The sequence below is a fragment of the Culex pipiens genome, chromosome 2, assembly GCF_016801865.2.
Source record: "Culex pipiens pallens isolate TS chromosome 2, TS_CPP_V2, whole genome shotgun sequence".
NCBI classification, from domain to species: domain Eukaryota; kingdom Metazoa; phylum Arthropoda; class Insecta; order Diptera; family Culicidae; genus Culex; species Culex pipiens.
The window spans coordinates 219,532,335-219,675,562 of NC_068938.1; the positions used below are offsets into that span (position 1 = coordinate 219,532,335).

The 143,228-nt window shown below is 36.4% G+C and overlaps 8 protein-coding genes and 1 long non-coding RNA gene across 15 annotated transcripts; 2 read left to right on the forward strand and 7 right to left on the reverse strand.

Annotated features, from left to right (window-relative positions):
• Window positions 1-10,493: 10,493 nt before the first annotated feature.
• LOC120425831 (kielin/chordin-like protein) lies at window positions 10,494-14,827 on the reverse strand. The gene is made up of 3 exons (XM_039590450.2): window positions 14,484-14,827; window positions 11,864-12,132; window positions 10,494-11,737 (listed from the first exon to the last, which is right to left on the reverse strand). The coding sequence occupies exons 1-3, from the start codon at window positions 14,524-14,526 to the stop codon at window positions 10,661-10,663; spliced, it is 1,389 nt and encodes a 462-aa protein (XP_039446384.1). The 5' UTR covers window positions 14,527-14,827; the 3' UTR covers window positions 10,494-10,660.
• Window positions 14,828-22,345: 7,518 nt separating this feature from the next.
• LOC120425834 (uncharacterized) lies at window positions 22,346-23,051 on the reverse strand. The gene is made up of 2 exons (XM_039590454.2): window positions 22,912-23,051; window positions 22,346-22,853 (listed from the first exon to the last, which is right to left on the reverse strand). Exons 1-2 carry the CDS (start codon window positions 22,963-22,965, stop codon window positions 22,599-22,601), a joined length of 309 nt encoding a protein of 102 aa, XP_039446388.1. The 5' UTR covers window positions 22,966-23,051; the 3' UTR covers window positions 22,346-22,598.
• A 5,142-nt stretch (window positions 23,052-28,193) lies between these two features.
• LOC120425828 (diacylglycerol lipase-beta-like) lies at window positions 28,194-84,614 on the reverse strand. Of its 2 annotated transcripts, XM_039590447.2 has the most exons (11): window positions 83,517-84,612; window positions 63,976-64,267; window positions 40,346-40,443; window positions 39,933-40,148; window positions 39,758-39,870; window positions 35,020-35,572; window positions 34,816-34,939; window positions 29,579-30,082; window positions 29,342-29,494; window positions 29,172-29,284; window positions 28,194-29,113 (listed from the first exon to the last, which is right to left on the reverse strand). In XM_039590447.2, the coding sequence occupies exons 3-11, from the start codon at window positions 40,438-40,440 to the stop codon at window positions 28,927-28,929; spliced, it is 2,058 nt and encodes a 685-aa protein (XP_039446381.1). In that variant the 5' UTR covers window positions 40,441-40,443; window positions 63,976-64,267; window positions 83,517-84,612; the 3' UTR covers window positions 28,194-28,926. The 2 variants fall into 2 exon arrangements, with proteins under 2 accessions (XP_039446381.1, XP_039446380.1); XM_039590446.2 differs by having other exon boundaries at window positions 29,172-29,494; window positions 83,517-84,614.
• LOC120425829 (uncharacterized) lies at window positions 30,143-30,952 on the forward strand. The gene is made up of 2 exons (XM_039590449.2): window positions 30,143-30,279; window positions 30,365-30,952. Exons 1-2 carry the CDS (start codon window positions 30,222-30,224, stop codon window positions 30,850-30,852), a joined length of 546 nt encoding a protein of 181 aa, XP_039446383.1. The 5' UTR covers window positions 30,143-30,221; the 3' UTR covers window positions 30,853-30,952.
• A 3,142-nt stretch (window positions 84,615-87,756) lies between the features above and the next one.
• LOC120425835 (perlucin-like) lies at window positions 87,757-89,076 on the reverse strand. 6 transcript variants are annotated; one of them, XM_052707826.1, is made up of 5 exons: window positions 88,918-89,076; window positions 88,514-88,859; window positions 88,303-88,395; window positions 88,068-88,199; window positions 87,757-88,007 (listed from the first exon to the last, which is right to left on the reverse strand). In XM_052707826.1, exons 1-3 carry the CDS (start codon window positions 89,026-89,028, stop codon window positions 88,391-88,393), a joined length of 462 nt encoding a protein of 153 aa, XP_052563786.1. In that variant the 5' UTR covers window positions 89,029-89,076; the 3' UTR covers window positions 87,757-88,007; window positions 88,068-88,199; window positions 88,303-88,390. The 6 variants fall into 6 exon arrangements, with proteins under 6 accessions (XP_052563786.1, XP_052563785.1, XP_052563784.1 ...); XM_052707825.1 differs by having other exon boundaries at window positions 88,068-88,219; XM_052707824.1 differs by having other exon boundaries at window positions 88,068-88,395.
• A 4,104-nt stretch (window positions 89,077-93,180) lies between these two features.
• LOC120425827 (perlucin-like) lies at window positions 93,181-93,784 on the forward strand. Its single transcript, XM_039590445.2, has 2 exons — window positions 93,181-93,341; window positions 93,401-93,784. The coding sequence occupies exons 1-2, from the start codon at window positions 93,246-93,248 to the stop codon at window positions 93,782-93,784; spliced, it is 480 nt and encodes a 159-aa protein (XP_039446379.1). The 5' UTR covers window positions 93,181-93,245.
• A 37-nt stretch (window positions 93,785-93,821) lies between these two features.
• On the reverse strand, window positions 93,822-95,746 carry LOC120425826 (uncharacterized protein F21D5.5-like). Its single transcript, XM_039590444.2, has 3 exons — window positions 95,584-95,746; window positions 94,068-95,526; window positions 93,822-94,009 (listed from the first exon to the last, which is right to left on the reverse strand). The coding sequence occupies exons 1-3, from the start codon at window positions 95,723-95,725 to the stop codon at window positions 93,886-93,888; spliced, it is 1,725 nt and encodes a 574-aa protein (XP_039446378.1). The 5' UTR covers window positions 95,726-95,746; the 3' UTR covers window positions 93,822-93,885.
• Window positions 95,747-98,980: 3,234 nt separating this feature from the next.
• LOC120425825 (sarcolemmal membrane-associated protein-like) lies at window positions 98,981-106,429 on the reverse strand. Its single transcript, XM_039590443.2, has 9 exons — window positions 106,060-106,429; window positions 102,923-103,078; window positions 102,509-102,858; window positions 102,134-102,446; window positions 101,930-102,076; window positions 101,729-101,869; window positions 101,537-101,666; window positions 101,016-101,479; window positions 98,981-100,955 (listed from the first exon to the last, which is right to left on the reverse strand). The coding sequence occupies exons 1-9, from the start codon at window positions 106,411-106,413 to the stop codon at window positions 100,017-100,019; spliced, it is 2,994 nt and encodes a 997-aa protein (XP_039446377.1). The 5' UTR covers window positions 106,414-106,429; the 3' UTR covers window positions 98,981-100,016.
• A 28,750-nt stretch (window positions 106,430-135,179) lies between these two features.
• On the reverse strand, window positions 135,180-136,084 carry LOC120425842 (uncharacterized). Its single transcript, XR_005606602.2, has 2 exons — window positions 135,737-136,084; window positions 135,180-135,674 (listed from the first exon to the last, which is right to left on the reverse strand). It is a non-coding gene; the product is annotated as an uncharacterized LOC120425842 (long non-coding RNA).
• Window positions 136,085-143,228: the final 7,144 nt, after the last annotated feature.

Sequence of the window (143,228 nt, forward strand, 5' to 3'; positions counted from 1 at the left end):
GGATTTTAATTTTCTTTTAATAAATTTGATCATGCTTCATTTTTTAAATATTGGTATGATGAGGAAATTTAACAAAGATTTTTTTAAGTTGATGATATCTGAATATTTATTTGCAATCGACAAATCAAAAATATATGAATCTTTTTTGCAATAATAGTTTATATATTTGAACCTGATAAAAATAATTTAATGAAAAAAAGTTTTTTTTTCAACCTTTTCCAAACTTTAGTTCCGGCCCACCACTGCTTCCGAAAAATCAAATCTGGCCTGCAGGGCCAATAGGTTGGGCACCCCTGCAGTATACGTTCGGCTATACATGTATTTATATATTTTAAGCAAAATGTGTAATTTTATATCGGGAACTGGTCATAGTTCCTATTAAAAAGAGTTAATATCAAACCATCCAAATTTTTCAACTTTCCAAAATACAACTTTCTTGCTCTTTGTGTCTTTTAAAATATTTGAAAATCTATACCGATCGATTTGATAGCTTGGGCAGAGTTTAATGTTATGATAATCGTAGAAAAAATAGTTGCAATGAAATTAAAATTATTTAAATTCAACAAAAAAAAATACTTATGTTTCAGATTTCAAAAATTCCATCTTCTGATTTATGGCACAAGAAGTGCTGCCAAAGTTTAAAAAATGATTTTAGAAAACAATATAATTTTCGAAAACATTATTCCGAGATGAAAAATCAAATATGAAGTTATTTAATGTAAAATACTTGACGTTTTTGCCTATAGAAGTCATGACTATTCTTGACTATCTCTGAAAATATTTGTTTTCAAAAAGATAAGAGCATTGCATCCAGACAGCAGAATAGTAGTTTATGCAACAAGTTGCAAAAAGAGATTTTTTTCAGAACGAGTCGTACATTTATCCAACGAGGTTCACCGAGTTGGATAAATACGAAGAGTGTTGAAAAAATCAAGTTTTGCAAAGAGTCCCATACAAAATTTTTTGCAATTCCAAAAAACACACACTGAGTGAAATTTTATGTCAAATTTTCATCTATTTTGTCAATAAATCGTTTAAATCAAAAAAAATGTTGAAAAGTGTTACTTTTCAAAAGTGCAGAAAAGTTCAACTTTTCAGCACCCATTTGAGCACGAATTGTACATTTATCCAACGAGATTCACCGAGTTTTGCAACGAATTCCTTACAACTTTTATTGCAATTCCGAAAAACACCCATTGAAACAGCTTACTTTTCTGTACCAAAAATATAAGATTCGGATAGAAACACTTTTCAAAATAAATACTAATGCTTCTACTTTTCAGCATTTGTTTCGGAAATAAATACATTTCTTCATTTTATTGAATTAAATGGTGATAACTCAATTCACCAAGGAAATTTGACAAACAATTCCATTCATTGCAAATAATGCATGAAAATCACTGTAAAATTTGATTTTTCAGTAATAGTCGTATTTAGCTATTGAGTTTCATATGTTTATAGGACCTATTATACGACTCGTGCTGAAAATTGTTGGACAAACTACTATTTTTGGTTACACAAAGATGCTTGCTCAAGTAAAGGGATTTTGAAGCTTTTAGATTTGGAGACATTTGTTTGAACTGACTGATTTTTAACATATTGAATTTAACAAGTGAGTAATTCTCTGACTGTTTTGTATCTTTTCTATTATCAAAGATGACATTTTTCATCATTAGTTCGTTATACAATTTTACATACAATTTGACAGCTGTTCATACAAATAGGCTATTGAAATTTTCGAATTGATAAATGTGCTTTCGTCAGCAAAGTTGTAGATTAGAAAAAAAAATTCACTTTGAAAACCACATTTTTGGAGATTACCAAAAAAGGCATCTTAAAAGCTATGGAACAAGTTGGTCAAAATTCACTAGACAGTGTTGCCGATTTTTCAAAATAAAAACATATTTTTTAAAAACATAAAAAAGTTAAGTAACGTTTTATACAATATTTTTGGGGGTACTCGATGGTTCGCAATCCAAAAGTATTTTACTTCAAGTGTTTAAAGGCCTTTTCAATAGTTAGTGTTGATCTGAAAATCATGATGACTGGCAACCATTGACAATCATCCCTAGTATTTTTTGGTTCTAAATCACACCAACCGTTTGGCCGTTTGTCAGTTATGAATTGTTGACTGCTACATCTGTGCACCGTTTCGTGTTACTGACTGACGTCGACAGAGACAGTTTGTAGGGTCATTACTGCATGAGTTATGGCTCGCCGTGGCTGGTGCCATACTGGTTTTAGGTAAATACTGCACAAAAATATTTGAAATTGAGAAAAGTCATTTCAGAATGTTGAAATGATCTATCCGAAAACCCACAACGACACACTCTTCACCATCGATTTACAAATGGATATTGAAACGACAAATTGCAACTAAACCACCGGAAATATTGCATGGTTGCACTTGACAGAAGGGTTGAGCAAGATTAATTCGTTTCCATTTTTCATCTGTAGAGTAGAGGAACTCCATTCTAACATGAGTTATTTTCCATTCGTTCAATCTCACTAATGAGACGACCCCGCTCAACGAATGCCAGTTTCTGAATTATTATTGCAAACAAAAAATCGACGCAATGTTGCAACACTGAAAACAAATTTTGAACAGCTCTTCACAAATGTAAACTTTGGGAATGGTACTCATAAAAATAAAGTTGAAAAGACCATCCGAGGTAATCATGGACGAAAAGTGGCCCACTTGAGCAATGCAGATTTTTCATCAAGATTTTCCACTTCCCTTAAAACAATTTTTTTCCTTGTTCCTTATTTTCCCTTCATTAATCCCACCCAAGAGATCCTTTTTACGACGACTCAGCTCTCTCCCTCGAGAGGGCTTAAATTTTATCCCAGCTGCTGGAGAGCAGAACCGCTAGTTAATTTTCCGACCCACCTTGGTTTTCCTCGTCCTCGGTGATGGAAATTCCACCACCACCACCTGACGGAATCGTTAACATCATTATCGGTGATTTTTCTCCCCTTTCGCGCGAACGGTAATCACGGCGACCAGAACCGAACCAGAAAACGGTCAATCAATTAAGACCCCAGCGTGGGGAGTCATTTTTCCGACTCCCAGGGGGAGGATGAGAGGAAAATTAATGCCTAGGCTAAACTGGCGAAACAGATGCCGGACGACCGGGAATGGGACAGAGAGCTTAATGAGTGTTGGCTTTATTTTTTTACGAAAACGAAAACATTATGTTGCTCGCGGGGGGAGTCAATGATCCGTGAAAATTTGGCTGGGAAAGGTGCGGGAGGAGGATTTGCCTAATTTCATAAGCGGCGTCGAATTTAATGCTTCTTTGAAGTTTATGAATTTTTATTACTTTTGCTGGCAGTAGAAATGAAAGGAAGAACAAAACTTATTTACATTCTTTAATTAAAACTTTTAGAAGATTGAAATAATAACTGCTTTTCTTTTAATTTATTCTTATTATAAGAGACCATCCATAAACCACGTGGATACTTTAAGGGGGGCTTTGCGTTTGTCTATTTTTTGTATGGACGTTTATCCACAAGGTGGTGGGGATTTCCAACAAAGTATCAACGTGGTTTATGGATGGTCCCTACTGAAATGTGACTAATAAATATTAGAAAAAATCAAACAATATAACTCACCCCACCACTAGAAGATCTAGACTAAAAATACAGAATGAATATTAGATTTGCATTAAATTTTCTTAAATAAAAGTATTATGACAAAAAATTGTACTCTTTTTGATAACTTTTTTTTAATAAATTAATTTTAATTCAACAATCAAAAACATCAAGCTTTGATTCAAGAGTGCACAGCAATCAAGGAAGTAGTATGCAATTCTCTTGAATTTTACAAATCGACTTTTCATTGATTTATTTATTTCAATTCCTTTTGTCCAAATAAACCTTTTTTTCATCCGTTTTTTCATGTAAATTTGGTGCAATGAAAACATTCCAAAATCTGTGTCTCGTGAAGGGAATTTCTGATCGATGGTGTCTTCGACAAAATTGTATTACACTCTAAACAAAATAGCATTTTTACATAACTTTTTATTACATTACCCCTTCAAATTCCAGCGATTGTCCACGCTTTATACAAAAAAGATTAAATAGATTTTCTCTGTTGAAATATTAAAGTTTTTTCAGCTTTTTGAAAAAAAAAATTATCAGATTTTTCAAATCACAATAAACATTTCATAATGGCTAAACAATGTGATTTAAACTATTTTGTAACGTGAGTCCTGATTTCAAAAAACTAACAATATTTTTTCAAGGAGTTGACATAAATCCACGTATGTTCACTATTCCTAAAAATGTCAAATAGACCATTTTGTTGATTAACTTAACCTTAAACACTGTTTAAAATCAGTACAATTTTCAAAATTTTACAAAGGTGCTTTTCGATTTAGAATTCAATTTAACATAAAAAAAATCTGTGCATTTTCAAAACTTTCCAAACAAACACGAAGGAGGTAAAGTTTTTTAGAATTGATTTTTTCGATCAGAAACTCCCTCCAAAAACCAAAATAAAAAATTGGATTATCAAAATATGTGTCAGATATAAAACTTCATAACTATGTAATCACTTAAAATAACACTGTCAAAACTATAGTCATTTAATTTTATATCTTGTTTGTTAAACAATCTTCGTAAAACAAAAGAACTAAACTTGTTTTTTTTTATTTAAAAATAAAAAAAGCATCTTACACAATTAAACTTACATCAAAATGCTGTTCCCGATGGTTCTTCTTAAGAATTATCACTCGCGAGCTATTTTTCACTTTGCGCTCCAAATATCCAGTGCAAAAAAACCAGCGCAAGAGAAAAAAAATTAACACTTAACATGCATTTGCTTTCACGCGAGTGCCAAGTATTTTCTTATTTTTTATTCTCAACTTCTCCTCCCGACAAGTCACCGATGCCAGCGCAGCTTTTTCCAACAAATGTCCGCCAATTTGTCACCACTACTCAACGTCACCAAATGCTACTATCATCCACTTTCCATACACCATCAAAAACACTACTTTTTCTGAATTAATTTCCCTTCGAGGAGTGGAAAGTGGAGACTTTTCCGACACTTACACATAAACACATTAATTAAGTACTTTTTGAGAAAAGTGCACTCTTTATGCTTCGTTCGGCTTGTGGTTGCGGATTAGCTTTCTCAACGTCACCAACCACCACGTGTCACTGCCAGAAGACAACGCAGCCTGCAGGCATCAGACACTCCCACGTGGCGTCCCGCTGTGCACACCACCGAAAAATTGGATGCAAGCTTAGGCTGGTCCGGAATTTGGGTATCCAATTTCACCAACTTACACATAATTTATTTTTATCACACTCTCCAGCTCTGCACTTTTGGGCCCTGGGATTAACCTTTTGCGAGCACTAATTTCGACTGCAGAACGAAAGCTGCTGCAACCTGCTACCATCCATCCTGGAATGGATTTTTGAGTGTGTGGGCGAAAGCTCAAAAGGACGACCGAAAAGGGAAATCGACGAAAAACTCTTTCCTAATTTATAGCAGATGACTCCACGGGTAAACTGTCTTTTCGATCGCAAAAAAAATAAATTCACACGAATTAAGCAGCCACAACACACACCTAAAGGAAGCTCGCGACCAAAATCCAAAACAACGCGAAGGATTTGCATCCGTCACCGGCGACAGTCAACGTGCGACTAAAGTCCGCAACACTCCAGCTGGCACACAAAAGGACCACATGCTTTCGCAAAACTGTCCCCGCCACCAGCAGCAGCATCAGCGGCAGCATATTTTGGCCTCCCTTTCTTCACGAGAAGACCCCCGATCCCGACGAAAAGCGTAGCATCAACAAACGGACCATGTGCTTTTGCGGTGCACAAGAGAAAGAGAGTGAGTGGAGAGAGAATTTTCCGGAGAGAGGCGGTTGTGAGGAAAAGCAGGGAAATGTTTCCCGCGCTTTTTGAAATCTCTCCATGCGAGAAGGAAGCTTCTCGCGAGAGAGAGAGTGCGATGAAAAATCAGCTGTTTTTTGTTGTTGCGATGTTTTTGACACTGAAAACCATCAAAGAAAATATAAAAATATTGAATTTGGTAATAAAATAAGAAAACATATGGTAAAAACTATGAAAAAAGAAAACAACATGAAGTAAAATTTATTATTTTCAAAAGATTTCCGTGCTATAATTGTGAGAGAGAATCAGAGAGATTATTTGCTGGTGGGAAAATGATTTCATCGCATATGCGTAGATCAAAACCAAAAAACTGTGACTGATCATGTTTGTTTCTGATATAATTGTGCCTGTTTTGCAATCTTCAATCATTATCATTTGCTTTTAGGGTTTTACATTATTTTCCAGATTTAAGTGTTTTTCATTTTTTTTCCAATGAATCTTTTAAACATTTTACCTGGCGCAGTAACGGTCCAGAACTAAGATTTGATAAATGTAAAAAATACCTTTCTTTAGTAAGAAAGGCAAAAAGGAAAAAAATCATTCAATAACTTTTATTATTTCCTTTTAAAATACATAAACAAAATGAACCAGTGTTGCAAATAAATTTCATTACTATTGATTTGAAGAAAGAAAAAAAAAGATGATTTTCAAAAATATGAATATTTGACTTATTTTTATTTTGTTAAGAATTGTATTGCTATTGTTCTTGTCGATTGTAATTAAATATTCTCAAATAGGCAAGCTTTTGCACTCAATGCTGAGCAATTCTCTACGAAATCGGTCTTTTTACTTAAATTTTAATTTTTGTATTTTTTAATCCGACTGAAACTTTTTTGGTGCCTTCGGTATGCTCAAAAAAAGCCATTTTGCATCATTAGTTTGTCCATATAATTTTCCATACAAATTTGACAGCTGGCTGGTCAACTGATTTTTTAAAAAAATCGAAAAATTGGTCGCAAAAATTTTTCAACTTCATTTTTCGATGTAAAATCAAATTTGCAATCAAAAAGTACTTTAGTGAAATTTTGTTAAAGTGCACCGTTTTCAAGTTAAATCCATTTTAGGTGACTTTTTTGAAAATAGTTGAAGTTTTTCATTTTTTTTTTTAAATTAGTGCACATGTGCCACCTTTGAAAAAAATATTTTTGAAAAGCTGAGAAAATTCTCTATATTTTGCATTTTTGAACTTTGTTGATACGACCCTTAGTTGCTGAGATATTGCCATGCAAATGTTTTAAAAACAGGAAAATTGGTGTTTTCTAAGCCCCATCCAAACAACAAACCATTTTCTAATGTCGATATCTCAGCAACTAATGGTCCGATTTTCAATGTGTTTTTAAACACTTGCATGGCAATATCTCAGCAACTAAAGGTCGTATGAACAAAATTCAAAAAAGCAAAATATAAAGAATTTTCTCAGCTTTTCAAAAAAAATTTTTTCAAAAGTGGGCAAACATGTGCACTAATTTAAAAAAATGAAAAACTGCGACTATTTTCAAAAAAGTCACCTAAAAATGGATTTAACTTGAAACGGTGCACTTTATCAAAATTTCACTAAAGTACTTTTTGATTGCAAATTTGATTTTACATTGAAAAATGAAGTCGAAAAATTTTAGCTACCAATTTTTCGATTTTTTGAAAAAATCAGTATTGATTCAAAAATTCATAACTCGCTCAAAGACTTTTTGCACAACCTGCAAATTTCTGAAAAGTTGGCATTTGATGTCCTCTAAAACATATCAAAAAATTTAAAAAAATAGTGTTTTTTTGCAAATCAAGTTTTAGTGCCAAAAAGTTAAATAAAAAATCACCAAATTTTTTTTTACCGTGTATCATTTTTTTCAATGTAGTCCGTATCCATACCTACAACTTGGCCGAAGACACCAAACGCTAAAAAAATTCCTTCAAAAGATACAGATTTTTTAATTTTCATACATCATTTTTGTATGACCAGCTGCCACATTTTTATGAAAAATTATATGGACAAACTAATGATGCAAAATGGCTTCTTTGGGCATACCAAAGGCACCAAAAAAGTTTCAGTCAGATTAAAAAATACAACAAAAAATCGAATGACCGAAATCTGAGAGAACTGCTCTGCTGCAAAAAAAGTAGTCAAACTTGGATGTAAATTATTTTGTCGACAGTATTTTAGGGGATAAGCATGAGCTTGAATGGTGCAACAAACTCTAGTTAATAAGCACCCTTAAATTAAAAAAATAAAAAAAACATTCAAAATGGTCGTTCAAGTTTTTCAAACTATAATTTCCACAATACAACGTTTTTAAAATTTAATTCAAATATCTTTACACAAAATAGTTACAATCCGTTATTCTTCGAATTTTTAGTTAAGTTGAAGTTTATGAAAAAATATGTGTTTTGCTCACCGGTTTCTTGACTTATTTTGAGATATTTGTTAATATTTTAAAAATATTTGTATCGATCTTTATTTTCAGTTTTTTAAATTTGTTTTTAAAGCTAATTTTTATACAAAAGTTTATTGCTTAGGCAAAACAAATAATTCAATAAAGTTCCTCTAAAAAGAAAAACTTCACTTCAAGAAACACAAAGAAGTTACACAGTAAAAACTGTAACCTGTAAATAAAAATTGTGAAACTTTTCGGTAACAATACAAGTTATTTTTTTAAATAATATATAATTTTTACCAGATGGATAATTTTGTTTTTTTTTCAGTTTAATAATTAATTCTGAAGAAATCAATTCAGAAATGACAACAATCAAATTCAAACATAACAGCCAAACTTCTTTAAAATGAGTGCTGGACCAACTATCTAAAATTTGCAGTTCTCGAAATTTCTAAGTTTCAAACAAAGGTTGAATAAAAATAAATATTAATGTTGAAATTAGAGGCCCTCCACATCTTAATTATACAAGTTTGTTGAAATGGTTTTGAATTATTGATATGAATTCTATTTCTATCAATAATTTGAATTTTTTTTTTTGAAAAAAAATTGGCTACTTGATTCTAAGGCCGATTTTTAATGAGGGTGGGGACTGGGGAGTCATTGACTATCAGAAATATTTGCTGCAGCCTAATTGCACATTAAATACTAAGTGCTTGAACAAGCCACTATTGAGCAATTCTCTACGAAATCGGTCTTTTTTCTTCAATTTTAATTTTTGTATTTTTTAATCCGACTGAAACTTTTTTGGTGCCTTCGGTATGCCCAAAGAAGCCATTTTGCATCATTAGTTTGTCCATATAATTTTCCATACAAATTTCTCAGCTGTCCATACAAAAATGATGTATGAAAATTCAAAAATCTGTATCTTTTGAAGGAATTTTTTGATCGATTTGGTGTCTTCGGCAAAGTTGTAGGTATGGATACGGACTACACTGGAAAAAAATGATACACGGTAAAAAAAATTGGTGTTTTTTTTATTTAACTTTTTATCACTAAAATTTTATTTGCAAAAAAACACTATTTTTGATTTTTTTTATTTTTTGATATGTTTTAGAGGACATAAAATGCCAACTTTTCAGAAATTTCCAGAATGGGCAAAAAATCTTTGACCGAGTTATGAATTTTTTAATCAATGCTGATTTTTTCAAAAAATCGAAATATTGGTCGCAAAATTTTTTCAACTTCATTTTTCAATGTAAAATCAAATTTGCAATCAAAAAGTATTTTAGTAAAATTTTGATAAAGTGCACCGTTTTCAAGTTAAATCCATATTTAGGTGACTTTTTTGAAAATAGTCGCAGTTTTTCATTTTTTTTAAATTAGTGCACATGTTTGCACACTTTTGGAAAAAATATTTTTGAAAAGCTGAGAAAATTTTTTAAATTTTGCTTCTTCGGACTTTGTTGATACGACCTTTAGTTGCTGAGATATTGCAATGCAAAGGTTTAAAAACAGGAAAATTGATGTTTTCTAAGTCTCACCCAAACAGCCCACCATTTTCTAATGTCGATATCTCAGCAACTAATGGTCCGATTTTCAATGTTAATATATGAAACATTTGTGAAATTTTCCGATCTTTTCGAAAACATTATTTTCAAAATTTTCAAATCAAGACTAACATTTTAAAAGGGCGTAATATTGAATGTTTGGCCCTTTTGAATTTTAGTGATAAAAAGTTAAATTTAAAATCACCATTTTTTTTTTACCGTGTATCATTTTTTTTCCAGTGTAATCCGTATCCATACCTACAACTTTGCCGAAAACACCAAATCGATCAAAAAATTCCTTCAAAAGATACAGATTTTTGAATTTTCATAAATCATTTTTGTATGGACAGCTGCGAAATTTGTATGGAAAATTATATGGACAAACTAATGATGCAAAATGGCTTCTTTGGGCATACCGAAGGCACCAAAAAAGTTTCAGTCGGATTAAAAAAAATCAAAAAAAAATCGAATGACCGAAATCCTAGAGAACTGCTCTATTGCGTCTTTTATTCCAAAGTTTACTGATTTTGCCCGTAACATTCAGTCCTGTAATGGAAGGCAAAATTTTATACTTGATTCTTTCGTAGTTGCTATATCTGATACACCTTGTTTATGATTAACTACATGTTTCGAGTGTTTATGAATTGGTGATATGAATTGATTGTGGTTGGTATATTTTACAACAAAATTATACTTTATTGAGTTCTCTTATAAGAGAGCACTTGTACAAGCAGGCACTTCGAGACCTGCCCAATAGAAAACCTATCTTAATAAAATAGATAATAAATCGATCTTAGTACTCTTCAGGTGTCCCATTCACGGTCTTCCTCCTACTCCGCCTCAGTATTCACCCTCGATGCAGAATTTGTACGTGCACGCTGCAAACTTTCCGGTATTGTCACACCGACACTGGTTGCACTGGTACTTGAAGCGGGAGTTTGGCTTGCACTCGAATCCCTCCGTTCCGGGAGCAAGCTTCGACTGGGGCAGCTCGTCAACATCTCGTTTCTCCTTCGTGAAGCAGAACATCTGCGTACAGGCCGCGATTCCGTTCTCTCCGCAGTAGCAGTTGTTGCATCCGTCCGAGTGCTTGAACGACGTTCCCGGCTTGCAGTCCACCTTGGGAACCGCCTGACCGATGGCCACCTGTCGCTTCGTCTTCGTCGGGAAGCAGAATTTCTGCGAACACGCGGCGATTCCGTTTTCCGTGCAGAAGCAATTGTTACAACCGTCAGCACTCTTGAATGAAGTTCCAGGCTCGCACTGCTTTTCCGGCTGAGGAGCATCCCGTTTCGTCTTCTGTGGCTTCAGGCAAAGCTTTTCCGTACAAGCTGCACGTCCGTCAGCGGTACAGAAGCAATCATTACATCCTTCGGCATCCTTGAATGTGCTTCCCGGAACGCACTGCTGCTGGACATCCCGTTTAACCTTGGGCACGCAGAACTTCCTGGTACAAGCGATGACACCATTTTCACCACAGAAGCAAGTGTTGCAATCATCCGAGCTCCTGAAAGACGTTCCCTTCACGCACTGGGTACCAGCTGGAGCCTCTCGCTTTACCTTGTTATTGAAACAGAACTTCATGGTACAAGCTGCGATTCCGGTTTCCGTACAGAAACAATCGTTACATCCGTCGGCACTCTTGAACGAACTTCCCGGTTCACACTGCTTGGCCAGCTTGGGAGCTTCCCGCTTGACCTTGGCAACATCGTTGAAGCAGAACTTCATCGTGCAGGCAGCGATTCCGGTTTCGGTGCAGAAGCAATCGTTACATCCATCCGAGCTCTTGAACGACGTTCCCGGCGTGCACTGCAGCGGATTTTGTCGGGACGCGTGTCTTTTTTCCCTCGGTGGGCAAGCCTTCCGGGTGCAGAACCAGCCGATCCCGTTGGCGGCGCACTTGCAGCGGTTGCAGTCCTGAAATTGAGGTGAGAAAGCATTTTTGAGAAAATCTGTTGTAATCAATAATCTTTCAACATTTTTTCATTCTCATAGATTAATATTAAATGACAAACTGCAGTCACTAAAAGCTTCTCAACCTACCTCCTGCTTAGTCTCGTTGGGGGTGCAAACCTGCCCGTTGGTGTGCACCTGCTCCTCGTCTCCCTTCGAAGCCACCGAGGCATCATCCACAGCAATCGTTGGCAGCTGAGCCACAGCCGGTGCCGGGTCGTCACTCTGGAACGAGTCCGGCACGCAGAACTTTCTCGTGCATGACATCAGCTTGCCATCGGACGAGCAGCGACATTTGTTGCACTCCACCATGAAGTTGCTTCCCGGTTCACACACTTGGCCTTCGTCCAATGCCAGCGCTAAAATTTGAAACGAAAAATATTATGATTATTTTTTTTTTTGTGCTGTTATTTTTACTCCACGAGCATAACTTCTTATCAGCGAGCATAGTAAAAAAAAGAAGAGGAGTGGAAAAAAAATCCATGGTCATGCCAAGCTGAAAAAAGCCGTGAAGTCATCTCCCGATTATGGGCCCCATTTGTTTACAGTCGTCATCGCTGCAATTACCCTGGAGGAGAAGCACATGCTGTATGGTTCAGCTCAGCAGTAAAGCCACATGCTGACACCGCCAGCGATAAGCGGGTGATAAAGGTTCTCGAGTAAACTCGTGCGTTACAGAGCCTGAGATGACCCAGATGAACAGCATCACCAGCAGCACTTCAAACGCTGTCTACCACATCCGTCCATTTCGGATCGAATTGCCGGCTCAAAGAGTGTGTGAGAGTGTTCGAAGAAGAAGAAAAAACGGAAAAAGTCACAATCAGCAACCGATTGCAAGAAGGAGAGAGCGAAGCCATAATTGAATGCTGAACTTGACCTTTCACCAACAGCAGTCTGTCGACGTTGAACAACTGGAGGAAGAATCGCGTTCCCAAGTCCTAACGGCAATTTGCGCGTTAGCTTGCGGATTTGGCTGGGCGTTACAGTTTAAGTTTCAACTTTGGTCAAGGGCGCCGAATTACAATTAGCTTATTCAGTACGGAAGTAAAGCTTAAATTTTGACATAGACGAGGCTACCTTGAACTTGGCTAACGTGGACAAATCAAATTTTATTATTTGTTTGGAATTAATGCTAATGATATTGCTCAAAATACGTCAACAATTTTGTAAATATAATCCAGACTCGATTATCCGAAGCCTCGATTATTCAAAGTTTCGATTATTCGAATATTTGTTTGGGACTTCGGATAATCGATTCATTAACATAACAATTTGTTTTGCTTTTTTTTTCTTACATTTAAGTCAAATATATTTAAAATTTAAAAAAATTAAATGTTCAGAGATTTACATCACACTCCAAGACAGAGACTGATTTTTAATGAAAATTTTTAATTTAATTTAATTTAATTTTAATTAATTTCATTCATGAATTATCCCCTTTTTTTAATAAGAAAAGGCATTTAAAGAATTTCCAAACAATTTAAATAAAACAAGGATTGGTTGAAGTAAAACAGTTTGAGAAATAACAGTTATCACGTATAACACATTTTACAATACTTTTTTCTTGAAAATTGTCTTCAGATGTATGTTTTTCAAAAGAATATTTAAATATTAATGCAAACTTGTAAAAAAATTGATCTAAGGGTTTGTTGACAACACATCGGTGACGAATGACGATATTTCGATTAAAATCTCCAACAAAACACAAACAAGGCATCCAAAAAAAGTGTCATTATTTGCAAACTGGTTTTATAATATAGTGATTCTGTAACTGTTCTAACCAAAATCAATCAAAAATATCAAAAAGTTGTGCAACACATGGCGAAAACAGTTTTCTTCTCATTATCTTAATACACACTTGTGTGTCTTCACAAATTATTTAAAGTTTTAATTTTACGTCAGAAAGTGTTAAATTTTGTATCATTCTATGCGTAGTCCAAAATTTTAATCAAAATATAATGTTCAAATTATATGACAAACAAGTAAATTTTAATCATCAAATTAAGGGTACGCAGCAACCAAGGAAGTTGTTGTCTTCTAAATTAAACATTGTTGAGCTTACGGACCCAATCCTTAAAAAAAATTATTATAAAAATTTACCAATTTCGTTGTAAATTTGTATGGAAATAATAGCTTAGGGGATGAATAAAAAATTGTATCGATAGCTCCCGTAGATTTGAAGATAATAATATATCTGTAATAAAAATCTGAAGGCAAAAGTTGTGGTCGATTTGCACCGTTAAATCCAAATTAAAAATAATCAAATTTCTCACTTTTTATGCTGTGCATTATGCATTAAAAATATTTATTGAATTAAAAAGTTATGCTGTAAGAACAATCAAAAATATCCAGTGCATTGTCCTAAAAATCTGTAAGAAATCCAGTTTTTTCGCAAAAAAATTAACACGTAGTCTTATATGAGGTACAAACTCGCCTTGAAATTTCCTCAGTTTGCTGTTTTTGCATATGGGACAATTATGAGAACATGCGCAGTCAAGCTCACTCAAATAATAATAAATATAAAACAAATATAATTTGTAAACTCCATTACAACCTTTACACAAATCTGCTTCCAACACATATAGACATTTGTTTTGAATCCAAACACAACATAAGTTTTCATTCCAAATTACAATAAAAAAACACAATAGGTAAGATTTATGCAATTTCGTGCAAAATCATCACCACACCACAACACACTTTTCCGTACCTCCAGCGACGAGCACCGCCGCAATTAGTAGTAATGACCTCATCGCGAGCTTCACCACCTTCCGTATTCGAGATTCAAATCTTCCCGGCTAATGTTAACTATTCCTCTGGATCTCCTCCCGGCAACTCTCCAGGCCACACAATTCCGGACGTTGGCACTTTGCACACTATCTCGTCAATACACCTTACGACGATCTCTTCCCCGTTTAATTCTTAATTGATCGTTCAATTATTGGCTGTCGACCTGCTTAGGAACACCGATCACCGGCACTGAACTGTCTCCTCCGAAAAACTGTCTTTCGATCCTCACTTTCGCACTCGAGCTGCTCGACTGGTTCGCCGATCGGTCAGCTTCATTCATTTAAATACTTTATCAGCTCGTGTTCGAACCCGGGCCCCGACGACGACGACGACGACGCCAACGAATGGCGACCACAGAACCAGCCGGCGATAATTGTGGAACGAGCGGTTGTATTCCTGCGAAGTAAGTATTCTTTTAACCCTCTGTTGGTACTTTTTGTGAAATTTGAATGTACGAATTTTCACTCAAGATCATTATACATTTCTTCATTATTGAACATTTGTTGTTTTTTGTTTTAACTTTGCTTTAATATTTTTGCTTAATATTTTTAATTTACAAATATTTAAGGGGTTACATACATGTAGAAAATCACAAAATTTCATATTACAGAAAATCCACTAAATTCGTCAGGCACACAGGACCAGTTTAACGAGTCTTCACCAAAATTTTGAGCCGATTTGGTCAAAGCAGTGTTGAGATATCGTGGCACCCGTTTTTTGAAACTGCTTACTTCAAATACCTATATCTCGGCAATGGTACATCCAAATGTCTTCATATTTATTTAGTTAATAGATGAAAATATATTTCAATATCCAGCAAAAAGATTTGAAAAAAAAATAAATGTGTCCTCATACCAACCTCTGCCTTTTTTTACGATTTACATGTATGTAACTCCTTAAGTTCAATTTCTCGTAAATGTTATTTGTATTGTATTTTATATTTGTATTTTAAATAATTACTAGTAATTTCATACATTTAGAAACATTCAAAACAAATCATAAACTAAAGCATAACGTCGTTTGTTTGCTGTCTTGTGACAACGAATATTGAGTAATTTTCGAGAAAATCGCTAAATGGTAAATATTTTTTAAGATTTTTTTTTCCTAATATGTTTGTACAAAAGAGCAGACAATTTCACAACAGTTAAATTTTTAATATGAAAAATAAAAAAATATTTCCTAGTATCCCTAGTTGAAAATGTTGGCTGATAAGGTGACAATGAGAAAAACCAACGTCAACAATATTTAAACTTTAAGAGACTTAATATATCTCAGCAACCAGATGTTCGATAAACAAAGTCTTAAATGAATGTGTAGAAAATTTGGTTAGCTTTTTAAAAATATATTTTGCAGGGGATCTTCTCCTTCATTTAATACCTATTTCAGAATTCAAAAACAAATGAAAAATATGCCTGTTATATTTAACTTAAAACTATACACATTATGAAAAATATGTAAAGTAAATTTCGATTGCAAATTTGACTATGCATTTTAAAATGAACTATACATGTTTTGTTACCATGTTTCCGAATTTGCTTATTTTTTTTCGAAAATTCATCGTTCCTTTACTAGAATTTGCTTTATCCAGATGGATTTTTTGTCCCCAAATAAGGCTGGCTCAAATTTTATTTAAAGTGTTTGTCCTTCAACTCTGGTCTAAGTCGAGGGAGGGCAAAAATACTAAATTTCAAATTTCAAGCCCGATTTTCAAATAATTAAAGCAATAAATATCACTAAATGCGAAATTATAAAAAATATTTCAAAGAATTTATTTGATTCAAGCACATAAACAAGCATTATGCAATGCACAGTGGGCGAAATGGAACCCAAAATCGGACTCAATTGAACGCGGCTGGTTCCCTAGTATGAATAATAGTGTTTCTTATGTAAAAAAATCCGGGGAATCGATTGGTGATGGTTTCATCCACCGCACGAGACGGCAAAGGGTCCATTTTGCCCCAATTTCCCATTTTTTAACAATTTTTCTTGAAAATCGGTCTGTATTTAGAGCGGAGGCTTTATGCGGCCTTCCAAAATGCACTTAACTCTTGTGAAAATGTCCCAGGAATCCAGTAAAAATAACCACTTGCACCGCAAAAATTACTAGGGTCCATTTAACCCCAATTCCGCTATAAAAGCATTTTTGGCCGTTTTCAAATGTTAGGTCAGATTTTAAAAATCTGAAAATATTTTTATCGTAAAGATCAGACAATTTTACATAAGATTGACGATTTGCACTTGAAAGTTTGACACATTTATGTTGATATAGAAATTAAACTAAATAAAAAGATTGAAGAATCACTTTTGGGCCAATTTTCCCAAACGCAGAATAAACTGCCTTTCACATACATTTTATTTTTATCAACATAAATGTGTCAAACTATCAAGTGCAAATCGTCATTCTTATGTAAAATTGTCTGATCTTTACGATAAAAATATTTTCAGATTTTTAAAATCTGACCTAACATTTGAAAACGCCAAAAATGCTTTTATAGCGGAATTGGGGTTAAATGGACCCTAGATGATTTTTGCGGTGCAAGTGGTTATTTTTACTGGATTCCTGGGACATTTTCACATAAGTTAAGTGTATTTTGGAAGGCCGCATAAAGCCTCCGCTCTAAATACAGATCGATTTTCAAGAAAAAATGCTAAAAAATGGGGAATTGGGGCAAAATGGACCCTTTGCCGTTTCGTGCGGTGAATGAAACCATCACCAATCGATTCCCCGGATTTTTTTACATAAGAAACACTATTATTCATACCAGGGAACCAGCCGCGTTCAATTAAGTCCGATTTTGGGTTCCATTTCGCCCACTGTGCAATGTGTTCTGCATATTTTACAATCGATTTTACATGTTTTTACACTGAGATGTAAATTTTAGTCAATAAGTAGTTCAAGGGTCCTGATTTTCGATTGAATGAACAGAAACCACTCACTCATCGCGTATCCATTCGTCGCCTATAGAGGAGAAAAGCAACTCGCGACAAAATTTTGAGGCTAGGAATTTTGACAGGTATGATTTTCATAAAGTATTCGCCTCCTTTTCTCTCCCACAGAAAACCTGGGAACGAGGTAGCTGTCAAACTAGGCCAAAATGTTAAAGTCACTCACAAAATGAACTTTGAGTGATTTGAGTTCATTTCTGACGTCACGATTATTTCCTCTATTCCAACCCGCTAGCATTCATGAGCGAATGGTACTCGCAATCAGTCAGCGAGTGGCCCGAACTGTTCACTCAGCGAACAAATACACCGTGAAAATATTAGCCTACTCCGTTGCTCGACGACACTCACACACTAACATGCTCAGCGAAGAGCCATTCTCACAAAATGCCAGCGCGGCAGTCTTTTTGTCTTCACGCCCTCAATTTGCCATCAATATGATTTTTTCTTGGAGGAAGTTTCTATCAATGGTGTCTATAATGTTATGAAATCAAAATAAATGTTATCAATTAAATTAACAATGATTTTAGGCAACCCAAATCAATGAGTAAAACGCAGCGCATCAGAGAAAAAATATTTTCAGTTCAGAGTAATCGGAGACGCTCGGCCTGCCTGAGTCGTTCGGAGCCTGAGCCGATCAGAGAGAGAAGGAGGGTAGAAGAGAGAGTGTTCGGGAGCGAATGGTGTGAAAGTGACAAACGGTAGGAATTCATCAGGGCAGTATCGCGTCGCCTGCTACTTGTGCTCGCGAATGGAGTGGTGAATTTTGAGCAATCAGGACCCTTGAATTAGTTTTATGACCCCTGTTTTTTTCAAAGAAATTTTGAAGGGTAGGGGAGGGTAAAAACCTGAAATAATGTTTGCAATGGCCTTATAAATCTTAAAAATATATAAATACGTAATTAATTTTTTGTGATACATAAATGAATTAAAAAATAACGCTGAGATTTTTTGTGTGTACTAAACGGTCCTAATAATAACCAACAACTTTTCCAAATACATGTAATCGTTCAGATTTTTTTCCTTTTTCTTGCAATGGCAAATGTAATGGACCAGATGTTCATTGGCTAAGGGTTAATCGGTTAAACAATAATTTAACTGAATTCAGATTCCGTCCTTTCAATAGTTGTGTAAATAGTTGAGGGTTTACTTAACTGAATAATTTTTTTTCATAAAATCTTGTCAACCCTTTTTTGTAGCGAATTGTTTTGCCAAAATTAAAAACAAATATGTTGAGAATTGTTAACCACCTTTTCGTAATAAGTGACAAATAATAAATTAAATAAAAAATTTAAAATAAAAATTATAATTTAAATATAAAATCAAATATGTTCAAAACTGAAGTATGAAAAACAGTTCTCAAGAATCCACCAACGGAAACTTTGAAATCTACGATGATTCAATGTTTTCACACAGCATTTTCAACACCATGCTAAAGAAAGTAGTTCAAAGCAGAAATGGCACGCTCAATTGAAATCCGTGGGTAAACAACACCACAGGATGAATATTCGCAACAAGCCGTTATCAAATCCTGCTGAAGCCTCAAGCTATCGGCCCATTAGTTTGCTTTCATCTATTAGTAAATTATTCGAAAGAATAATTCTTAATAGAATGATGACGCACATTAATGAAAATTCAATTTTCGCTGATGAGCAGTTTGGATTTCGCCTTGGGCATTCAACTACTCATCAGTTGTTGAGAGTTTCAAATTTAATTCGAAGCAACAAATCTGAGGGCTATTCTACTGGCGCTGCTTTTCTAGACATAGAAAAAGCATTTGACAGTGTTTGGCATAAAGGTTTGATTGCGAAATTGAAAAGGTTTAATTTTCCGATTTATATCGTGAAAATTATTCAAAATTATTTGACGGATCGTACTCTGCAGGTATGTTATCAGAATAGCAAATCTGATCAACTACCTGTACGTGCTGGCGTCCCTCAAGGAAGCATTTTGGGTCCAATTTTATACAATATTTTTACTTCTGACTTGCCTGATTTGCCCCCAGGATGTCAGAAATCACTTTTTGCTGATGACACAAGCATCTCCGCCAAAGGCAGAAGCCTTCGTGTCATCACAAGAAGATTACAAAAAAGCTTGGATATTTTCAATTCTTATTTGAAAGAATGGAAAATTACTCCAAATGCTGCAAAAACTCAACTTATTATTTTCCCTCACAAACCAAGGGCTGATTTTCTTAAACCAAAAAGTCATCACATTATAAAGATGAATGAGGTAAATTTAAAGTGGTAGGATCAAGTGAAATATCTTGGACTTGGTTTTGACAAAAACCTTACTTACAAGGATCACATTGAAAGTATCCAGGTTAAATGTAACAAATATATTAAATGTTTGTATCCACTTATAAACAGGAATTCTAGACTTTGTCTCAAGAATAAACTGTTAATTTATAAACAAATTTTCAGACCTGCCATGCTTTATGCTGTGCCGATCTGGACAAGCTGTTGCTTAACCAGGAAGAAAAAACTTCAGAGGATTCAGAACAAAATTCTGAAAATGATTCTGAAACTTCCTCCCTGGTTCAGCACCAGTGAACTTCATCAATTAGCCGAAGTTGACACTTTGGATGTTATGTCCAATAAGATAATTGATGCATTTCGACAAAAATCATTGCAGTCTTCAGCTGCATTGATCCGCTCTTTATATAGTTTATAAGTTAGTTTTAAGGTATCCCTTTTCCCTTTTGTACATGTAGGACCTCCTACATTTGAAATCACTGAATAGCGAAAGATACAATATTTCATGAATAAATGAAAGTTGCTAGTATTTAAAATTGAGGTGAAAAGTCATCGTTTGTGATTGGACACTCAATAATATTTTAACTGAATGAATGTACATGGAAAAGAAATTTGAATAAATATAAATTAAAAAAAAAAAAAAAAAAAAAAAAAAAAAAAAAACAAGCCGTTATCAGTTTAAAAAACACTGTTGGCAACGAGCGGGACTTTTTTCTCACTTTTCTTTGAATCATTCGCCTATGACCAATCGATCAGCTGTGTTTTCACCGTGGGTGGCCTTGATTGATGCTGCTGATAAGTGATCTAATCTCCAGCAAATAAATTTCATTTGTGATTGTTGCGATTTTGCAACAATGTTTTTGAGTGATGTCAGGATTGCAAATTTTCATAATAACACACCTTCCAGAACTGGATGTAAAATATCGCAGTTTTGCAAATCTGTATTTTCCCGCAGCCTGAAAATTACACCACAGCAATGAAAAATTGGAAGCTCCAACTTTCGCACGAACGAACGTAAATCATGAGCCATGAAACTGTTTTATCACGTCAACCCAAGGCACCTCTCGCACAGACATCGGTTGAAATATTCGGAAATCCTCAACCGCTAATATTTGCGAGCTCACAGCCCCCAGCGTTGGTAATGAACGGGTGGAATTCCCACAGATGACACCTTTGAGTTGTGGGTTGAGCTTGTAACTTTGGACGATTCTTGTTTCTGTAAGTGGTTTTTATTTTTATTGGTAAAGTTTTGATCTTCTCATTTTTTGTTCTAGTAACAATTAAGAATTGAACAAAAAAATGTTTTATTTTATGTACATGAGGCCAAAATTACATCCTTTTCCACCATGCTCTCGTTATTAGCACCCGGCAAACAATAATATTTACATGCTAGCCCCCCTTCCAGCCGGCACTTCCGCCCATCCTGTCTAGTCGACAGTCCACAGTCCTTATGCGCTTTATGGCTCATTGTGTTTACTCATCATCGCAGACATTTATTTTTTCATTTTATTATTTTTTCATTCCCCAGAGCTCTCACTAAACACTGATGATGTTTAAAAAGCACGTTGACCGAGTTGGGGCAAACAAAGTTGGCTTTGCAAAACCGATTTAAACGACGACGGCGACGTCATTTTTCGCGTCACAGTTCGTGCAAACTTGGTCAGCCAAACCAATATTAATGGTTTTTCGAGTTGGGATCGATTTGCGCCCCTGGAAGATGTGGGAAAGAAAAAATCCCCCGCGCAAATACGCCAACCAACGCAACCGCAGCCAAACAGGCTGAGCTTTTTCTTTGAACTCGGTGCGACGCGGCCACACGTTTGTTTGTGCGCTCATTGAGGATTCCGGGAGGGGCAGGCCATTGAATGGCAAATCAATGGACGTGATTGATGGAATATTTAAAGAGGCTTTACACGAAGAGATGATCTATTTAGGCAGATTTTGATTATATTTGCTTGCTATTATTAGTTAAGTTATTTTAACATTGAAACCCCAATGGTTTGACACCAACCAAACGATTGGTTTGATAGTTAGTGTGAGTCCCGTGTAAAAAGTGACTGTTCGTCACTTTGTAGTACGACTTTGTCAAACCAACGGGGTACAAACTACAAAGTGTCAAGCGAAAAAGTGACCAACCACCGGGATTTGAGTGTATATTAGGGTGTTCCAAATCTGGGCTTACTCGGGGCTACCCCCTGAAATCAAATATTGGCCCATCACTAGGCTGAATTCCAAATTTGAGGCCTTGAAGTTTGTATGAGAAAAATTGACAACATGTTTCGAGAAAAGCCACCATGTTTGAAAATTAAATCGTTCGTTTCAATCAAAATAAATTCATAATTTAAATTTTACAATTTTACAAAAACACGAATTTACAATCTTATTTTCAGTAGATAATTTGATTTGATACTGTAAATTAAACTTTCAAAATACAACTTTTAAGGTACCATCATCAAGAGTGACATTGAGTCTGCTGAAATTTGTATGACACAATTTCACCCCCAGACCCAATGTCACCCTTGAATAATGGTACTCGAACAATGTGAATCAATCTGAATGTATTTTGAAAATTGAAACATTTGGCTAATTTCAAGATATATTTCTTGTAGTTTTCAGTATAACAGACTAGACAGGACTTTAATCGATATTTCTCAAAAAAAAAATTAAATTTACTAAACAGCGTGCAAATTTATTAAACATCAATCAAATAACAATATCCATAATCAGAAAATAAAAGCTTCACAAAACGTGCACTGTCACCAAACTGTAAAATAACGATGCAATTGACAACCAAATCCAGATATTATTGTTCTCCAAGCTTTCCACCAAAACAACACTTAATGCTTTCCACCCTGCCCCTGGCCATTTTGCCCTCCCTGACCCTGGCCTTGACCCTGACCGCCTCCCTGGTTGTGATCATGGTCATTTCCACCAGCGTGCTCTTCGATCTCCTCGTTGAAATCATCAAACGGCGACCGGCGGAACCGCGGCATATCCTCAAACGACGGCATGTGGCTATGCTTCAGCATGGCCTCGATGTCCTCCATTCGACCATCCGGCTTCCTGAAATCGTACTGCCCCTGGCAGACGTCCTGAGAATCGTGGAAAATTTAAATCATTTTTAAAATGAAGATTTTTTTGCAATCTTACCACCAGCAGAGCAACAGCTACAATCGCTAGCAAAGTAACGGCAAATGCTTTCATTTTGTGTGCAGATTGTACAAAATGTTAGAACCAACTATCAGAACGCTCTTCAAAACTTTGTGTGACTTTTGCTCACCAAAAGCCGCCGTTTTATAAGTGTCTAAATACCACGTGGCTCACCGGCACTGGTGACAGTGAAACATAAGGTTCGGAAATGGTCGTAATCCATTACCACCGTGATATCGATCACTGCACCAGATCGTGTGCTTGATAGTGCACCATTGCACCTTCATTAGAACAATACTGTGTGTTGTTGCCGGGCAATCGCAAGAAATGACAACAAAAACTGCGTAGCGAGAGTGTTCAGTGTTGTTATCTGTTGCCACACTTATTTCAAATCTGATTTTTGTTGTTTTTCGGTATTTTTGCCTTCTTACAAAAGAAAGGTTTAATGTTTGCTTTTGGAAAAACGCTTTTCTCAGAAATAAGCATAAGCATAAGCATAGGTGCCCACCCGCAGTTGCTACTCCGTTATTGACCAGGACCTCCAGAAGTTACATCCACGAGCCGTGGAAGATAAGTGGGTGCTATCTTTCCTCGCTTCGCAACTTCTCAAAGGCCCCTATCATGCTGATCAATACCGGCGCCGGCCACGACCAGTGGTAGGGTCACGGGGAAGTGGATGGGAATGTTAGTCCGATACTTGAGTGATAGAGACCGCCCAATCGACTGCTTCTCCGACAAAGTATCACATGAGTTTTGAGGGGGTTAGTAGATGGGTATGAGGTCAGGATTCACGAGTGGCAGTGATGTGACCATGAGCATTTTGTTTATCGGTTGAAATTTTAAATCTTAGGCAGCCGGCTGCGGAAAGATAAATAATTGATTATTTAAAAAGTTTGTTTTAATCGAACGCGTGCCAACCGAGCTGTAGTGCTATGGGCTGGACTTATCAGTATATTTTTACAGTTGGTACAATTAAGATAACGCGAGCAAATGTCAAAAATAGTAGATGAGTTAATACTAAAGCTGCCAGTTGGAATAAATTATTACGATCAACGAATATAAACGAAAAGAAAACAGGACACCACGTAACCGATTGTAATGAAATTAAAACAATAACTTAAACGAACTTAACCGGCGGCGTGCCTTCCTAACAACGATGATAAAAGAAGGACTTATAAATTTAAAATATAAAAAGACTCCAAAAAATACGTTGCATAGTAACCGCGAAGTCCCGCTACTCACAATCGAATCCGAAAGATAGCTATCTAGAATTTTAAATATAGTATTAATTCGACCGCGATCCTCCAGAAATTCTTCGTCGGCGTGCCTTCCGATCAACGGTGATGTAAGAAGGGCTTTATTCATTAAAATGATTTTATATCATAAGCCTTAAAACATATTCGTCGGCGTGCCTTCCGATCATCGATGATATAGAAAGGACTTAATCCAGCAATACGACTTGCTTGTCTTGAAAAAAAAAAGAATTCGGATCGTTTCTATCGAAAACTATGCAAAGAGAACAAAAATAAACTCATTGGCCAACGAACGCGCGAACTAAAAATAAAGAAAAAAGAAGAAGAAGAAGACCAATCACCCCATGCACACAAACAGCGACACAAAAGAGATGAAAACAACACGAATCAGAAGAAATCCAATCACCCCATGTACACAAATAGCGACACAAAAGAGATGGAAAATAACACGAAAAAACAGGACTGAGCGTCCACACAGGCACCGCACTACTGATGCCATTATTTAATTATAATGACCAATCACCCCATGCACTCGAACAGCGACACAAAAGAGACGGAAAATAACACGAAAAAACAGGACTGAGCGTCCACACAGGCACCGCACTACTGATCAAAAACGCTTTTCTCAGAAATCTTAAAAAATTCGTGCATGGCGAGGATTCGTCCCAGGAAAAAATCCTATTACTAAATTGAAGGTTAGGATGCGCTCTTTCGATTGAATTTTGGCCCGAAACCCGGAACCCAAAGTCTGATTTTTGAGAGCTCTTTTTCTGAAATACATGAGCGATGTCTGTATCCGCTCTTAAAAATTTGTGTCTTCCATCACTGGAAAACCGCTCGTAAAACTCACAATGTTTATAAGTCAGATCTGTAGCCGTGGGGTCGGAGACGAACATTTTATTTTTCGATTCACAATTTTCGACCAGTAAATGTGGTGAAAGCCATTTTTAGATGTATTTTTTGGACTATTTTACAGATAACAGTATCAAATTAAAATAATTCAGTTTCAAACAAAAAGCCATTCGAAAATTATGGGGGGGGGGTATCATTATGTTTCTGAAAAATTAATTGCACCAATATATTTCTCGGAGTTTCATCATTTTGAAAGAAAGGCTCTATTTCACCTCTGGTGATATTAAATCGGGTTTTACATGCAATGCTTAGTTAAGTCATCAGAAACATAAAATACTTCAATATTCGCCAAAATCAAGAAATGGTCAGCGTGTCCACGCTCCATACAAAAAATATTTGTTCTGTACAAAAATTACGAGTGGTTTGCTATTCACGAGGGGAGAGGGGATTTCAAAAAAAGTGTCCCCGTGGTCCTCAAGGCTCTACAAAGTGCGGGATTTGGTCCCTTAAAACATAAGATTTTTTTTCTGTGTACCTATTGTTCCTAAAAAGTCCTCAGCTATTCTTAAAGATTTGCCGAAGTCACCAAATCTATCAGAAAATTCATTCTAAAGAAACAGATTACCGAATATTCATGTACCGTCATTTGGGGCGAACCGGGACTACAGTCTGAATAGGGAAAGCAGTTTTATAGAACTTAACGTGGAGACTTCCATCATTGTCATGATTTTTCGTTCAAAGGTTTAAATTTTGCGTCGCTTTCAATATTTTTACAAAATTCCTTCAACAAGTTGTTTAGAATAGTGCCCTACACATGCTGATTCCTTTTGGAAACGATTATCCCATTCCTTGAAAAGTTATGAAAATCGTCATTAATCTTTGATTGCCAACTAAGACGTCAATGACTGTTTGTGGTACAGTACCACAAAATTATGTAAATTTTGAAGCACAATTTATTAAGATCAAAAATTCTTTCAGTGGCTTCATGAAGGCAACAACCGGCACATGCTGATTCTTTTTGGTGCTGAAATTCGTTAAATTGAATTTAATACAGAATATTTTAAAGTGATGATTAATTTTCTTCGAAATTGATCAACGGCTTCACCTTAAAGCTTTTAAATTTGGAAATGGATGTAAACATTTTGTTTGTCTGAGTCTGTTTTGACCGAAACCCACCAGAAAAATCAAAATATTGAGGCCCAAAACCGTTATAACTGCTGTCTCGATTGACCCCTGTTGACGGTACCATTTTTGTACGGACAGTTGCCAAAATTATTTGTAGACCTGTATGGGTGAACCAATGATACAGCATGGCTTCATTAGTCACAGTCGAAAAGCAATCTACTTTTTTAAGAAGATTTTTTTATTTGTAGTTTTGTTTTCCAACATACTAGACAATTTTCCTACAATTTTCTGTGTGTAATCGGAACGTTGTCACCACAGAACCTTTATTTAGGAAAATATTTCTACAAATTCCAAAATCAATGAAATAAAAATAATAAATAAAAACCATTTTTGGTTTTCAAGGATATTTGCTCAATATTGTTTGTGAGATAAATGGAAGATTGGTAATATTTGGAGGATTTTCTAGTCAAATATTGTTGAAATTGAAAGCGCATTCACGCAGCAGATCATGATATCTACGGTGATATATAATAAAAACTAGAGGTGGGCAAAACCACTCTTTTATAGGAGCCGCTCATTTTCGATCGCTCATTAAAAAGAGCCGCTCTTTTGAACGGTTCTTTCGCTCTTTTTTCAATTTTTTATAAAAAGGAAAAAGGATATTTTTCAGAATGCTATGGTTTTTAAAGTTATTTCACATTGAACTTTTATAAATAATTTGATCTCTTTGTCAAGAAGAGCGAGTTGTGGCGCTATAACCACGGCAAATAGTGTCCAGGGCATTCGTGGAAATACAATGTCCCATCCCAGAGGGTGTCCCCACGCTTCTTCCTCCCCTGTCGATTCAGAATTGTGTTGTTGTTCGAACACTCAGTGCTCAAACTCAACCCAATTAAGAATCATCTCTGCGATACGGCTTTACGCAGTAGGCCTGGCCGGTTTAACGCTTGTGATGTTTCAATGCATTCCGATGCAATGGCGCACTACAAATGTTAATAAATGACAAGAAGAGTGCTAGGCATCATCTAACCTAAGGCACTCTCCAGGATCCCTTCGTAAGATTGGCTGCGCTAGGGTCTGATTAGATTAGATTAGATTAGATTTGATCACTTTGTCAACTACTCGAACCAAAACGTTGAAATAATTGAATGGCATCCAAACCTAAGTCATGGATTATGAAGAAATCGCTATCAATTTTAAAATTGCGTTTATTTTTGCCAAAATTGAACTACTGCATTTTGTTTGGAGAAAATATTATGTGAACTCTTTGCTACACTCTGATTTAATCGATTAAGTCTTTAAACGCTAAAGTTTAATAGAACAAGAGAATTTATTTTTTTTCCTAAAGTAGATGTTTGGTAAAATTTAACAAGTTAAGCAATTATCAGTGCTCGACTTTGTTTTTTATACAATGTTTTTTTTCATTTTGTTTAGAAAATAATTTACTTTTGGAATTTCAAAAAAAGTAGAAAACTGAAAATGAGTTTAATTTTTTTTAAGTGGTGTTTGGCAGCAATGTTATTTTGAGAATTTTTTTATTAGCAATTACATTGCAATTTGGAATTTAATTTTCAGCTCTCAAAAATAAATTTTATGCTACTATTTGTTCGAAATTCAATAATTTATATTTATAACAAGTTTGAAAATCATTCCATTTTGAAATAGTTCTTTCAAAAGCTCGAAATTAAAACCGGGGTTTTGAGCGGCTCACTCTTTTTTTGCCCACCTTTAATAAAAACTAAAATCTTTGGGGACCAGCACGTGGCATTGATTGAAAGCCAGCTGCTAGGTGAAGCACATAATCTGTAATTTCAAGGTCGATATGCAAATTTTGTTTTCGGTTAACTTCAAGGACATGTGATTTATTAATAAAAAAAACATAAAAAAAACTTTAGTATAAAACTATATATTTCAACGCCACTCAACACTGTATATACAAAAAACGTTCACATTCATTTGCTTTGCTGCTTTTTATAAATAATAAATAGCATTCATATCACAACCAAAATTAACGTTCTGGAAAAACCGTTTTGCTGCCACTCCTCGTGTATATCTTCCACTTGTATATCTTTCGTTTCTTCAATATCAAATAAAATTTCCCCCCTATTTTTCTAAAATAATAAAAAAGCGCTTCTCAACCTTCGAGACGAAGCAGTGGAAAAGCGCAATACTTGGAATGAATACCATCCTGTCCTGTCATTTCGCACTTTCGCTCAACGCACTTTCCCTTCTTAAAAACTAAATTAAAATCTGCTTACCGGGACGAAATAAAAAAAATATCAGCTATTCAGATTCAAATTGGAATGCTTTTGTGTCTGTTGTTGCACTTACGTCTCTAGAGTAAAGGAAATGGAATTGGATGATTCCGATTTTTGGATGAAATCCCTTCGTTATGTTTTTTTTTTGTTGTTGTTTAGTTTACTTTTGTCTCGTAACGATACACAAGTAGGAAGTGAGCAAGTTTTGTTTAGTCTCTAACACTGTTTACCTCTTTTTTTCTCTCTCTAGATATATGATGAAGACAAGTATGAATAATTTTCCTATTTGATAGGGCTTTCTCTGGTTTTGGCTAACAGTACACTTAACTAGCTAAACGCGACAACTTTTCCTAGTCCTAACTGTATGTGTAGACGGCAAGATTTACAGGTTTCCTTAAGGCACTCATGGACTGTTTTAGTTTTTTTGTCAATTGGAGGGTTACGTTCGATTCTTTGTTCCTGTTTTGTTTTCCTAACTTTTGGCATCTATTCGGTTGGGTTCACTTTTATTCACATCTTCTTCCTCCCTAAATCTCCTGCAAAGAGAGCATCGATCCGTTGTGAGTTTTCTGCTCCTCGAGAATCCTGGTCAGCGTGCGGAACACGTTGTCCGGCAGGTGGTCCAGCAGCATCCGGGGCATCACCTTGAGCTCCATAAAGTCCTCAGCGGTGGCCCAGCGCATCTCGAAGGTGGGACCGCCGGTGTTGGTTTTCCTAGGGGAAAAAATGGGTTAGTTTTTGTGGGTGAAATTATTAGTTGAGTAGAAATTACTTTTCAAGCTCCGTCTTTTTGCGCCTCACAATGTGCAAGATTCTTCCTCCGGTAAACAATCGAGTTTTGGCGAATCTTCGTTTGGAGATTTCACTGGAAAGTACTCCGTTTTCCTGAAATAATCTTCCATTTAGAAATAACATAAAATCAAAAGAGAGTGGAGCATTTACCGCTGCAGTCACCGTTTGTATCGGCCGCTCGTTGAGCAGCGGACTCTGTCCGGCCTTTTTCGTGATTTCCGTCACGTCGTGCCACGTGGTTTCCAAATCACGAGACGGTACACCAAACAAGGCGTACCCGAAACCATTCAACATTATTCGCCACTAGAAAAAAAGCATAGCCATTAAACTTGCATGCAACATTGCGTGCGAAGCTTTCGCTTGAACGCAAAGCTTTCCACCGCTTACCTTGGGCAGCTTGCAGGCTCGTATCGTCTCGATTACACTGGTTCGCAGATTTTCAATCGAATCCACCCCCAATCGCATCACGAAATCGTCCCCGACGCCGATGGTGAACGCGTACCCCTCGGTGTACCGAGCAGCTTCCCGACTCAACAGACCAGCTGGAGTGGCGAACGCGTACACCCGCAGATCCGGGAACCGGCTACGCAGCTTGGCCGCCAACAAGATGGCCACCCCGGCGCCCAGACTGTGTCCCGTCAACACCAACGTGTACTCCGGGTACATGTTGCAGATTCGCTCGAGCATGTTTCCTTCGCGAAGGCGTTTCAGCATGCAATCCACTCCGGCCACCATTCCACGATGGGCGGACGACTCCGGAGGCATTCCGGGAGCCTCGAATCGCTCGGCGTTGGCCACCAGATCGGTGAACACGTCTCGCATCGACAGACTGCCTCGAATCGAAATGACGATGCTCTTGGTGCTGTGATCTGCCAGCACGCAAAATGGAAGCTACAAAAAAAAAGAAACACAATTAGTAGAAAAAATCACCTCGTTAAAGCGAAGAATTTTTCAATTAAGTTTTACGAGAAAATGCTCAAGATATAAGGGGAGACAATTTGCCGCAGAGTTCATCATCGGCCCTCAAACCATGAAGTGGATCACGTTGTTCCTGTTCTATTTGCACTCCTTGCAGTGTCAAGCCAACGGTAAGCTACCACAATTTATTCCACCCAAAAAAAAATCTGAATAACAAATTTCCTAAAACCCCAAAATCCTCCTTCCCCTACACAGATCATGCAACCGCCACAATCAACCACAGACAGTTCTCGTCACAGGTCCACCTCGACGCTGCCACCGGGTTGCCAACGCTGCACAAATCCGACTGCGAGTGTCTCACCAAAATTCACCTCGTGACCACCCGCACCGCCGTGGAACCCCAGCAAGTCCCGCCTCTCGGATTGTGCCGCTGCCAGGAGTGCGAAGCGCACGAGCTTGACGAGCAGGGAAACCCCAAATTCAACTGCCACGAGCGTCACGTGCCGGAAAAGCTCGTTATGCGACGATTGAACCGACACAAGCGGGCCTTCAGCTGGGAGGACATTATCGGGAAGATTTCGCTGATGGGAAGCATCGACAATCAGTACAGCAAGAAGACGCAAGGGTACTTCCACTACAATTACGGAACTTCGGACAGTCCGGGTGAGGTAGGGGTGAAGCCTACGACGGCTAAGCCAACTACGACGACGACTAAGCTGCCGGAGACGACCCCGCCGGAGTAGTGGAAATTTATGGCGGAGCAGAAACAATGAAACATTAAACTAGCAATGTGTTCTATTTTAAGTATGGCGATAAAAAATAAAGTGGTTTAATGGTGTGAAATAAAATAAGCATCAAAATTCAAGAAAAAGATTTCATTTCAGTTAAAAAAAATAACTTTTTTGTAGATTATTTAAAAAATGTAAAACTGTAAAGTATCCAAAATTACCGAGTTCATATTTTTGCTCACTGGCTTATTCTATGAAAAAATAATGTAAATTCCAAGGTTGTAAATCGATAAAAATATCGTCGATAATATTAGCGTCTAACGATTAACAAAGATCTATCGTTATCGTCATTTCGATAATTCTAACTTTTTTCAACCATATGATGATGTTAGATGTTACATTTTTAATGAGTACACTAAGAATATATGTTATGATGATGTATATTACTCACACAAGATCTATCACAAAATACCAAAGATTTTGAAAATGCTAAAATTTTCAAAATTTGCAAAATGGGTAGCGAAATTTGAGCTTTTCTGTAAAATACTCAAACCTTAACAAAAAACTCAAATTAAAGAACGAAAAATCAAAGCATGCTTCTTTAAGGAACTGATAAATTTATTGACAGCTAGAGCAATATTGTGTATGAGAAGATCGATAGCCAGAGAGTCGACTTTACTCAAATTTCCATAATTCGCAATACGGGTATCAAACGAAGTGAAATTTAATAAGCATTTTCACTTTATTACAGTTTTGTGAAATAATAAAATTTTCTCATGAAATCGTGTTTTATTTGAAAATACACAAATTTTAATAATTTTAATATAAACGAATCGAAATTTTGTACGCATTTTCACTTTATCCGGGTTGATTTGTAAAGTACTTAAATACTCAAATTTTCAGACTTCGCAATATGAGTATCAAACAAAGCGCAATTTTGAATGCAGTTTAATTTTTTGTTTTTTTTTTTAAATACATCTCGGATGAGTTTTCAAAAAGCCGTAAGAGCCACCTAGACGTCCGACACTAATATTCGTTTTTCTCCAAATTGTATCAAAATGTTATTTATTTTTAGTTTGTGGCACTTGTAAGACGTGTAGATGAACAATCTTAAGCATGTTTGAAATTGGTTTTTTGTAAGTAGGTCGAATACCGAGGCAAAAAAGGCTTTGTTTACCATTGGCTCTTACGTCTTTTTGAAAACTAATCCGAGACATGTACTTTTGCATGTATTTCACTAAATTATTATTTTTTTGTAAAATACTGAAAGTTTCACAAAGTACGATATTTTTAAAATACCGTATTTTTGTTTAAAATTTTAGTATTTTAAAAAATAAGGTACTTGTAAAAATTCGAGTATTCTACAAACAAAACTCTAAAAAAAATCATAAAAAAATTAATTCGTTTGATAACGAATCATGAAAATTTGAGTATTTTCGAAAAAAAATACTGCATATGTTTAAATGAATGAATGAATGAAACTTTGTCCTAAGGGGTAATTTTTGTCCCTGATCCAGAATACAAGCTCCATTTTTTGATGTCTCGTTACAGAGAGGCGGTATGACCCCTTCCATTTAAAATTTTAAAAGACGTGATGGTTTGTAAATTCGGTGTCAAAGGGACATTTTTGTAAAATAAGTCAAAGTACTCAGAATGCCGAAAAAACGTATTTTTCATCAAAAAAAATTCCAAAAATATTTTCAAAAGTTCACGTTGCTCCACTGTATTTTTTTTTTTTAGGCGCATGTAATTTTGTGGGAAATTTTATGTACTTTTCAAATCTACAATAGCCCAGAAGGTTTTTTTTATTTAGAACAAAAAAATCATATGAAAATTTCGATTTTACGAAAAAACAGTTTTGAAAATGTTGGTCGTAGTTGATCATGGTCACCCGCAACAGACACGAATGGCGAAACACTGAGAAACTAAAAAAACTAACTTCATTTTATTTATTGTAAAATGATAATCAACACAGGAAAAGGTATTTCAAATAGTTTTCAAGTGATAACATGTCTATTTCCCCTGAAATTTTGAAGTTTTATGAAAATATCGGCTGGAAAGAAACCTTAACGTTGGAAAATGAGTTTATGAAAGGCTTGTGACATTGACATTGTAGACTTGTAGAACGTTGATTTAAAAATTAATAAATAAATATTAGTTCAGGGGAAGACATGTCTATTTCCCCTGAAATTTTGAAGTTTTATGAAAATATCGACTGGAAAGAAACCTTAACGTTGGAAAAAGAGTCTATGAAAAGCATGTGAAACTTGTAGAACATTAATTTAAAAAATAATAAATAAGTATTAGTTCAGGGGAAGAAGTTCTAAAAACCGTCTTCAGAAAATCAACAAGATTAATTGATTTAAACATCCATATAAAAATAAACAAAACACAAAAACGACAATTAAAAAAACAATTAATTGCCTTTGAATAATTGAACAAGATAAATATTGCGAATTTATATTGAAAATCATTACGAAAAAAATAAAAGTACTAACCAATTGGGTCCTAAAATGAAGCTTAGATTGCTGATATTATTGTTTACAACGATAAAGCTTATTTTCTGAGTACAATGACCCTTTGTACGACCACAAAGAGCTTAAAACGGATTTTTGAATCAATTTTGAAAAATTAACCTCGCGGTCCTTCTTGACCTTCTTGACAGAAAAGTTCCTACTTGACAGCTCGTTCCAAGGGGACCATAGTTGATCCATTGAAAAAATGTTGTCTTGTCATTTTTTTTTTTGCTTTACAATGAAATAAAAGTGATCAGAAATGGTTTTTGATCGTGTTTTTCACCGTTGTACATAAAAATTGTCATAGGGCTTTAGTACCCAATTAACTAAAACATGATATCTGATAAACTTCTGTTCAAATATTGGGTTTTGAACAAAATCAAAACTGAAATTTAAATAAAAAAACGCGAATAAATTTAAAAAAATACCATCGAAATGTCTTCATGTGTACAATGTGCATCAACACCGAAAATTTGACTGGAATAAAAAATTCTATCCGAACTGCAAGTTTGTTCAAAACATGCAACGCTTGTACAAATGATAAATGCAAAGATTCTTCAAACTTGCTATCACAACATTGCATGCCCGGTGTTCCTTGACAAATACAGACATTCCCGTGCCAATTATTCGTAAATTGATAAAACCAGTTCCGAGAAATAATTGACTTCTCCTCACTGCACTGCACTTTCAGCAGCTCAATTTTCCCCCAATCAACGAAATGCAATTGACTTATCTAAAGTACACAAATTGGCAAATTGCCGGTTTCTTGCTGCTGCAAAACCACCCACGCACCGTATCCGTCTAATGTCACTTGTTGACTGTGCAACAAGCAGCAACCTTCAAGAACCCACCACGGAACCCGTTCCGTTATCATGGTAGCTTTTCAACTAAAAAAAAAGGGCCACAAAAATTGAACTTGAGTGATTTATGCTTTCTAAGCCAACTATAAAAACCGTCCCACGCCGAGCCTGCCAACGACTCAGAACCTGACAGTGCGAGGCGGCGCCAGCAAACATCACCCTCGAATTATTTCCACGAAAGGCGAAAAAGCAGACAAATATGAAGCATCTACTGGTGGCGGGTCTAGTGTTGACGGTGGTGCTGTTTGTAACGGTTGTAAAAAGTGACGAATCTCCGGAGGATGTTTTCGGCAAATTGCAAGTAATTCCACCGGCGAATTTGGCGATGGCGGGTAATTTTGAGCATCTGTGGGTGGATCTCTGAGAAGGCGAACGATACTAATTGTGAGTGTGTATTGCAGATGAGCCCGCACCGCCGCCACCCACCAACGGCGACGAGCAAGCCTGGAACGACTACATCAAGGCCAAAAACTCCAAGTTCCTGGGCGTGGGCGGAAGTTCCGAGGAATCGTGATTGGTGAAATCGCTCTGTGCCGTGTATCGTATCATGTGTATGATGTTAGCAAGTGAAATAAATGTTTGTTCGTGTTCGTGAAACTAACCTCAAACACGTGATTCTTGAAAGAAGCATGCAGTACGTCCTCACTCCGGATGCGGGAAGTGTACCGAACGCCGGACACGTGGCACAAACAGCAATTGTCATCGATGATGATTTGGGGTTTTCGGCTAGCAAAAAGAGAAAAAAAAAAGAAACGATCAAACATCAAAGTCATACAACGTTTCAACTAATCAACCGTATCGCTTACCGGAAGCACGCACAGCAAGTCATCTTCGGTATCAACCGGTACGGACCGGTGCAGCAGTGCATGTAGCACACCATCGGCCAACCGTACGCGGCCAGTGCGAACCGCAAAAAGTGCCTCGCGTTCTTAATCGTCATCCACGCCGGCGAGGTCGCAAACACCCGCGTGATATCCGTCGAATACCTCGGTCCATCGTCGTTCAGCATCCGTATCCGGCGCATCTCGCGCGTTTCCCTCTTCTGTCTCACCCTCAGCAGCACACACCCGGCCATTATGTCCGACGGAACCAAATCCGTCCCCCGAAACAGCGCGCTCAGCAAACTTGCCACCTGCGTAAACGCCTCGTGGCCAAACTCGTCCTTCCGCAGGCAGCAAAAGGCCCACCGAAATCGGCGGAACCACAGCTTCGAGACCTTCCGGTGGATGGCCGACTCGGTGGGACCGTTGTCGTTGCTGTCGCGGCCGTTCTTGTACTTGGCCGACCCGAGCGGATCAAACACTATCGCTAATCCGAAGATAATAAGCGCAAACACTACCCAGTTGAATAGTACGATTGCTGTGGGGGAGGGAGGAGAGTAAAAAGGTAAAACTTGTCACAATGATTGATTTTTTGCAGTGGATTATTCAACGACAAAGTGCACTCGAGCGTAATCGTTCAAAGTGTGCTGTAACTGTTAATCGAACCTGCTGAACTGAAGGGGCATAAATCTGACTTTAAAAAATCGGTCTCATCAAAATAATTGCAACATCATTTCTATAGGTATACCGAATTCAGTGAAGTTTACCAAATTTCCAACTGTTGGACAATTCGGTAAATTGAAATTTACCGAAATGGTATAACTAAAAAAAATTAAAAAATATGAAAATTTAAGAGGCAGTATTTGTAGATTCTGCTCGGTTTGTTCTAGAGGTCGTATCGAGGTGCTCCGATTTGGATGAAACTTTCAGGGTTTGTTTGTCTATACATGAGATGAACTCATGTCAAATATGAGCCCTCTACGACAAAGGGAAGTGGGTTAAAACGGGCATTGATGTTTGAGGTCCAAAACACATGAAAAATCTTAAAATTGCTCGCATTTCCGTAATACTTCATCAATTCCAACTCTCTTAGATGCATTCGAATGGACTTTTGAAGCTCTTCAAAATGTGCTATAGACATCCAGGATTGGTTTGACTTTTTCTCATAGCTTTTGCAAATTACTGTTAAAAATGGATTTTTTTAAAACCTTAATAACTTTTGGCAACAGCCTCCAACACCCATACTCCCATAGGTCAAAAGTTAGGGAATTTCATGGACTATAAGCCTACGGTATTAACTTTTTGGCCAATCGCAGTTTTTCTCATAGTTTTACGATTTTTCTAGAACAAACATTTTACAGCATTAGTTTTTGCCCTGTAGGCCAAGAAGACGGCACTTTTTGGTCTCAATTTTGTCATATTCGGAATCCTCGGACAATTTTACGTAAGTTAGAAGTATTGGAGTTGTAATTTTGATTTAAAAAATAATTAAATAAAACATTTTTGAAAAAAGAAATAGATCTTATTTACCCTATGATCAATACGTCAAATGCTGTATCAAGTAGGCGAAAACTTGTTTTACCCCTAATCCGACAAAATGCTAAATAATATTTTAATTAATTCTAAATGGCATTTTTTCCAATCAAATTCAAAATTCCAACACCTCAATCTAATGTAAAATTTTCTGAGGATTCCGAATATGACAAAATTGAGACCAAAAAGTGCCGCTATGGAGGCCTACAGGGCAAAAACTAACGTTGTAAAATGTTTGTTCTAGAAAAATCGTAAAACTATGAGAAAAACTGCGATTGGCCAAAAAGTTAATACCGTAGGCTTATAGTCCATGAAATTCCCTAACTTTTGACCTATGGGAGTATGGGTGTTGGAGGCTGTTGCCAAAAGTTATTAAGGTTTTAAAAAAATCCATTTTTAACAGTAATTTGCAAAAGCTATGAGAAAAAGTCAAACCAATCCTGGATGTCTATAGCACATTTTGAAGGGCTTCAAAAGTCCATTCGAATGCATCTAAGAGAGTTGGAATTGATGAAGTTTTACGGAAATGCGAGCAATTTTAAGATTTTTCATGTGTTTTGGACCTCAAACTTCAATGCCCGTTTTACCCCACTTCCCTTTGTCGTAGAGGGCTCATATTTGGCATGAGATCATCTCATGTATACACAAACAAACCCTGAAAGTTTCATCCAAATCGGAGCACCTCGATACGACCTGTTTCACATCGGTGAAAAACTAGCTCTTAAATGAAAATCTATGGTCTCAACATTTGAATAAAAAAAGTGTTTTGCAATCATTAGTTTTCAAAATATCCAATTATTGAAGAGATTTTTTTTTCGCCGAAAAAAAACTTTTTGCGGTGCCGTTCATTGAAATTCCACAAAAAATTCCACAAAATATCTTTGATCGATCCCAGACATGCTAAATATGATTTTAAACGCATCAAAATGCATTTCTAATTGTTTTCAGTTGGTTAGACTTCTGCTTCCTTTAAAATTTTGAAGTCTTTTAAAAAAAAAAATTTTTGCCCTCTGATTTTTCGAACCGATTTTGGCGACATAAACTTTAAAAAAAAATTGCAACTACCTTACGTTTTGGGACTTAAAACTGAACTGTGTACCATTTTCAAGATATAGCCCAATAAGTTTAATTTTAACTGAAAAACTCCAGATAATTATTTATTTTTTGAAATAGTGTCCATAATGTTCCACTCCTAAAAATACTTGTTTCAAAAAATTGAGAAAACTTCCTTTCAAATTGCCAAAGAAACATTAAAGTTTTTTGAGTCTCATTCTCATTTTATTTTCTAGTACAAATATCTCAGAAACAATTTTCAATGTTAAAAATGAAACATTTCTTTTTTGCTATACGTCGTAACAGCCAACGCGACCTCCGACACATATTTGTTTTTTTTTCTTTGGAGCAGATCCAATTTTTACTGTTTTAAACATTTAAAGGATGTACAGATGAACAATTCAAAGCAAATTAGAATTTAAAAAAAAAATCGTAAGTGAACCGATCGAATGACTTTAGTTACAACTGGCGCCCGAGAATTATTAAATTTTACGCAATATTACGAAGTTTTTCAGTTAAAATTAAACTTAAAGCAATTTTTTTTGAGATTTTTAATTTATTGTTTTTTTAACTAAATTTGGTCCAAAAATAGAAATTTTGTATAATTTTTTTCATACAAGGCTCCATACAATTTTGCGGACTGGTCATACAAAATTGGCATGCAAAATTTTGTGCTAGAGTTTAGGATATTGCAAAATCTGGTACCAAAGGTATAATTTTGTGATTTCTGCAGAAAAAAACAAATTTTGTCAAACTAAATATAAAAAAAAAATAGAGGCAATACTATATTTGCAATCGAAAGCAATTTAACACATTTTTTGATCAAGTGCACCATTTTCAAATTCTAGGCATTTTTTGGTGAAAACTTTCGAAAAATATTCAGTATTGTGAAATTTAAAATAATTTATGAAGTAAAAGCCCTCCTAAAAACTATTTTGATAAAGCTGGGAAAATTCCCTACATCCTTCCTTAATAGTCATTGTTGATCGAACTGGTTACTTTTAATGCTTACATTTTGTGAAATGAAGTTTTTCTCAGTGTCATCTAATTAGCCCTCATTTTTCAACTCGCGAAATTACATAATTACCAAGATAATATTGTAATTTTTTTTTCAATGTTATATAATGAAACTTTTGTTAAATTTTCTGTTCTTTTCTAAAATGATAATTATGAAATTCAAAAATCTAGCCTAACATAAAAAAATAAAAATAAAAATTAGTAAAAACAAACTAAACATGGCTCTAAAACTTACATTTTATTTTTAAAGAACAAAGCACACAATTTCACAAAAGTTTTACTTTTTAACATTAAATATCAAACCAATATTTTCCATGATGTCGTGTGTTGAAAAATGAAGATTAGATGACACTGAGGAAAAATCATTTTCCAAAAAATTTATACTTTAAGAGGCTGTATCTTAGCAGCAAGCAGTCCTATCAACAAAGTTAGAGAGTCTGTAGGAAATCTGTAGGAAAGTTTCTCAGCTCTTCAAAAATATTTTTTGCAGGATACTTTTCCTTAAGAAAGTATTTTTAAATTGCAAAAAAAAACTGAACATTTTTCAAAAGATTTCACCTTGAATTAATTTGAATCAGTGCACTTTAAAAAAAAAGTCATTTGCGATTGCAAATTCGATTTGATCTAATGACAACTAAATGATATCTCAAGCAAATGGATTAGTTCCATAAAAATTCATCCATTAAAGTACAAATATTTAGGTCTACTATTATTGAATGCTGAACACAAACGAGGAACTTTGGCCCCTCATCTAGAAGATTAAGGCTATTAACAGTGAATCAAATCATTCAAAGACTACATCAACAAAAAGGTAATCGATTTAATTTGACCCAATCAATTCAATCCATTTGCAATTTCCTTCATCAATTCCAAATGCTTGCGAAACCGGTCATACAAATCTGATAAGTGCATATATTTGTGCTGAATATAACAAAGTATCCCGCTCCCATTTGGAGCAATTTCCTTCTTAACCAACTGCTGCTGCACCATCGACAATACGCAATATCAAGCGACTTTATCGGCAAATTTGCATACAAGTGCAGAATAATAATAACGCACCGCACCTGGTGGGCTTTCAATTCAAGCTAGGATTACGTGACGCTTTTGTTAGAAAACTCACCTTCAATCACAGTTTGAGATATTTTGTCTTCACTCTTACACTCGATGGTTCCGCAGAAGGCCCACATGGTGCCGAAGACGTTCAGTCCGGTTTCTGGCAAAATTAGCAAAATTCTGAAAAGTTACATTTAGATTAGCTCATTTGTTACAAACAAAATGTATTTAGGTCGACTCACTTAACCACCAGCAGGGGCGCCACCAGGGTGCGTTTCTGCACCTCGGTAATGCAACCTTGGGCGCTGCGGTTCACCAGCAGCACGAGTAGAACCATATTAACACTAATTAACACTAGGGTGCCGGCCAGGTAGATCCGCACGGCCAGCCCGGCCTGCTCATCGCACTCCGCGGTCACGCTCCAGTACGTCGACGTTACGCATGATATCAGCCCGAGCCTAAAACAACAATTGAGCAAAGCAAAGGTGGAAAAAGAAGACTTCAATGAAATTCAGGTGGGAAAGTCAAGTGAGAGTGAAGTGCGGCGTGCGCGCTAGTGAAACTGATTAAATTGAATGAATCTGCGGTATCTGCTAGGGCAGCCAAGTTGTAACTCTGTAAGCCGGCTTAAATAGAGCCTCAGCGGTATAATTACCATACGATACGGAACACGATCTCGAACAGGCACGGAAACACAAGGTCGTCCGACGCGGCTAACCATTTCCGGCCGAACAATCGCAGCGCTGGCATGACCTGTAAATATGAAAACGGAGAAGAAATATTTGTGTTAAAAATTGCAAAATGTGAACCTTGTTTGTAGAAAATTACGACCACAGCCAAAAAAAGGTCAGCAGTTTTTAGAGCAACTCAAATCATTGAATGTGGAAAGCAATGTACTAACTTTGTTGTTCTGTGTTTGTTTCTAACCTATTTTCGACAAAAACGACAAAGTTGGAAACAGAGTTAGTGGGAGCTTTATGAACCTAGTATTTAAATCAAATGAAGGAAAACAGTTACAAAATAACTTTCGAAATAGCTAGTCTTTTCATTATTCAGAAACTTTTAAAAAATCTCCAAATATTTTTTACTTTGCTTAAATACGCTTTATATTTGTTTTACATTGTTACAGTTATTACTAATATTAACAACAAACAAGAAAAAAAAATCTATAGGGCTTTTATTTTTATTTTTTTTTGAAACGTATGAAAGACATAAGCTCATAGGACCTTTTCAAGAAAAAACTCTGGATCTTTTCTTAGTGATTCCATTATCCGAAGTCCCAAACAAAACTTCGGATAATCGAACTTCGGATAGTCAAAACTTCGGATAATCGAGTCTGGACTGTAACAATAATTTTTTTCATTGCTATGAGCTATTCTCTCAAGAATGATGAAATTTTATGATTTTTTTTTCTTTTTTTTTTATTTGAATAAAACTTTGTGTGTACTTTTTGAGAGTTTTCCTATGACCAAAGAAGCCATTTTGTGTCGTTGGTACAAGCTTACAAGGCCTCGGAAAAAATTACTTCGGATAATCGAATTACGACAATTTTTTTTTGTTGTTGTCTTGTTTTTGATTGTTGATCTTGAATATTACCCCAAACATGCTATAAAGTGATTTAGATTTTTTAATTCCAAGGGAGCGGGTAAAATGGTGATTTTCAAATACCGTAAACCGGGGTGACTTTGATAGGATTTCAATTTGGTTTTAGAATATTTTTCAACAGGTAAGGTTTTTCTCAAGATTATTATTTTTAAAACATGTACTGGGGTAGGCCACACAAAGTCCATGCACAATTTTGGAAAAAAAGTTTTTTCAATTGTGTTTAGAAAAATAGTTACGTTAAAAATTCTTAGTTTTAATTCCGGGGTGACTTTGATAGTCATAGTTTTTCTTGTTAAAATCATATTTAAGATGTTCAAACTTTATTTGTACGTTAAATGTACCATCACTAAAGTAGCTGATATAGTTTGCAAGAAAAAAAATCAATGTTTATGTTAAGTTAACTATGTTTATAAGCTTTTTAACTAAATACATATAAATTTTAGGTAAAATTGTTAAAAAGTCGGAATTTTGCCTGAAATTTGTTAAAACTAGTTTTGCTTATAAAATTATCGATTTATATTGCATTTTATACTGAATTCGAAGCACGAATCACAAGTTTTCACATTTTACATGAAATTTGTTCAACTAAAAATGCCTACAAATTTGAAGTTTTTTTAAGCTGTGTTTCAAAAACAGATAATATTTATTATTTAGAAACTTATTAAACCTTCTCCTAGTGGAAAATTGTCCAAAGAATCCGAAAATGCATTTCGTTTTCCGATTAAAAATCATGATCATTGAGAAAATCATGACACTTTGAGAAGTTTAAAATAATGACTTCCAACAACATTTTCTTAACTATAGTTAACTAACTTTATAAACCTTTCAAAAATTTATGAAAAGTTCTTCTTGAGGTACTTTGAACACTTCTCTACCACGGTCAGTATGTTTCTGAACCATTCCTTACGTATTTTAATTGTACTCTTCATTTTGCGGAAAAATCACAAACCTATCAAAGTCACCCCGGCTATCAAAGTCACCCCGTTTTACGGTACTTAGAAAAAGGCAATCAACAACCCAAATTTGACTTATATGGAGTCACAGAACTCTAATTTGAAAGAAAATAAGAAAACTTTTTCTTGTTCATCATTCGACTATTCGAAGTCCCATACAAACCTTCAGATAATTGAGTATGGACTGTACCAATATCTCAAAACTAATCGTCCTAATTTCAATGTTAAAAACACAACTTAATCCACCTTTATGTGGTTGGTGCCTTCCTCGCATTCATAAAGTGATTATACTACACAGCCTCAAAAAGTGTATAAATAACTCTTATTTTTACCAAAAACACTAAAGTACTTATAACTTTTGATAGGGTTTTCAGATCTTCAATCTTTTGGCCTCGTTGGAAAGGTCTTTTGATTACCTATCTAACGATGGGTCGCATGTTGAATCCAGACAACTTTTTCTTACAAAAGCCACCCTTTTTACTATCTTCCGAAACTTAGCTAAAATCGTTTTTTTAGCATAACTTTTGAAGTACTTTTCTAAACTTCATAATATTAACTAGGGTCTTGTGGGACCCCAAGACGGATCAAATGAGACCAGAACGGTCCAAATCGGTTCAGCCAGTCCGGAGATAATCGTGTTTCGGTGCACGGACTTACAGACATACACAAGCATAGACATTTGCTCAGAATTTGATTCTGAGTCGATAGGTATACGTGAAGGTGGGTCTACGAGGTCGAATTAAGAAGTTCATTTTTCGAGTGATTTATAGCCTTTCCTCATTTAGGTGAGGAAGGCAAAAATTAAAAACTAGAATTTTTCAGTTCGAGTTAAACTTTATGTGGCGATATCTTGAAAACGGTGAACTTTATCCAAAAATCTGTTAAGTAAAATAAGTTTGGCTTTACATTAAAAACTGTCAACAAATCCAAAAAAATCAAGTAAAATTATTTTCACTCATCAAATAAATGCGTCCGATTTTTTTTGCAAAAAAATATTGTGAAATTTTCCGATCTTTTGAATAAAAAAAATTTCAAGAAATTCAGTGCATCCCTAAAATTTAAAATGATCGAAAATACGTGTTTTTGTGCCTCTTCCAAAGTTGAGGTTGATCTAAAAATATTGAAAAAAATCTATTTCCAAATTTGAAGCTCATAAGTGCTCTTAAAACTGCTGTCCCTATTAAGGATCTGAAAGGTATCATTCCCGATCGGCCAGTTGGCGGCCATGTTTGTTTTAGAAATATATTTTAAAATCTTGATTCAGAATGTTTTAATCAGAAAATGGTTTTCTTTATGTTGTTTGTAAAAGCATTTTGCATATCGTGATTAAATTTCCATTTCAATTTACTTTTTTTGGACCCTGAATTCAAAACCATCATTGACAGAGTGAGTGACACCATCTACACGGAACTAAAAAAAAAAAGTACCAAAATCCTGAATTCTAGGAATTTTGCCTCCTTTCCATATTTACAAATTATTTAGCAATCCAAAAACCCCAATTAGTAAATAAGGAAAGGAGGCAAAATTCTTAGAATTCAGGATTTTTGTACTTTTTTTATTTCAGTGTACGACGTTAAGACTATATTCCCAATTCGCTCCATTGGATATAACAGTCCAGTTGCAGAAATGTCTGAAATACAAAAATGAGCTATATTTCTTGCAACCACTTAGCGCAAATCTCATGTAAATTCAAGCAAAATGTATCGTTCTTTATGCAGATTTGATGGAAGTGTGAAACTATGACAACGCTTCCAGCCAGAGTGGAGAGAAAAAAGCACCATCCGCGTCGACCAGACATTTGAAGAGTTGGGTTGCAAACCGGACGCCAGAAATAGAACTCCACGAATGGTGGGGATAATCCAAACCACGCTTTCCCGAACACGATGTAGGGGGAGGGGAGAAACTGGTTTTCCGCTCAAACAATTTCCGGGAGATGCTGGGCTTGCTGGTTGTTAGTTTGTCTCATTTATCAACTAATCTATTCGAGCTCAGGACACTCGGAATCCAACCGGAATGGTTTCTTTCCACGCAAATAATGAATGGAAAATTTTAAATGGAATTGGCGCGATTCATGACAACTTTGCGCGCCTTCCGAGAACATGCGGTGTTGGCGTTGACGGAATTGCTTTTCGGACTGTAATTAAGCTGAATGGTATTTACGGGTGACGGAGGAAGCTGTGATTGTTTTGCGATTAAATCTTTTAGGATTATGCATTCGAGTGAATGATAGATTCCATCGAGGCACTCGAGTCGAGGCAATTAGCATGATTTATTTGACAGTTCGTGCATCGCCGTGCAATTCATCTTACGGTTGTCAATTGGTTCAGTGTCAAGTGCAAGCAACCGAGTGCAGCTTGCCAACCGTGCGAAATAGAATTATAATCTTCTATTGTGTTCCACTCTCCCGTGGGGCACCACTTATTAAATCGGAATGAATTATTCACCTGCGCAAGTGTTTGCTGTGTTGCTTAACGACGACACCTCGCTCATTTGCTGCTGGGGTGTTAAGACTGAACTTCAACCAAATCACCTCGACATTCGCACAATTACATATCTCATCTGCGGCGCGAGCAGTCAATGAGTTTTGCGAGATGCCCGAAGGGGGTTCGACTTTGAACTTTTGAACACGTTGTTGAGCAGTTCAGAGCTTGAATTTCAGTGACCCCAGAATAACCTTGTTTTCTACGAAGACCCTCAATTGCCAGCGAGATTGCACCGGACCATGCAACTCCATTCCCACCGGCTATCAAAACTAAGTGAAATGGCCTTTTGATTTCGCTTTCAATCTGGGAAGCCCCCACCTCGGCGGGTCAAATTCAATTAAGTTGCACGGCTTTCGATGTGGGAATGCGCACCCCAAGCACTTAATTGTTGCGGCACTCTCTCGGCCCTATAAAATGCATCATTTCACATGCGAAGCGATTGTAATTAGATTCACCTTATGAAATCTATGGCCAGACCAGTAGGAACCACTTCCACCCACGAACGCTACCGAGGGAGTTTGTGGGTAGAAAACCAACGATTTCATCCCATGAGATTGTTATCGGAGCGGGAAAATGATGAAATTTCGTTGCATAATGTGAACGTGGGTTGCGAAAACTATAGAATGGCACGATGATGACCAAACAGCTTCAGGTTGCAATGAAATAATCTAGAGAACGATTGAAATGAAGTGAGTTATAGCAAAGTAATTATGATGTTCTTAAAATTAATGAAACACATAATGGTTTAAAATCAATAAATAAAAAAAATATCAAAAATTAAGCTTGTTATCTATACCACAGTCGAGAATTTATTAACAAAAATTAAATGATAATAAGCGAATCTTTTTAACCACAAAAAGCACCTCAACTTTGTTTTGGTACATCAATACAATCTTTGGTAAATAAAATATGTTGTTGAATATATGGTATACAATAACTCTGAAATGGATAAATAATTTAAGTTTTTTTTTTGTAATTTGCAAAAAAAAAATTATTCAAGTTTTCTGAACCTTACAAAACTTTTCGAAATATTACCTCATTAAAAATTAAACAAAACATTTCATACTTTTCTAAACAAGACTGGTTTATCTAGGCAGCGAATGAAGCATCAATTTAAAACTGCCTCAAATAAAGTTTTAACTGCACCTTGATTAAAAAAAAGAGAGGTAGTTCAGGTGGCTTAACAACCACCAAATTTTAAATGCACTCAAATTTGATACTGCTTGAGAACTTGCTTGGAATTTTAACCATAAAAAAAGTTTGTGTGTACTCCAACCAAACAATAATCATAAAAAGGCATTTAATCAAAACCAAATCCACAAAAAAAACCAAGGTCAGTTTTTTTTGTGGCTATAAAGCAGTTCTATTGATACAATCCTGCAAAATAAGTTATAAAAAGTCACCTTCGAAACTGCAAATTTCTTCACAATTGTCGTAAAAATAGATTTATCACTGCAATTCTAACGTTTATTTTGGCATTGATTTCACGGCTACTACCGCACACCATTTAGGCTCACTAAAACAATTTACATCACACCCGTGGGCCAGGCCAAACGTTCTGCTCGTAAATTATCATCTAATCATCGTGTGTGTTCGTCATCGAAAGCTCCGGCAGCAGCACAGTGGGCAAAAATCGAGGCGTTATGCATTTGGTCGTAACCCGGGGGGGTGGTGGCGTTAGAGTTGCACAACCCAGAGGTACCCTGTTAGACTGAAGTCCGGCGGTCGTGCGATTTGAAGCGTTATCTACTCGAAATCGATCTTGTCCTGCCATTTTCGAGCGTTTGTCCTGCGCTTGATCGGCCTGTAGAAAACTAGGTAGGCGGTGATAAAATTTATGACAGATCATTGATTTTTACTAAGTGGAGTCTTCAACAGTTTTTTTTCACCAAATCCATTAAATTTTATTTTAAATGATACTAGTGAGAACAAGTCAAACCAACAGTTTTTTCCCTGAATGGAATCCGGCCGCGGTGGACAAATTGAACCACCAGGGAACTTTAATCGGCGTGGATTCGACCATCATCAGGGATAAGCAGCTGTCGGTCAACTAGGTGATGCGGTGGAGGAAGAGGTAATTTTTAATTTGCTTGTTTTTTCACATTTTGTAAAATTACCTTTTCTCTTAGGCAAAGACAAAAATAAAACATGCCAGAGCTACTTCCTTGGATCAAAACAGGCTTTCAAGATCACACCGAAGACCATAATACATCAATCATTGATATTTATAAAGAAAAATTATTAAATTATTTATAAAGAAAAAGTATTAAATTATTAAATTAACCCCTAATCCGAAACGAGAGCGCACGGCAGTGGTAGGACAATCTAAATAACAAAGGCGCCCGAAAACGGCCCGACAACGGCCCGTCAACTTCGATTTTCTCAAACGTCGATTTCAACGAGCGTCGGACAAAGTGTTGCAAATACGCACGAAAAGGGCCCGAATTCCGTCGGACAAACCGTCGGAATTCGGGCCGTTTTGTCGAGCCGTCGGACGGATTTCGGGCCGTTGTCGACCCTGTCCGTCTGTCAGGGTAGCGACGTCAGAAGAAGAAAATAAAACACACACACACACAAAACATTAATGCACTTAGATGATGGCCAGATGTGTGTGGCGCAGGTGGATGGCGCCGGGTGCTGGTCGTGTTGTGGTTTTGATTATGAGCTTATTTGACGATGTTTTTTCGATGGCACGAAAACGATGTTTTGAGTGGCATTCTGCACGAAGTGGGTGTTGTTTTGTAGAACAGAGTCCACTGAGACTAGTTTTGCGTGTGATTTATCAAGTTTAGAAGATGATATAATATCTATTGGGAATATTGTATGAACATGCATAATCTTTATATATTTTTTATCAAATCTCTACAGTCACTCCAAATTTAATTAATAAAAATAAAATATTAAAATATTTTTAATCCTCCCCAAAAATACTAAAAATGCATTTTGGATTGTTTCCAGTTGATTAGATTTCTATTTTCATTAAGAGATTTTCAAAACAAGTCCACGTGGTTTATGGATGATCCCTTACCAAAATACCGTATTTCAATCGAAGCGAATTGTTGTACGCATTTGCATTTGCACTTTATTAAAGGTTTTTTTTTTGTAGAGTACTAAAATTTTCTCAAAATATCGTTTTTTTAGAAAATACCCAAATTTTCATAATTCGCAAAATAACAAATCAAACGAAATGTTGTATACATTTTTACTATATTAATTTTTCTTTTACAAAATAATAAAATTTTCCCCAATTTTTTTTAATACAAGAATTAGAGTCTTTTAGTAAAAAAAATTTTATTTGTTAAAATAAAAAAAATTAAAAAATAAAACGAAAGTGTATAAAAAGTTTTCCTAAGTTCAATATCCATATTGCATATTGAGTATTTTCGTAAGATTACGTAATTTTAGGAAAATTTTATCAATATATATAAAAAATTTCGACGGTTTTGTTCGAACGCGAATCAGTTCAATACGGATCGTCGGATCGAGGTGCTTTTTGTTGCGTGGGTTCGTATAAGCCCAAGGAAGGTTCTTACGCCAAAAAGTTACAACTTTGGCCACTCTGGTCCCGAATCCGGAACACCTGCCGATTGTACGGGAAACGGTTTAAAAAAAGAAATTATGATCATAGGAGGCGTCAAGATAAGTGCAAAGAAAAAAAAAATACAAAATGTCAAAAGGTGTAATGTTTCATGTAGTGAGTGAAAAGGAAAAAAGTTTAAAAAAAGCCGCAAAGTTTAATTTAGTGATATAGTTGTGAGTATTGACGAATAAGTAAAAATATTAAAAGATTACCATTTATTTTAGGTTTGAGAAGAAAAAATAAGGGACCATTCATAAACCACGTGGACACTTTTTTGGGATTCTGTTACCCCCCCCCCCCCCCTCGTGGACTATTGACCATACAAAAAAAAACTTTTTTGTATGGATCGTGGACAATCGCCATACCCCCCCCCCCCCCTAAAGTGTCCACGTGGTTTATGGATGGTCCCTAAGAAAAATAAGTCAGGACAAATGCAATGCAAATAAGGAAGAAAATTGCTGAATACGACATACAAATGAAAAGGAAATGGAAACATTGTCTGGAACAAACAAAGGAAAAAATAGAAATGGAAAAAAGGTTACGAAAAAAACATGACGGGAAATTAAAATCGAAATAAACAAAAATGTAAAAAAAAGAAGAAGACATTTAAATTATGAAAAAAGGTAGGATAAAAAAAGTTTTAAATAAACACAAAAGTGCCGGAAGAACGAAAACTATTTCAGATTCCTTTTAAGAAGAATCAAATTGTTTTCTAATAAGTGATTAAAGGCCAACAGGATAGAAATATTGAAAAAAGGTTAAAGATTACAAATAACAGATTCATTTAAAAACGAAGAAAAAGGATTGAAAATGCAAATAAGCTTTTAGAAAGTAAATTAAGTAAAAATAAACAAAGACATTTTCCTATTTTTGCAAAAGCTTAACATTTCGTAACGTTACAACGCAGACTTTTAAAAAAGGTGCGTAGAAACAACACGAGAAAACTCAATGCTGTATCTTTGCTGAAAAATTAAAAAAAAAATGATCTGCTCACGTGCATTTGACAAGAAATTAATCATATTTTCAGGATATGACCAGCTTAAAAAAATGGTTACTGTCCACCGGAGATTTTTGGGGTTTCCAGAGGTGGTATTGAAGAGAATTTTAGCTGACTGAGGTGAATGATATAAATCTTTGGGTTTTTGTAAAAGTTGGTTTAGAAGCATTTCACTTTGTGGAACCCAATCAAAACATCTATTTTGCCAAGTGCATTTTTTTTTTTGATAAACTGCCGACCACACACACCGAAATTTGCTCAGAATTAGATTCTGAGTTGATATGCATACGATAAGGTGGACCTACACAGAAAATAATATGTGAATTTACTCGACACGGAAAATGAATCACATGTAACACATGTTGATGTAAACTTGAGATTAGACGTAAACGGTTGAATCACACGTAATAACATGGGTTTACGTATAATTTGTTGCTAATTTACAACAAATTGCATTTAAATTAAAATGATTAACGACGTGCAAAAGTGTTACATCATAAATGATGTAACATTCGGAAATATTTTTTGTGTGTAGGAGGTCAAATAAAGATGTTAATTTTCGAGTGATTTAAAAAAAACCTCATTGAGGTTAGAAAGGCAAAACTCACAATTAGCCCACTTTTCTCACAAAAGTGCAGACAGTAAGAAAATAAAGAACTTACAGTTTTTGCTCTAGATTGAACTCTTACAGGTTCGTAAATAATCAAAATTGAAAAAAAGTGAAAAATGAAAAAAAAATGCAAAGAAAAGGAATTTAAAATGCAAAGCTGCTTGATAAGAAAAAAAAAAAGAAGCATAAGAAAAAGAAATTCTATTTAAAAGAAAAAATAAAAAAATAAAAAAGGAGCGATGAGTGAAATAAAAAGAAATTTTGGAATGAGTTAGGAAAAACAAACGCCGTACACTGTTGAGAAATTATTTAAATAAGTTTTGAAAAAAGAAAATACAAAAAGAAAACAGTTAGGTCTAAAAAAAACAATTTACTTTGATATCAGAACGCTTATAACTAGCACGCATTAAAACACTTTTAAAAAAGCAGCAATTTGCTGAACTAAAACTTTATCAACATTCAAAACTTTGTAAAATTAACATGAATATTTGTCGGTTTTCACAAGCTTACGTTCAGTCAGAAAATAATTTCAACTCACTGGATATCACAACGTCTTGCATTTTTCCGTCCATCGAAACTTTAACAGGCAAAACTAAATTAAAAAAAAGAAAAGACAAACTTGCAAAACAAATTTCAACAAATGCCAAAACATTCTAAAAAAACAAACACAATGAAATCAAAAATTGTTCTTAGCAAAAAAAAGTTATAAATGACAACAGGAAAAAAATCCATACAAAAATACAGTCGGACAAAAATACTCCAGAGATTAAAAAATCCTTATGGTAAGGATAAAACCCGTACAGTAACAGAGAAACAGAACAAATAGAGTAACAGAAAAAAAATAAATAGACAGACTACTGCTAACTTGAAACAAACCAAAAAAAGGGCAGGACGAAGTTTGCCGGGAAAAGCTTGTTATTACATAAAAAATTCTTATAAAGTGAAAATGCACGTAACATTTCCCTTCGTTTGATACACCCATTGCAAATTATGAAAATTTTAGTACATCGATTATTCGAAAGCCTTAGCAAAATATCACTTCGGATTATCGAATCACAAAAATTTTTTTTTTTTCGTTGTCTTATTTTTGATTGTCGAACTTAAGCCCCTAAACTACTCTTAAGTGCTTTAGAATTTTTATATCCAGATAGTGGTCAGAATGGCGGGGACGAAAAATTTAATTTTATTTAGTTTAATTGGCAATCATTGAAGGGTTGATTTGACTATAATGGAGTCACAGAACTCGAATTTGAAGTTAAAAACAGAAAATAAAAAAAAACGAGAAAAAAATTTGTTCATGGTTCAATAATCCGAAGTCCCATACAAAACATTGGATTATCAAACTTCGGATAATCTTTACTTCGGATAATCGAGTCTGGACTGTATTTACAAAACACGGTTATTTAGGAAAAATTGATTTTTTGCAAAAAAAAAAATAAGGGCGCCGCAAATATTTTTCAAAGTTTACATTTATTCTATTTAATCAATATTTTAACATTTATTCAAAAAACTGATTTTTTAAAATGACAATAGAAGTGAAATCAACTGAAAACAATCTAAAACGCATTTTTCTGCATTGATAATCATATTTGGCATGTTTGGGCTGGATTAAAAATATTTTGAATTTTTATGAAATTCCAATGTGCAGCACACGCAAAAACTTTTTTTTGCAGACAAATAAATTAACGTCAATACATAGGTATTTTGAAAACTGATGATTGCAAAACAACTGGACAGGTGTATAATGCATTTTAAACACACCGAAACCCCCCCCCCCCCCCCCCCCCCCCAGAGTCGAGGGATATAAACTTCAAAGAATATTTGTAACGGCCTATGGTGAAATGTTATTTTGTTGTTGATATCCATATTGTAAATTATTAAAATAGATTTTCGAAAAAATATGCTTTTTGTGAAAATTTAAGTAGTTAACGAAAAAAACACTAAAGAAAGTGAAAAAGCATACAAAATTTTTCTTGGTTTGATACCCATTTTTAAACATATTCGGCATTTTTACAAAAAGATTTAAGTATTTATACTTTGATATTTTATAGCCGAAAGAATGATCGGAATAAAGATAACGATATCGATAGGTTATTATTATCGTCCTGACGATAACGTTAACCATTATCGTTTTCGTTAGACACTAATATCATCGAAAATAATGTTATCCATTGGTATCGACCAATTGTTAGAAGACACATTTATTGTATATTATGAAGAAATGAAAGTAAACTGTGTTCATTTTTCAAGCAATGTTCAATGTTCCTTTCAAAGCACTTGACATATTAAGCAGGGTACAAACAACAATCCCTTCCAAGAAATTGAGCAAAATGTTTAATTAATTTCCTCATACCTGCCATTAAAACCGGGATGGATTTCCAAGATTGAACTGACCCACAATTCAAGGCTGCGATCTCTTTATGACAGTAATTCATGTGTTATTCAATATCCGCACTCCGCGTGTGTAATCAAGCCGGGTCAAAATCAATGGAAATTGCCACCTTTGTTGGATGAAACTCATGAAATTGGACCAAGCCGCTCCCGCAACCTGCTGATTACTCACGATCAAGTTATTATCCCCCAGGAATCACCTTTTCACGGATTTGTTTTCTTCCTACGCCGTCTCATGCCTATAGTTTTTAATTAGCATTCCAACTTGACCTTCCAGAGCGAGTCGAGTGATTCATTCTGTCATTCTGTCTGTGGCGTATTTTAACTTCTATCGTTATACTCAATCTCTGCCACCAGCATTCTAACCTTACTTGATTTGCTGTTTTTTTGCACCTCAGACAGCATCACCGCAGTAAATCCAAAAATTCGCCACACCTTCGCTGGCAAATTGTCGTCGCCTTTTTTTGGCAGTTTAAAATCTCTTTGTTTGGGTGCTTGAACATATACAGGAAAATGGCAATTCCATCCGTTTGCTTTGCATATATGTGTACTGACTATTAAACGCTGCCGCGAATCAGCCGCAGTAGCTGAGGTCAGGGTATTCAGGCTAAATTCCACGCCAACCGTTCCGAGTCTATGTTACGTTTCACAACTTGTCGTACAGCTCGGTTTGTACCAGTGACACAAACACGCCGTGCACCAGTTAGAACTCGTAGGAATCTCTGCAAAGAGCTTGAAGCACGACTGCTTGGTACTTGCAAGGACGAGTGCGGCATTTGAAGACTGACGGATCAACTCACAATCAATTAACGGTGACGAGACGACGACTTCGCCTTCTCACATTCATCAGCCCCACTCCGGATCAAGACATTTCTGCGTCTGCACTTATGTGGGTTTCCGCAAAAGGTTAACCGCGATGCCAATTGAATCAATCGACGTTCTTGCAATTGCATCAACAAAGCACCAGCTGTTTGAGCATACTGAGCTGAAGAGTCAACTCGTGACGATCCGCGTTCATTATTGCATCTGAGGTTTATGTGGCGAAACATATCGAATCCGCAAGGTTGGAGGATTGTCCACGAAGAAGCCGCCCCAGTGAGAATTCTTTGCCTCTGCTGTGAATGTCGAAACGTTCCGTAACGGGTTTCTGGCTGGGCTGGAGCTTGGGCGGCCAGCGAAACCGGTTAGACAAGCAGATGATACCAGCCAGCATAAGCTTGCGATTGGGTGCTAATGCAGCTATACCAACGGAGAGAATGAGAAGCGCATCTTTTTCAATTTATTCAGCTGTAAAGATTGATTCGATGCATTTACTGGTCACGAGAATGGACCGTGGAACGTGAAACTAAACAATTCTTATGGTTGATGGAAACAGATGTCACTGCATGGTAATGTGTTTAGTAGGACGCATGGTTCAACAACTGATGTCACTGACTGATTCGAGCTGACTTATGTACAATCTAGCGTTTAGAAGGGAAAGATATTCCATTCACTTTATGCTACGATGCAAGTCATAATGATGCAACATAAATTTGTCCGCATCAAATCAACTTCTTATGCCAAACAAACAAAACCTACATTATTCACCTTTCTGAAGATGAAAAAAAAAATGCAGCAACAAAGAAATCATTTCAGGTGTTCTATTTTTTTATAATAACGGATAAGTCTGGTATTAGATTTTCTTTTTTGTTTTATGGAAGGCCGTTGCAAATATATCAATCATTGAAATCACGGCTTGTAATTTAATTTTTTTTTCTGCCCCGTTTCTATCAGTTCAAATTTATTTCATTATCTGAAAAAAGATATCGAATTAATTGAATTAAAACAAAAATATCAGAAACATCTTTGCTGTCAAACGCATTGAAATTTAAAAAAAAATATTTTATATAATATTTTTTATATTTTATATTTAGACCAGGCCTACCCAACCTCAGGCCCGCAATGGATTAACAACAACAGCATTTATTTTAGCAATCAAATGTTGCTAATTCAATTAGTTGGGGTTTGCTTTTGTCTTTTTTTAAATAAATATTTTTGTTTCAAATTAATTTAAAATAGTCTTTTTGTTGGAATTTAATTCAAATCATGTCTAAATTAATATTTCTCAGAAACAATTTGAAGATAATTCAAAAATGGATCAAGAATACAAAATTAACTATACACAGCAAAAAAAAACCGATGGTAAAATCGCATGCAAAGGCATGCACATTAGGGTGGTCCAAATCCGGACTTTTTTGGGGCTACCCCCTGAAATCAAAGATTGACCCATCACTAGGCTAAATTCCAAATTTGAGCTCATTCTGACCACGGGAACCCCTCCCTCCAATCGCTTAAAGTTTGTATGGGAAAATTCGTCAAAATGTATGGAGAAAAGCAACTGTTTTACTTTTTTACCTGTGGAAGGCGCCATAATTATCCGATTCTCACCATTTCTCAAATGTAGAACCTTCATTATATTTAGAACAACTTTCCCGAAGACACCATATTTTTAGGATTTTTTCCCGCGAAGTTATTAGCGCCCAAAACTGACCCTTTTTGCGCGGCCAGCTGTAAGGGGCTACCTAACAACGATGTTTATTTCCAATTCGTACACGCACGTGCTCTCTCTCAGGTTCAAACTCTCTCACGAGCTTACTCGCCTGCCTGCCTGCCTGTTTACCTACAAGCGCGCGCTGTTTCTCTGCTTGGACTTTTGTCGTCGTCGTCGTTTTCGTTTGCTATTCGCTGCGATGTGTTCTTGACATGTTTATTATAATTTTGAACTAAAATACCAGGTTTGTTTTGAGATATATTTAGCATATACATTCTTAAATTATGTCAAAAATAAAAAAACTGCGCTGAAAAAAAATGTTTAAAGAAAAGACAGCTTAGGCTCAGTTAACAAAATACAGCAAATGTAATGAGAACAAGGTTTGTTTGTTTTCCCAAGCATTACACGCAGTTTTTCGTATATGCTAAAGAAACATGATAATGATTCAATTGTTTAAAAAAAAATCAGGTAATACAAATGTTGTTCCTTTAGGTAGTCTGCTTTAACAAAAATATACTTTAGTACAAATCAAGGCAATTTCACAATTATTGCTGCAAATTCTCATTCATACTCTTTAGAGAGTATGAATGAAAATTTGCAGCAATCATTGTAAAATTATTATTTAAATTTTAATTTTAGAGTTATTTTTTTATTCTTTCTGGAAATTTCTTTCTGTGTTCCTAGACCAGACCTAGCAACAAATATTGCAACTGTTTATCATTTTTTGTCAGTTTACCTGTACATTTTTCGATTCAGGAAACATCTCTTTCTGCACAATCGTTAACTACATTCAGATCAGTTTAAAAAAAATCTAAAGAAAATTCCTTCCTTTTTTATCTAAAAAAAACAGCATGGTATTTCTTGTAACAAAAGCAGATAAATTAAAATCCAAAACGTTTGCAAATAGGTTTGGATCAGAACAGATGACGATTCATGGATGAACTAATTCATCAAATTTGTATTCTATCTCACACGCTCTTATAACATGATATCTATTGTTGTGTTTTTTTTTTTCGTTTTGTTGATCACATATTACATTGAATTTTATATCTCAAAACAAACCTGGTATTTTAGTTCAAAATTATAATAAACATGTCAAGAACACATCGCAGCGAATAGCAAACGAAAACGACGACGACGACAAAAGTCCAAGCAGAGAAACAGCGCGCGCTTGTAGGTAAACAGGCAGGCAGGCAGGCGAGTAAGCTCGTGAGAGAGTTTGAACCTGAGAGAGAGCACGTGCGTGTACGAATTGGAAATAAACATCGTTGTTAGGTAGCCCCTTACAGCTGGCCGCGCAAAAAGGGTCAGTTTTGGGCGCTAATAACTTCGCGGGAAAAAATCCTAAAAATATGGTGTCTTCGGGAAAGTTGTTCTAAATATAATGAAGGTTCTACATTTGAGAATTGGTAAGAATCGGATAATTATGGCGCCTTCCACAGGTAAAAAGGTAAAACAGTTGCTTTTCTCCATACATTTTGACGAATTTTCCCATACAAACTTTAAGCGATTGGAGGGAGGGGTTCCCGTGTTCAGAATGAGCTCAAATTTGGAATTTAGCCTAGTGATGGGTCAATCTTTGATTTCAGGGGGTAGCCCCAAAAAAGTCCGGATTTGGACCACCCTAATGCACATCACCTTTGTCAAAAAAGACACTTAATATTACACACTGCATGTGCAATTTTTGTAAACACAAAAAAAAAAGTTTCAACCGACGGGATTACAACCCACCATTAAGGACAGGCGCCTTAGCCTGCTCGGCCATCATACCGATGAAGAATGGGAAGGATAAATGCACATATGAGCTTGACATTTCGGTTAAGTAGGTTTTCCATACTGATGGTGTAATATTTCAGAATGTAATATTTACATAAAATTTCATAAAATAATGTTAAAGTTGTTTTACATCGAGGCCTTTTGCAGGCAGCTAGATTACTACATTTTTTGCTGTGTATTTCGTAAAAATGTTAAATATATTTTTACAAAAAGTTAATTTTAGATACAAATGTACAAAATGAAACTAAATTTGAATAATTAACCGTTTTTTCTTACTTTTAATTTAACTTAAAGTTTTTTTTAGGAACTTTAATCAAAAAGACATTTAAAAAAATACTTTTTAGCGTAAACTTTTTACTTAAAAATAAACAGTCGTATTGAAAATACATATATCGCTCCAAATATATTTCAGAAATTTAAAACTGTCTCGAAACGAGTCAAGAGAATCAGGAGCAAAACTATGTTTTTTATCAAAAACTTGAATATTTCAAATTGAAAACTTATCAACATATATTTTCCTACACTGATTATTTTTTTTGTGTATTTGAAATCATTTCAAAATATTTTGTGAAATATTTTAATAACATTCGTAAAAAAAAGTTAAATCCAAACTTAGTTTCAATCGTAATTCAATTACTAAGACAAATATTTGGGTTCAAAAAGACTTTTTTGTGAAATTCGACGCCAGATTGTATAGAGTACCGTCATCAGGGGTGACATTGGGTCTGGGGGGTGAGATTGGGTCATACAAAAATGCTGAAATTTGTATGACCCAATTTCACCCCCCAGACCCAATGTCACCCCTGATGACGGTACTTAAAATTCAGAAAAAAAATTATTTTTCATTAAAAAAAAACTTTAAAAATTGTTTTAAAATCGCTGCCATTTCGTCATTTTTTTATTTAGAACAAAAGTTTTCATTTTGAAATGGCGTGTTTTTTAACTTTGCAGGGTTACTTTTTATAGTGTTCCAATGTTACTTGTTAAATAAACATAGCTTAAAAAAAATATGACACAATTCACTTTAAATCTCAGATTTTTCATATTTCGCAACTCATTGCAAAAGCTGGTCCCACAATAAAACAGAATTGCTCAATTTTCCAACAACCTTCCACATCTCACGTCGCTCAATCAATCTCATAAAGACATTAAAAACTAATAAAAATTAATGTCACTCCCAATTTCGTCAGATAAGTCTCACCTCTGTCCAAAACCGATAAGATTTGTGACTGTTTTTGCTTGGTCGTAAACCCATTTTTTTCCAAGCGATACAGATTCCCTGTCACTTCCTGTCAACTTCTCACGGGAGGTCATCGATTGTGATCGATCTTGTTGTTTTGCTGGAACCAAAACCCACTCACAAGTCAAGTAGATACATGGCACTAAACCACTACTAGACTGACTGACTGCTCCTCCAAATCAGATCGATTGACCGGCAGTCGAAACATGGCGTCCAGAGTAATTGATGTTGTTAACAGCGCGCACCACTCGCTTGCTTTGTTTGCAAACATCAGCTACCGATATTGCTGGCCTGTTGGCGGCGTGTCGAATGGAGGATGAAGTTTGTAGAAAAGGCATCTTCATGAGTAATCTTTTCAGAAAAAGTTAATTAGGAAACGTCGTCTAAGAAAAAGACACCGCCTTTGGGCGCCCCCGCTATAGATTTCCTTCCGATAAGATAAGTGGCTTCCCTTGAGGAAGGGGGCATGGTTGACGGAGTCTCGGGGCAGGAGAGGTATCCGAGCGTGACTGGAATTTGTTATCGAAATTATCTCGACTGGTAGCGGTTCTTTTTAAGCTACTTTTAGCAGCAGCACGTCGCATCAACGTTTTTTTCCTTGTCATTTTTGCCAATCCGGGTGAAAATTGAGCCTGAACTTTGAACTTGCAATTTAATCATCACGCCACCGTGGGCAGGCTTAGGCTATTCCGCGGGACCTCTATAGGCAGAGGCGGTCAATTAGAGGGTTGATTATATCGCCGCAGCGGCCACTTCCGTTATAATTACACACACACACTGGGAGCGGTTCGAAGGGAGTGCGGGGCGAATCCCACAGGGAGGGAAAACCCTCGTCATATAGCGAAATGACACCGCCAGAACGCTTGCATGCAACAAAAGAAAAATGATTGTGAAAAACGTGAGGCAGGTGGAAGAGCGTTGTGGCCGGTTGGTAATGATGATGCCATTAGCATGGGTCGATTGAGTGCGCACTATAAAAAGACGTAATCGATTCCCTCGCCGGGTTTGACGGATGGCGCGGCAGCGTAGCAGTGTTGCCATGAAATTAACTCAAATCAAATAATTTGAAGTTTCACAGTGGCTGCATTCGCAAAATCTCTGTCGAAATGATATTTTCTAAAACTTTGCTACGTGGCATTTTTCGACCCTTTTAGTTCTGCATTCGTGCTGAATAGACGGAGCATGGGCGAGAATGTTGAATCCAGCACACACAGGCAGACGAGTTATAAGAGTTGCTCCGGCTTTTGTCAGATTGTGTCCCAACGAACAAGGCGTGGGTGAGCTTTTCAGTCTGTACCATGGCTTATGAACTTTCTCCTGATGCAGGAAAGAGCATGTGTTGTGCATCAGAATTGTAGGGATGTTTGACTTTTAAAAAAAAATATCAAGATAGTTCAAAATGTTATGTTTTCAATTATTTTTAATTTAGATTAAATTTTTCAACTCAATTGAAGAGCTATTTAAATCATATTTTTAATCAAAATAGATTTTTGGCATTTCAAAATTATTATTTTTCCTATTCAATGAAAATCAAGAAGTGACAGCAATACATAGTCCATCAATTCATTACGTCCAAACAAGCCAATTAGCTTTATAAGTATCTTCATACAAATTTGAGGGTTGTCCATAGAAAAGTGTTATGAAAACATTCGGAAATATGTATCTCGAGAAGGGATTTTCTGATCGTTTTGTTATATTCTGCAAAATTATATGTTATGATTTGGACTATCTAGAAAAAAAAATACTCAAAAAATCAAATTGTTCGCTCTACATCCTCTACATCTACATCGAGATTCCTATTCGAAACTAGGTGTCCGAAGGCATGATTGTTGAGGCTATTACAAACTTCTTTTTACACCTAAGCTTCCATCCACCCTGGGATTCGAACTGACGACCTTTGGATTGTGAGTCCAACTGCCTACCAGCGACTCTACCGAGACAGGACAAAAATAGTAACACTCTAAAAAAACATTTTTAAAATATCTTTTTATCACAAAAAAAAACTCGATTTTGACTAACATTCCTCTTTGTCTTTTTTTTATTTTTGAAAATAGTGTCCATTCTTATCCACCTTTAAAAAAAACTTGAAAAGCTAAAAAATTCTCTACAATTTTCCTTTTTGATCCGGCCTTTTTCACCACAAACAAGTTTTGTTTTAAGTTCAAACCTATTGACCCTCAATTTTCAATCGATGATATCTTGGAAACCATTAAGCAGATTTTCAATTTAAAAAAATTTCTCAACTTTTTGAAAACATATTTTCTGACTTTTGAAATTACGACTTACATTTCAATATGGCCAAATAACATGATTTGAAAAGTAAATCGTGATTTTTAAATGATTAAAATATTTTTTTCAGAAAGTTGAGAATTTTCACAAAAAAAATTAATTTCAATCTCGAATCTTTTTTTAAAAAAAAATAGGTCCGATAAACACCTTTTTTGCTTTTTGAAATACTTCGGCGGTGAACTCAAAAGCTGAAACTAAAAAAAAAAATTATTGGACATCTAAAAAAAAATACTCTAGATATCATCGATTGAAAATTGGTTTTGGTTTTTTATCTTAATTTTTATTCTTTTATTTTTATTTTTCTTTTTATATCTCAGGAACGGATAAACAATGTCAAAAAAAAATAATTTCCTTAGCGTTTCAAAAAAAAATTATCTAGAAACGAAGTTAACTCGGTTGTATTTTTTCAAAAATTTACAAAAGTTGATACCTTATGATTTTTCTGATGAAAAAAGATTTTGTAAGCTTTTTATGGTGAATTTTTGATACTTTAAAAAAACACTTGCCCTGTTACAGTCTCTACACTGAAACTTATAACAAATCGAAGGAGATGGTCAAACTCAAGTTTTTGTAACATGAATTATATTTGAAAAAAGTGTAAATTTTTATTCCGTTTGAAATTATTTCTCAAATACTCCTAATTATAACCTAAAAAATTGCCGAAGACACCAAATCGTTCAGAAAATCCTTCATCAAGACACAGTTTTTCAAATATTGGCATATAGTATTTTTTATATAAATTTTTATGACAGTCCCGAAATTTTTATGGAAACTTGGAGGGAAAACATTGCAGCATTTGTTTTTCCCTTTAGTTTGTTTTGACCTAAGGAATCAATGGATTAAGTTTTATCCATATAAAAAAAAAATTAAAACAGATTTTGCTTGTTTACAACTTATAAACAAATTAAAAGCTCTGTGTAATGTTTCTTGTAAGTTTATAAACATGAAAGTTTTCATAAACAAAAAAGATCCGATATGCCGATTTATAAGTAAACTTTTCTCTTATCAAACAACAAACAAAAAATCAAATCGTTAAAAAGACAAAAAATTGGACACAATAAGGAGTGATTAATTTTCTTCAAAAATAATTTTGTTTTGTAAAATAAAATATTGTTTTTACAACAACACATCTTTTTAACTAGAATGTAAATCTAACGCCAAGAAAAAACAAAAAAAAATAGATTTGTTTTTGCTAGGCCAATAAAAATACATTATATAATAGTCATATCGGGAACATTAACAATCCTTTTCACTTTCAAGACAAATTATTATCGTTACATAAAACAAACGATCTGGGTAATTCTCTACCAACTCACACGAAATCGGGAAAAGTTGCCCCGACCCCTCTTCGATTTGCGTGAAACTTTGTCCTAAGGGGTAACTTTTGTCCCTGATCACGAATCCGAGGTCCGTTTTTTGATATCTCGTGACGGAGGGGCGGTACGACCCCTTCGATTTTTGAACATGCGAAAAAAGAGGTGTTTTTCAATAATTTGCAGCCTGAAACGGTGATGAGATAGAAACTTGGTGTCAAAGGGACTTTTATGTAAAATTAGACGCCCGATTTGATGGCGTACTCAGAATTCCGAAAAAACGTATTTTTCATCGAAAAAAACACTAAACAAGTTTTAAAAATTCTCCCATTTTCCGTAACTTGACTGTAAAAAATTTTGGAACATGTCATTTTATGGGAAATTCAATGTACTTTTCGAATCTTCATTGACCCAGAAGGGTATTTTTTTCATTTAGAACAAAATTTTTCATTTTAAAATTTCGTGTTTTTTCTAACTTTGCAGGGTTATTTTTTAGAGTGTAACAATGTTCTACAAAGTTGTAGAGCAGACAATTACAAAAATTATAATATATAGACATAAGGAAAAACGAAGTTGACTTTATAGCTGTCGGCCACCATTGCTAGTACCAACCACTAGTGTCTTCCTTTTTATCTACAAGGACTTCGCCGCCCTGGGCTCCTAAGTGTATGAAAGTATGGCACGGAGCGACGGCGCCGAATAACCATATTTACACAAAGAATTTTGGAGCGCCCGCCGCGGGATTCGAACCGGCGACCTCTGGATTGTGAGTCCAGTGCGCGGTCCGATTGATCCACACGGGCGGGACGACATAGACATAAGGGGTTTGCTTATAAACATCACGAGTTATCGCGATTTTACGAAAAAAAGTTTTGAAAAAGTTACTTTTTGCGTTTCTCTTTGTTTCGTCGTCCGTGTCTGTCGCGGGTTACCATGAACGGCCATGATGCATGACGACCAACTTTTTCAAAACTTTTTTTTCGTAAAATCGCGATAACTCGTGATGTTTATAAGCAAACCCCTTATGTCTATATATCAAATTTTTTGTTATTGTCTGCTCTACAACTTTGTAGAACATTGTTACACTCTAAAAAACAACCCTGCAAAGTTAGAAAAAACACGAAATTTTAAAATGAAAAATTTTGTTCTAAATGAAAAATGACCCTTCTAGGTCAATCTAGATTCGAAGAGTACATTAAATTTCCCATAAAATGACATGTTCCAAAAAATTTTACAGTCGAGTAACGGAAAATGGGAGAATTTTTAAAACTTGTTTAGCGTTTTTTTCGATGAAAAATACGTTTTTTCGGAATTCTGAGTGCGCCATCAAATCGGGCGTCTAATTTTACATAAAAGTCCCTTTGACACCAAGTTTCTATCTCATCACCGTTTCAGGCTGCAAATTATTGTAAAACACCTCTTTTTTCGCATGTTCAAAAATAAAAGGGGTCGTACTGCCCCTCCGTCACGAGATATCATAAAACGAACCTCGGATTCGTGATCAGAGACAAAAGTTACCCCTTAGGACAAAGTTTCACGCAAATCGAAGAGGGGTCGGGGCAACTGCTGTGTGAGTTGGCGGAGAATTACCCATCTATCATGATGATTCAATCCCTATCGTTCTAGAACGACTAGGATTTTTTTCCTGAATGATAAAAGCAACATTCCTGTTTACAGTTACCTAACATCACTTAGCTGACACACCGTACCCATAGAACGCAAAGGGGAGGGGGGAACTATTGCAAACATGAACTACCGGTTCCGCTCTAGCCCCACCTAAACGCTGTTAAGTATCACGAAAGAATCTATTACACGCAGCGCAGAAACAAAAAAATAGCGCACAAACAACAGTGAAACCTGGCGCTCGCGTTCTGCGTTCAACCGATTGATCAATTATTCAAAATCAATTAGCTGGTAAAACTGGTAGAACATGTACTTGGCAATCGATTGTCGATCGTTTAATCAAGTTGGTACCCGTACTATTTTTTATGAATTTCATTTATGAATTCTCAAAATATTGTTAAGACATAAGAAACATAAAGACATAAGCCAAGTAAAAAAATCCAAAATCAAATTATTCGCTCTACAGCATTGCCTTGGCGTTCTCGATTGCGAGATTCCTACTCGAAACTAGGTGTTCGAAGGCTTGATTGTTGAGGCAATTGCAAACCTCTTTTTACACCTAAGCTTCCATCCACCCCGGGATTCGAACTGACGACCTTTGGATTGTTAGTCCAACTGCCTACCAGCGACTCCACCGAGACAGGACCCAGGGAGACGACTCCTACACCTGGACTGAGCTAACGACCTAACCTTTAGGTTAGTCCGGGGCCAACATTTACTTCCCTTCCGACGGAAGGCGTGATCAGACAAATCTCGTCTCGAAAAATGCCACCGGGACCGTCTGGGATCGAACCCAGGCCAACTGGGTGAGAGGCAACCATGCTTACCCCTACACCACGGTCCCGTAAGCCAAGTAGTTTAGGGTTAATGACTGACAAAATGCAACAGTTCTTACCTGTCCTCGTAGATTCACCCAAGCCCAAGCGAAACAACACTCAGAGGAACTGGAGCCCACCGTCGTCGTCGTCGTCGTTTAACATACACAACTGGTGCCGGTGCTTTTGCCCGTCGAACCAACCAAGCCACATCGTTGAAACATTTTACCCTGAACTCTTCGGGGTCGTCGCGACGCACTGTCTTCTGTTTCTTCTTCTCCCTTCTTCCTTTGGCTGCGGGAAGGTCGTCGAGGTCTCGTGACGTCCTACAGCGGAGACGACGTCGAAGGCTGCGTCATCAAGGGGCGGTATCTGGAAAATCAGAACCAAAAAGGGGAAAGAAGGTGAGAATGAGGAGAACAACCATAAACTACAATGACGGAGGGAGTCATAAAACTAATTTTGCGATATATGGCTCAGCCACCGACCGTCGTCACCGTCATTGACGACGACATCGATGATGGAAAGCCGACGGTGAAAGTTTATTTTTGGCATGTGTAAAATAGTCGGTGGAAAGACGTCATTTCTAATCTCGCTTCCAGGAATAATTAAATCGTTAAAAATTGCATGACATCATCCCGTGACCTTTCCACCCAGGAAAAAACCATTAAGGTGGTCCGAATAAAGACAGTAAAAAAACTTTCAACGTTAAAGTTTTAATTAAACCCCTCACCAGCGAAAAACTTAACAGTCTCTTTTATAACAAAACATAATCTCGGCCCAGACATAACTCTACAACAAGTGCTCGTTTTGCGCAGCATACAAGTTTCCCCCGGCGTTTCCTCGTAAATCTAAACCCTCCCCCCAGCCTGTCGGAAAGTGAGAGTGTCCGTTTGCATAATAATTTTATTGCTTGGTCATCTCTCTACCCCTGTGAGTCTGAGTCTGCCAGTGTCGGACAAATACGGGTGTGTGTGGGACCACCATCTAGCGACCATCAAGGAGCTGAACCACCCGGAGAAAAGAAGAAGCGTGGCAATTAAGGAACGGAACAAATAAAAGCCGAAACGGGCGCGGAATGCCACTTTTTTTTGCCATGTTTGATGAATGTGTGTAGACATAAGCTGGGCGCTAGGGAAGTCATTAGAGGGCGGATTATGTTTAGGATTTGTGGATTCCGCGATTTTTTTGGCAGTTGTTAGTTTTTCCAGCGAATAGACCATGTTAAATGTTTACGATACAATTTCTGGAAACTGTGTTGAATCATGTTTTCGCTTCCCACGAAAAAATCAGATATGAACTCTTTTTTCGATGAATCAGTAAAAACACAGAGTAATCCTTTAAAAATGTCAAAAAAAATCACCAAATTTGATTGAAACGATATTTTAAAGTTTATAAAGAATTCGTAAAAAAAAACAGAACCAGGAAGACACTTTTTAGACAAACATTTTTCAAATCAAACGAAAATTTCAGAGTAAGAGTTTGATCCAAGAAAAAAATGTATTAGTATTGAGCTCTAGTTACATAATTCTTAGTGACGTAAACGCCAATTTATATCAAACTGTTTTAACATTTTCAAAATATGGCATAAGGTAAATTTGCAAGTAAATTTGACACAAAATTTTATTTTACCGTACAAATGTGACTTTTTTTCCTATTTGAAAAACATCCGAATAATAAATTGGCAAACTTTGAACAGCACTTCGCTACGTTTTCGGCAATCGTCTTTTCGACATAGTCTTTTTTATCACTTTGTCAAAATAAGTAATTTTTCATCAAAGATTATCCATAAATGCTAAATTTTGAAGACTGATGAATTACTAGATCTTTATTTTAGATAATTTAGATTTGTCCCGGTAACTATTTTTTCTGAACAATCTTAATCAGTATCGTATACGGGTAATTCTCTACCAACTCACACGAAATCGGGAAAAGTTGCCCCGACCCCTCTTCGATTTGCGTGAAACTTTGTCCTAAGGGGTAACTTTTGTCCCTGATCACGAATCCGAGGTCCGTTTTTTGATATCTCGTGACGGAGGGGCGGTACGACCCCTTCCATTTTTGAACATGCGAAAAAAGAGGTGTTTTTCAATAATTTGTAGCCTGAAACGGTGATGATATAGAAATTTGGTGTCAAAGGGACTTTTATGTAAAATTAGACGCCCGATTTGATGGCGTACTCAGAATTCCGAAAAAACGTATTTTTCATCGAAAAAAACACTAAAAAAGTTTAAAAAATTTTCCCATTTTCCGTTACTTGACTGTAAAAAATTTTGGAACATGTCATTTTATGGGAAATTTAATGTAGTTTTCGAATCTACATTGTCCCAGAAGGGTCATTTTTTCATTTAGAACAAAATTTTTCATTTTAAAATTTCGTGTTTTTTCTAACTTTGCAGGGTTATTTTTTAGAGTGTAACAATGTTCTAAAAAGTTGTAGAGCAGACAATTACAAAAAATTTGATATGTAGACATAAGGGGTTTGCTTATAAACATCACGAGTTATCGCGATTTTACGAAAAAAAGTTTTGAAAAAGTTACTTTTTGCGTTTCTCTTTGTTTCGTCGTCCGTGTCTGTCGCGGGTGACCATGAATGGCCATGATCGATGACGACCAACTTTTTCAAAACTTTTTTTCGTAAAATCGCGATAACTCGTGATGTTTATAAGCAAACCCCTTATGTCTATAAATCAAAATTTTTGTAATTGTCTGCTCTACAACTTTGTAGAACATTGTTACACTCTAAAAAATAACCCTGCAAAGTTAGAAAAAACACGAAATTTTAAAATGAAAAATTTTGTTCTAAATGAAAAAATGACCCTTCTGGGACAATGTAGATTCGAAAACTACATTAAATTTCCCATAAAATGACATGTTCCAAAATTTTTTACAGTCAAGTAACGGAAAATGGGAAAATTTTTGAAACTTTTTTAGTGTTTTTTTCGATGAAAAATACGTTTTTTCGGAATTCTGAGTACGCCATCAAATCGGGCGTCTAATTTTACACAAAAGTCCCTTTGACACCAAATTTCTATCTCATCACCGTTTCAGGCTGCAAATTATTGAAAAACACCTCTTTTTTCGCATGTTCAAAAATGGAAGGGGTCGTACCGCCCCTCCGTCACGAGATATCAAAAAACGGACCTCGGATTCGTGATCAGGGACAAAAGTTACCCCTTAGGACAAAGTTTCACGCAAATCGAAGAGGGGTCGGGGCAACTGCTGTGTGAGTTGGCGGAGAATTACCCATACAGGGATGACATTGATATAATTTCCATTTATTTTTGAAATATTTTTCATCTGGTAAGGTTTATCTAAAGCTTATTATTACACTTATACACAAGTTACATGGACTTTTTTTTCAATAGTGTTTAAAAAATAGTAGCTTCAAATATTCTTACTTTTAATGTTGGAGTAGCCATAGTTTTTATTTTTTGATAAATTAAATTTTAAAGTATGCAAATTTTATTTTTATGTCAAATGTAACATAACTCTAAAATTCATTGTTTAAATATGGGTGTTCGGCGCCGTCGCTCCACGCCATACTTTCATACACTAAGGAGCCCAGGGCGGCGAAGTCTATGTAGTTAAAAGGAAGACACTAGTGTTTGGTACCAGCAATGGTGGCCGACAGCTATAACGTCAACTTCGTTCGTAATATGACTAAGGTTGCTGTTATAGTTAATTAGAAAAAAAACAATATTATTATTGAGTTAACTAAGTTAATAAGCTTTTAAAAAAACACATACAGTGCCTTAATTTTTTTATTATACATACAGTGCCATCCCGTTTTTGGCACCAATTTCTTCAACTATTCTAAAAACTCAAATTTATTTGATGATTTTGGTCTCATTATACATTCAAAACATAACTTAATACGTCATTATTAAAAATATAATTAATTTTAATGAAAATAAAAAAAAGATTGTTATTGAAATTATTTTTTGAAGGTCAATGGATCATCTATTTCGTTTATTACGTGATTTATGATTATTCCTGTCGTTATAAAGCAGGTGTGCTCAAAGTTTTGAATGGCCGGCAAAAAACATTAGAAAACAAAAAAAATAAACAGCTTTGTGAAAAAAAGCCTCCTATCAGTTGGTTAAATTTTATTAAAATCAGAAAATCAAAAAAAAACGACTTGAATATTATTCATCTACTTTTCATTGCAACTTTCGTTATTTCAGAAAAAAATAATGAATGTTTTAAAGTAAATTGATTTATTTTTATTTTATTTTTTCAAATATATTTTAGAAGAGTGACACAAACTTTTTAAAAGCATGTAATTTATTTTTTTAAATTATGTGCAATCTTAATTATAAATAGTTGCATAAGGATTTTTCAAAAAATATTCCTCCAATTTTAATAATTGATATTTGATGAAAAATTTTGACATAATTTACACTTTTTAATCACATTTAAACGTGTTACGATAGAAAGCTACGATAAGATAGATTTTTAACACAATATTTGTTTCATGCAATCACACTTTGTATGAATTTTTCACACTTTGTATGAATTTTGTTCTTCTAAAAATGCCTAGAAATTTGAAAATTTTGCGAATTGTGTTTCAAAAACACATAATGTTAAATATTTAGAAACTTCCAAAGAATCCGAAAATACATTCGTTTTACGATTCGATTCATTAAGGAAATCATGGACTTTGAAAATAATAAAATATTTCTGTTAATCAAATTTTCGAAATTATAAGTAAACAATGTTGAATGATTTAAAAAAAAATGTATGGATACTTTTACTTGAAGTACTGTGTTCAACACTTCTCTAACACCTACAGAATGATACCATTCCATACGTAATTTGTACTCTTGTACTCTAAAAACGTTATAAACCATGGGTCTATCCACTTGAGGTATTTTTCAGCTTTCGAAATTCTAGCTACGATTTAGATAATTAAAGATAGTTAGCACACCAGAGCATAATACAGTGGACTCTCTCGTTGTCGATATTGAAGGGACCGTCGAGAGAGGGAGTTATCAAATTATAGAACGAAAAATCAAAGCAATCTTCTGGAAGAGACTGAAAATTTTATTGACGGCTGGAGCAATATTGATATCGAGAAGATCGACAGCCAGAGAGCCAAAAAAAAAGTAAAAAGTATAGGAAATTATGATTTTTGGATAGGGGAGAGTGGGGAGACTTGATCCCCGGGGACACTTGATCCCAAGCCTGTATCTCGTCTGCATGTGGGTAAAACAATTAGCTTTGTTCTAGAAAGTTGTGCGAAATTAACTAAAACTCATTGTAGAAAACAAAGAAAAAAAATAAAAAAAAGTTTCTTTGTTTTGATATGTATAGAAAACACTCAAAAATTATTCAAAAAAATATTTTTTAATACATGAATTGTTTGATAAACTTATCAACTCCAAAACCCTTACGCATTTGATGTTAAATTTATCGTCATCCTTTTTTTACAATCAATTGTTTAAAAAAGTGCGTTTGGGGAGACTTGATCCTTGCATTTTTAAAGTCACTGGAATCAGCCTCAAGATTAATTAATTGGGCTGGGTTTTCATACATAGTTTCCTTTAGCATAGTTGTTCATAACTTACTGCAGTTTGAACTTTTTTTCAAAAGTTTTGTAAACAAAAATTTCTAGCTTTTGTAAACATGCTTAATTTTGGTCTGAAAAATAATATTTTAAGTTTTTAAATATTTTACATACTAAACTTGTTATATTTTGAACACAAATGTACAGGTTTTATGTGAAATTGCTGTAACTTATAGAAAATTAAAAGTTTGGATGAATAAGAAACATTTTGCTTAGGATTTCTTCAAAATGTTGAAAGGGGGATCAAGTTACCCCTAACATTTTTAAAATGCCGGTTTAAAATATTTTTTTAAAACGCTTGGCATAATTCGAAGAGTTCATCTGATGAAATACCCTTATTAGCCAAACATAGATAAATGTTTAAGCTTTCAATTCATGCAAAAAGTTAATAGTTTTGTGAGAAATTGACAGAGTTATGTGCGATACAAAAAAGGGGATCAAGTCTCCCCACTCTCCCCTAACTGAAATTCTTTGTTTTTGGGAAACATAAAAATCTGGTTTTCATTGTGAATGAAATAAGTCAACTATAAATCAAGAATGATATTTGTCACTGCAAATTTCATCTACAAAACCTCTTAAACGTTATCGATACCTTTGAGGTCATCAACAATCAAACGGTAAAAAAAATATCTTTGAAAATATTTCATGATGAATATGTAGAGCACACTAATCAAAAAACATGAAAAATTCCATTTTTACTGATGGTACCTTAAAACAGTGTTCAAAAAAAAAGTTCAAATTTCTGATTTTAAAAACGCATCTTTTTTGATTAAGAGATTCAAGATTTGTTTCATTCAAAATGTTTGTTACGTTCATTTGAAATTTTTGTTTGAATTTTATTTTTAATAACACATCTCAAAGTGATAAAAAAAAATTGGCAATAAATTATCGAACACCTCTTAGTTATGGTTTTGATAACCTTTTTAACTTGTAAATCAACAAATTGGCACACCTCCTCCATTATCAAGTTCACTCGCTATCCTTCGCTGGGTTAAAGGTGACCATTGACTACGGTCCAAGCCTGGAGGCTTCACTCTACACAGCAAAAAAAAGTGTAATTTTGGAAGGTGTAATTTTAGAAGGTTGAATATTACCTCTTTTATGATGTAATTTTACCTCAATTAAGAATGAAAAAGTGACATTACTCCAGAATAGTGGTAAAATTACACATTTTCAGAGGTAAAATTACACATTTTTTCTGACATAAAAGATGTACCCCTTGCCAGATGTAATATTACCATGATTTTTTTTTCTGTGTATAGTCACATGAACTGGGCGTCACAAGGAGATGCCAACACGCGGTGCCACGGCCTAGGTCATTCCGCGCCGTGATGACAACGTATAGTTGTCTGGTGGTGCTCTTGCCCTTTTCAAGCTCTCTGTACCTCAAAGGATTGCTTTTTAATTGAGACGTTCCGCCGGGGTTGAGGTTTTGATGTTGTGACACGACTAGCTCGAGGGACGATTCATGACATGTGGGACAATGCGTGTCATCGGTCACGGTTATCCCAGGGAGGACAATTGATTGAGTTTTGAGTCGTAATTTTGCTATGCAAATTTTATCGCACAGATAAGTGCACAACTGTGCGCGATGACGGACTGAGTTGCGAAAACATCAAGGTGGAAAATTTGTCCTCAAGCGTTAAACTTGCATACCATCGATGTAAATTATGCATCAAGCAGTGCAAGTAAAGTGGTTGTTTTGTAGATTTAATGATAATTTAGAATGAACCAAGATCAATTTTATGATTTATGCCGGACAGGTGGAAGTTGTCCATACCCAGCATACCAGGAAGATATGATCTGCACAAAAATCTGTCTTCAACGCAGCACACCTCAACTTCAGTTAGTCTGACTAACTCAAAGATCGTTCAAGCTGCGTCTACAACGCGATACAAGTTGTACAATTTCGCAAGATTTTCCTTTCGAAGGAAAACCACTCTCAAATGCCACAACCGGATTGGCTCGACTCCAGCTATACCGACAGGGGGGGCTGATTGAGAGCGTTACATTCTGTAGGTTTTCCGACAGAAACAAGTTTTCATGCAGAGAGAGAAGAAAAAAAACCGCCAACAAACTGCAAAAGAGCTTAACAGTGGGTAGGGTTTGAGTGGTAATTTGATTTTCCTGTGGTTGACAGACTCGATGACAACGTGGACTTAGAAGGAACTGGCACTTTCAAGGCTGGCAAGGGCCCGCAAGAATGTGGCGCGATCGAGCCCCCTCTCGGGTGTTGTTTGCGTTGGAAAACTAGTTCAGGCTGCTGGTGTTGGTGTCGTGTCAGTGTGGTGGTCCAGCGCTAATCGTTCTGGTATAGGTGTGTCGTCAGCACACGTGGCTGATAACATCGTGGAGAGTTGATGTCTTTCTAATAACCGGATGTTATGGGTTCATATACCACGTGGGGCAGAATGTACTGGTTGAGCTGGTTTTGTTATTTTTAGAAGATGATGTAACAAAACAAGTTTTGTTTAAAATACTTTGAAACTGAGAGTATAGGAGTATTTTCTGGAATGAATTTTACCTAAAAGTTAGTAAAATCTAAAATTACATTTATGTACTTGTACTGAGCACTGCAACTTGCGCTCCATATTTAAAATTTAAAAGAGATACCTATAAATCAGTGCTCTATGGATTTGCCTTTTTTGAGGCTCTAAGCGATTTTTGGATTTTTTCGAGGCACAACTTCACCGAATATATTAAAGAGAATCTTCTGAAGACGTTTATTTTCCCCCAAAACGTTAAAATTTATTTCAAGCTGAAATGACAACAAAGAACAACTTCACCAAAGACATCGAAGGGATTTGTCTACTCTTAAGAATTTTATAGAATTTTAACATTTCAAATAATTTTAACATTTCCAACATTTCTTCCAAACTAAAATGGCAGTATCTGTAAAGAGCTTGAAGAATAAACTAGACTTTATGATTCTTCAGAGATGAAAAATCTTCCCGATGTCTTCGGCAATTTTTTTTTTTTTTGTAACAAGAGTTTATAGCGAAAAAAAAGAGTTTATAGCTCCCAAGATTAAAAAAAAAACATTAAATCGTTAAGGGTGCACAGCAACCAAAGAAGATGCTGTCTTCTTATTCCAAACCCCAATCCTGAAATAATTTGATTATAAAAAATTGTTGTAAATCTTTATGCAAATAATATCTCTTCTACTAAAATTTCTGGAGCAAAAATCTGGGTGCAAAAGCTCTGGTTGATGTGCATTGTTAAGCGACACAAAATTCCAAAAATTGCACCAATTTTACGAGCTTTCTGACTGTTGAACAATCGGTGTTTGGGAGCAAATTTTTTTACAACCGGTTTTTCACAGCCGGTATGGTTCATTTTGACAGTTTAGCAATCTAAACTTTATCGGTTTTTAAAAATACCAAATTCAGTTAAAACAAATCTAATTGTGAACCTGCCTTTAGGCGGGCTTCGATTTTAAAATTCGCCAAAATCCATTTTCAACTATTTTTCGATCTTTAAAAATCATTGGAAAGGTGAACTATAAAAAGTTAAGAAAATGTTTTGGTTGGAAATTTTGCTTGTTTTATGTGACTTAGCCAATGTTTTGAAAAGGTCTTTTTTCTAGGGTCAACTTTAGCTGTGTTTTTTACAATTTAAATGATTATGGAAGTCTACAGTAGACAATGTGAAAAACAAGCGAAAAATTGGAAAAGAGACTGTAAAATGATAGGAATAGGAAAAACTAGGAAGGCAAAAAGTAATGATAGGAGATGGTAGATTAGCCAAAAAATATCAAAAACAATATCAACAACAAACATATAGTAAACTATTTAAATGTAAATAAAAATACTAAAAATAAAACAAGAAAAACATAAAACAAGATAAGTAAAGTGTTTCGTAGAACAAAAGTTGCTAAAAACGGGAAGAAGAAAAATTTTCGAGAAAAAAAAATTGGACATTAGAGGGATAAATTAAAGATTCGGGTTTCTTTAAACATACCACCAAGATTATGCTCTGTAATGGAAAAATGGCCACAACTCTGATGTACTGTTCATTTGTTTGATTTGGTAGCACTATGTGTTTGAAAAGGTTCTACAAATGCTGAACCTATTTTCTTACATCTACACGACGAAAAATCAGTTCCCAAAATGTTGATCAAGCGCTCATGAAATTCGGAACCACAAAAAAAGCAAATTGCATGGAACGATTTTTTACCATGGAATTTGAACACTTTGATAGTGGTTTTGAATTTCATAAACGCTTGTTCACAATTTTGGGATCTTATTTTTAAGAATGTTGGCCCTTCTGTTAAAATAATTGGGAACTTTTGTTTGTTTTGATTTATGAAATGAGTTAGCCAAATTTTCTATATTAAAGGACCAATTTGGCATTAAAAACACTCCTTGGGTCTTGAATTGAAACGTGCAAAAATTGCAAATTGAAATGCAAGTGCCAGGAAATTGTTTATGAATTATTTATTTATTCTTTATTGCTGTCCTTCCTGTGCTTGCTCTTAATTCCAACATCAACAAGTACTGTGCGGGGCTTGGTTCATTGTATCGATTCAAAGTGACGAAACAAAACCCCAAAAACCACCAGCTGGTCGACCTGCCCAAACTAGTCGGCCGAGTGCAGTTGAGGAAATGGCCCAGAAAACGGGTTTATTCAACTGAGCTGCACTTGGTCAAGTCTGCAGACGACATTCGTTGGATAAGTAGGTAGGTAGGCACCCCCGCGCAAATGTAATTGCAAAACGAATCGAAGGAAATTCTGAGTCAACCTGAACGGGCGGAGACACACCGTAATTCGAGCGTACGGAATGTTACTAGAGTGGATTTCTCCGTGCACAAGAAAAAAAAACGAGTTAATGAATTCCATCCTTTGACGTCAGCAGAAGGTGCTGCTGGAAACGTTTCCACTTCAGTCCCGCTTTTTGTCCGATCTCATTGACTCGAATTACGACAAACTTGCTGACGACGAACGTTTGTCCCAACTTACGGTGATGGAGATTCTTCCGAGAAGAAAGTCAGAAAAACATCCTCCCAGCAGCCAATATCGGCTATCAATTAACCTTAGTGTGGTGGGGTTGTCATCATCTTCACAGAAATAATCCGATCTCAGCTCAGAGGAGTAGTGGAGATTTCGAAGTATTTGTGACCAACCTTGACCGTCGTCGGGCATCTCGCTAAAATATCGCCACAGCGGCACAAAAAATGGCGTTCAACGCTTTTGCGGCGTGTGCACTTTGTACGCAATCATCGGATGATTTGCACCTAAGGTGGTTTACCTGGCTGCGTGCGCGTGTGTGTGTGTGCCAGGATACAACTACAACTATACAACACAGTCTTTACAGAAGAATCATGGCCAGACATTGGCCCAAGATGAGGTCGAGCTTCAAGGAAGATGTGAAATTGCGTCACAAATGTGTTTAAAGTTTTTATTGTAGTGCAGTTTACTTGGTGATGACTTGAGCTTTTGTTAAGTTACTAGCGGAAATTCCAAGACACCGTCAAGATTTGATGACTGCGAAACTACACAGCAAAAAATATTATGGTTATGTTACATCTCGACGTTGTAGTGCTAACTTGTCTTGCATCGCTTTTTGACGTTCCGAGAAAAACTCCTTTTTTATGTTTGACCTTGAATAAACTAAAACGATAGCACGCAATGTAAACAATAACAAACACGTTTTGTTTGAATGGACGTTCTGTGCATTGTCCCGAAGTTTGGTTAAATTTGGTTGCCGTAGTCCCGAGATATAATTAAAAATGTTTAAAGTAGTCGGGCATGTACGTGTGTCAAATGCGTTCTGGCCTAAAATCACTTTGGCCAGTTGTCGCACTTACAGCAATTTGCAGGCTGCGTCTAGATAGCACCATCAGATCAAAACTTCTTTTAAATGAATATTGACAACAATGCACGGGTTTTTTCGGGTTTTGTTGAATATTTCAGAATTGAAATCGAATTTTGGAGATTCTCACATTTCAAAGGTTCACGTTCACGATCACTATGATATTTAATGAAGTATTTTTTTAGATAATCCCGTTGCATATATATATTCAAGTTCATGTCCTTCAACTCTGATCAAGGTCGTTGGGAAGGAAAAATCTCAGAAAAAATCAAAAGGAATCTCACATCGCGTTGACCATATCGGTCATTGTGACCCCATCCAGAGTCAGAGTTAAGAAGTTCACCGCCGTCGCCGCCACCACCAAGGTCTTCACGACGACGACGCCTCGCAAAGGCGTGGACTTGTCCATTTGTCAGATCTTCCACGCTTAAATTACCTTCATCAGCATCGGACCGCGCACCAGAAGAGTTGCGTTGAACAAAAACATCCTCGGAAATTAATCGCGCCGTCCGACGACGTGTGCCCTCGGCCAGACATCACCGGGCACGAGTTAAGGGTAGGATGATTTTTTTTTCTTTCTTAGTTTCGTGGTCCAACATAGGACGTGACGTGAATCCTGTGGTTTATTATGGAGAACCGGCGCGCGAACTCTTTGTGTTTCACATGCATGTATCGTGTCTGATTTTAGTTTGGACATGGTTGAGCTGTTTTTATCCTCGGTTGATTAGGCTCAAGTTCTTTGCGAGAAATTCGCAGAAACTATCCAAGTGAGTTATATTTGAAGCAGGAGGGGCAAAATTAGGAGCCTTTTTGTAATTACGAATAAAATACTTTTGCCAACTCAATTTAATTTCACCCATTGATATTTTCAAGTTCTTCTAGCTTCACAAAGAACTACCGTCCCAGGCAGGTCGTCGCCTTTGTCAATCGTCGTTCCGGCTCATTAGTTGCTGCAGCGGTGTGTGGCGGTAAGTTCTAGAACCCCACCACTTTGCCGGCCCCCGGATAAATCTCTCTGATTGCGCAGGGAGTTTCATCATTTTTCTTGGCTTTGAGCACTCCTCCTCTGATGGAAGTAAAGAGAGGGACCTCCGCCCGTAATGGATGCACGCGCTACTGCTGCTTAATTTCATCAACTGGTGTACCATACGGCGAGTAGAACTTTTCTGATTGAATTTCATGGTTCGACGGAACTTGCTCGTTTCATTGATGTATTTGGTGCTTTGATATGGGAACAATTAGATAATTACGGTACATGGTTCAATTAAAATTTATGTAGAGATTTCTTTTGAAAAGGATTTTAAAATATTTTTTTGGTCAAATGCAAAAAATAACCATAAAATGTAAGTTAAAATGTAAACCAGAGCAGACGGAAATATCTCTGTAATAACATGTTTTGATATTGTTCAATACTAGACCAATAACATGTTATGTTATTTATAACAAGATATGTTATTCGCCGTTATGATTTTTTTGTTGTTATTGAATTGTTATTGTAATAACAGACTTATAACACTTTGAGTTATTCTTCGAACAAATCATTGTTATTTATATTTGTTATTTTAACATCTGCCCGGGAACAGAGAGTTGACTATTGAACAACTCTCTACGAAATCGGCCGATTTCGACAATTTTTATTTTTTGTATTTTTTGATTTGGCTCAAACTTTGTGGGGGCCTTCCTATGACCAAATAAGCTATTTTGTGTCAATGGTTCACCCATACATGTCTCCATACAATTTTGGCTGCTGTCCATACAAAAATGGTATGTAAATATTCAAACAGCTGTAGCTTGTGAGTGAATTTCCTGATCAATTTGGTATCTTCGGCAAAGTTTTAGTTATTGTTGAGGACAATTGAGAAAAAAATAGGTACATGGAAATTACATGAAGACTTGTATGGGTGAACCAATGACACAAAATAGCTTATTTGGTCATAGGAAAGGCCCCCAAAAAGTTTGAGCCAAATCAAAAAAATAAAAATAAAATCAATTTCCGGTTTTGGTAGAGAATTGCTCTATTCCATATTCATAAGACAGAATTTCGGTTAATTTAAAATGTGATTATCCGTCGTCAAACTCCTCTCACAAACTGTTGTTTTCTTTGTTTGGACTTCGGAAATCAAATCGTAAAAGCATTCGATTGAAACAAAGCCTTCCGCACTCGCACACAACAGGTTGAGTTATGTTCACCAATCTGTGCGCGCCAAGCACTGATTGTTAATAGCTCAATTTGAGCGAAGACGGAGCCAAAAAATTACTTTCAGTGACGTCATGTACGCTGTTGCTACGTCGCAAGTCTCGGAGGTACTATTCGAGATGTAATTTGAGCGATCGATTCAAATCTCGCCATTTTATGGGTTTTAAGGTCACGTACAGTGCACGCCGCGTAGTTTGTTTGATTTTTCCGAAAATATCCAGCTGCCTGATTCGAAATAATTGTCCGATAGTTTACATTGGAGTGAAACTGAAAGGCATCAGCAAAAAAAATACCCATCATATCACCCAGACATTGCCGAGACTGCCGCTGTTACTGCTATCGATCAACGCAGTGTTCGCCGGGCGAGCATTTCCATTATATTTGAATTACATAATGTTCACACGATCGGCTTACGATGCACGGAGGAATGCTGCGTACACTCCGTAATATTACTTTCAATCGGCTTGCAACAGGCGTTCTGGAGCGATTTTACGGGAAATAATAACTTTCAAAATCTTTTAACAAAATTCCTTTAAAAATATCCCAACTTTGCCCCATCGCTCACACCAACACCAGCAAACGCCCTAATTGAAGAGCTTGCCTTTCAATTGGTAGATCATCATCAGCAGCAGCAGAGTCGTACACACTGCGGCAATGTTCAAGATGTTCAAGTGCTTCTGCCGTGTGCACACATCAGAGCTCGGTCGCCACAAATCCAGTGAGTTGAGCAGTTTCAACAACAATTTGCACGATCTTTGCTCGCGGTTCGTCATTTTTTGACGAACGCCTTGAAATCTTCTCCCCTCAATTGTACCTGTTTGACGTGTAGATATGGCGGTGAAGATCCGGACTAGAAGGGGCTGACGCGTTGTAGCGCTGCAAATCTTGACGGATTTTGCATCGATGGGTTAGACAGATGTGTGAGTTGTATCTGCGTTTGACGGTGAAGTAGTCGTACGGTGTGATTTGGAATATCTCGACCATGACCCATTTAGCAGCTGCGTGAACTGATCATTGGTATTTTGTTAAAAAAAAATATTCTGAAATCTATTCAAACGAAAGATTGCGAGTCCAGCATGCGAATGTTTGAGTACAGCATGCGGAAACATGATAAATGAAAAAAAAAAATCTTTGAGCTATGTTTTACGAATTCTACTAATCTCAATATCAGTTCAATATCAATCAATCCCCATCAATAACAATGTTTTTGTTATGGGCAAAAAGTTAAGTTCATCGATATCACAATCAAGCTGCGGCCTTCTTGTAAATAGTTGCAATTTTTCGTAAGTAAAGTAGTGTAAATTTTGAGATTCGAGTTGTATCAATCGATGATATTTGTTTTTTAACTCTTTACGAAAATGACATTGAAATCACAAGTAACTTAACAAAATCTTTTTTTTCAAAATATGAATTTTTAAAATTATGATCAATTTTAAAATTATGCATTATGAATTATTATTGAAAAGATAAAAAAAATCATTTTTTGCAATTCCGTCGTGAAACTACTTACTTTTCCTGTCATTCTTGAACTACGAAATAGCCTACTTTTCTGTACCAAAAGTAACAGAATCGAATAGCAACACTTTTCAAAATAAATGCTACTTTTCAGCACTGAAATGGGTGCTGAAAAGTTGAACTTTTCAGCACTTGTTTCGAAAAGTATCCCTTTTCAAAATTGTTTTGATTTAAACGATTTATTGACAAAATACATGAAAATTTGACTTAAAATTTCACTCAATGGGTGTTTTCGGAATTGCAAACGGTCTACTTTTCCCCAAAAATAACAAAATGGAAAATTAATGCCTTTCAATACCAGTGCTGAAAAGTTCTACTGAAAAATATAACTTTTCAACATTGATATCAAAAAGTAACATTTTTCAATATTTTTTTGTTTTTTAACGGTAAATTTACTAAACACATGAATGTTTACTAAGCACATGAATTATTGATGTTTGTTTTTGCTTTTTTTATGAATGTTTGACATAAAATTCCTTTCAAGAAGCGTTTTTCGGAATTGCAAAAAATGTTGTATGCAACTCGTTGCAAAAAAAGGATTTTTTCAGCACTCGTCGTATTTATCGAACTCGGTAAAATACTATTTTATCATTGAAAATCGAACCAATAGTTTTCGAGATATCAGTTGAAAATTACAGGATTATAAGGTGACACTTAGAATACTCATTTTCATGAAATCGAATTCTTTGGGAGACTGTATCTCATAAACTAATATGTAGTCCGATTTTCAAAGTTTCAGAGAAAAAGTGTAGGAAATTTTCTCAGCTCTTCAAACATATTTTTCTGGGGTGGTTTTCCTCCAAAAAGTATTTTAAAAACGAAAATTGTTCAAATTTGCAAAAATCATAACGTAAAAGTTAGTATAACTACGAAACAGTGCAATTTAGCAAAAAATCGGCAAGTTTCAATTGCAAATTTTTGAATTATAGATTTTTTTCATAGCATTTTCGATATTTTTTCATAAATCATTTTTTTTTTTTTGAAAACTCTTGTGTCTGAAACTAGATTTTGTACCACCATACACTGTGGCTCACATATAAATTTTCAGTCCCCTAAAACATATAAAAAATACATATTTTCGAGAATAGATACTAACACTTTTTTTTTTTTTTTTTTTTTTTTTGGGAGGGTGGTCCAGCCGCACATCGTTGATGTTGAAACCTCTAAACTGGGCCCTCGTCCTGTCACGTCCGTCAGTAGTCTTGTCGTACATTACAACTAGAATCAGATCTGCCAATGAATTAGTACACTTCGACCAAATAAACACTGACGCTGTATGGATCTGACTCTAGAATAAATGCACAGTTGTGTGTTATTCATAAGTCCAACTTATTCAATTATTCATTCAAGTCCAAATATTCATTTGCTAACTACTTTGGATTGAAAATCTAAATTTTAATCTAAAATCCTCTAAACTTAATGTTCAAAACTAAACGTTCCTTTAACTGTTGCAGTACTGCTTCTATAAAAAAAAAAAACAATAAAAATTTGTGAACTAATGTACAAATAGGATAGAAATCGCGATTTTAAAAAGAAATGATCATTTACGTCAAAAGATTCGTAGTTCCTCGATTTGCAACAATGGTCAATACAACCATAATCCGAAAACCGTTAGTTCAACAGATCAACGAATTTTGTCCGATATCATTACATTATTGATTGATCGAGACTCTATGGACAATTTGACATAAAAGAATGCCTAGTATTCTACATCTATCAAAGTTTATTGACAGCATTACTCTAACTTAACAATTGCAACTAACTTTAACTTCAAATAGAATTGGAAAGGATTCAAATTTATGATAAATGCTAATGCTAAGCAACTATACAATTGTACTATCCAGAAGTCTCAACCCAAAACCCACATTGTGATAGTGAAAAAGTCACAGAAGCAGCGGTGTCTTGTGCAATTGTGATATTTTCACTATCGGAGAACTACCTAGTTCACGAAGACAGCTTATCGGTCGACGCTTAAGCCCTGGGGCTGCGACAAAGCGAGTTCTCGTAGCATGAAGTGGTGTCCATAGTGCTTATAAAAAATAATGTATACCCAGCCTGATGGCAAGATTGTCAAATTGTATGTATGGGCCGCGATACTCACATTGGTTGGACCGTGGACCCCGCTATTTGGTCGCTTTACCCCTCTGACGCTAAATATAGGGTAAAAGAGCCAGCAAATGTGCAATTGAAAAAAAGTTTTTTTTTGTGAAAAATTATTTTAAATTTTGTTTTTGATGAATAATTTTGAATATGTTTTGTCAAAAATTTAATACATAAAAAAATAAAATATTATCCAGCCTTTTGAGGACGAAGTCAATCGTTCACATTTTTTAATGTTAACTTATTAACATATTTTAGTGTTAAATGTCAATATTCCAAGAAGATAATGTCCAGCTTGTGACGATAAACTACTTTTCCTTTACTTAGAAATCGAATCCAGAAGGGAAACGATAACCAGCTATGTTGGTCCGCACCGGGTTCTTGACTCCCATTTACGAGGCGGAAGCGTTACCGCATGGCTCGGTCTTAACAAAATAAATAACTAGATAAAAAATAACAATTCCAAATTACAAACCTAAATATTAAATAAACTTATTTTCAAATTTACTCATAAATGGCCTTTATACCCTATTTTGTGCAACCAGTTTATGGAGCTTTCACCCTATATGGACCTTCAAATGCGAGGTTCACTTTTTGACAAGCTTGTCACCAGTCTGTGTATACCCAAATTTTAACTAATGCACTAGGATCAAATCATGCCCCTTGACTTTACAAGGCCCAGGGTCGAGAATAGATACTAATACTAATTTTAAAATCGCGAAATAATTTGCGTAAATCTAGAGAACTACACTACAAACAAATTCCCACTGTTTAAAAATAAGTTTTAGATTTTGAATAAATAGTCAAAATTATAAAAACTATTCTTGACGTAGCCTGTTCGAATAAACAAACCGCGTTTAAAAATCAATAAAATTAATTTTCAAAAAAAATGAAATCATTCACCTTACGCATTTAAACATTTTAGCGATTTTGTTTAACAATTGGTTGATAAATACATCTAACTGGGAACTCAGAAATGTCATGTGTCTTCAACTATAAAGTATAAGGTTGATTGTAGATCAAAAGTTGCTCAAAATTACTTCCCAAACACTAGAAAATTAAAAAAAACCATTGCATTGTTTACGTTTATTAAAACCTTTTTGAGCTAAAGCTTACCCGAGCAGACGGAAATAACTTGGGAATAACATTTTTTGATATTTTAAAATACTAAGCCAATAACATTTTATGTTATTTATAACAAGATTTGTTATTCGTCGTTACGTTTTTTTTTTTTTTGTTATTGGATTGTTATTGTAATTATTCTTCGAACAAATCTATGTTATTATTTTTTGTTATTTTAACAACTAATCCGATCATCCCAATAACAGTTGGAGGTATTCTTCCATAACAAAAAATGTTATTCCAAAGTTGTTTTGGCTTCAAACCGATATCAGACCAATAACAATGTTTTGTTATGTTAACATAAATTGTTATTAAACTCTTATGCAAAAATGGATTTTGCAAGAATATTCCATAACACTTTCTGTTATTATAACAGTACTTGTTATAGAAATGGCATGAATTATGTTATTACCGTCTGCCCGGGTAATCATTTAAGTAGTAACGTACTCGTATAATTTTAAAATTCAAAGAATTAGTTTGAGCTAACACATGGATATTGCTAAAATTTGTTTTCAGGACATTAAAATAAAAAAATCCACTATTCAAAACTTGCTAACACGCAATACAGTTTCAAAAATCGGATGCCACTGCGTTGACCAAATCGCTTTTTATTTGTTTAAACAGTTTGCTTTGCTCAAAAATTCAAACTGAAATCGTCACTAGTGCACTTTTTATCATTACATATAAACTTTCACATGTTGTGGAAAGAACAATTTACAGTCAGATGAGATCATTCTCAGAAATTTGAATGTAAATTTTGCTGGTTTATTAAGATGTAAATTTTTCGAAAGTTTTTGTATCATTTCCATGGTGTGGGAAGAAAAAAACAAACAATTATGTTATTCATTTTCAGAACATATGCCATTTTCTAAGGAATGTGATGATTTTTTTTTTTTTTTTTGATTTTTGGAAAATGACTCCTGTCGACATTTTTTAGAATCCCACGCTTTTTCGGTAAAAAAAATCAAATTGTAAACACAAAAAGCAGTAAAATCAATTCCTTTCAACAGCATCAAAGAGAAAACATCACACCATTTTCCGGGTGATACTTTTCTCTCCGCCAAAGCTCATAGATCAAAGCTTAGTTCCATTCATGCTTCTCCACGCAGACCGCACACACCACCATCACTTCATTGCGGCCACAAAGCCAACAGAAAATCTGAATGACAATCGCACAGGCAACAGGCATTACGTGCACAATTGCAAAGCAACAAAAAAAATCACCCCTCTCTCAACCTTACTCCCATTTTCCTCCCCCCCGGCATCGTGTTACTTTTAATATTAGTTTTCATTGCATTTCACTTACTCTTTCGGTCTATCGCGGGGTGGGTTGCGGCGTTTGACGCTGAAAAGCACACAAAATCGAAGCACCCAGCAATTCTCGACGAGCCCAATGACGGCGACGATGATGATGATCGCCCTCCAGCTCCACGGACCGACCGGCCAGGTGAGACACGTGGAGGACACACGAGGGCGGGCAAACAAGTTTCACTTCAAATGTTTGTTGTAAGAAGCAAAAACTCTTTATACACCCATACACAAACACTTTACTACTGCACTCGCGCGAGGTAATATCGTTTTTTTTTTTCTCTCTTCTCCTTCGTAACTTTTTTTATTTTTTTTTTGCTATTTTTGCCTTGGATGTGATTTTTCACTTTTTTTTCTCACTCTCTGCTAAGATATGTAAACCTTATTTTTTCTCTCAATGAATCCAAGGCAAATTCACACCTTGCTGTAGTTGAGGAACGCTGCGAAATCAAATCTTATCACGAACTCACACGGAAGCGAACTTCAATCCAATCAGACAAGCCTCACGAGCACTTGGAGAGCAAACAATATCACTGCCGACGAAGCCGCCTAAACACACGAAACAGAAGTCCGAAACCACACACTGCCGGGCAAACAGAAGAAGATCAGCACAGCAGCACTATTCAATCAACGCACACACAAGGAACTCCCGGGTCTTTGTTTAATCACCACCAACTTGCCGGAGCCGCTTAAGAGCAACTCTCCTCGATCCTCTGTTTTGATCGACTGCTTCGCGTGTTCAACTCTCAGAACAGTTTGAAGAGTCCGTTCCCAGTCTCTGAACCCCCGAAAATCGCAGCAATCGCGCGCTCATTTTCCGTTTGCGCGTACTCTCCACAGCCTACTCCAACCAGGTTTCGCAAACAACTCCCAATCAAACTTCTTGGCTTTTTACACCACACCACCCAACCAAACACCCCAGCACTACACAAACCAGCTGATGTTTGTTTAGAACGGCTCCTTGCGCGAATACATTACATAAAAATAAGAGAGCTTTCCTATACTTCTCCTTGCGAGCAGAGAAACGGTAAACAGCAAGTCCATAGACCCGAAGACCCGCGCGCGCCAGAACACAACCCCTCAACACAGAGAAGACAGCAGAAACAACGTGCAAACTCGACGAGATAACTTTAGCGACTGAACGTAGCAAGCTGTGCTGGACTGACCGGCGCGGCAAACCACACACATCACGGCGGCAGTGAGAAGCCTCCAGTGGGCGTCGCGACGTCAGTCGTTGCTCTACCTTTGTGAGCTGAGCAAGGTTGAAAAAAAATCCCTTCGAGCGAATAACGATTGCCTGAAGAAAGGCCTTCTGAGTATGCTTTGATCGTTTCTTTCCCGACTGACACTTGATCGCTGGCTGTGGCATAGACGAATAAAAATTTGAATGATTGGGTTTAGTCGTCAACTTGCTGCGATCTGATTATAATTTTCCCCATTTAACACCAGCGGTCATGGGTTGTTACAATCATCGTCTGCACTCTTGACGAATGACAGCTAGTCGTGGCAATTTGAGAATAAAGATTATTCTCAGCAGTCTTATTCGTGAGGTGTAACAGGCAGCGATTAATCGCCAAATTAATCATAGTCGTCGGATTTTCAACTCTGGAGCTGAGCATAACATTGAAAGCTCAGCTGGGCGAGTGAGCATAACTTGCGGTGGAGAAAAAAGCTCGCTCTCGTTGGACGGGTTGGAAAGCTCGGCGATTGAAGGTTGCGTGCAAGTTTTTGATGAGTTTTCCTGATTCTGAGTTGATTTATCATGCGTCTCCATTATTCATTAAACAAATTCCAAACTATCCAAGTTTAAAATTTTGAATGAAAAAAGTGTTTAGAAAGCATACGTCAAGTTGAGCAATTCTCTACGAAATCGGCCGATTTTGACCATTTTTATTTTCCCCTTTTTTTTATTTTATTCCCACATCTATTAGCTATTTCGAAGGTTATTTTTGCATTTTTTTTTCCTTCTCTGTCCAATTCGTTCTTCTTAGTAAGAGTAAATAACTGAGTAACTCTCTCTCAATTAAGAAAAAATCAGCTGTTGAAAGGTAGTACATATTCTCAGCTCAGGATAACAACTGCACCAATGTATTTGTTAAAGCAACCAAATAAATGAAATTAAATGATTTTTTTTTATTTGGCTCAAACTTTGTGGGGGTCTTTTCTTTGACCAACGAAGCCATTTTGTGACATTGGTTCACCCATAACAGACTCCATACAATTTTGGCAGCTGTCCATACAAAAATGGTACGTAAAAATCTTTAACTTTAACTCTGACCAATTTAGTATCTTCAGCAAAGTTGTAAGTATCGATGAGGAATATTATGACAAAATAGGTACACGGAAACTTTTGAGCCATAGAGAAGTATGGTCAAAAATGTTGCCGCCGTCTCACCGAGTCGAGGAGGGGAGGAGGAGTGACAAAAAAAATAAAAAAATTGTACCAACCTTATGATTTTTTGAAAAAAAAAAGTATTTTCCCCGAAATAGATGTTTAGCTTATTAGTGACATTTAAATTTTAAAAAATATAGGGTAAAATCTTTTATTAACTTTATTTTTTCCTTTCAAAATATTTTGAATGTTTTCCTTCTTTTATTTAAAATTCAACTTGAAGAAGTGAAAAACCAGTAAAAGATGTGCTCTTTGAATTATCGACAATTGAGCTTTTCCAATGCAATTTTCCCAATTTTTATTCAAAATTTAACTTTAAAAAAGAAAAAAACCTGTCAAAAAGACTCACATTTTCCCGCCTTTTTTCCAATTCAATCTCAAGATGGGAAGTAGGTTTTGCTCTTCATTGAATATTTTGCAATTAAGTTTTTTAATACAATTTTCCCTTTTTTTTGCATTCAACTTGAAGAAAGGAAAGTGTCTTAAAGATGTACTATTAAAACATTTCTCTTTATATCTGCACACTTTTCCTCTGTTGTTTATTTTTTTTTTTTTTTGCAATTAAATTGTTTATGCATTTTTTTAAGAAGGGTAAATTGTATAAAAAACTGAACTGCAAATAAATTGATTTTTTTTTAATAAAGGTAGGGAAAAACGCAAAATAACGCAAATTTCAAACATTTCAATAATGGCAAATGTGAATCTTCAAAGAAATTTTACCTTAAATAGGTTGAATTTTGATTAAAAGAAGGGAAAATTTCATTAAAAAACTCAAATGTCAAATAATAAAAAAAAAAAGATTTTCCCTACTTTAAGATTTTTTTTTTATAAAAAAAAAGTGCAAAATTGCTTTAAAAACTTTATTTTTATTCCATTCTAACGCTGGTACAAATTTTATTTAAACTTTTTTTTTCTCCCTTCAAATGTCCCCTTCAAATGTGGGCTGAAAAATCAGGGAGCAACAAAAAATACTTTTAAAAAAACTTCAAAATGTCAATGGAAATTGAACTGCAATCAGCTTGAATCAATTTAAAATGCATTCTCCTGCGTTTAGAATCATTTTTAGCATGTTTGGGTTGATTTAAAAATCTTTTGATTTTTTGAAAATTTTCGATGTTTATTATCGCAAAAAGTTTTTTTTCGCTTAAATTTTTGTTTTCGTCACATTTTTTGTAAAACTAATGATTGCAAAACAACTGAACTAGTGTTAAAATGCATTTTAAAACACTTCTTTCATGGAAATGTTGAATTTAGGGCTTGAAATTGAAATTGAAATTGAAAAATATTTGACTAGGGGAAAAATTAAAAAAGAAAGGATTTTTTTTCTTTTTTACATTAAAATTTTAAATAAATGTACGAAAAATTCCATTTAAAAGCTTTATTGAGAAATACTGCAAAAGGGAAAAAATCACAGAAATACTTGATTTTCTGAAAAATAATAATCGTCTCCAAAAGTGAAATTATCTGCTAAAAAGAATCAGAACTATGAATATTCTTTTAAAAAAATAATCAAAACAAAAACAAATCAAAAATATTATTATGCCAAACGTCCCTGATGGTATTCGAACGAGTTATGCCAAATGTCCATTCTGCCAAACGTCCCTAATGCATTGGACCATTTCCTAACATCGATTTCGCCTAATGTTCCTATGGAAAACCCGTTATTCCATATATCCATTATGCCAAATGGGGCACATCCCTTTGTTTATAAGACCATTTCAAATAAAACCATACATTTTTCTTACATTTCTCACGTTCTAGGATTCTTATTTTTAACACGTGACCTGATATATATATTTAAAAAATAACTCAAAAAACTTTAAAACTAAAATATAAAACAATGGCATGATTCATGACATAGACATATGTATTTATTTGTACAATTGCAAAAATACAAAGCGTTTATATACCTGTACTACAACTTAGGAAAAATGTGTGGAATAGCTGATTCTAAAACTTCATTATTATTTAGACAAAGCAGCGTGGTACATTCCTCATCGAAACCGTCTTCGGAGCAGACACAGATGTTGCAGCGCTTCATGTAAATCACTTTCGGCTCGCAAATTTTAGCCCTCATTGGTCCACCGTGCACTCCAACTGTTGAAAGAAATTTCTAAATAAATCATTGAAAAACATTACCCAATTTAATATACTTACCCAGATTTTTGCAAAGAAGCATGCAAAGCATTGTCAGAAATAAATTAAATAATTTCATTTTCGAATCCAAAGAAGTGTCTTTAGGTTGTGTAAATTAGCTTGTCCAGATTGCTTCTACGACTTATAAGTTACCTATTAAGAAATTACGATACCTGTGATTTTTTTTACAGAAATTCGTAATTTAGCGTACAAAATTTAAAAAAAAATGTGCTAAAGAAAAATCTAGATGATGTACCTCCACCAGGTTTACTCCAAAGACTGATCAGTCCATGTTTTGACGATCTGTTGCCCAGCTCAACCATCTTCAAAATCAACAACAAATACTAAGCTGTAAGGGTAAACAAAGTGATTAAATGACGCACAAATTCCCCGTACTCATCGCAGAATCACGATCCCGGCGATGTTTTATTTGAACTCCTGAATACAATTTTGTGGCAGACTCTCACAGACAAAGTACATGTAGCCCCGCTTGCACGCATTATCGTTCCAGGTCCACCGTTGCTCGAACCGCGGAATGTACACCAGCTGGATGCAGTCCTCGGTTCCGTTGGTGTTGTTCGGCTCTCCCGGGGACCAGTTCGTGTACGTGACCAGCTTTCCCGTGCCCTGCCACGAAAAGGTGCCCTCTTCCGATAGGTCACTCCCGCCGAGCCAGAACGCACACGCTTGCTCGTTGAACTTGTCCGTGCTTTTGATGAAACTGATTAGGGACTCACTGTCTGCGCGGGAATCTACTGTGGCCAGTTGCATCCCGATCGAGTGGCAAAACTCGACCGCTTTGAACCAATTTGCCTGGAAGGGACGATTTGGGTTTGAACAGGTTTTTTTTGCTCCTCAATGAACGACCTACCCTTATGTTGGGGATTTGATATTTCTTCACGTAATTCGGGGAAACATGCTGAACAATTGAAAGCAATATGAGAATAACTTTTAAAGTTAGCGTATGCTTAACCTGCAACATCTTTGAGCTCACTAAAGTGCAGGACAGGCATCATACGGCCGAGCTCTAATCTATCATTATACATACACTCTATTCGCAAAGGTCACCACGCTAACCCTCGGCATCCTCGTTTGTAGACGGTCTTCAATCTATTTAAAAAAAAATCAAAGTGGGCAATTTTTCAAACAACTTTGGGATTTTAAAATACTTAGGGAGCAATATCTTTATCATTTTTTAGAACGCAAAAAGTTAGATTTGTTTTTTATGACGATGCATTTTTTTCTTTTTTTTTGTGCTGATGTCCCCTAGCTCTGAACAGCTCCCTATAGAATTTGAGCTTGATCCGATAAGTATCAATTTCAGTAGAGCAATTTTCTACGAAATCGGCCGATTTCGACCATTTTTATTTTTAAGTTTTTTGTTGATTTGGCTCAAATTTGTGAGGGCCTTTCCTATGACCAAAGAAACTATTTTGTGTCTTTGGTTCACCCATACAAGTCTCCATACAATTTTGGCAGCTATGCATACAAAAATGGTTCCTAAATATTCGAAAATCTGTAACTTTTGAATGAATGTTCTGATCAATTTGGAGTCTACGACAAAGGTGTAATTGTTGTGGACTATTCATAAAAAAATAGGTACATGGAAAAAATGACGACTTTTTTATTAACTCAATTTCTTAAAAACGTTACTTAATCCACTTTAAGGTGGTTGGTACCTTCCTCACATTCATGTTGTATTTTAGGTTGTATTTACAAATTAATTTAAGATTTTTATAATTATTGTTTTTACCAGAACAGCAATTTTCAATTCTTTTTTTACCAACTCTCCAAACTAAAAGAGAAAAGGGGGGGCTGTAATTGAGTTTAAAAGTGCTAATATGCCAAAATTAGGTGCACGATGGAATTGCATGCTGCCCCCCTAGTCTTAGAAAACAATGTTTAATGAGTTGTATATTTCAGTAAAAAGTTCGTGTAAAGATTTACGAGACAAAATGATGTATTCAGCAACATAATTAATACAGACTTTTTCCAGAAGAGACGCAGACACTGCTTAAGCAATGTGGCAACTGGGCTATACGCATGCTGCGCGACTCTCGTGCGTAGGCAAAAAGACCCGGCCTTTGAGGTTATGCAAAAATCACCCTTTTTGTAGCTCTAAAAAGCTTTTGCATGGCATAACTTTAAAAGTACTTCACTAAACAGAATAAAATTTAATAGGGTCTTAGGGGACCCCAAAACGAACAGAATAAGGTGGATCCGGCCAAAATCGGTTCAGCCAGTTCTGAGATAATCGTGTGGAAAAAGAATCATGTCTACACACATCCCCACAGACATTTGTTTCTGAGTCGATAGGTATACGTGAAGGTATATCTAGGAGGTGTATTTAGGAAGTTCATTTTTCGAGTGATTTTATAGCCTTGCCTCAGTGAGGTGAGGAAGGCAAAACCGTATTTTTTTTTATTTTCGAGATTTTGTATCCAGATTTTTAAGCAAAGATGGCGTTACGAATGGTGCACGCTCGGAATGTCAAAATCACGCATTGGTACCAACATTATAAAAAAGAGTGCCATGGCACGACAACCACACTTTTTTTTATAATGTTGGTACCACTTCGCGATTTTGACATTTCGGGCGTACAAATCTGGATATTTGCAGTTTTTTGATTTTTTTTAAATAGTGACTATGAGCATAGAATAGAGAAAGATAGAATTGCCACTCATTTACCGACCGGGGGACAAAACTGTGCTGCCTAACTGATGCCAGCGGCGAAACGGGGAACTACAACACCCTGCGCATAATACTGTCAAGAATGTGGAGAACTGGTTGGCACATATATATTATTCATTAAAAATGTAAAATGATTTTAAAAAAACATGGAAAACAAATCAAAACAATTATGAAAATTCAAGATAAGTGCATCCCTTAACTAGGATATTTGTTTTAAATAAGATTAAATGATTTTTATTTCGCATCAGCATCTTTTTTTTCTAAATTTCAAGATTATGCCAAATATGTTGACACCCGTTTTCACTTCTCCAAGACATCTGTTTTGTCATGTTGACATTTCGCTGTCGCTGTCAAACCAAGTGAAGAATCGGAAGAGGAAATGACTATTTTGCCGTTCGGAGTAAAGAAAAGTGGTTGTGGTGTTCCAGCAAAGACTCCACACTCCAACTTAAACCGCAATTTGCGCCTAATCCTAACGTTCTACCGCCTTCACTAGTCTCGTCTTTTCATCCGGCTTCCAAGCACCATTTCACATTTTTGATTGCCAACTGAACGTTTTTTCCATCTGTCACTGTAAAACAAAACGCACCCTCCAGAATGCACAGGGCAGTTCCATCAAAGTGCACAGTGCGCATTTCGACTGAAGTTCCCCGTTTCGAGTAGTGGTAGCGCTGTCGGCAGTGTCGCTTGACGTTTACAAGGGGGAATCGGCAAGTGGCAATTCTACCTATCTCTATTCTATGCTATGAGTGACCACTACCGATTTTTTTTAAAGTTCTGTTGCTATAAAATTGTCTTAGAGACATTGACGAATGGACTTCTGGTTGCTGAGAAACAGCGTCTTAAAGAAAAAGAAACAGAAAAAATTTAGTTTTCTAAGGCCCCCCCCCATCCGCCACCCCCCTTCGAATCGGCCCGAAAATTTTTTTTTTTAAACTTCGAAATGTCAATGAGAATTTTAGTGCAATCAGACGAAATCAATTTTTGGGTTTGGGTTCATTAAAAAATCTTTTGAATTTTTGAAAATTTTCGATGTTTAGTATCGCAAAAACTTTTTTTTCGTTAAAACTTTTATTTTCGTCAAACATTTTTTGAACACTAATGATTGCAAAACAACTGAACGAGTGTAAAATGCATTTAAAAAAACTTTTTGCTTTAAAATGTGTAGACTATGCACAGTGGGCGAAATGGAACCCAAAATCAGACTTAATTGAACGCGTCTGGTTCCCTGGTATGAAAAATAGTGTTTCTTTTGTAAAAAAATCCGGGTAATCGATTGGAGATGGTTTCATCCACCGCACGAAACGTCTAAGGGTCCATTTTGCCCCAATACCCCATTTTTTAAATTTTTTCTTGAAAATCGGTCTGATTAAGCGCGGAGACTTTAATGCACTTAACTTATGTGAAAATGTCCCAGGAATCCAGTTAAAATAACCACTTGCACCGCAAAAAACCTAGGGTCCATTTAACCCCAATTTCGCTATAAAAGCATTTTTGGCCGTTTTCAAATTCAAGGTCAGATTTTAAAAATCTGAAAATATTTTTATCGCAAAGATCAGACAATTTTAAATAAGAATGACGATTTGCACTTGATTGTTTGACACATTTATGTTGATATAGAAATTAAACTAAATAAAAAGATTGAAGAATCAGTTTTGGGCCAATTTGCCCAAACTCAGAATAAACTGCCTTTTACATAATTTTTATTTTTATCAACATAAATGTGTTAAACTATCAAGTGCAAATCGTCATATTTATGTAAAATTGTCTGATCTTTACGATAAAAATATTATCAGATTTTTTAAATCTGACCTAACATTTGAAAACGGCAAAAAATGCTTTTATAGCGGAATTGGGGTTAAATGGACCCTAGATGATTTTTGCGGCGCAAGTGATTATTTTTACTGGATTCCTGGGACATTTTCATATAAGTTAAGTGCATTTTGGATGGCCGCATAAAGCCTCCGCTCTAAATACAGACCGATTTTCAAGAAAAAATGTAAAAAATGGGAAATTGGGGCAAAATTGACCCTTTGCCGTTTCGTGCGGTGGATAAAACCAGCACCAATCGATTCCCCGGATTTTTTTTACATAAGAAACACTATTTTTCATACCAGGGAAGCAGCCGCAGTCAATTAAGTCCGATTTTGGGTTCCATTTCGCCCACTGTGCTATGTTATTACAATTACAGAGAAACCTCTTTTTACGCGGTTACGCTTTTGTTTCGTCGATTGCTCTTAAACTACACAATATTTTTGCAAGCTTCAAAAAGCATTTTGTAGAGCTGAATAAAACCTACAAATTGCTTTTAAAAGATTGCAAAAATGTTGCGTAGTTCCAGAGGAATCGACGAAATAAAAAGCGTAACGCCACCGCGTAAAAAGAGGTTTCACTGTATTATATTTTTTTATTGTGAACTTTCGAATCTCTGCTCTTATCAATAACAAACACAATTTAAATGTGAGACTCGACTTCGACTCAACATAAGCAGTGATCAATGCTTCCAAAATGTTGTCGAAAAGAAGTCTAGGAGTGTTCGTGGCAGTAAATTTAATTGTTTTAGCTTGTAGTGCCAATAAAACCTACCACATTCCGAGTATTCGCGTAAAATCAAGAAAAACCGTAAGTCAAATGTTTGTTTGAACTTAGATTCTTCTCAACAGGCAAATTGGTTCAAAGCGAACGAGTTCTGCAACTCGCTGCGAATGCGGCTGGTCACGATAAAATCCGCAGCCGAAAACAACGCCCTGGCCGAGTTTATCCGCGCGACGGACAAGTTTTCGGAGGACAACTGCAGCTTCTGGATCGGCGGTAGCGACCTGGCCGAGGAGGGCACGTTCATCTGGACGGGGACGGGGGAACGCGTGACGTACACCAACTGGCGCCGGGGCGAACCGAACAACGAGCACGGGGAGGAGGATTGCCTTCAGTTGGCGTACATTCCGGGCTGGGAGTACTTTTGGCACTGGAATGATAACCGGTGCGCCGGACAGTCGCTTTACTTTGTGTGCGAGGAGGTGCCGTGCGATTGTGTGGCGCCGTTTTAAGTGGGGGAGTTTCTGTTGTAGATATTAAATTTTTTGATTTCGTAATTTGTTCAGTGATTCTTCGATATAAATACAATTTAAAACTTAACGTAAAATTCAACTTAACTCTCCAACAGGTACAACTTGTACAGTTTTTCGTCAGCTTCAGACTCGAATTTGGGAACGAAATTTACCTTAACTATTTCGTCGAATCCTTCCGAGAGGGCAGGTTCTTGGTATTTCGATCTGAAAAAATAATCACGTCAAAAATGGTATTTTAAAAGATCCCAAAAGCCCAACTCACTTGTACATATTGAACACCATGTCGTTGATCGACGAATGCGATCGATCCGTCAACTCGCGGAACACGTTGTTGTGCCGGGACTGCTTGTAGGTGGCGCCCATGACAAAGCACCGACAGGGCACGTTCCGCTTCTTTGCCAGCTCCACAAACCGCTTTCGGCTGTCCACGTCCGGATTGGTATTGTCCACGACGGCTCGCTTTCCACTCTTCAGCGTACTATCGAGCAGCGAGACGCACTTTTGCCACGACCCCAGCGCATCTCGGTTGATGTGAACGTAGCCCTTCGATTCGAGTTGCGCCCGGGCGAAGTGACTCTTGCCGGAACCCGGGAAACCAACCATTACGATCACTTCCTGCTGGGAAGAGGTAAGTTTGCTGCCCGGAGGGTCGAGTTGTTGACGTTTTTCGAGGGCAACTCGCGGATCAAACTCCGGTTTGACCCAGTCGGCCTCCTTGGCGTTCTGGAAGTGTGCTTCTGGCGTGAGGAACGGAATTCCAACGTTCAGCGCCATCAACCGATCCGCGCAAGAATGGTCCTTTTTTCGCTTCACCGGCTTCTTCACCTCAGGACGACCGGCAGCGTCACCGACGTAGAAACTGCGCGCCTTGTCCACCTTAACTCCGTCGTTTTTCAGCTGACACAGCGTTTCCCACATTCCCGTCAGCGGCTTCCGATACTTGCCCTTTCCGGTTGAAATGAAAACCTGCATCGGCAAATTCAGCTTCGCCTGAAGAGCTTCTATTTTCGTACGAAACTCCTCGATCTTCAACTTTCCCTTCGAGATTCCAGCTTGATTTGTAAATATGACAATCTTGAACCCGTTTTTGTGCAACGTCTTCAACTTGCCAGGTACTTCGGGGAAAGCAATCTGCCAATCGTCGATCGTCTTAGGAAACACGTTCCCCGATTTGGTCTTGATCAGCGTTCCGTCCATGTCATACGACGCAACCTTCTCCGACGCTACCAAATCTTTGCTCGTGTAAATGTACAACTGCTTCCCGTCTAAATCCTCCCATTTGCACTCTTTGGTAGGCACCAACGTCTTCTTCGAACTACCGCCGTTGCTAACCTTCTCAACACTGGCGGAACTGGAACTACTTCCGGTGCGCTCCTCCCTCCGCTTCTTCGACTTCTTCTCCCCCGACTCACCATCGTCACGTTTCTCATCCTTGGACAGGCTCCTCTTGTGAGATTCACGCTTTTCCTCCTTTTTAGAGTCCTTCTTCACCCGCTCCTCTTTTTTCGAGTCTTTCCTTTCCTTCGTCGGCTTAACCTTCTTCTCCTCAAACTTAAACTCAAACGTGTACTGGTGATTCCCCGGCAGCAACTCCAAGATGTCCCCGTCGTAAGCCTCATAGCCCAAATCCTTCTCCAGCTGCTTCCCGTTCAGCACCGACGGGTTCGACCCAAGCGATTTGACCAACACGAAACCACCGGGTAAATTGGCCTTCAAGCAAACTAAAAGCAAACACCACCATTAAAACACATCAGTACAAAAAAATACCCGTAACCAACCTTGTTGCCGGGAGCAGCACGGGTCCTGGATCTGCGTCTCCGGGCTTCGCCCGATGAACTTGCGCTCGGTGTCGATCCGGATGGGCGGATGGCGGTCCGTCAGCGGCTTTATGAAGCACTCTTTGAGCGTTTTTGAGTCCATTTTCGAGCGGATTTGGCCGAGGTACTGGGATTGTGAAAATTTGGCGGCGTTTCGAAAGCGCAAAAACAACATTGAAATTTGAACCGCGACCCGACGATGACAGTTCTGTGCCCACTGGAAAAGATATGCGATGGAGAGAGATGTCACAAAGCTTCGTGAGATTTTTCAAAATGACGAACGTGAAATTAAAATTTTGTTTAGTTCAAAAACGATAAATCGTAACTACTACTAAAGCCCTTTGTCAATTTTTATGTTCAACGGTAAAAAACACGATTAAAAACCATTTCTGATCACTTTTTTTCATTTTAATGCAAAAAAATACCGACAAGACAACATTTTTTCGATGGATCAACTTGGAACGAGCTGTCAAGTAGGAACTTTTATGTCAAGAAGGACCGCGAGGTTAATTTTTCCAAATTGATTCAAAAATCCATTTTAAACTCTTTGTGGTCGTACAAAGGGTCATTGCACTCAGAAAAAAAGCTTTATCGCTGTAAATAATAATATAACTAGTTTAAGCCTTCCGCATCTAACTTGGATTTTTAGCTTTATTTGGAACCATTTGGTTGGTTTATTTATCTCCGTTTTCTATCTTAAAGTTACCTCCTTAACCTGATAAAAAGTTGTAAACTAACAGGCTCTCGTCACAAATAAACAATCAATTACAATTACAATATCAGCAATCTAAGCTTCATTTTAAGACCTAATTGTTACGTAAAATTCCAAATCACCCACAAATCACAAACCTGTCCTTAGATTCAAACATGTTTTGTCGTGATACAGTTCAAATACAGAATCTGATTTATTTTTAGGAAAATACAGATTTCTCAATCTGGCATCGTTGGTCCTGAGTGTATCTCCAGCGCTGGTGGCAAACATCGAAGCAAAGCAAATTTGCTTCCCACGTCCACCGCGGTACCTGTTGCGGTATACCAAATTTGCAAATTTGCTCTCAGTTCTTCGGGATTTCACTTTGCTACCCGGTATTCAGCCTGTTTGCTACCGCATCAAATTAAATTATGCACGGAAAAATCGAATCAAGCACCGAAAAATGTATTTTTTTAATTGAAAAAAATAAAAAAATAAAAAAATAAAAGAATTATAAAATTTAAAAAAAATACAAAATGAAAAAAATACATTTGTTTATAGCAGCGATTCTCAACCTTCTTCTAGGCTGGTACCCCCTGCCGTGTAAATCAAGTAGGCCCGGTACCCCCGTTGAGAATCGCTGGTTTATAGGACCTGAAAGACAATAAATCAATAAATTTTAAAAAAATACAGATTTTTTTTTAAATAACGAAAAAACCCAAATTCAATAGGAGACAAAATAAAAAATAAATCTTCAACAAATTAAAACAGATAATAAATCTATCGATTTGAAAAACATAATTTTGAATTCGAAAAATTAGTAAATTTTGGATTTTTTCGAATTTTTAATTTTCAAATTTTGACTTTAGAATTTCTGAATTTCTAAAGTTTTGAATTTCTGAATTTTTGAATTTCTTAATTTTAAATTTTTTAACATTTTGAAATTTCTAAATTTTTGAATTTTTAAATTTCTGAATTTAATTTTTTTTTAATTTTTGATTTTTTTTATTTTGAATTTCACAATTTTTTTAATTTTTGATTTCTTAAATTTTTAAATTTCTAGATTTCTAAATTTTTGAATCTTTTTTTTGAATTTTTAAAGTTCTATATTTTTGAACATCAAAATTTCAAAATCTTATATTTTTTTAATTTCTAATTATTTTATTTTTTTAATTTTGTTCATGGTTGCTATCACCAACCAGAGCAGACATCCAAAAATCTCCGAAACACACATTCTAAACATTCGTGATCGGGAACTTTCTTTTATAATGAAAACACAGATATTTTGCAATTAACAAACAACACGTCTTATTCCACACAAATTAACCACAAAACTGATTTGACAATCTTCATTCTCTCTTTCGCCGGCCGCGCGCATCTCGCTGTTTTCTTGCTCGTTGTTCTCTCTCGCAGCTCGCTAGCGCGCTCTCGCACTCAATCCGCAATCTGCGCATTTTTTGTTGCGCTTTAAACTCTTATTTATGAATTATATCAACCTTATAATAAGTTAATACTCATTTAATAATTTATTACGTATTCAATCCTGCAACCCATAATCTCTACATAAACTTTGCTCCCTGCCTGCCGGTACTTGTCGGGTATCAGAAAAAGAGTACCCGACAGTTTCCGACACATATTTTTCTTCTTCAGATTAACTAGATATCAAATTTGGTACCTGCTTTGCTATTTACGCGCGGTGAGAGACTCGGGGGCAAACTCGAGAGCAAATTTGGTGAGATTCAAATCGGGTAGCAAATTGTTGAACTCTCGACATTTTCGAAAAAAAATCTTTGAAATTGTCAATAGGATTAACAAGTTTTATAAACTTTTAGCATTTCTGGGCATAATTATTGATTTTGAAGGAAAACAAGGACAAAAAACAAAAAAAACATATATGCCTCCCGCGCTGGGCTTTTTTCGGTGGCAAATTTGCTACCCTAGCGGTGGGAAGGGTGGGAATGACGGAGTTTTTTCAATGTGTTTTTTTTGATCTCGGTATTCATAAGCCGGGTGCAAATTTGATTTGCACCCCAGCGCTGCAGATGCCCTGAGATGCAAACATTGGCTGACATTGAATTTCAATTTTAAACAGTAATTCACAGCTATGAAAAAAAGACAAACCAATCAAGTCATCACTTGGGGGACTACGCAGAGCAAACCAAACCGCGCATCAAGTGCGCCAACTGTGGAGGTTACCATACCAGCAACTATCGTGGATGCAACGCACGCAAAACTTACCTCGAGAAGCAGGACAAGTAAAAAAAAGTCGCAGCGTTCCACCTGGCTGTCGGAGTTCTTCGCTCTCGCGAAGAGACGATGATTATTCACCAATAAAATCAAATCGTGAATTAAAAACAGCGAAAGGAATATTTAGCATAGTTGTAAACAATTTAACAGTAGTATTTTTTTCGGAAACTTAGAAACAAACAATCAGCATTTATTATTGTAATTCTCTCTTTATTTGCAGTTGATACGGTGCCCCGACATCGGACACCATCGTTCATCATTCATGAAGTATATTTTATAAATGTACACAGTTTTTTGTTTGTTCACTTCAAGCGCTCGCCCTTCAACTTGGCTGATTTTTTTGCTTAACTTCTTTATTTGCAACGATCAAAACACATTTCGAGCCCTCTCCTTCTCAACCGGGTTCTCAGTTATTAGCAGTTCGTTTTAGCAACTCTCTTCATTGGCATATTATTATTACGATTTACGTGGCCCTCTCTTCCTCTTGAAACGCAGAAATCTTACGCACGCGATTATTTGTCCCTCGTGTCATGTGTCGTGCAGGTCGTGTGTGTCGCGCACGGGTCGTCTCTCTGGGTTTGTACTCTTGTCTGTAATATATATGCTACAACGTGTGTAATATGCTCGAGTTTCGGGATTCATATTCGAGTTTCTCTTTTTCTTTCGGGATGGCGTTTTTTTGTGTGTGTGGAGAATGTACAGTTGGGATTTTTTGTAGATTTTGATCATGTTCAGGACGACACCACAATTCAATCGCGTTTGAAGACCTGATTTTCACCACCTTCGCAAATTTCTCAAGCTTTACGTTAGTTTAGGAGCGCGTGTATTATCTATAGATTAAATGTGTGTGTGTGTTTTTGTTGTGTGGGTGTTGTGAGTTTATAAAAGCTAACCTGATATAGGGCATAATAATTGTCCGCGTCCACTTCCACACCGCACCGGACTTGGAAAGTGTGTGCATGTGTGTGTAATTCTAAAACTCGTACGGTTGTGTGGGTTTGTTGTAAAGAGAGTGATTCTTGCTATCGTTACTTGAATATTATTATGCACGCGCGTGCGTTCAGAAAGTAAGAAGAGTGAGTTGATCCTGTTTCCTCCTTCTGCGCCACGTCTTTCCACGTCTGATTTTCATGTTTTTGTTTCCTCTAAATAACTGTTAGTACATTTTCTCGTTCTGGGTGATATAATAAATACATTTTAACTACAGACACATGTATTGAAAGAATAGAAACCTAAATTTTAAAGCTATTGGCCGAAAAAGGAAGGGGTAGTTTTGCAAATCGTGCGTTGAATTTTTAACTCGTGTGATTAAGGCGCGCGAAATAAAGTACGAAATGAAGATCCTATCCTGGCTCTCCCGCTCTGCTTTTAGCTGAAGTTGAAATAAATATTTATAAATTCTCTAATCTCTGCAACTGAGCAAAACTGAACAAAATAATATCTGCTAGTGCTGCTTTTACGATACTACACGATTAAACAGTAAATAACCAATGATAACAATAACGGGCGCTATGTACATCAGAAGATTCATGACCGATTTGCTCTTGAAGTGGCTAAAGTCGTCGCTCAGCTTCTGCAGCTGCTGGTTGAGCCGGATGTTCTCCTGCGTGAGATGAGTATATTTCTCCTTGAATGCAATCAGTTCCTCCTCCCGCTGGACATCCGGATGGTTTATCAGCTCCAGCTCGTGCTCGATGCTACTGCTCTCCAGCGGCAGATTCTCGACCCGTTCCAGGATGCTTCCGTTGGGTTCACCGCCGCCGGTCACCGTCACTGGCGTCGTCTCACCCTCGAGACTGAGATTGCTATCGTTTGGACTGCTGCTGATGCTGATGCTATGGCTATTGCTGGTCGCTGAATCAGTCGTTTCGAGGCCACTTTCGTTCAACTGTAGCAACTTTTGGCCCACGAATATCTCGGTAGTGTCGATCGTTTCCGTCTTCTCGTCGTCATCTTCCTCATCGTCGTCATCGTCATCTTCGTCCAGCTCGCCCAGATTCGAACATATCGAGGCATCACTTTCGCTCGCATCGGCGCTAAAAACGACCGGTTCCTCGACTTCGGTTTGCGTCTCAACGGACGCCACTTCGATCACTTTCGTTGGCACCGCCTCTTCTTCGGCCTTCCCCACGGCTACTTCCTCAACCGAGAACGCCTCCTGCTTGTGGAGCGCCGCCATTGCACTGTGCTTCTCGTTCTCCATGTTCTTTTGCTTGAGCAACTCGTTCTCCATCCGTTCCATTTCGTCCTGGCAGCGATCGTTCAACGCCCGCAGCTCGTCCGCCTCGATCCGCAACGTGGCCAGATTTTCGCTCAGACTATCGCACTGCTGCTGCTTCTTGTCCAGCTCGTCCGACCTCGGCCGGGACTCCAGCTCCTGCTTGAGCGTTCGCAACTACAAATAAAAATCAGCATGAAAAATCCCAAGAGACGAAAAGCGGCCCAACCAACTCACCTCGCCCTCCAGCTCGTCGTACTTGACTTTGGCCACCACGCTGTCGTCGCTCTTGCGGTTGTCCTCGCGCACCTTGCTGACCTGCCGCAGCAGCAGCGCGCACTCGCTCTTGATGTGTTTGAGATTCCGCCGCAGCACGTTCTGGTTCAGCTCGCAGCTCAGGTGGGCCGGCAGTTTCGTGCCGGACGAGGATCGCTTTGGCGGGTTTTGTTGTGGCTGATCCGCGTTCGAGTTGGCAATTGTGGCCGCCGTGGTGGTCGTCGTCGTCGTTGTGGTCTCGTTCGTGGACGGCTGGGAGTCGGACTCTCCGGTTGCGTTTTGCACGTTCTGATTTCCGTCGCACTCTTCGCCGTCGGCGATCGTCGCGGGATCGGCGGCGTTGTCGTTGGACACGGCACCCGGAACCGTCGTGTTGGTCGTCGACGTCGAAGTCACGCTGGCGTTGTCGTTTGGCTCGTTGTTTTCTGGAAAAATGCGAGGAGTTAGAACGAAATTTTGATTGAGTTGGATATTCAACGCACCATTCTCGACCCTGCTGTCGTTCTCCATAAACAGTGAGATATTACGCTCCAACGTCATGATCCGCTTCTGCAGCTGCATCACGCTGTCCTCCAGGTTTATCTCCTTCTCGTCCGAGTTCGCATCAGCTTCCTGTTAAAACAAAAAACTTAAATCAATCTCCTGCTCGGTCTTCAACCACAAGTCAAACTCACGGCATCGTTACAAATAGCCTTAATAATATCTTCAGATCCTTCCAATTTCTTAATATCAGATTTGAGCAGCCAATCCGAGACCGCCGAGTTGTTGTACTCTTGCTGCTGCTGCTGTTGATCGTCTTCGTCCGAGGCGTAGAACTACAAATAGTCAACCAATTAGTAACTGAACGTAATGGCGAACAACTGACCACAACTCACCGCGTAGAAGCTAATCTTCTCCTGCAGCAGGTTGATCTCGTGACTCAGATTGGACACTTCAGATTCTTTCGCCTTGAGCTGCTCCTCGCCGGCCGAAACCCGCTCGTCGTACTGATTTTGCAGTGCATCCAGTCTGCCAGTTACTTCCTGAAAAGTCAAAATTTAGTTCCGGGTGTCTTCCCAGCACAATTTCCAGCCACAAACCTGTAACTGCAGCTGCGTCTTGCTGAGCTGCTCGCGCAAAAACGAACACTCGTCCTCGCTGCTGCACAGGGCCTTTTCGATCGCCGTCAGCTTGTGGGTCGCGTCCAGCCGCTCCTGGTGCACCTTCCACAGCGTTTCCTTGGCCGAGTTCTGGTACTGGTACTTTTCGTCCTGCAGCTTCAGCACCTCCTCGCGCAGCTTGTCGTCGGTCATGCCCTTCTGGAAGTACTGCAGCTTCTTCTCGAGCATGTCGATGCGGCTGAGCAGCCGGTCCTCGTCGATCATGGCCTGCCAGCCGAGGGCCGAATTTTGTCTAAAACAACAAGAGAAGGAATTAATATCTACGCTCAAAGCCAGCAGCCAGCAATCTAGTACTTGGTCGCCTCCACCATCTTCTGCAGACTCGTCAGCTTCGTCTCCAGGATCTGCTCGCGCTGGTTCGCCTCCTGAATGTACTGGTTGAGCCGGTACAGATCCACCGGCGGGATCTTCGTGCTCTGGCCGCCCACCCCGATCGACTGGCTCGCCTTGGTTTCGCGCCCATCCGGCAGGAACAGCTTCAGCGTGGCCACTATGCAGCCGTGCGTTTCGCGGCGCGTATTCTCCATAACGTCCACCCCGAACTGGACGATATCGCCCGAGCTGACCTCGTACGGTTCCGACTCGGTGCTCGTCTGGCTGAGGCGCACATTGTTGATGAAGGTACCGTTACTGCTGCCCGTATCCTGTAGAGGGTGAAAAAAATCTAATTTAGTCTTAACCAATTCTTCTGAGTTGATTGAATCTCACCTTGATGAAGAACTTTCCGTCGTTGTACCAGAGGACGGCGTGGTTCCGCGACAGCACCTTGCAGTCGAAGATGGCATTGTTCTCCGAGACGCGGTTCCGCGCGACGGACCGGCCAACCTTGACCTCCTGGTGGGGTTCGAGAAATAGGGTGCGGTTCTGGAACAACAACAACAACCAACAGCAGCATGGTTATTATTCACTCGTTAATGTGGAATTGACCCTCCTCCTCAAATTAAATAATGCAGATCAAAAAGACAATTTTGTCTAAGTTATTACTATGACTCATGCAAACACTACGGTCGAAAGAATCGTCAAAATAAACTGAATCAATAGCGAGTTGTTGCGGTAAAACTACGGAAAATAGAATCTAAGAATTTGTCGAAACACATTTTCGAGGATCGTCACGATTCTTTTTCCCCTGTAAAAATGAATAGTTGTTTTAACACAGGTTTAAACAATCCTTACGAAAACACAATCCATTTCAAAGAATCATCTTTGCGATTAAATTAACACAGTAGGCCTGTCCATTGAAAGTAAAAATAATGGAAATGTCAGAATGATTTCGTTCAGTAGATGCCATACAAGTCTCCATACAATAAAAACATGGAAAAAATATGCGTCCTGAGGAGAGATTTTCTGATCTATTTAATGTCTCCAGCAAATGGTTATGCGACAAAAGGTCGAATGGACAAAATGTCGAATGCCAATAGGTCGAATGGAAAAGGTCGAAAGGACATAAGGTCGAATGTAGAAAAAAATTAAACAAAATTCTATTGTGAATTTTCCAACATAGAATACCTGTATTGAACCATGTGCAGAAACAGTCAGACCACTAAAATACTTTTGTAAACAAATTATTCCTACAAACAAACCCGTATTTTCTGTGCAAATGTAAGTGGGGATGCTTGTTTACAAATCCGAATTGGCCCACTTACATTTCATTAGTTTAAAAAATATGTGCTAACTATTATGGGGAGCTATCCCATTAATTCAAACATATTCAGTTCTTCTAAAAGGAAAAGTCTGACTTCTAAAAATATTTTTAGAGATTTGCCTTTCTGTAAATAAAACTATACTTTTTGTAAGTTTTACCGTTCTTTCAAACATGACCTAAATACATAAAAAAGTGGCACTTCAAAAAAATTTAGTTATTTTTCCTTTTTCAAAAACAATCTTTTCTTTTCTTTAATATTGTAGTAAGTTTTTTCTGTTCTTTCAAATATTTTGTAGAGTTTTTTTTTAATTCTTTAAAAAAAAGTTACTTCTAATTATTTCATTATATAACAAATCAAGCAAAACAATTGAAAAGGGCTTTTGTGGGTATGTAAACAAAGATTGTATCCCTTTCATGCCAGTTGTAAACATCATCTAGCGTGAGCAAGATACACTCTTTGTTTACAAATCCACAACGGCCTTTTGCATTGTTGTGCTAGAAATGTTGTAATGTTTCTTTCAAAAAGACAAAGTTTGACTTTTAAAAATACTTAAAGAGATTTTCCATTCTTTAACCCTTCCCGCCCAGAGCAAAATCGCGATTTTTTACGATTTCACCATTACTCGTAACTGGATCGACCAAATTGGATGAAATTTTAATGTTTATAAGCTAACATTCTATATAAACTAACACAGGTTGAACCAGGTTGAAAAAATGCATGATTGCAGAGAATTTTAATTTTGAAGACAACAATTAGTGGTGCTCTGGAGTAATCATGGGCGTTACAGGGTTAAAAACTTTTCTTGGTGGTTGTAATATTTTGGTGAGCTTTTCCATTCTTTCAAAAATAACCAGTTCTTTAAAGAAAAGTCCATTCTTCAAAATGAAATATGTCGACATTTTTTTATGTCTTTTAAAACAAGTTTTTCTTGTCGTAAAAATTGTGTGAATTTTGTTTTCTCAATTCGAGCCAAACATGTCATTAGGGCACAAAAACAAAAACCGCGATTCGAGAAAATAGCTGGCAAAAAGTGGAAACTTATTCTAATTCCAATTTAAATAAGAGGCTCGACCGATGCTATTTTTACTGATCATAAGATAAAACACATCGTTATCCTCAACTCTGCTTTAATGCTTCTTAATTTATGTTGATTTTCGCAATAAAACTCAAAATTAAAAAAAAAAAATCTCGTTATTAGGCCCTTTTAATTTTCCAACTGTTGTTCATAATGGGCCCTTTTCTAAATGCAATTTCGAAGAGAACTGAAAGGGCACTAAATCGCTGTCACTTTCATTTAGTTAGATATAATGAGGAATTCAGTGGTAATTTTGAAAATTGGTGAAGTTTTGTGATAGAATGAGGTATGTGAAACTTGAAAATTCTTCAAAAGTGTACAGAATAGCAGTCGCGGGAGGAAATGAAATTTTGTAGTTTGACGATTTTTTTTTCAGAAATCCTTGGTGAAAAGTAAACCAAACTATGTTTTGAAGTGAATTAGTGTTAAGAATGTATGAAAAGTTCACTTTATAACGCAAAAAAAATCCTCAACTACGAAAAACTAACGAAAAGGGCACATTTGGACATTTTTTTTTGTTTGGAGTGAACATTGTGATATGCCCTTTTGTGTTTTTATTTTTTTCAATTTTTATTATCAAGCTGATTCTTGGAGGGCATTTATGAAGTGTACTTACGAATGGAATAGTGGAATAATCTCGAATGTTTAAGTTTTGTTTTTGTGCCCAAATGAAATGGTTGGCTCGAATTCATTCAAACATGAGCACAATTGATTGAAAAAGTAGTAATTCTAAAATATTTTGTGAGTCCATCTAAAAAAAAAAAAATGATAAAAAAAACTTTCGTTCACTTTCGACCTTTTGGCATTCGACCTTAAGTCGTTCGCCCTTTTGTCATGAATTCTCTTCAACGTTCAGTTACAACTATAGTATACAATAGAAATCATGTAAAATTTGCAAAATTAAATTTCCAATTTTTAAAATTTTGGCAAATTTTGATTAATTTAATTTTGATGCTAATTAATTTTTTAATCCATACCACTTTTGCAAAATTGAGAAAAAAGTACACCTTTTGCTACAGTTATTTAGAAATTATAAACAGAGATTTTTCTAAATGTTAAATTCAACATTATAAAAGAGCTAAAATAATAATGTTGAACTTTTTCAAACACAACTGCTTCATACTTACATTGAAGGGGTGCGAATTCTGCCGGCAGATCAGCACCGCCTTGGCCAGTCCCGGGAGGCCGTTATTGTTGTTAATGTTGTTGTTGTTGTTATTGTTGTTGTTGACATTCACTCCGTTGCTGTTGATGCCGTTGTTGTTGTTGCTGCTGCCGTTGGTATTGTTCTGCAACGCGATGTTGTTGTTGTTATTGTTGTTGTTTTGCTGCTGCTGTTGCTGAACCTGCTGCTGGACCTGCGAGTCCCTGGTGAGTGTCGTCGTCGAGGAGTTGTTGTTGCTCACTACAGCAGTTTGCATTCTTACTCCTGGCACTTTCAGGAAGGATAAATAATCATCTCTATTGTTTATAATCACCATGACCTGCGCGGAGAAAAAAAGGTGGAAAGAAAGTCAGTTAGATTGTGCCGCGGCTCGAAATGGAAATGGAAACAAAAACAAACAAACAGAAAGACACTTGCGAGAGAGTTTCCCGACACACCTGAACCGGTAATCGTCGTGCCCTGGGGCAACAACAACCAGCACAGGTGAGACCAAAGGGGGGTGGATGATAACATCGATACCGTCTTGGGCTCGGGGAGCATTAATTCGCCAAGCGAAACTTGTTCGTTTTCATGTTTATTAATTTTTTGCTTCTCGCCAGGAGAGCAACTCCCCAGAGAGCGGTAGATAGAGCGACTTAACCCTTTACTGGTCATTAGGAATAAGTAAAACTGAAATTTTGATTGTTAAATTAGGCAAATATAAAGTAGTTTATGCAGCTAGAAAAAAACTTGTTTTTGCCGAGCTGGATAAATACGACAAGTGCTGAAAAAGTCGAGTTTGTAACAAAAATAAAAATAAATCAAAAAGGAGGCAGCACAGGGTTAAGAAAGCCAACCCAAGAGAGAAGAAATTAAGACAGAATTAGGCTGGACGTCGGATATCTTGTACCAGCCAGCCAAGTTTCGCGATTTTGCGGTGCAAATTGTGGCGACGCACGTGCGGACGGACGGACGCGAGGTGGAAGCAGAGTTTACGCTACGGGCAAGGAGGTCGTCGAATGTGGGTAAAAATAAAACACTGCGAAAAACATGTATGTAGGCTAGCTAGCGTGCGCGGATAAGCCAGAATGCGAGTGCTCTCACTGGTCTGGTTGGTACTGGGCAGAGGGGAGATGTAAAACAGTAGTTTGAAAATTACTTTATCAGAGATTTGAAGTGTACTTAGAAGTAAAACTTCAGATTTGAGGTTTCTTACAAAGAGACAAGTTTCGAAAGATGATTCAAATCAAACAGAATACAATACATGGGAGTTAGAGTAGTCAGCAAACTTCACAAAATCGAAGAATACGCCCGTGTTAAACGCGCAGTCGATCCCTAAAAGCAAATAAATAAGTTAAATAAAAACAAACACACATGGTCTACGGCGACGAAGTCGTGGGTTTCAGTTTGCTGAGCTGCATATAGGAAAAAGGAACTGACTAGAATTGAGCAAATTGTGTGCTTTCGAGCTAGGACGTATGAATCACGTAACAAGAAGACGACGTCTTCAATTTCGATGTCGTATACTAAAAATACTAAAACCCATCTCTAATCTATACGCGGGACGTAAATCAACCCTGAACTAAAATCACATCTGGCAAATTCCGTCGAATCAAGTTTCGCTCAAACAAATGGAGCACTGTTTCGAAACGAATCGCCCCGAGGTCGAGGGGTTTCACCCCTCCTACACACTCGTATAGTTCATCTAATAACGATGACCTACCTACACTGATGCTGCTGTCACACACGTCACTACTAAAGATAGTCTCTCGTTGCATTGGAAAAGGGCAATCAGATGAGTTTGACCCTTAAATTTTACGATGCATATTGCGATTTTTATAGGGTAATTTTCGAGATTTGAAAAATCGAACAGATGAGATCTTCACCAAGTTACGTTTTATATATCTACAACAGCCGGAAATTTCGCCACGCTGAAATCTGATACTTATCAATGGTCGACGAAAGGCTTCTCGTTTTTATTATTTTGCTTCACCACTGAAAGGAAAGCCTTGTGTTGTTATTGAAAGAAACAGCTGTTCGTCGCAAGTGCATCGTGTAAATCTCGCTCAAATCATTTGGGTGTAAATTGAGAAGCAAACGGGTGCGGGTTCCGCTGCGCCAGGGAGGTTGTTAATGTTTATGACAGTCGGTGGCGGTGTCTCCTAAAATGAAGTGATGAAGGCGGAGGAGGCAGTGAAAACTGAACGGTTTAGTCGTATCGAATCGATAACTGGATAGGAGGTACAAAATGCAGCCGAATGGACCGTGATAAACTTTATCGCCCGTAGAAAGTTTTATTGAAATTGAACACCGTTTAATGAGGAGTACTACCTTTTTGAATACTTTTGATATCGGAAAAATATAAAGATAAAAATATTAATTAATATCTCCAAGTTTGTATTGAGTCAACTGGAAATTGTTAACCCTAACTATTCATTAGAAGGGGCAGCTCTAGCTAACGATGAATGTTCCCATTAAGCCCCCTCAAACGCAGAGTTCCAAAGATAACGCTACAATCGTCTAGACCGCACACGGAGTTCCCGTCCAAACTGCCCTGCCATATCAGCAGTATACCTTTGTTGTTGTGGTAGCCCTTCACAATCGCCCCAATTGTATTCAAATGGTGTACGCACGCAGAACGTAACCGGGGCCTGCCGCCAACCAACGATCTGGAAATCTACATACATGGCCCAAATCTTCCACAGAAGCAAACAACCAGCAATGCATATAAAGTAAATACCGTTTAACAACTTCACTCCACTTAACTCTCTGGCATGACTCGTGTACAACAAGGGCTTGGCTTGGCTGGAAGAGAGTGCATTCCTGTAACTGTAACGCGGTTCCCGCGCCATGTTCCCTACCTTCAGTAGTAGTTGTACTAAAGGGTACTAAGGTGTAATAGAAGGGGGGAACTGCTCCAGACGTGCGCTGACTAAATCGCCTTGGCTCACGAAGCGCAACAGATGTGCATTCCTTCAGGGCACGAGCTTTCCAGCTCCAATCCAATCGTTGTCGTAATTTTTTATGACTTGTCAATTTTATTTTGTTAGATATCTGGCTAGGAAGTACGGGACGCCCCCGTATCTACTCCATGCCTGACTGCGCTTCGATTGCTCCTCCGGCGGCGTATAAAGTTTGAGAGAAAGGCAAAACTTCCAAAAGGGCGTGTGCCCCATCGTCATCATTCTTGTGTGTGTACTGGCTGATGCCTGCTCATCAAGAACTCTTCAAATACATGCACACATACGATACTTACAGGCGACACATGTGAGGAACGGAAAAATAAACTTGTCCAATCGACGAGCATTCGCGGAATGATGTCGTCTTGAGGAAACGTGTTCATTAGAATCTGCGAAACGAACGACCCCGCCCCGCCAGGGACACGACATTCCCGGAATCGATTGTTAGTGGCGTTGTATGTTGATTCGAAAAGGTTGCGAGGAATTACAAAAAAAAACTATCCGAATGTTGAAATCAATGACAATTTTGAGGTTGTATTCGATATTTGGATTGTTTTAAATAAGCTTTCGAATAGATACAGGAAGGTTCAGTATAAATATCTATTGTTATAACTAACGTGCCCAACATCTGTAGTATAGTCAAATAAAGAAACAAACTCGCACTTTTTTACAGTTTCACAGTTTGCCTGCTTTGTTTGTTATCCTACATTTGTTTCGGAAATGTCAGCCTGCATACATTTTGCTTTGTTTGAGAGTGTGGCAAACTGTCAGACACGAAAAAGTACGAATTTGTTTGTTTGCCATAGTCTAATACCACCTTAACTAGGATAACAAGTGTCAGAAGAATTTTCATCAAAAGGGTTTCAAAGTGCACACCCGGCGGAACGGAAGGCGTCGCCAAATAACGCCACATTTAGCCACATTTTAGAACTACATTTCTTAGTCCCTTCAAACTGCATAGTGCATTGCTCTTCTTTCTTCAATAAAGAAGAAAATCTTGCGAGGTAACCTCAAAGAAGAATGATACTTTGAAAGCTGTCACAGCTTTGCTTTGGAGCTAGCAAATGTCCTCTATTGCTCGAAGCTTCTCTACCTCGATAGTCCCTTGCAATTCATTTGAGTAGTTCTCTATGATTTCGCAATTTTTTTCCACGGTTTTTAAATTTGCATTTTTTGATTTGGAGGAAACTTTGTTCATGCATTCCCAATGTCAAAAGAAGTCATTTTGCATCATTAGTTCAGTTTTGGGGGCTGGTGATACAGAATGGGTATGTAAATGTATGAAATTCTGTATCTTGAGAAGAAATTTTGTGATCGAGTTGGTGTCTTTGGCAAAATTGTAGGTTATGATAAGGATTTTTCAGAAAAAAAGGTACCTACACGGAAAAAAAATCCAATATTTTGTATTTAATATTTCATGACCAAAAGGTGAGTTCCCAAAATACGTATTTTACTATTTAAGATTTTTTTTATTTGAGTCATGGTGCGTGATGGTGCAAAATCTAGTTTAGGAGATATGATTTTTGGAAAAATAGTGTTTTTTTTTTATATTTCGAAAATCTGGACAAAAAATATCACTTTTTAAAGCAAAATAAAACTTGAAATCTAAAAGTACTTCCAAATGTTTCTGATAGAATATACCGTTTTCAAGTTATTTCTACTTTTTTTTGTTTTTTTTTTTTTTTTGAGAATAGTTTTCTATAACTTTCTCTCTGGAACCTTGCAGATCGGGCAATTAGTTTCTGTGAAACAGCCTCAAAAAGAATTTGAATCGATGAAAATGAGTTCCTCTAAGTGTCACATAATCAGCCTGTAATTTTCAACTGAATTTATCTCGAGAAATATTGCATTGATCCGATTTTCACTGATTATAATTGAAATTGTTGCTAAAATTTTTGATCTCTTAAAAAAAAAAATTTTGAATGGGTAATTCTCTACCAACTCACACGAAATCGGGAAAAGTTGCCCCGACCCCTCTTCGATTTGCGTGAAACTTTGTCCTAAGGGGTAACTTTTGTCCCTGATCACGAATCCGAGGTCCGTTTTTTGATATCTCGTGACGGAGGGGCGGTACGACCCCTTCCATTTTTGAACATGCGAAAAAAGAGGTGTTTTTCAATAATTTGCAGCCTGAAACGGTGATGAGATAGAAATTTGGTGTCAAAGGGACTTTTATGTAAAATTAGACGCCCGATTTGTTGGCGTACTCAGAATTTTGAAAAAACGTATTTTTCATCGAAAAAAACACTAAAAAAAATTTAAAAATTCTTCCATTTTCCGTTACTCGACTGTAAAAAATTTGGGAACATGTCATTTTATGGGAAATTTAATGTACTTTTCGAATCTACATTGGCCCAGAAGGGTCATTTTTTCATTTAGAATAAAATTTTTCATTTTAAAATTTCGTGTTTTTTCTAACTTTGCAGGGTTATTTTTTAGAGTGTAACAATGTTCTACAAAGTTGTAGAGCAGACAATTCCAAAAATTTTGATATATAGACATAAGGGGTTTGCTTATAAACATCACGAGTTATCGCGATTTTACGAAAAAAAAGTTTTGAAAAAGTTACTTTTTGCGTTTCTCTTTGTTTCGTCGTCCGTGTCTGTCGCGGGTGACAATCAACGGCCATGATCGATGACGACCAACTTTTTCAAAACTTTTTTTCGTAAAATCGCGATAACTCGTGATGTTTATAAGCAAACCCCTTATGTCTATATATCCAAATTTTTGTAATTGTCTGCTCTACAACTTTGTGAAACATTGTTACACTCTAAAAAATAACCCTGCAAAGTTAGAAAAAACACGAAATTTTAAAATTAAAAATTTTGTTCTAAATGAAAAAATGACCCTTCTGGGTCAATGTATATTCGAAAAGTACATAAAATTTCCCATAAAATGACATGTTCCAAAAATTGTTACAGTCGAGTAACGGAAAATGGGAGAATTTTTAAAACTTTTTAATTTTTTTTTCGATGAAAAATAGGTTTTTTCAAAATTCTGAGTGCGCCATCAAATCGGGCGTCTAATTTTACATAAAAGTCCCTTTGACACCAAATTTCTATCTCATCACCGTTTCAGGCTGCAAATTATTGAAAAACACCTCTTTTTTCGCATGTTCAAAAATGGAAAGGGGTCGTACCGCCCCTCCGTCACGAGATATCAAAAAACGGACCTCGGATTCGTGATCAGGGACAAAAGTTACCCCTTAGGACAAAGTTTCACGCAAATCGAAGAGGGGTCGGGGCAACTGCTGTGTGAGTTGGCGGAGAATTACCCAATGTGTGATTTGGTCTTAAATATGAAATAAGGAAAATTATTTATTTTTGAATCATTTCAAAAATTAAGCTTGATTTAATTTTTTTAAATATATATATTGGAATAAAAATGAAAGCAAATTACGGGCGACTCTCTATTTGTCGATATTAAAAAGATAGTGGAAAAAAGTAACGAATCATGTAAATATTGAAATAAACTAAGAATGTGTTACAGACAGCAATAGTTATTGAAATTTGATGACAACATATATAAATGTAACCCCTTTCCGCACAGAGCAAAATCAACATTTTTAACGTTTTACATTGTTACGGGACCATCCATAAACCACGTGGACACTTTTCTGGGAATCTCACCCCCCCCCCCCCTCGTGGACAATTGTCCATATAAAAAAAAACTTTTTTGTATGGATCGTGGACAATCGCCATACCCCCCCCCCCCTCAGAGTGTCCACGTGGTTTATGGATGGTCCCTTACATAAAAACAAAATTGATCAAAATGGATGAAATTTTAATAGCAAGATCGAATAACAATGAGCGTTAGAGGGTTAACGAAGAAGGTTTTACCCAAAATCGTTCCTAAACTGTGAGCTATTTGAAATCCCTAAAATTCTAAAACTTTCCAAGTCCGACCTTTGATGATTTAGAAACTATGTTTCAAGATCTTTAAAATGACCTAACTCCACAGTTATGGGTAATTCAATAAAATTCTTCCAATATTATCTTAATCATAAATTCCTTTCAACTACCATGCATAAACCTTATCGCTTAAAGTGGCCCCCTCACCGCCAGTATCAAAATGGCATCATAAATCTAAACGTTTTTCGATTCAGTGCATCCACAAACTTATGCTCGACTTTCTCTATACAGCACGGTCGGCGATATCTCGAAAGCACTCCGGAACTTCTCTCAGAAAGGTGAACGCTCTCCGACCAGAAACAGAAAAATAGATTCAGATTCCCCGCAGTTCTTCTTCTTCTCGATGTAAAAGACCAACTTTTCCCATATCCGACGACGACGCCGGTCGCGGTTGGCACCAATCCAACATCCAGCCGAAGGAGACGAAACTGATGTACTGAAAACCCAGTCAGCAGCAGTCAGTGTCGCATTGACTGTGTTTTCATAAATAATGTTTATTATGTTGGCTGCGTGTGCGAGGCTTGTCTACGGTTTTTGGTTGGTGACCAAATTCCGACAGTCTCCCTTCTGGCGACAGCTTCCAGGTCACGAGTTCAAGCGAGAATGATTGCGCTTTAATCGCAACTCGCGCTATGGTTGTGACATGTAGCAAGTACTTTCGAGCTCGGCGAGCAAACGAATGAGAAAAAAAAGAGAACAGTTTATTAGCTTCCGGGCGGAGTTTGTTTAGGCTTGTATCAGCGGCCTACACTTGCCAACTTCAGTCGGCCGGAGAGAAGTCGAGAGGTGCAAAAAAGGTAAACAAAACTCGACACAGAACGTCGGCCAAAGGAAAATCGATAGCGCAGTTCCTACGCTGGTTTGTTGGTTCTACTGTCCTACAGAGAGCAGACGCCTTCAGACGCTTTTAGCACAGTAGAAAGTTTTACTAAGAAATGGTTAACAAAATAATGTTCTGAAAACCGAGATCTACAATACGACATGGCCGGCGTCGTTAATGGTCAAAATTGCACACATTGTCACCTTTAATTCTTACACTTTCTCATTGTTCAAAGGCAGTTGGATTTCGTTTATTACGAGTAGTAGACTCCCCAACCGGTAGTTTATGACTCATTCCTAGCGTGGACCAGGTGTGACCGCGCTGCTACTGACACCACCCGCACCTGTACGTCCAATTAGGAAACTGAGTCTAAGGCGTGGTCTCCTTGTGCTACAAAACAAACAAACGAAAACGCATGACCTGCAAAGCGCTGTTCTAATTAGCGAACCCAAGGATATCCGTGTCCTTGTCCGTTCATCGCGCCAAGACACGCTCTCCGCCTTTCTGAGGGACTCCGCGCACAGGGCAAATATTAACGAAACCGTTGAACTCTGAAACAAACAACCCGAGAAGTGTGGCCGATGTCTGCATTGGAAGCAGACCAAGAGTTCAACGAGTCCAAGGGAGGTGGAAAAACTCGTGATTGATAACTCCGCAATGAGTCGCCGTCGTCGTCGGTCCGTTGTTTTACCTGCCACTGTAGTTGTTCACCTCGGTATGACGCGGTAACCCGGACAGAGACACTTTGTCTCGGGGTACATGTACAAACACTGGCCAGCCAGCGCACGGTGGTGCAAGTACACATAGAGAAACAACGCAAACGGACAGAGTTATCCCCGGGTTGTGCTCGGCTTGAGCTAACGTATATATTTGCGTGATTGGCACGATCTCATCAGATGATGGAACATGGCATAGTTTGGAGTGAAATGACAACAAAAAGTTATTGGTCTATTCCACTAGCAGTGCAAAGACAGGGAACGTAAATTGCAAATTGAATAATTTGGATTTTTCTTTGATTTGCGTTTTAATGACCTAATGTAATATTTAATATATAGTAGTATCAGAGTTAAAATAATTTATGAACATTTTTTTTTTTTGCTAATATTTGCTAAACATCGATGTGTCATTATTTAGTATAGTCCAGAGAAGATTTGTATGGGACTTCGGATAATCGAACCTTGAACAATTTTTTTTTTTATTTCTTACTTTTAACATCAAATTCGAGTTCTGCGACCCCATTTTAGTAAAATTTGAGTTATTGGTTGCCAATAAAATTAAAAATTGCTCTTATTCAACATTTCATCACCGCCATTTTGGTAGCCATCCTGGATTTAAAAATTCAAAATCACTTTAGGGTAGTTTAGGGATCAAAAATAAGGCAACGATTTTTGTTTGTGATTCGATTATCCGAGAGTTTCGATTATCCGAAGGTTTGTATGGGACCTCGGATAATCGAATCATAAACAAAAAAAAAACTGTTTCGTATTTTTTTATTTTCATACTTTGACTTTGAACATCAAATTCGAGTTCTGCGACCACATTTTAGTCAAGTTTGAGTTATTGGTTGCCAATAACATTAAAAATTGTTTTATTTTTCAATATTTCATCACCGCCATTTTGGCCGCCATCTTGGATCTAAATATTCAGAATCACTTTAGGGTAGTTTAGGGGTCAAAATAAGGCAACGAATTTTTTTTTGTGATTCGATTATCCGAAGTGAAATTTTGCCAAGGCCTTCGGATAATCGAGTCTGGACTGTAATTACAATAAGTACTAAATATACTGTAATTTTATTTTCGAATTCATATTGTTACTAGATCAATGGTTTTAAATTGGTATTAATATAAAGTTTTCAAAACAACTATGGAAAATTTTGCACTCCTAAAACAATACTTACAGACAATTTTTAACCAACCCAGAACATTTTTTTTAATATTCTATTTAAATATAATTCAGACTGGATTATTTGAAGTCCTCCGAAACACTTTACGACGGAAAATCGAATCTAAACCTTTCTTTTTTGATGTCTTGTTTTGGGTCTTTGAGCCCAAAAATGCTCTAAGTCCAAGATGCGGTGATAAAATATTGAAACAAGCATTTGTTAATTTAACAGACAATCAATCACTCTTATTTATAATTTGGCCTAATTGAAACGTTCGTGAATAGTTGGCATTTCTGGCCCTTTTAAACATATCAAACAATAAGAAAAAAAACGAAAGGGGTAAAAAGTTTATCAAAATTAAGTTGTTAAGATAAAAAATAAATATAAACAAATTTGTATTCCATGTACCCGCATTTCTCTAAAAAGTTCTAACCATAACCTATTATTTTGCCGAAGATACTTTTCTCAAGAAGATTTCGAATGTTTTCATAGCAACCAAATAAAAAAATACAAATTCAAAAAATTGAAAAAAATATCCTTAGAATTGCCTTTTTTGGAAATGCAAAATAGTTGCAAAACTCGAATTTTTCATCCAACGAGGCTCTACCAAGCAACTGCCAAGTTGTATGTGAGCAATTCTCTACCAAAACCGGATTTTATTTGTATTTTTTGATTTGGCTCAAACTTTGTGGGGGCCTTCCTTGTGACCAAATAAGCTATTTTGTGTCATTGGTTCACCCATACAAGTCTCCATATAATTTTGGCTGCTGTCCATACAAAAATGGTACGTAAATATTCAAACAGCTGTAACTTTTGAGTGAATTTTCTGATCAATTTGGTGTCTTCGGCAAAGTTGTAGGTATTGTTGAGGACAATTGAGAAAAAAATATGTACACGGAAAAAAAATTTGCATCAACTTTTTTTCACTAAAACTCAATTTCCCAAAATACGTATTTTTTGATTATCGAGATTTTTTGATATGTTTTAGGGGACTAAAATCCGCAACTTTTGAGCCATAGAGAAACATGGTCAAAAAATCTGCCGCCGAGTCCAAACATTGAATATAACGCCCATTTAAAATGTTAGTCTTGATTTAATTTTTTCAAAATATTTTTTTCGAAAAGATCGGAAAATTTCACGAATGTTTCATGTATTAACATTGAAAATCGAACCATTAGTTGCTGAGATATCGACATTAGAAAATGGTGGGTTGTTTTGGTGAGACTTAGAAAACTTCAATTTTCGTGTTTCTTTTTCTTAAAGCGGCTGTATCTCAGCAACCCGAGGTCCAATCTTCAATGTCTCTTAGACAATTTTATAGCAAATTTTCTGAACTTTTCAAAAAAAATATTTTTAGAAATGGTCGCTCATGGTCACTATTTTTAAAAATCGAAAAACTGCAAATACAGTCGACTCTCTGGTTGTCAATATCCAAGGGACCGTCGAGGAAGAGAATCATCAGTTTACAGAACAATGTAAAATGAAGACTCGATTGAAAATATGTTTTTCTTGATACCCAGCTATGGGAGAGAATCATGGCAACGTCCAGCAAACAAAAACAAGCTAATGTCAAACACCCTTCAAAGCTTCGTTTCGCAAAGAAAAATGTCTATGCAAGCCATGAGATAATGACAATATTGACAATCGGAAGAGATTTTTAAAGCAAACAGAATCCAAGGGACCGTCGAGGAAGAGATCCTTCAAGCAAGATAAAATATCGAGGAATAAAGACAATCGAAGTATGCAGTTTGAAGGGACTGAAGAATTCATCGATAGATGGAGCAATATTGATATCGAGAAGATCGACAGCCAGAGAGTCGACTGTATTTTGCTAAAATCAAACTTTCGGTGGCTATATCTTGAAAACGAAGCCCTTTATCAAAAAAATTGTAAAGTAGTTTTCGATTGCAAATTCAATTTTGCATTAAAAAATAACTTCAAATTTGTTTTTGCATGAAATTTGGATTTTTTTTCCAAAAATCATTATTTTTCAAAAATTCATAACTTGGCGGCAGATTTTTTGACCATGTTTCTCTATAACTCAAAAGTTGCGGATTTTAGTCCCCTAAAACATATCAAAAAATCTGGAAAATCAAAAAAATACGTATTTTGGGAAATTGAGTTTTAGTGAAAAAAAAGCTGATAAAAAATTATTTTTCCGTGTACCTATTTTTTCTCAATTGTCCTCAACAATACCTACAACTTTGCCGAAGACACCAAATTGATCAGAAAATTCACTCAAAAGTTACAGCTGTTTGAATATTTACATACCATTTTTGTATGGACAGCAGCCAAAATTGTATGGAGACTTGTATGGGTGAACCAATGACACAAAATAGCTTATTTGGTCATAGGGAAAGGCCCCCACAAAGTTTGAGTCAAATAAAAAAATACAAAAAATAAAAATGGTCGAAATCGGCCGATTTCGTAGAGAGTTGCTCATGTGAGCAATTTTCTGACACTTCGGACCACGAATAATTACGCTCTAAAAAATACCCGTTTTTAGTAATTCGACTTTTTCCACACAGAAAATTGATTGCGCAACATGACGATTTTTGGAAAATCCTATTTTTGGATAAAAATATTATCTTTTGAGATATGGTACAAGATTCATTTGGCAGTGTTGCCAGTTTTTCGAAAAAAATGTATCTTCAAAAACGTTGAAAATGTAAAAAAAAACTTGTTTGATTATATTTTTAGATGTAAAACTAAAGTACTATCAAAAGTAAATTTACATGGTGCACTGTTTTCAAGTTACAGCCACAAGTTTTAATCACAAAAATTTTGTTTTTTTTTTTGTTAACATCTTGTTTTTTTACAAAGAAATACAGAAAAGTAAATTAGCAAACTACTATTTTTGCATTAAAGAAACTTGAATTTTACCATGCCCGTAAAATTGTATTGAAAACAGTATGCACAAAATATTTGGAAAATTGTTTCCCTTGAAAAAATTTAAACAAATCAACTAGGTATCTCATTTTAAAAGTAGGTAAACAAAATTCAAGACAAGGAAATTTTGGATTGGTAATTGAACGAAATCCTTAAATTCAAATATCTGAAAATATGCTTTTTTCAGATAATTTGTAATGATTGATTTCTAATATTTTGTTCCGCAAGTGTATTTAAAATTGCACATATGAAAAAAAATAGTGAGTATTTTAGCCCTTCTATCACATTTCAGGTGTTTTAAGTTTTTTTTTCAGAGATTTTGTTGTTTTATCTTAAGTGTTACAATTATTCAAGAAAAACAATGTGAATTTTACACGGTTTCGCTTGATTTGATATTACGATCATTTGTTACAATACTTTCATCTACTTCCCCACATAAAATCGTAAAATCGAATAAAAGTGAGAGTGGCACCGAAGCAAATAAAAACGAAAATTGTAACAATTAGCGGTGCATTATACCTGAACCACCCCCCTGATGCAACCGGCGATCATCGATGCAAAAAGCGCCATTTCGCTGCTGGCATGACAGGCATCGATTTGCGCCGTTCGGCTCCTTTCATCTCTTCACCATTACCCCCATTTCCGTGTTCAATGTGCATAGATTACGTACCTCGGTTGGTCTCGGTGCAACAATTGCTTGACCTCGCACCGCGGCGAGATTATCGATGTCGTTGAAAGAAATTCAACAGGTTGAGAAACATTTTGTATTTAAGCTGTTGAAGCTCAGACATGCAACGCTGAATAGTTACAAGGCGGAGATTTAGTATTCGTTTAGACTGAAAATCACGCAAATCGTGAGAGATTCTGTCAATACCAATTAAGATCGTCCGTTACAGTTTAGTGTGTTGAATATTTCAAAGAAACAATTTCAATATTCCCAAACCATGACACACCGCTCTCAACTTTTCTCCCAAAATTGGAAAAAATGCTCCGACAGCTGACAGCCAGCGCCACCGCCAGAGGTCGTTGCATTAGCTTGTCATCGTCGGCATCATCACCAAATCCGGCGGCACAAAGCAGCACAAAACATATCTTGCTAACCCTGGCCCCAACAGTAGCAACTACCCCGGTCGTTCCCGTTCCGTCGAAAGACAGACAGCCGACGACGACAACGAGTGAACGACTTTGGTTGATTTTGGCGCTTTTTTCTGTTTGGGGAATTCTTTTTTTTTTTTTTTTTGGTTGCCGTTCTATTCTGGCCCAACTATATATAAATCGCACATTCACCGTTGAGGACGGCGGCGTCGTCGTCAACGACTAAACGGCATATAAGTGGTTTCGATGCTCTTCCTCATGCTCTGCTATTCTACTATGTGTCTAAGTTTATGCTTTCTGGGAGCAACACATCGTGTTTGAACCTGGGGACGAGGAATACTTTGAATTTTTGGGATACACTAACGAACGACCTAACGATACAGGAAGTATTAAATCGGTACGACGTTTTTGGTTTTTGTGGTCCTTTTTTCCCTCTCTCTGTCTCTCGAGGGAAATTGATGGAGAAAAAGGGGCTAGGTCAAATAATCCGTAGCGCTTTTGTTGGATTTTAAATAATTGAAATTTTAGGAAAGGCAGAACCAACAAATTCACGGCACAGCAATCGATAGGAAAAAAACAAATAAATTGAGTGAAGGAAAATCGATGGCAACCTTGAGCGATTCCATTGATGCGTCAATTTAGACCCAATCGTCCAAATAGTGGTGTGAAGGTGACTAATAATTGCTATCGTGCATTGCTTCTAAATTAATCATTCATTATATTTGTGAAAAAAATTTCACGAGAATATTACAGCGACTCAAATTTATTCAAAACTAAAAAAATCTTCATAAACACATGAAACAAATTAGCATACTTCCTGATATCATCTGCAACAGATCTAAAGATACGAACTTTTTCGCATTCATTTTTACACAAGATAAAAGAAAAGAAAAACCTTGCGCATATTACATCCTCCCCCATCCATGCATGGTCGGTATAATCCGCCGGTTTTTATAAACATCGCTTGACAAAGTTACCATTCACGGGAGTTCTATAGAGCAACATCATCATCCGACTGCGACGCAGACAACGACGACGACGATGACGATGCCGGTGTGGTAATCTTTTAATTTAATTTGTAATTAACATTGCATGGATTGCGCGCGCCGCGAGTTGAGGGAAGAAAGCAAAATTAAACAGTCTTCCGACGTTTTTGAAACACTTTTAAAGGTTTTTCTACAAACAACTATTTAGATTTTTTTACAAACAACGTGGAGGTTGCTATGTGCACATTATAACTCAGCATCATAGGAGTTTGAGTAATATGGGGTTTGATGCAGGACATGAAAATCGCAATTTCAATAAAATCGGTCTAAATCTGGTGACCAATTGCGGTTTGGAATTTTAGAGAATGCATTATTGAAAATATTAAAAACCCTCGTATCTTATTATTTCAGTTCTTTGTCATTCTGGTCATGTCTGCAACATAACAACTTACACATTTTTAAATGATTTTCGAGCACCTTTCGACGTTTAAATTTTTACTCAATTTTTAGGTGGAATTGTAACCCTATTTCTTTTGTGGTCTTTTCTTTTTTGATTTTTTATATGTTTGCGTCAGGATCTTGTTCATTTAATCTGGTACACTGAAAAATAGGCGATTTTTATTTCAGTGAAGATTTAGGCCTTTTTTACTATGAGTCATTTTCTAGGATATCGCAAAAAAATCTAGATTTTCAATTTAGTTTTTTTTTGATTAGCTGTGAACTTGATTTAGCCCGGTCATACAAAATTGTGAATATTCGACAATATGAATCTTGAGAAAGGATTTTCTGATTGATTTAGTGTATTCGGCAATGTTGTATGTTATGTTTATAACTTTTCGGAAAAATATGTATGCGAAAAAAAAACCTCTTTTTTCTTTTTCTTTTTATCACTGATAATTGAATTCATAAATACGTAATTTTTAATTATGATTTTTTTTTAACTATGGTTTAGAGGATGCATCTATTGCCCTTGAGTTTAAGATGGAGCAAAATCTGGTACCAGAGATATGATTATTTTTAAAAAGAAATAGTGATTTTTGGAGAATAAAATCTAAAATAATGCCAAACAAAACTTTAAAAATCATTTTCTAGATGAAAAATCAAGTTTGCAATCGAAAATAACCATACACATTTTTACACCGTTTTATTTTAAGGTGAAATTTTTAGAGAGATGATCAAAAAAATCATTTCGTCAGTGTAAACACAGTCATTGGATTTTCAACATTGCTGGCAGGGGTGCTTTTCCTTAATAAAGTAAAAAAAAGTTTTTTTTTTTGCTACTTGAATTATTTACTTTATGATGGAAAAGTACCCCTGCAAGACATTTTTTGAAAAACTGAGGATATTTCCTTCAATTTTCAGTCTTTGACATTGGTGATCGGTCGGCTGTTTACTGAGTTACAACCTTATAACTATTTTATGAAAAATGATTCTTTGAACTATCCCTCATTTTTCAAGTCACGATATATTTGAATCTTTTAGTTCAATTTTCAATGTAAGAAAAATGTTTTTTTAATGAAATTTTCTACTTTCTTCTATATAAAAACAATTCAGAAATTATATTTTGGTCAATGTTAGAGCATATTAAAATAAAGAAAATGCAACAAAAAGCTAATTGAAAAATGCTGATGAAAAAACTACAAAAATCGTTGAAAGTTGAAAACCAAAAGTGTCTCATTGATAACTACCCTACCCTATTTTGGATATTTTTAAATGTTGGGATAGATTTCCAAATTTCAATTTTTTATATTTTATAGAAAAAAATACAAAAGTTTCTTTTTTTTAACTAGGAAAAAAATATTTTTTTTTTCACAAAATGTTACCTTTGAGATGATGCTTTTCTTTCATAAATTATTCTTAAATCTGCAAAAAAAAAAAAAATACCAGAAAATGCCTATACTTTTCAACTGTGCACTTTGTCGAAAAATGTGTAGCCATTTTTTTTGTTTGACAATATTTTAGATTTTTTACAAAAATCTCTATTTTTATTAGAAATATATCAACGGTACCACATTTTGACACATCTTAACTCGAAAGCAAATGGCGCTAAAAACGCATTTTTTTAATGAACAAAACATGGAAAAATCGAAAATTAAAAATACGTATTTTAGGAGCTAAATAATAAAAAGTAATAAAAAATCGGGATTTGTTTTCCTTGAACCTATGAAACATTTTTTGGAAATTGACTCCTTTTTTGTCAAATATTGTTCCATGTTCAACAAACTAGCGCGATGCCTGTTAACCAAAGCCGCGTTCGTTCGCCCGTCGTTGGTGAACTAGGTTCGAAAGTTGTGCTCGAAGGGGTGGGTGGTGCCCCCGTCTTCGAAACGGCAATGTTGTTTTTCGTGACATTTTCCGGCTGAACGCGTGTCGATACAGCGAATTGAAATGGGTTTGGTAGCTGGAGCCCCAGTTGAGAGATGAATGGTGGAAGATTTTGCGGTTGGATGGGCACGAAGCCGAGTTTGTTTGATTAATTTTGAGGTTAGGTTTAGAAATAACATTTTTTTAAACAAAGTATTTGTAGGAATCTTGAGATTTTCAACGTAATCAACGAATCTCATAGCAAGCTGTCCGGCAGGTCAAAATACTCGTCTTAAGTGCACTTATTTTTAAACATTACGATTCGAAGTAAATTTTATAGCAAGAATCCTGCGGGAAGACGAGTTCAACCTCAACTACACGCAATACACAACCCTATTAGCCGGGGGATGTTAATTGGGGTAATATCTCTCTCTCCCGAGATAAATTTATGCAAATTGCTTCGATTGCACTTAGAGAAGACGTTCCTTGTGTGTGAGCATTCTGATGCAACAGCCAAGTAAATGCAAGGCTTTGTGTATTTATAATTGAAAACTGCACTTCTGTCTCTCTCTCTATCCCTTTCTAAGCTCAGAATGCAACGCAACGAGATCTGAATCATCATCGCCAAGTCGCAGTGTGCTGTATCTATACAGCTTTATTTGAGCAAGTCAATCCTACAGCTTTGCCTGCCTGGGTTTGAGTTGGTATTGGAACTGATGCTGAAGCGCAGCATGCAACTATGGATTTGTTGTGTTCATTTAGCGACTTTATCGCTTTGTCACATCGTGAGTTCGCGAGGATAGAGTTTCTCACTTTGCTACTTAAGTCTATTTGAAGGAACGTGATTTGTTTAGGATTGATTTCGAACAAAGAGTTTAGTTTTATGGATATTTATGGCAAAAAATGAAAAAAACGAAGTTTTTTGATAAACTTTCTTTTTTTCACCCTTATTATGTACAACCCTCCGCTAATCACATGACTCATATCACAAAACCTAAGTAGCTGAACCAGCTTTCAAACTGGCGTCTGCTCGGTTGGGTCACAAATGGATTTTCGAGTGGCAGCTACGACGCACGTTACGATCAGTCGCCAAAGAGGCCCACACGAAAATGGTCCAGCGGTCACACTCACAGGGACTAATGGTGTTTTGTCTCTAATTTCGTTCACGTTTCGGCGTTTGACGTAATGCGACAAAGAGAGGCACAGTGGGAAGTGCTTCTACACTGAAAATTACCACATTCTGAAATCGAAACCACTTCAAAGATTTCTTACTGTGCGCAAAGCCCAGACAATCCAATATGGTCACTCTGACAAGAGTCCGTCATCCGAGAGTCGACAGATAGCTCAAACGCAGGAACATTAGAGAGACCAACCAAACCAAAACGACGAGGCAAAGGAACAAAAAAAAGTAAAACCTCCTTCCTCAAAGTGGGTTACCGGTTCTCCTTCGTCGAGTGTCCCACTTTTGCGGCGCGTGAACTTTCGATGATATCGTGAAGACTTGCCTCAACGAGGTACAAAACACACACAACACCCAGCAGCTGCTGCTGGAGATTCTGCTCACGGAACGTGCCAAGAAATTCTAAAGAGTCTCCTCCAACGCTCAGTCAGCACAGGTTCTTACGTAACCTACGTCATTCCGAAGGCAAAACAACCATCTCACGATGCTGCTCACGACGCGGTGAAAAAGGCTCACGCGCGGTCGGAAAACATAAAATCTTTTGCATATTCCGCGGTTCAGCGACTCTCGGCGAACGCGAAAAAAAAAAAATCCGCTTTGTCAGTTTAGTCTCGCATAGACAAGCTCTGCAAAATGCGAAAAGGGGTTGTTGCAAATGAAAACAAACCGAAAAATACTGCAAGACTAACTCGCTGCAAAATGTGTGTGAGTGTACGTCACACTAAATGTGCTCAATTGGAGCTACCTGCTTCATGATGCATATTGCATCAACCGAGAGCAACTCGACTGTGCGACGACTCGACCATTATTGTGAATTAAAGTTCTCCAAGATTTCTATGCTGTCCAACTGCGAGCAGCGACTGCGAGTCTTTTACCCTTAAGGCAGACCTTTTCTATGCAACTGAACTTTTGCAACATGCTAATTTGTATATACTTGGCACAATGTTGTTTTAAAAGAGGGCAGTTACCAATTCAACTATCATACAAACACCCTTCTTGGCAACGCAGCTCGGGTGGCACTTCGTCGAAGTCAGTTTTCGATCCACTGCTTTATTTATACAAATACAAACCTATTTTCAACAGAATTCTCAATCGTGAAAATTTACTATAACTCTCACTCTCTGTCTCTCCCGATTCATTCAAGCGAATAATTCGCGACTTCTGATTGCGTCGCAGCCAACTTTCGATACGGTTGACCGGAAAAATTCCAACTTTTTTTATTTGACGATGTTCTGTCCTTCGCCAATTAACAGCCAAATCGTCACGTGACGAGTGTGCAAACACGAACTGGTATCAATTTCGAAATGTAAACAATCTGCTCCCTCCATGGAATGGCTTAATTTGAAATTTAGAAAATGCTCAAACCACACGAAATGGTTGGCTTTTTAATGGTTTCACCGCGCGCGGTCAATGAAGGGCCACGGAAGAATGTAATTAAAGAGGGCGCTTTTTTTTGCTCTTCCAGATTGTTAGCATAACTCCAGAGGACGTGTGCCCTTCTTCGTGGTTGGAAAGTGTCGCGTGATTCGTTTAATTTTCACTTTTGCAGACATTCTGAGGCATCTTTTGTTATTTTTTTTTAATCATTTAACCACCGTGTATAGTTGAACTAAAGTTAAGTTTGTCTTTATAACAGGATGGCAACCCGATTTCAATTTTCAAATTCCGGGTTTTCCAGTTGAGCAATTCTCTACGAAATCGGTCTTTTTTCTTTAATTTTAATTTTTGTATTTTTTACTCCGGCTGAAACTTTTTTGGTGCCTTCGGTATGCCCATTGAACTCGGAAGAAAACTGAGCAGTTCTCTAGGATTTCGGTCATTCGATTTTTTTTTGTATTTTTTAATCCGACTGAATCTTTTTTGGTGCCTTCGGTATGCCCAAAGAAGCCATTTTGCATCATTAGTTTGTCCATATAATTTTCCATACAAATTTGGCAGCTGTCCATACAAAAATGATGTATGAAAATTCAAAAATCTGTATCTTTTGAAGGAATTTTTTGATCGATTTGGTGTTTTCGGCAAAGTTGTAGGTATGGATACGGACTACACTGGAAAAAAATGATACACGGAAAAAAAATTTGGTAATTTTTTTATTTAACTTTTTAACACTAAAACTTGATTTGCAAAAAAACACTATTTTTATTTTTATTTTTTTATTTTTTGATATGTTCTAGAGGACATCAAATGCCAACTTTTCAGAAATTTCCAGGTTGTGCAAAAAATCATTGAGCGAGTTATGAATTTTTGAACCAATACTGATTTTTTCAAAAAATCGAAATTTTGGTCGCAAAAATTTTTCAACTTCATTTTTCGATGTAAAATCAAATTTGCAATCTAAAAGTACTTTAGTGAAATTTTGATAAAATGCACCGTTTCAAGTTATAGCCATATTTAGGTGACTTTTTTGGAAATAGTCACAGTTTTTCATTTTTTAAAATTAGTGCACATGTTTGCCCACTTTCGAAAAAAATATTTTTGAAAAGCTGAGAAAATTCTCTATGTTTTTCTTCTTCCGATTTCTGAAAAGTTGGCATTTTATGTCCTCTAAAACATATCAAAAAAAAAATAGTGTTTTTTGCAAATTGAGTTTTAGTGATAAAAACTTAAATAAAAAATCACCAATTTTTTTTTACAGTGTATCATTTTTTTTCCAGTGTAGTCCATATCCATACCTACAACTTTGCCGAAGACACTAAATCGATCAAAAAATTCCTTCAAAAGTTACAGATTTTTGAATTTTTATACATCATTTTTGTATGGACAACTGCCAAATTTGTATGGAAAATTATATGGACAAACTAATGATGCAAAATGGCTTCTTTGGGCATACCGAAGGCACCAAAAAAGATTCAGTCGGATTAAAAAATACAAAAAAAAATCGAATGACCGAAATCCTAGAGAACTGCTCAGTTTTCTTCCGAGTTCAAAAAGGGGGTTTCCCAGCGTTTCTTTTTTCAAAAAAAAATCATTTTATCGGTTTTCAGTCCTAATTGAAATGTAAAAATACAAAGTTTAAAACATTTATGTCAAATTCTTGAATGTGTATGCCTCCTTCTTTGGAAAAAACTGTTTTAAATTATGGAAAAGTTCACGGAAAAAGTGATGGTAATTTTACATGAGGAACTGGTTAAATTTTAATTAATTTCTGTTGAATTTCACATTTTTACACATTTTTTGGTAAAATTACTCAAAATAGATATTATATTCAACCAACCAAATATGTATTCAACCATCCAAAATTCAACTATCAACAGAACTGCACAAAAAATAATGTATTTGTTTTTATTTATTGAAAATGTAAACTTGAATTAAAATATAAGATGTTAAAAATTAATTTGGCAGTGCTACGATTTTCTTTAACAAATCGTATTTTTCGGAAAACGCAAAAAATATAGCCAAATCATTTTTTAACTTTATTTTCAAATGAAGATTTTTTGCCAACTGTTAAAAAATATTTATTCCTTAAAAACTAACAAAAATCAAAATTAAAAATTAAAATTAAAAAAAATTAAAATTGAAATTTAGAAAAACCTTGAAAAAAATTACGAATGTTTTATTTTTTTACATTGAAATAAATATAATAGATATGTCATTTATTACTGTGAAAAGTTCCTTCAAAAATACATCAAAATATCTCATGAACCAAATATTTCAGGAATATAATATTTTAAAAAAACATAATGGTGCACATTAACCAGAACATTTTGCACCAAGATTTTTTAACACATACAACTTTTTACAAAATTATAATTTTTCAGACAATTTTGTAAAAAGAAGTCTGTGCTGTGCACCCTTAAATCTTAAATAAAAAAAAACACGATTGCACATTTTTCTCAAGAATTTATCATCAACTAAAAATACTCAAAAATTCGTAAATTCGAAAGGAAGTTAAAAATCGTTTTCTATTTCCTTTAAATCTCATACTTATCAGAAAAAAACTAAAACCAAGTATCCTGAGTCATTTAAAAAATGTCAAACATGGTTTTGCCTTCCTCACCTCAATGAGGAAAGGCTATAAAATCACTCGAAAAATGAACTTCTTTATTCGACCTCGTAGACCTACCTTCACGTATACCTATCGACTCAGAAACAAATTCTGAACAAATGTCTGTGTGTGTGTCTGGATGTGAGTCCGTGCACCCAAAAAATGTGCACTCGATTATCTCCGGACTGGCTGAACCGATTTGGACCGTTTTGGTCTCATTCGATCCGTCTTGGGGTCCCACAAGACCCTAGTTAATATTATGAAGTTTAGAAAAGTACTTCAAAAGTTATGCTTAAAAAACGATTTTAGCTAAACTTCGAAAGATTGTAAAAAGGGTGGTTTTTGTAAGAAACCCCGTCTTGTTATACATTTTTAGAAAGGTATTGAAAAGACCTTTCCAACGAGCCCAAAACATAGTAGATCTGACAACCCTATCAAAAGTTATTGGCAATTAAGTGTTATTTACCCGCTTTTTTGAGGCCGGATCTCATATATTTTGATGAAAACGTTGTCCGGATCTATCATGCGACCCATCGTTAGATGAGTAATCAAAAGACCTTTCCAACGAGCCCAAAACATTGAAGATCTGACAACCCTATCAAGAGTTATAAGCACTTAAGTGTTATTTACCCGCTTTTTTGAGGCCGGATCTCATATATTTTGATGAAAACGTTATCCGGATCTATCATGCGACCCATCGTTAGATGGGTAATCAATAGACCTTTCCAACGAGTCCTAAACATTTGAGATCTGACAACCCTATCAAGAGTTATAAGCACTTAAGTGTTATTTACCCGCTTTTTTGAGGCCGGATCTCATATATTTTGATGAAAACGTTATCCGGATCTATCATGCGACCCATCGTTAGATGGGTAATCAAAAGACCTTTCCAACGAGCCCAAAACATTGAAGATCTGACAACCCTATCAAGAGTTATAAGCACTTAAGTGTTATTTACCCGCTTTTTTGAGGCCGGATCTCATATATTTTGATGAAAACGTTATCCGGATCTAGCATGCGACCCATCGTTAGATGGGTAATCAATAGACCTTTCCAACGAGTCCTAAACATTTGAGATCTGACAACCCTATCAAGAGTTATAAGCACTTAAGTGTTATTTACCCGCTTTTTTGAGGCCGGATCTCATATATTTTGATGAAAACGTTGTCCGGACCCATCGTTAGATGGGTAATCAAAAGACCTTTCCAACGAGCCCAAAACATTGAAGATCTGACAACCCTATCAAGAGTTAAAAGCACTTAAGTGTTATTTACCCGCTTTTTTGAGGCCGGATCTCATATATTTTGATAAAAACGTTATCCGGATCTATCATGCGACCCATCGTTAGATGGGTAATCAAAAGACCTTTCCGATGAGTCCAAAACATTGAAGATCTGACAACCCTATCAAGAGTTATAAGCACTCAAGTGTTATGAAAACAGTTATAGGAAATTTGGCTTACGTAAAGTTCATATTCACTGCGGTTTTGGCTTAGGATTTTTTTTGGGAAAGGAAACAACAATTGCCTTTTTCATACAGTTTTATTAGTTTCACACTTCATACTTCGAGAAGCACATACAAAAATGAATTTTCAAAAACTATGTTCTTCTTTGTACATTCCTTTATTTTCGTTCTGAGCAATCTGACCAGAACTTGTTTGCTTCTGGTTTATTCCATCTTGACGTACTCGCCCCACCGGCTGGTTTTTTTAGTCAGCCAGCTGCGTATTGTAGACCGTCCCGTTTCCGATCCAACCGACGGTCATATGCTTGCAAGGATTAACCTTTTTGAAATAGACCAGCTAAAACGGTTCCATAGTACCACTTCTGTAGCAATCTTTCGGGATGAGTTTCAGGAATCGTAATCGTCAGCCGTCAGGGCCAAAGGGTGCCGGAAGAGTTCTTGTCGCGAAGCATTCTGGATTTTTACCCAGTGAAACAACCTGAAAAAAGGGCAAAACAAAAAAAAATAAGCTTTTCGTTGTTTTTTATTGCAAACCTAACATGCTCTTACCAAAACCAGTGCACAAATTTGTTTCTTTTTTCCTGGTTTCCAGACTGAAGGTGCAAGTTTCGGCTATTTATGGCCGTAATTAGGGAATTTAAGAGCCAGAAATGCTCCTTCAATAATAAATATTCAAACATTGCTGATGTTCGATTTGACAGAGCCGACAGAGCGCATGAGCCGCTACACTGTTAAGAGAAGAGAACCAAATCAACCTAAAATCGGGTTGACTTTGATTTAAAATTCGATGCCAACATTCCAAAAAGCATCATGTACCGTGCGTTTCGAGAAAAACGCATTTGAATGTTGAGCATCATTTTTAAATTCCCATTTTAATATAAAAGCAAAAGAAGATGTATTAATGGTAACAAATGATGAAAAATGTTGCTTTTATTGATACTTGATCATTCATATTCAATAAAACATTATTGCGCAATTCTCACTAACTTGGACTTCGCACTAAATTATTGCTATCGATCAGTGCGACTTGTCAAACTGACTTGGAAAAAATAATATTTTCGCAAAAAAGGTCAAAGCGAGCCGCGGTTGCCGATCGTTTTTCAGCTGTCAATCGCAATTTAAAAGTGCGAAACGTCCAGTTTGGTGGAAACTGCGACTGGAAATGTAAATAAACAAAAGCTGGTTGCCTAGTTTTTTTTTAATGTTGTTGTCAAAAGTGCGAGAAATAAGTGCGGGCAAAATCCAAGTTACAGTGAAAGGATCAATATATCCGTCATTATATTTAGGAAAAACACTGCTGTCATTGGAGGGGAAGCTTTGTTATGATTCGTTTTTATTCGCCGAATGTACATGGCGCCTTTTGCAAGTGGAGTGGAAGTTTTGATATGATTAGCTTAGGGGAAGTTTTGATTGATTAGCATGGCGTCTTTTTGATGATGCTTTTTTCCGTCGCAATATATTGTTTATTTAGAGCTTTCTCGAATGTTAGATTGTTTGAAAAAGTTTGTACAATGTTTATAATGGTACCAGGAGCTATTACAAAGGTAATCAAACAACAACGGAACCTTCAAATCATTTAGAGGCTTGGTGGTGGAAGTGTTAAATTAAAATCCACTTGGGGGCAGAATGGATCACCCTTTTCCTGCCTTATAAAAAAAATCAAAAGTTATGAAATTTGGTTAAATGGATTATGTCGCTCCTGGTAGGTTCACAAATCACGTTTAATGCAACATTAGTTGATTTTTTTTGTTGTTTTGATGATTATTTGCAAAAATAGTGTCTTATTTTAACATATTAAAACTATTTACAAAAATGTTTGTTTTGGTAAGTGACTATTTTTCATGGAAACTTCATGGAAACTATGTTAGAAAGGTCCCCTAAGTCAGTTATTATCTCCCTTCAACGTTTTATCTGACAAAATGGCTTGTTTTCTAAGGTGGCCCATTCTGCCCCGTAGGGTGGTCCATTCTGCCCCGCACCCTGGAAAAGTAGTCGAAAAACTTTTTTTTTTAAATTGCATAAAAAATAGTTTTAAGCTAAAAATTTCAACCAAGTACACAACATTGAAGGGGACATCCCAAACTATAAGCCTACTAAAATTGTCACTCGATTATCTCCAGATTGACTTAACGGATTTTGACAGTGTTGGTCTCATTCGATCCGTCTTGGTTTAAAATCAGCAAGTTTAGTTAAGTCCTTCAAATGTTATGCTAAAAAAACGATCTTGACTACATTCCAGAAGATTGCAAAAAGGGTTTTTTAGAAAGGTATTTCAAAGACCTTTCTAATGAGCCAACAACATTGAAGATCTGATAGCCCTATCAAAAGTTATGAGCACTTAAGTGTCATTTGGACACATTTCAGAGGCCGGATCTCAAATATTTTGATGAAAAAGTTGTCCGGATCTGTCATGCGACCTATCGTTGGATAGGTAATCAAAAGACCTTTCCAACAAGCCCAAAAGATTGAAGATCTGACAACCCTATCAAAAGTTATTAACACTTAAGTGTTATTTACACGCTTTTTGGAGGCCGGATCTCAGATATTCCAATGAAAGCAATATCTGGGTCCATCATGCGACCCGTCATTAGTTAGATAATCAAAAGACCTTTCAAATGAGCCTAGAAAATCGAAAATCTGACAACCCTATCCAAAGTTATTAGCACTTAAATGTTATTTACACACTTTTTGGAGGCCGGATCTCAGATATTCCAATGAAAGCATTATCCGGGTCCACAATGCGACCCGTTGTTAGTTAGATAAGTGAAACACCTTTCAAATGAGCCTAAAACAACGGAGATCTGACAAAGCCATCTAAAGTTATTAGCACTTATGTGTTATTTATACACTTTTGGGAGGCTGGATCTCGGATATTTCTGAGAAAATGGTGTCCGGGACCAAAGTGCGACTCGTCGTTAGTTAGATAATTGAAAGACCTTTAAAATAAGCCTAAAACATCAAAGATCTGATTATGCTATCAAAAGTTATAAGCACTTTTGTGTTATTTATACACTTTTTGGAGACCGGATCTCAGATATTTTGATTAAAAAGGTGTCCGGTTCCATCATGCGACCAGTCATTATTTGGATAATTGATAGATCTGACAACCCTATCAATAGTAATAAGCACTTAAACATCATTTATTAGGTATTCATTTAACGTTTCGTAGTCTGGTAAGTAATCATATGTTTGAACATACATTAAAATCTGCTGTAGCGAGTCAAATCCGAACATGGGGAATTCTTGATTCTTATGGGAATTAAATGTCGTGATACCCCTTTCCAGTTTCAATTTTATTCAAAGTTAATGCGTTCACAAGTTTACACTAGTGCTCCTACATTTAAATGGAAATTACTGCCGGTGCAATACCCGTGCCAGACTGCTCAGCTTCGAACCGCGCAGAGTTTTGTCGGAAATGCACTCGTAACTCAAGGATCGGCTTCATGGGCGTCGACCGGTTCAGGAAGTGGACGCCATTTCGGAACACACCGAACATTGTTATTGCTAGAAAGAGGACCAAGAATAGTAGATAATGGCTTTGTTATGAGTGGCAATTACTTAAGCAAACTAGACGGCAAATTTTCGGCAGCTAATCGGAAATGCGCGCTAAGTTACCTCTTCCGTAAAAGGCCACTCGCGGAACGAACTGCAGCCGGGTCCTCACCTGCACCTCCGACGAATTTATCCGTACAAACAGGCAGTTAATCTATAGCACACGGAACATCCGAATGGCAAAAGATCGTGAAAAATTTTCTGACGATTTGACATCGCAGTGTTTTTGTTTCGTTTCTGTGCGGTGTCAAAAATGACAGGTGGCATTTGCTGGATTGTTCGAATGAATACGATGCCGAAATTCGTTGCCAGATTATTTTATGGGAAATCTGTATTTTCTTGAAAATAAATCTGTATTTTATCTGATTCATGTCAAATTCGAAGCCATAGAAGATTTTGCCTTCCTCACTTTACTGAGGAAAGGCTATAAAATCACTCGAAAAACGAACTTCTTAATTTGACCTCCTAGACCCACCTTCACGTATACATATCGACTCAGAATCAAATTCTGAGCAAATGTCTGTGTGTGTGTGTGTGTGTGTGTGTGTGTGTGTGTGTGTGTGTGTGTGTGTGTGTGTGTGTGTGTGTGTGTGTGTGTGTGTGTGTGTGTGTGTGTGTGTGTGTGTGTGTGTGTGTGTGTGTGTGTGTGTGTGTGTGTGTGTGTGTGTGTGTGTGTGTGTGTGTGTGTGTGTGTGTGTGTGTGTGTGTGTGTGTGTGTGTGTAGGGATGTGGGTCTGTGCACCAAAAAATATGCACTCGATTATCTCAGCACTGGCTTAACCGATTTGGACCGTTTTGGTCTCATTCGATTTGTCTTGGGGTCCCATAAGTCCCTATTGAAAATTATGAAGTTTAGTAAAGTACTTCAAAAGTTATGCTAAAAAAACGATTTTGACTAAAGTCCGGAAGATTGTAAAAAGGGTGGTTTTTGTAAGAAACCCTATCATGTTATACATTTTCAGAAAGGTATTAAAAAGACCTTTCCAATGAGCCCAAAACATTGAAGATCTGACCACCCTACCAAAAGTTATTAGCACTTAAGTGTTATTTATACACTTTTTGGAGGCCGGATCTCAGATATTTCAATGAAAATGATGTCCGGGTCCATCATGCGACCCATCGTCAGTTAGATAATCGAAAGACCTTTCAAATGAGCCTAAAACATCAAGGATCTGACAACCCTATCAAAAGTAATTGGCACTTAAGTGTTATTTATACACTTTTTGGAGGCCGGATCTCAGATATTTCAGTAAAAATGATGTCCGGGTCCATCATGCAACCTGTTGTTAGTTAGACAATCGAAAGACCTTTCAAATGAGCCTAATACATTGAGGATCTGACAACCCTTTCAAAAGTTATTAGCACTTAAGTGTTATTTATACACTTTTTGGAGGCCGGATCTCAGATATTTTAGTAAAAATAATGTCCGGGTCCATCATGCGACCCGTCGTTAGTTAGATAATCGAAAGACCTTTCAAATGAGCCTAAAACATCAAGGATCTGACAACCCTATCAAAAGTTATTGGCACTTAAGTGTTATTTATACACTTTTTGGAGGCCGGATCTCAGATATTTCAGTAAAAATGATGTCCGGGTCCATCATGCGACCTGTCGTTAGTTAGATAATTGAAAGACCTTTCAAATTAGCATACAACATCAAATATCTGATAACCCTATCAAAAGTTATTAGCACCTAATTGTTATTTATTTACTATTTGGAGGCCGGATCTCAAAGAAATTAAAAAGCCGTTGCAGTCGAGTGCGGTTCGTTTCTCTGGTGCGCCTGTTTTGAGTGTTGTTTTTTACGCTTTTACCCAGCATTTTCGCCGGAACGGGCCGGAATGTTTCCCGTAGTTGTGTAACGACCGGAGTCTCATCGGCTTTCGGCCGGAACTGATTGGAAATGTTTTTCTTCGGTTTTTCGGAACCAGTTTTTGATTCGTGTTTTGAATATAAGTGTATTTGTCTGGTATACCACATGGATTTATTGAAATGATTATAAAACACAAGATTTATGCTGAAATATACCATTTTTATTTGCACTTTGTCATTATTAAAGCACTTCTATTTGGGCCACGCAGGGAACCGATAGCTAACTTAGAAACACTCGCGCTTGATTCGCACTTGCAATCTCTTGATTGTTTGAATCAATCTGCGTCACCGAGGTGTTGATTAGCGGAGTGTCCCTCAGCTTGATGCATTTATCTTGGGAGACCTTGGCGAGATCCCAGCCGATCAATTCAAATACTGCGTGTGTCGTTGGTTCATCTTCGTGTTTGAGCCCTGACTCCATCTTGCCACCAGGCTTAACGACCACGTGCAGGTTAGTTTCGTCGGTTGACCGGTGCCAGTACCGAGATGTCATTTCCATTGCAAAATCCGCCGACTGCACCAACAGATTGTCGCAAACTTTTGCGGCATTTTCAACCTTGGTCTATAGCAAGGAATCCGCGTTCGTCCCCATCAACCACCAGTCTCCGTCCGTTCCGCCGAGTACTCCGTGTACCCAATCACGAACCTGATCCAAAGCTCTTTTTGTCCGTTCGGAAAAGGGGAGAAAATGTTTTTGGCTGTAATTAAGCACTCGAAATTTTTATTTCTGTCCACATTTTTAAAAAGTGTCAACACCTACCTTATTTAGTAAGCAGAGTCTTCGCAAGAATCATCACCGGCACAACTACGATATTTTTTCGAAAAATCCATCACGGCTGTCGTTTTCTGTACCGTGAAGGCATCAAAGCAACCATCACTTTTTTTTGGTAATCGTAAACGAACGTAAGCAACTGCAATTTTTAGTAACAGTATGGAAGTGAAGGAGGTGGATTCTGCTGTTATTGTCTGACAGATAAGGAAAATTCGAATGGTAATATTGTGTAAGGGCAAAATTGGCTTATACAGGCTCTGATAGAAATCTGCAGACTTGACAAAAAGTGCAAAGTGCAGTTTTTCAAATAATCAGACCAAATTACTATATAAATGAGAGGAAGGCACCAACCACCTAAGGGTGGATTAAGTAACGTTTTTTAATAAGAAAAGTATTCTTGTTAAGAAAAAAACATTTGAATTCATTTATGGTGACAACTTCCATAATTGTCATGATTTTACGTTCGACAATGAAAATTTAGTTTTTTTTTTTTACAACTTTGACAAAATTCCTTCTACGAGTGGTTCAGAATAGTCCACTACACGTGTTGATAATTTTTGGTAACAATTTCCCTATTCCTTCTACATTAATGAAAATCATAATTAATCAATGACTATCAACCAATCAATTACTGCTTCACAAAATTATACAAAATGTGAGAGACATTTCATTTAGAACAAAAATACCTTCAGCTTTTGGTGCAGAAATTTGTGAAATTGATCGAAATACAAAGCCCCTTTTTAAGTGATGACCATTTTTCTTTGAAAATGATTGAAGGCTTCACCTTAAGAGAAGTTTGTCGGATTTTAACTAAACTGATAAAAAAAATTTCACGTGGTGGCCACCCTGATTTATAACTTTTTATTATAATTTTTCTGAAACGATTTTTTGAATGCCAAAGAAATATACTTTTTTTAAAGACATTAGCCTACCCTAAAAAAATTTGAAAGTATTTATATTTATTTTCGATTCAGGAAAAAGCTCTAGTTAAAAAAACTTTATTCGTCAAGTAATCCGATCATAATATTTACCTTTTTTGGCAGTAAGGCGGTGTGGTTTTACCATGGAGCAATTCTCTGAGATTTCAGTCATTCGATTTTTTCTGTATTTTTTAATCCGACTGAAACTTTTTTGGTGCCTTCGGTATGCCCAAAGAAGCCATTTTGCATCATTAGTTTGTCCATATAATTTTCCATACAAATTTGGCAGCTGTCCATACAAAAATGATATGTGAAAATTCAAAAATCCGTATCTTTTGAAGGAATTTTTTGATCGATTTGGTGTCTTCGGCAAAGTTGTAGGTATGGATATGGACTACACTGAAAAAAAATGATACTCGGTAAAAATTTTTTGGTGATTTTTTATTTAACTTTTTGTCACTAAAACTTGATTTGCAAAAAAACACTATTTTTAATTTTTTTTTTATTTTTTGATATGTTTTAGAGGACATCAAATGCCAACTTTTCAGAAATTTCCAGAATGGGCAAAAAATCTTTGACCGAGTTATGATTTTTTGAATCAATACAAGTTTTTCCAAAAAATCGAAATATTGGTCGCAAAAATTTTTCAATTTCATTTTTTGATGTAAAATTGAATTTGCAATCAAAAAGTACTTTAGTGAAATTTTGATAAAAGGCACCGTTTTCAAGTTATAGCCATTTTTATGTAACTTTTTTCAAAATAGTCGCAGTTATTGATTTTTTAAAAATAGTGCCCATGTTTGCCCACTCTTGAAAAAAATATTATTGAAAAGCTGAGAAAATTCTCTATATTCTGCTTTTTCGGACTTTGTTGATACGACCCTTAGATGCTGAGATATTGCCATGCAAAGGTTTAAAAACAAGAAAATTGATGTTTTCTAAGTCTCACCCAAACAACCCACCATTTTCTAATGTCGATATCTCAGCAACTAATGGTCCGATTTACAATATTAAAATATGAAACATTCGTGAAATTTTCCGATCTTTTCGAAAAAAATATTTTCAAAATTTTTAAATCAAGACTAACATATCAAAAGGGCGTAATATTGAATGTTTGGTCTTTTTGAAATGTTAGTCTTGGTTTAAAAAATTTGAAATATTTTTTTCGAAAAGATCAGAAAATTTCACGAATGTTTCATATTTTAACATTGAAAATCGGACCATTAGTTGCTGAGATATCGACATTAGAAAATGGTGGGTTGTTTGGGTGAGACTTAGAAAACATCAATTTTCTTGTTTTTAAACCTTTGCATGGCAATATCTCAGCAACTAAGGGTCGTATCAACAAAGTCCGAAAAAGCAAAGTATAGAGAATTTTCTCAGCTTTTCAATAATATTTTTTTCAAGAGTGGGCAAACATGGGCACTATTTTTAACAAATCAATAACTGCGACTATTTTGAAAAAAGTTACATAAAAATGGATTTAACTTGAAAACGGTGCCTTCTATCAAAATTTCACTGAAGTACTTTTTGATTGCAAATTCAATTTTACATCAAAAAATGAAATTGAAAAAAAATTGCGACCAATATTTCGATTTTTTGAAAAAAAACTGTATTGATTCAAAAAATCATAACTCGGTCAAAGATTTTTTGCCCATTCTGGAAATTTCTGAAAAGTTGGCATTTGATGTCCTCTAAAACATATCAAAAAATAAAAAAAATTAAAAATAGTGTTTTTTTGCAAATCAAGTTTTAGTGACAAAAAGTTAAATAAAAAATCACCAAAAAATTTTTTTCCGTGTATCATTTTTTTTCAGTGTAGTCCATATCCATACCTACAACTTTGCCGAAGACACCAAATCGATCAAAAAATTCCTTCAAAAGATACGGATTTTTGAATTTTCACATATCATTTTTGTATGGACAGCTGCCAAATTTGTATGGAAAATTATATGGACAAACTAATGATGCAAAATGGCTTCTTTGGGCATACCGAAGGCACCAAAAAAGTTTCAGCCGGATTAAAGAATAAAAAAAATAAAATTAAAGAAAAAAGACCGATTCCGTAAAGAACTGCTCCATGGTATTGCGACACCGCTACTACTTTCAAAAGAGGTAAATATTATGATCGGATTAAATACTAGAGGAATTATTATATATTTATAAATTTTTCACATTCATGTGCCCAAGAAAATCAAATAAAATAAATATTTACAGTCCAGAATCGATTATACCAATCTTTGATTATACGAAGTTCGAATATCCAAAAATTTCAAAATAGTTTCCAATAATCAAAACTAAAAAAAAAAAATATTTTTTATATTCTTATTCTCAACATTAGACTGACCCAAAATATGAAAATAAAGTGGTTAAATTATCCGAAAATGTCTTAGTTTTAAGTGAAATTTTTCCTCAGACTTCGAGTCGAATTTAAGGGGTTACATACAAGTAAATCGGCAAAAATTTCAGAGGTTGGTTTAAGCACACGCTTAAACTTTTTTTAAATCTGTTTTCAGGGTATTAAAATATACATTTTCATCTATCAATAACATAAATTTGAACACATTTGGTTGTATATTTGCCGAGATATAGCTATTTGAAGTTAGAAGTTTCAAAAAACGGGTGTCACGATATCTCAACACTGCTTTGACCAAATCGGCTAAATATTTTGGTGAAGACTCATTAAACCAGTGCCGTGTGCATGACGAAGGCCGATTTAAAAAAAGTTTATTTAAAAAAAAAAGATAAAAATATTTTTGTGTTTTTCACATAAAAATTCGTCAGTTTTTAATTTTTGTATTTTTTTCTAAAACAAAATTTCAAAATCGAGCTTCGTCATGCACACGGAATATGTCTTGAGAGTCTCCAAATTTCAGCCAATTTGGTCTATCCCATATCGAGATATCGTGGCACCCGGAAATCAACTCGGTGTTCCGAGAAAAACGCTCACAAAGTTTGACAGTCCGCTTTGCACATGGCAAAAGTTTAAACTTAAATCGGAATTATGAAATATGAGATTTTCTACATGTATGTAACCCCTTAAGTCGAATAAATTAAAACAGAATTCAAATCCAAATCAGTCAAATTCTAGTGGTTGAGTTGAGCTGAGCTGACAAAATTTATGCAAATCATTTTCAAATTTCGATAACTGACAAATCCGTATCCATGACGGCCATTATTCAATTACAACCCAGCAAAGAAAATCAATCCATTTTATCCGATCCATCCCCCCCGCCCATTAAATCACACGTTCGTTTGATCCCAATTAACGCATAACAAAGCCAATCCAACGACGACGGCGCATCATCGGAACGAGCCAAGTGGGCACCCGCTGACCGTACCGGATCGGACCTCCCGGTGGCCATCGGGTGGACGCGAGAAATTGAACCAAACAACAGCAGCAGCAGCAGCAGTAGTGGTGTGGAATAATTGCTCGGAAAAATTCATTTCCTCACCGCGGGGTTTGGTTGTGATTGTGCACACATACACTTACACACACACAAACACATTTTTCCATACAGACACGGTGGAGAAAAGAAGAAGAAGAGCAAGACAATGCTGAGGAAAGTCTGATAAATTTATTAATGGATGCCTCTTGAAAGCGTGGAATTATCGCCCATAGACATATATTTTCGTATCAAACGAAAAACCAGCTGAGCTGGGCGAATCAAAGAAGATGATTGATCCACCTAATGCGTTACGAGAGGAGGGGAGCCAAAAATAGCTGCAACTCTTGAAACATTTCGCTACCACATCAACGACTTTGTTTTTCGAGCCGATCTCAAGTAGCTATAAGCTGTTCTATCATTTCCATAATTCAGCGGATCGTCTGCAAACGAATACCATCAATTTGCACCAAACAAGCCAAAAAGCAACAGAAAAAATGGCTTTCGTATGATATCAAATAAACAATAATTTTGAGCAAACTGTGGAAATTGGTTACACCCCGCGGGCCCACAACCTTCGACGCGTATGCTGCCGGTTTACAATTTCGGAAATTTATAGCAGCAATTTCAATACAACAAATACATCGAGCGACGTATATCTCTTCATCGTAGTGGTGGTGGCGATTTTTCGTGTGCTGGTATGCAGAAAACTGAAACCGCACACGAAAAACGTGCAAATCGGTCGAAAGTTGCTCCTTTTTCTGCTGATTTGTTTATACTGACCAAAGGTGAGAACTGCACGTCCATCGCGCGGTTCAGAATTTATTATTTTTGTTTGTATACATAACATGTGGACCGAAACCACCAACGGCTAAAAAAAGAGGGCCAAACCAGATGGTTCCCAAGTAATCTTAAATTCAAATCCAAACTTGTGAACCGTAATCTTCGATTTATTATTCATGCTTGCCAAACTCAGTATCAGCACGTGACATCTGCAGCCATCGATGATAGCAACGGAAATAATGTGTCACACAGTGGCCTCCCCCTAAGAGACAAACAAAACCTGTTGAAAAAAAAAAACTCGTAGAAGTAAAGAAAGTGAAATTGAGAGCTGCTGCTGGATGTGACATGGTCAATTGACCAATTAACCCACCAGTCACAAATTTAATAAGCATGGAGAAAGAAATGTTCGCCCTCGCGGCGAGTCGTCCGGGGAGTTTTAACTTTAACTTCGTGGTTGATGATGATACGGTTTTGTTCAAACAACCAGAGCTGGGTCCTTCCAAGAATTGGCGAGATCGTGAAGCAGGTAGCGCAGATAGCTAACGTTTTATACTTTATAGCGTGGGATTTCCATCGAATCTAAAATTGAGTTGTGATATGTGTTAGTTCCAGAACTTTAGACGAAAGTTCTGAAATCAATTTTGGTGTTACGTAATAAAAGAACGCTCCCTTATTAATTCCGTTCGCAGTTGTTGGAAAACTTTATATGAGAGTTTGCGCTTTTTAGACAGTTGGAGTCGGAATCAAATCCGGAAGTTGACTCCTCAGCAGTGATTTCGAAATTTCAACTTAGTTTGTAATGGGTGACAGAACAATCCAATCGTCTTCACCACGACAACCTGATTTTGACATTCTACTTTCGTCGTTTTACACAAAAACGAATGAGTGCTACGCAAAGTCACTCACACAGTCATTTACCTCCCTCTAGAAATTCATTCGCTCAGAGAACGGTCGTTTGACATTCTACCGAGATTCCGATCATTTCTCCCATGATCGCATTCAAATGACTTCTGTCGCCACGCAGCAAACACAAGGAAGAGAGAGACGAAAAACGAGAGAAAGAGCACGTTGTCTCGTTCGAACGGCTGCTTGAGTGGTGCTCATTTTTCGTTCATTTCGTCTTTGTGTTTAATTTAGAGGTGGGCAAAAAAGAGCGAGCCGCTCAAAGAGCCGGTTCACTGAAAAGAGCGAACGAACCGTGGCTCACAAAAAAAAACGCGGTTATTTTCTAAACTCCGGTCTTTTGAAAGAACCGTTTCAAGATGGCATGATATTTGTTATAAATATTATTTATTGAATTTCAATAAAAAATGTAGTATTAAATTTGTTTTTGAGAATAGAAAATGCAATTTCAAATATTTCAATGCTTATAAAAATTAATCCCAAAAGTAAATGATTTTCTAAACAAAATGTAAAAAACTTTTCATTATACAACTGATTGTACATTAAAATATTACCGGAATACAAATTTGAGCATTTCAAATTGCATAATTTGTAAAATATTACCAAAAATTTACTGAATAGTTTAGATATTTAGGAAAAAAAATCTTTTGTCCGATTGAACTTTAGCGTTTAAAGACTTTATCGATTAAACCGAATGTAGAAAAGAGTTCACAGAATATTTTCCCCAAATATTCATGCAGAAATAAACGCAATTTTAAAATTGATAGCAAGTTTGGAGAAATTGATAGTAAGTTTGGATGCCATTCATTTACTCGAATGTTTAGGTTCGAGTAAAATTCTTGACATAGAGACCGCCAAGACCTATGGTTTTCAAGGGCATTTTCTCGTTTTCAGTTTTAATTTTTTTTATGAAATAATTTATAAAAGTCCAATGTGAAATAACTTATAAATCTCACGATTTTCATCCAAATTTTGAAAAAGAGCGAAAGAGCCGTTCAAAAGAGCGGCTCTTTTTAAAGAGCGAACGAAAATGAGCGGCTCCTAAAAAAGAGCGGTTTTGCCCACCTCTAGTTTAATTTCGTTTTCTAGTTCTATCAAATATCGAGCAGTCTGATTCAGTTACAGATCCCTTTTCAAGCATTGCTCCTCAGTGTTTTTTTCTTTTTTTTTTGTAAAAAAAATGTAATAAAACATTCTCTACGAAATCGGTCTTTTTTCTTTAATTTAATTTTGCATTTTTTAATCCGGCTGAAACTTTTTTGGTGCCTTCAGTATGCCCAAAGAAGCCATTTTGCATCATTAGTTTGTCCATATAATTTTCCATACAAATTTGGCAGCTGTCCATACAAAAACGATACATGAAAATTCAAAAATCTGTATCTTTGGAAGGAATTTTTAGATCGATTTGGTGTCTTCGGCAAAGTTGTATGTATGGGTAAGGACTACACTGAAAAAATGATACACGGTAAAAATTTTGTTGGTGATTTA

Bases quoted from the DNA above. Each gene is read 5' to 3' on its own strand.
- LOC120425831 (XM_039590450.2), bottom strand. From the start codon at position 14,526: ATGAGGTCATTACTACTAATTGCGGCGGTGCTCGTCGCTGGAG. The intron at 12,133-14,483 runs GTACGGAAAAGT...TTCAAATTTTAG, and splicing joins GGCGGTGCTCGTCGCTGGAG to CGCTGGCATTGGACGAAGGC. The intron at 11,738-11,863 runs GTAGGTTGAGAA...CCTCAATTTCAG, and splicing joins CCAACGAGACTAAGCAGGAG to GACTGCAACCGCTGCAAGTG.
- LOC120425834 (XM_039590454.2), bottom strand. From the start codon at position 22,965: ATGAAAGCATTTGCCGTTACTTTGCTAGCGATTGTAGCTGTTGCTCTG. The intron at 22,854-22,911 runs GTAAGATTGCAA...CACGATTCTCAG, and splicing joins TAGCTGTTGCTCTGCTGGTG to GACGTCTGCCAGGGGCAGTA.
- LOC120425829 (XM_039590449.2), top strand. From the start codon at position 30,222: ATGAAGTGGATCACGTTGTTCCTGTTCTATTTGCACTCCTTGCAGTGT. The intron at 30,280-30,364 runs GTAAGCTACCAC...TCCCCTACACAG, and splicing joins CTTGCAGTGTCAAGCCAACG to ATCATGCAACCGCCACAATC.
- LOC120425828 (XM_039590446.2), bottom strand. From the start codon at position 40,440: ATGCCAGCGCTGCGATTGTTCGGCCGGAAATGGTTAGCCGCGTCGGAC. The intron at 35,573-39,757 runs GTGAGTTTTCTA...CCTCCCCCACAG, and splicing joins ATCTCAAACTGTGATTGAAG to CAATCGTACTATTCAACTGG. The intron at 34,940-35,019 runs GTAAGCGATACG...TCTTTTTGCTAG, and splicing joins ACTTGCTGTGCGTGCTTCCG to CCGAAAACCCCAAATCATCA.
- LOC120425835 (XM_039590456.2), bottom strand. From the start codon at position 89,028: ATGTTGCAGGTTAAGCATACGCTAACTTTAAAAGTTATTCTCATATTG. The intron at 88,860-88,917 runs GTAGGTCGTTCA...CGTCCCTTCCAG, and splicing joins ATCAAATCCCCAACATAAGG to GCAAATTGGTTCAAAGCGGT.
- LOC120425827 (XM_039590445.2), top strand. From the start codon at position 93,246: ATGTTGTCGAAAAGAAGTCTAGGAGTGTTCGTGGCAGTAAATTTAATT. The intron at 93,342-93,400 runs GTAAAATCAAGA...TCTTCTCAACAG, and splicing joins ACCACATTCCGAGTATTCGC to GCAAATTGGTTCAAAGCGAA.
- LOC120425826 (XM_039590444.2), bottom strand. From the start codon at position 95,725: ATGGACTCAAAAACGCTCAAAGAGTGCTTCATAAAGCCGCTGACGGAC. The intron at 95,527-95,583 runs GTTGGTTACGGG...GTTTGCTTTTAG, and splicing joins GTGCTGCTCCCGGCAACAAG to TTTGCTTGAAGGCCAATTTA. The intron at 94,010-94,067 runs GTGAGTTGGGCT...TTATTTTTTCAG, and splicing joins ATGGTGTTCAATATGTACAA to ATCGAAATACCAAGAACCTG.
- LOC120425825 (XM_039590443.2), bottom strand. From the start codon at position 106,413: ATGGTGATTATAAACAATAGAGATGATTATTTATCCTTCCTGAAAGTG. The intron at 102,447-102,508 runs GTACTAGATTGC...TTGTTGTTTTAG, and splicing joins AAGATGGTGGAGGCGACCAA to ACAAAATTCGGCCCTCGGCT. The intron at 101,480-101,536 runs GTGCGTTGAATA...GCATTTTTCCAG, and splicing joins CGACAGCAGGGTCGAGAATG to AAAACAACGAGCCAAACGAC.